Below are 144,179 nucleotides of genomic sequence, written 5' to 3'. Positions count from 1 at the left end.
GAACTCGTTCTGAGCACTCAGGCATGCCCAAAGTGATGTTTTCAGAGTGAGAGGAGGCCAGATGTGCTAAATGACTGAAAGTGACATGGAGGGTGACAATTTGTTCTAAGTACCCAGGCATGTCAAAAGTGATGTTTTCAGAGTGAGAGGAGGTCAGTTTGGCTAAAATGAGTGAAATTGACATGAGGGTTTGAAATTTGCTCTAAGTACCCAGGCATGTCAAAAGTGATGTTTTCAGAGTGAGAGGAGGCCACATTTGGTAAATCAGTGAAAATGACATAGTTGATGAGAATTTGTGCTAAGTACCCAGGCATATCAAAAGTCAGGTTTTCAGAGTGAGAGGAGGCCAGATTTGGTAAATACTTAATGTGACATGTCATGGAATGTATCTTTCCATTTTGCTTGAATCTTATGTCACTGATGTTCTGAATCAGAAATGTGTGTTCATGGAGGATAAGAATTTGTTCTAAGTACCCAGGCATGTCAAAAGTGATGTTTTCAGAGTGAGACAAGGCCAGATTTGGTGAATGACTGAACATGACATGGAGGATGAGAGTTTGTTATACATACCCAGGCATGTCAAAAGTGATGTTTTCAGAGTGAGAGGAGTCAAGTTATGCTTAATGAGTGAAAATGACATGGAGGACGAGAATATGCTCAAAGTATCCTGGCATGTCAAAAGTGATGTTTTCAGAGTGAGAGGAGGCCACATTTGGTAAATCAGTGAAAATGACATGGAGGATGAAAATGTGTTCTAAGTACCCAGGCATGTCAAAAGTGTGGATTTAAAAGTGAGAGGAGGCCAGATTTGGTAAATGAGTGACAATGACATGGAGGATGAAAATGTGTTCAAAGTACCCAGGCATGTCAAAAGTGTGGTTTTCAGAGTGAGAGGAGGCCAGATGTGGTAAATCAGTGAAAATGACAGACTTGATGAGAATTTGTGCTAAGTACCCAGGCATGTCAAAAGTCAGGTTTTCAGAGTGAGAGGAGGCCAGATGTGGTAAATCAGTGAAAATGACAGACTTGATGAGAATTTGTGCTAAGTACCCAGGCATGTCAAAAGTCAGGTTTTCAGAGTGAGAGGAGGCCAGATTTGGTAGATACTTAATGTGACATGTCATGGAATGTATCTTTCCATTTTGCTTGAATCTTATGTCACTGATGTTCTGAATCAGAAATGTGTGTTCATGGAGGATTAGAATTTGCTCTAAGTACCCAGGCATGTCAAAAGTCAGGTTTTCAGAGTGAGAGGAGGCAAGTTTTGCTAAATGAGTGACAATGACATGGAGGATAAGAATTTGTTCAAAGTACCCAGGCATGTCAAAAGTGTGGTTTTCAGAGTGAGAGGAGGCCACATTTGGTAAATCAGTGAAAATGACATGGAGGATGAAAATGTGTTCTAAGTACCCAGGCATGTCAAAAGTGATGTTTTCAGAGTGAGAGGAGGTCAGTTTGGCTAAAATGAGTGAAATTGACATGGAGGATGAAAATTTCTTCTAAGTATGGAAGCATGTCAAAAGTGATGTTTTCAGAGTGAGAGGAGGTCAGTTTGGCTAAAATGAGTGAAAATGACATGAGGGTTTGAAATTTGCTCTAAGTACCCAGGCATGTCAAAAGTGATGTTTTCAGAGTGAGAGGAGGTCAGTTTGGCTAAAATGAGTGAAATTGACATGGAGGATGAAAATTTATTCTAAGTACCCAGGCATGTCAAAAGTGATGTTTTCAGAGTGAGAGGAGGCCAGTATGGGTATAATGTGAGAAAATGACATGGAGGATGAAAATTTATTCTAAGTACCCAGGCATGTCAAAAGTGATGTTTTCAGAGTGAGAGGAGGTCAGTTTGGCTAAAATGAGTGAAATTGACATGGAGGATGAAAATTTCTTTTAAGGACCCAGGCATGTCAAAAGTGATGTTTTCAGAGTGAGAGGAGGTCAGTTTGGCTAAAATGAGTGAAAATGACATGGAGGATGAGAATTTGTTCTAAGAACACAGGCATGTCAAAAGTGATGTTTTCAGAGTGAGAGGAGGCCAGATTTGGTAAATCAGTGAAAATGACAGACTTGATGAGAATTTGTGCTAAGTACCCAGGCATTTCAGAGTGAGAGGAGGCCACATTTGGTAAATCAGTGAAAATGACATAGTTGATGAGAATTTGTGCTAAGTACCCAGGCATGTCAAAAGTCAGGTTTTCAGAGTATGAGGAGTCCAGTTTTGGGTAATGAGTGACAATGACATTGAAGATGAGAATTTGTTCTAAGTACCAAGGCATGTCAAAAGTGTGGATTTAAAAGTGAGAGGAGGCCAGATTTGGTAAATCAGTGAAAATGACATAGTTGATGAGAATTTGTGCTAAGTACCCAGGCATGTCAAAAAGTCAGGTTTTCAGAGTGAGAGGAGACCAGTTTTGCTAAATGAGTGACAATGACATGGAGGATAAGAATTTGTTCAAAGTACCCAGGCATGTCAAAAAGTCAGGTTTTCAGAGTGAGAGGAGGCCAGATTTGGTAGATACTTAATGTGACATGTCATGGAATGTATCTTTCCATTTTGCTTGAATCTTATGTCACTGATGTTCTGAATCAGAAATGTGTGTTCATGGAGGATAAGAATTGGTTCTAAGTACCCAGGCATGTCAAAAGTGTGGTTTTCAGAGTGAGAGGAGGCCACATTTGGTAAATCAGTGAAAATGACATAGTTGATGAGAATTTGTGCTAAGTACCCAGGCATTTCAGAGTGAGAGGAGGCAAGTTTTGCTAAATCAGTGAAAATGACAGACTTGATGAGAATTTGTGCTAAGTACCCAGGCATGTCAAAAAGTCAGGTTTTCAGAGTGAGAGGAGGCAAGTTTTGCTAAATCAGTGAAAATGACATAGTTGATGAGAATTTGTGCTAAGTACCCAGGCATGTCAAAAGTCAGGTTTTCAGAGTGAGAGGAGGCAAGTTTTGCTAAATGAGTGACAATGACATGGAGGATGAAAATGTGTTCTAAGTACCCAGGCATGTCAAAAGTGAGGTTTTCAGAGTGAGAGGAGGCCAGATGTGGTAAATCAATGAAAATGAGATAGAGGATGAGAATTTGTTCGAAGTACCCAGGCATGTCAACCGTGAAGTTTTCAGAGTGAGAGGAGTCCAGTTTTGGTAAATACTGAATGTGCCATGTCATGGACTGTAGTGTTCCATTTTGCTTGAATCTTATGTCACTGATGTTCTGAATCAGAAATGTGTGTTCATGGAGGATAAGAATTTGTTCTAAGTACCCAGGCATGTCAAAAGTGTGGTTTTGAGAGTGAGAGGAGGCCAGTTTTGATAAATGAGTGAAAATGACATAGAGGATAAGAATGTTTTCTTAACCCTTTGATGCGCAACATGGGTCAAAAGTGACCCGCATGAGTTTCTTTTATCTATATCTTTGGAAAACATTAATTTCGTTATTCAGTCCTCCAGGTATTCCTCAATTAACTTGTTTTTAATCATAAAACATCCTTATTTGAATTTCCACTTTCTTACTTTTTGAGTTAAACCACTTTTTTCATCACTACCCCTCTAACGCGCAACATGGGTCAAAAATGACCCATATCTATTTCCTGTGTTATTTCATGTAAATGGCAGAGAGTTTCTATATTTCTTTAAGAAAAAAAAATTATTAGTAACTATTCCAATTATGCAGTAAATATCTTGTTTTTGAAATGTACAAATCATCATCCTTATTTTCCCTTCCTTACTTTATGAACAACCAGACCTTTTGTATTTCTACATCAAGTTTACACACACGGGTCAGAAATGACCTGCACACATAAAAGTACTTTGGGGGATACTGTAATGTGTTTCAGACACTTTACAGCTCAACACAGCTGCCCTTGCACATCTGGTAGATGTAAGAATTTGTTTTTTGTTGTTGTTTACAATTATTACAACCTTACCTCTGAATGTGATAATTTTAGGTTACCTTAGGAGAGAGAATACATTCCTTGTTAGAGAGTGACAGTTATAACTATTAGCTAGCTAGCTAGCTGTTGACATAGATAATCCATTTTATTTATGCTTTATTATATATTCTTATTTAGTTGATAACCTTTGTAGTTAGCATTGCTAGGCTGCTTAGAAAAGTAGCGAGCTAAGATATTTTAGCCAAACAGTGAGCTAATCCATAGTTAGCTCATTCTAATTTAGTTTCAAACATTTGCAGTTAGCTATCTACTTAGCTAAGTTTAGTGCTAGACAGTTTAGAAAAGTACTGTAGTTAGCTAAGCTATTTTAGCTGATCAGTGCGCTAATCGATCTTAGTCAAATGGTTAGCCAAACTATTTCAGTCAAACAGTCAATCTATCACACTCAAGCATTTAGCTAAGCTATTTTAGACAAGTCATCAAATAAAACTATATAGCAGAGTTTCCGCTAGACTCCCCCGGTCAGAATGACCAGCAGTCCTCAAGAATTCCGGCCATTTAGAACAACTACTGACATTTGCTTTAACATTATTTTGCTGTATTAACAACAGCAAAACGCATAAATCTGATATTCTGTGATACATTGATACATACAAGTCTGCGCTAAATGGGACTGAGGACACATATTTATTTCCAGACCTGACCCAAAACCCAGACAGTAGAAACCAAGCCAACAGTAAATCTGAGTACGGTAATTATTACCCTGTTATTACAGACACATGATTAGACCCTAGAACCGACTGCACAAAGTATTTCTCTTATTTTTCTTTGTGTAGGTGGTTTAAAGTATCAAAACCAAGACTGCGCACTTTCCCTTAAACACGCAGTCAGTTACACAATATACGCCCATGTTAAACTCATAAACAACAACAGTTAGCTTCACATTAGGAGCTAGGCAAAGAGCTTGTAATGCCACATATGAAGAGGCGCATGGAGGGCACACTGAAACTCCATAAGCATGTCATCGAGGCAATGGGAAGATGTCGGTTAAAAAAAGACAACACAGCCACCACTGCACAAAAAAACTGTGATCCTTTGTGAGGCATGCAAAAATTAGGATGGTAGTTTGTGCTTTACTTAAATGCTGTGTTTAGTTGAACACAGAACACAATTCAGCAGTTTTCTGTTATAAAACAAAAGTACAGTTCAGTTCAGTTCAGTCGCTGCTTTATCTGTTATCTGTGTATGTGTGACAAAATTACAAATAAACATGTTGCAAATATTGATCACAAAAGTGTTTGGCCCCACTTATTGCTAAAGAAATAATACAAGATCAAATCATTCAATTATAAATCACACATGGAAGGATGGGTCATTTTTGACCCATGTGTGTAAACTTGACGTTGTAATATAAAAACTGGTTCTTTTTATAGCATAAAGAAGAACGAAAACAAAATAATGATATGTGGTAATCAAAAAAAGCATATTGAAAGAATATCTGTAGCAATTTATCTACAAAATTAATTTATTTCAAAAGGTGGAACAAAGATAAACTCAGCCATCATTAAATAGCCAGGGAAATGAATGCGGGTCATTTTTGACCCATGTTGCGCATTAGAGGGGGGGTACTTATGTTGCGCATCAAAGGGTTAAGTACCCAGGCATGTGAAAAGTGATGTTTTCAGAGTGAGAGGAGGCCAGTTCTGGTAAATGAGTGAAAGTGACATGAAATGGACCTTATCTTTCAATTTGCTTGAATTGAATCTAAACTCATGTTCTGAATCAGGTGTGTGTTCATGGAGGATGAGATTTTGTTCTAAGTACCCAGGCATGTGAAAAGTGATGTTTTCAGAGTGAGAGGAGGCCAGTGAAAGTGACATGTAGGATGAGAATTTGTTCTAAGTACCCAGGCATGTGAAAAGTGATGTTTTCAGAGTGAGAGGAGGCCAGATTTGCTAAAAGAGTGAAAGTGACATGTCATGGGCTATACGTTTCAATTTAGCTTTAAATTCATCTAATGTGATATTCTAAATCCGAAATGTGTGGAGGATGGAAATGTTGTCTAAGTAACCAGGTATGTCTAAAGTGAAGTTTTCAGAGTGAGAGAAGGCCAGATTTGGTAAATGACTGACAGTGACATGTTTCCCTTTAGCTTGAAATTAATTTAAACTGATGTTCTGAATCAGAAATGTCTGGTTTTGTTTTTGAGGTTGAGAATTTCTTATATATCCCCATGCAGAGAGACATTCCTGATTCAGAACACCAGTTTAGATAAATTTCAAGATAAATGGAAAGATATAGTTCATGAGAAGTAGTCAATAACAGTCATTTTCCAAAACTTGCTTTTTGTTGTTCTGTAAAGATCAGTATTGACATGCATGGTGACATATAACAAATTCTCATCCTCCGTGAACATACATGATTCAGAACATCAGTTTTGATGAATTTCAAGTAAAATGGCATATTCATGAAATGTATTCATTATCAGTCATTTAGCAAAACTGGCATTTTCTTGCTCTGTTTTGGCATGACATATAACAAATTCCCATCCTCTGTGAACACACTATGTATCTGGTGCAGTAACAAGGCAAGCTGAATCTAAGATTTCAAAATAAAAGCCTTCTCAAATATGCCATATTCATTATGCATCTGCCTTACTTGAAAATAACTGCCCAAGTTTAATTTGAAATATTTAAGAAACCCCCTGTTACCACGGACTCATTCCACCTTATCTGACGTAAGATTGAAAAAAAAACAGCCTTCTCAAATATGTTTTCTATTAAAGGTACAATGTGTAGAATTCGGCTGCATTTCGCCAAACAGAAACGGTGTACATGGGATATAATGTTTATATATCTATGTGAAGTATGTTAAAATAATCATCAACAATCATCCCCTTTAAACTTTCGTTTTCTTTTTACAAAATTAGAAAAAAGCTTTATAAATTTACATTACCGCGGGTCGCCCCCATGGAGGCTGCCATATTGAACCGCCATGTTGTCTACGGCAACGTTTTGGGGACAGAAAGAGCGAAACGCGATTTTTAAATACGAACCTGCCCGCCGGTCCTGAAAGCTACCTGGAAGGCAGGTGGAGAAGAAGACTGACCTATAATCTATAAAAATAATGGTTACAAAAAGGAATGAATGAACCCTCACCTCGTCACTGCTGTAAATGATGTCCGGCTCACGATCCTTTTTGGTCTTCACATGCTCTCGTCGCCTAGTGATGTGACGTTTTGGTAACAGATCGGCTCATTCTGAAATCTGAACGCTAGATGTCGCTAAAATGCCAAATTCTACACATTGTCCCTTTAAAGACAGAAACCCAGGTGATCAAAAGGGCCGCAGCTGGCCTTGTCGCTGTCCGTGGTGCTGACAGGTATGGGGACACAGCAGCCTATTTGTCACTACGTGTGTGAAAAATAAACAGATGTTTTTTACTCACCACTGTTTGTAGAGGAATGACATTCTCCTGTCCTTCAGTGATTCTGTCATCCAGCTCCCCACAGGACTTCAGCACTTGTGTTACTGAGGACTCCATCGATATCTTTGCCAAGTGTACACCGCCTCTCTGGCCACTCCTGCAGCTGGCTCCATCATAGGTTTGGCAAATGAGCTTCGTTTCGGGACTGTAGCTTGCACATCACCACAGCTTCAGTGTGTCTGTCAAAGATAATGTCAAAGAAACCAAGCTCACATATTATGACGCTGTCATTTACATAGTGGACTATAACTGTCAATAATATGTCTGTGGTGTCATCCACCTCGACTGTGCTGCATTTATTTCTTTGCCTATTTCTTCCTGAATAACACGAGCAGTGCTTTCTATGCTGTCATGTTGAATGGTCTTTGACATACCAGTAAATGTAGTAGCTGATGCTAAATGCTCTGCCACTGTTGTGCCAAATTCAGCAAAAGCCTGTACAAGCACCATAAAGTTCCCCTTGTTGCCGGAGCTGCTGGCCGATTCACTGTGGCCCCAGAAAGCCTGCTCTTGGCCCCTAAGATACAAAACGGCCACAATCAGTCTCTTTAAAATGGCATGATTTTTGTCCACCTGCTGGTTATGCCTTGTTACACTTATTACAGCTGCTTGATCCAGAGCTTCATTAATCCTCACTCGTCCAAAAAGTCTGAGTTTGAGTCCAGATGTTATGTAGCTTCCAGACAGGAACAGGGTTCGTAAGATCCACAGATGCTGCTGTGCTCCATGGGTTGTTCAAGGAGCTGTTAGACACTTAGGTAAAGATAGAAAGATATTCACAGATTCAGACTTTCCACTTTAATAACTCAGTAGAGGATCATCACATTTACAAAACTTACACCTCTTTTCAATCACCGTACAGTGGACTGTGAGCTACAACACGATTTTTATCAAAACGAAACGTCTTTGGGGCTTGACAGATTAAATTGTTCTCTATGCGCGACCAGCGGAGGATCAGAGGCGAAGGGACATCTATAGATTATGATTTTCAATTTATTAGATTAGGTAATAAATCTGTAATGCTTCCAATGTTATACATTTTAGTGACATGAAACTTACATCACACATCAACCATGTCTTCTACTTTATACTAAAGGACTTACCTAAGCCTGGTAGACTGGTCAAATAGAAGGCAAGGCCAGCAGAAAAGCCGATTTAGCTTGGCGCTCCCCGTTAGCCTCTCATTTCTAGCATAGCTGCCCTCACAAAATGGCCGAGCTTTTCCCTCGACTCTCCCCTGAGTTAGCTTAAGCTTTGGAGTCAGCCTCCTATCCTGTTGGATTTTCAGTTGAACTTCAAAAGGAAGTTTGGTAAAGTCATTTTTCACCAGAAACTCCAGATCCCCTTCTCCATTCATTCTGTTACTAGCTAGCTGGGCTGCTGTGCGGGGTAGCAAGTCAGAGATCAGTACAGTGCAGGTGTTTGTTTCTATTTGAAACAGTTTGTGATTGGTTGCTAGGTTTGATCAGAGCAGTTGAAAGAGTTACGACACGCTTTGATCTCGCCGCCGCGCAGTCACCTGATGCACGTAGGCGAAATAGTTCCAAACATATCAGCTGTCAGTCTGAATGATTTTCAGCAGAAGAGACAGCAGCAAGAAGAGATTTCAGTAAATGTTAGCTTCATGGTCTTGGTGAATACTCCATTCTGATTGGCTCTGGAAATTCCATTGGTGTCAATTAACTTCTGATATACGGACACTTTTCGAACTTCTCAAGTAGTCCCGGTCAAAAAATCTTTTCACTGTTCCAAATTAGTGCGCAGCAGCCGTTAGCCGTTACTCCGTTAGGAGTAACTATAGCAACCCGAGACAGTCATATTTTCTGAGCAGGGAGTACAGCGCTGCCATTTTAAAGGAGCCTGCAGACCGGCATCAACTGTCACTTTACTGACATAGATAAAATGACAGACTCCAGGTTTAACACCTGTAAGGTAAGACGGCCTGTTTCCAGGCTCACCTGTCAGAAGATTCAAATAACACAAACAAAAGAAAAGAAGCCATTATTTCTTTGTAGAGCCAAAGGAAACGCTTCTGTTAAACCGGCATGATAATATTTGATAAATATTGACGGAGAATCAGCACCTGCAGGGCGTGGACAGCTCCGTTTCTCCTCTGTGACCTCGTAGTGCTGAAGGAGGGATTATTCTGTTAATTCAAACAGCTGGGGTACGTTCGAAAGGTCCATTTTGCTTAGGAAGGTTTCTAACTGAGTGAAATGACCCGGAAGCATTTTAATGTCGGCCATGATAAAGGCTGTTCCAATTCTCCAACTGAAAAGGAAAGGGGCTTCATTATTTCCTATATTATCTCCTTTAGCCTAGGAAACACTGGACCATCTTTTACCAAAGGAGAGATGAACAGATGACCCGCAATGCTTTGCGTAAACTTCATTTAATGTGAGGCACCTGTTGACCACTCATCAGAACAAGTGAATAACTTGACTTTAACTTTACTAGCCCCGATTTAAACTGTAAAATTCAGTCAAACGTATGATACACGTGATAAACGGAAGGCAGTAACGATGAACAGAGAAATATTACAGACAGGAACACTTTGTCATTTAACTTATGATAATAATTTCATGTCTTCCCATTCACATCTTATTCAAATAGTAAACCGATCAGTCAGTATTTTAAACTGTTTTTGTTTTGCTTTTTTGAAATATTAAAGTTGCCTAAACGTTTTAAGTTTGTAAATCATTAATGTGATGAAGTCGGCATGTTGCTATATTGTGAATATTAGGCTAAATCTATCATCATAATTATGCCGGGAAGACGCGGTTTATAGAGCTTTTCACATAACGAGCTGAAAGAAAGATGGAACCAGAGTAGACTAATGAAATTAACAGAGACGAGAAAATTAAAGAAAAATGGATATGTAGGAAATGAAACAAAACAATTTAATATTGTTGTGAAAATAAAAGGACATGAACATTATTCATCTAGTCGTATTAGCAGAAAGTTCAGATTAAGAGAAAGGTTTCTGCTGTTCTGGATGTTTACAGTCACAGTTCCTCTTCCTGAAGAGACTTTATAAAAATCTAAATGATCTTAGAATTATCACCGAGGTTTTCACGTTTTATTCACTGCTCATAACAACACAGAGCACTCATCGAGTGGTGAATGCGAATTTTGTAGTCCATCAACGTTAAATTGAAGTTTTTACACACAAAAAACACGTCACGTCTGTAACGTCCGCCTAGGGAAAGTGCAGTCGGATTCCTTAATCACCATAGTTCTCCTTTCCTATCCTCTTACCTTTCCTTAACCCTGTGACTTTTTTCGTCAGGGTTAAGGAAAAGTGAATAGGAAAGGACTTAGGAGGTAATTTTTTTGTTTACTTTTCGAACGGACCCCTTGTCTGCTGAAACTAAGATTTTTTATCAGATGACTGTTCATGTTAACTTACAGGTCTATAATCTGATCACATCCTTCATTGATAAATCCAGCGGACTAGTTTTTCTTATCCGTTGTGACTTGGTATCTACACAGCAAAATCTGTAGTGTTGAATTGAGTTCAATATCCAGTGTAAATTATTTTGAGTTACTGAGTGTTAATTGGGGTGTTGTTTTAACTCTTGCAGTGCAGAAAAAGCTCTGGGGGCGGTGCTATTTCAGCGAGGCATTCACCCCGGGCTGAGTTACATTCTACATCCGGACTCTTTTCTCCTACGCACTCGCGCTCTTTTCCTTGGACTTGTCCTGACTGGAGGACAACTCTGGGTCTGGAATATTCGATTTGATAAGGTAAGGATGAAATATATTCATTTATACAGTTCTTTAATGGTTATGTTGTTCATGAGTTGACATTAAAAAAGTGAGTGAAACTGTGAGATATTACAAGATGACACATTGTACTTTTAGATATAGTTAATCTAGATTAGAGTGAGTGGCTCCTTTTGTCTTCAGTGATGATAACAGCTAAGGTTAACGTTAGTGAGACCACTCTTTGTTACAGGGAAGTGTAATTCACAGGACTCCTCCTCACTAGGACGTGTAGGAGAATCCTCCCCTGAAGATAAAAAGAGAGACACTTCCTGAGGTCGGGAGCTCTCTGATCTGAGAGCTCACTGGGACACACGGATGGGTGATATTTGTCTACTTTATATGTAATCCTTAATAAACTTTGGGTCAATGACCATTTAAGCCGAACTAATGCTCTCTTTGTCCTTCTGCCAATCAAAGAACAGAAATTCTAACAACACATTAGCACTAAATTGCACATATTAACACTAAAGCTTGCAGATATTTGCCAGTGGTAAAGTTGCTACATGTGCTTGCTAGCTTAAAAATAGTAAAAGTGACTATTTTTTCCTTCATTGCATTGAATTTACAGGTAAGAAAAATTTCTCAATGTTGGATTAATGTTTAATTTTCTATTAACCACCGTTTCAGTCAAATACTGATTAGTGTTCATCCATGGTGTTTGTTGGTTCATTAGCAAATGTGATGTCAGTCAAAAGGAAGAGGTTGAGGGCTGCTGCATGGATTTAATACTTAATACAAGACTTAAATTGATTTTTGTTCGGTATTTGCCTGGTAAGTGTGTGTGGATACATTAATACATGCGCCTCAGTAACTGTTAAAGCTGTGCTTGCTGGCGCACAGAGGAAATTCAAAGATTGTGTCTTTGAGGGCCACTTACGTTTGGTTCAAAGTTTGGCGGTCTTGTAAGGCGAAAGATGCTACATACATTCTTAAGATATTGCGTTTATTAAGACGGTAGTGCATGTATGAGTGAAAGAAGACGTGCATGTGTCAGTAATGGCAGTCAGCTCACAGGAAATACAAATATTGTGCCAGCTCAAGGCATAGATAGAGGCATCTCATGTTAAGGGGCGCAACGTAAAAGAGAATATTTCGAATGTGAAAATATAGGTTGAGTATGACAACGTCAATGCTCTGCCCCGCTCCCTCTCTTGCTCGACCACTTTCTCACTGCACCGCCTCACAGCCCACGGCTGGAGGAGAGATGACATGGTTCAGGAACAAGAGAAGCGAAAAATATTTTAAAGAGGAGGCCAAGACTATAGCATCCATATCATCACTGTAAATGCTGGTAGAATTGTGCGCATTTCTCTTTATCATTTTTGTTTTGTAGCTTAATCAGCGAGCAAGCTGTGCAGATGGACAGACAGTAGATAGGAAGAGCAGTGAAATTAGTGACAGTTACAGTTCATTATGGGAGAACAGTGCTGCACCACACTGAATTGTCTGTATTAAAATGTTAAATGTGACAGAGCAACGATCAAAACATTATTCACTCAAAATAGTAAACATTACAAATGAAACTAATGACAACCAAATGCACAAAAACGAAATTCTATCTAGATATTTGTCAAATTAGCAGTTGTTAAATTAGAAGGTCAATGTGTTTTTTTAAGTGCACAGAATTTATGATATCAAAATAGGGCTCTAATCAGATAAAACAGCTGGCAGGACTGAATCAAACTTCATATAATGTTGCAGGAATGTGTTACCTTGTGGTCACTGGGAGATTGTACCAAATTAGCAATTTCTCTCAAAGATTTTATTATTGTTATTTTGGATGTCTTCAATTGTTTATCATTATAACTTGCTGGCTATTTGAAACCCAGCTATCAACTCCTTGTGCCTGAAGAAATGTTTACATTCACATTTCCTCTGTTAGGTGCAGTGTTGGGATGCTTCATGTTGCTATCAGGTTAAAAACGGAGTACCAAGAAGTACATCCAACTACTGTCAGGTCTCATCTATTCTGAATTCATCACTGAAGGTGAGTAGTCACTTTCTATACCAGAGTATACTGGTATAGTACAGGGATTTATGTTCCTTATTTACTTGTGAACAGTTTTTCTCTATTGTAATATTCTCAGCATTACTTTTTATGATTGTTCATGTTGGTCTAATCAACGTTAGTCAATAGAGGGCTAGATGCTTCTACTGCAGAATTTTTTTTTTTTTAATTAAATTTGACCTTTAAAATGCAGGGAAGTTCTAAAATAAATCACTGTAGGCTGACTCTTACTGTTATTTTATGAAACAGTTTTCCAGTGTGCTCAGCTTGCATGTTTCATTTAAATCATTAGATGTTTTTTTTGTCCACTGGGAAGACTTTTTAAGGAATAGAACTAAAGAAGCAGAGAATAAATATAAAAAATATAAAGATAAGTGAACTAACTAGGACTAGTAAGAAAGATTATTATAGGAAAATATTAGACAAGAACAAAAGCAACATAAAGGAAATATGGGCCTTGATAAACAATATTATTAAAAATGGGTAAAAAAAATAGTTATCCTGACTTTTTTATTGATAATGATAAGGAAGAATATGACATGGATTTAGTCGCTGACCACTTGAATGAATTCTTTGTAAATGTGGGACCTGACCTAGCAGGGAAAATTCCTGATCCTGGGACAGCCGAGGAAAATGTTGGAAATTTAATAAATAAAAATCCCCACTGTATGTTCCTTACAACAGTGGGTGAAAGGGAAATTGTCATAGATAAAAAAAATATGCAATTGGTATATTTATAGATTTAAAAAAGGCATTTGACACCATAGATCATGACATATTAATAAAAAAGCTGGAATGTTATGGTATTGGGGGGTGGTTTCTGACTGGGTGAGAAGCTATTTAAGTAACAGGAAACAATTTGTGAAGATGGGTGATAGTTCTTCTTCCTGTTTGGACATTGCTTGTGGGGTCCCCCAAACTGTTTACACTGTACATATGTAATGTGTCAAAAGTTCTGAAGCTTGTTTTGTTTGCTGATGATACAAATATTTTTTATTCTGGGCATAACTTACAATCCTTAGTGGAGGAGATCAGCTCAGAAATGAGGAAATTAGAAAATGGTTTGAGATTAACCAATTATCTTTAAAACAAAACAGAAATGATGCTATTTGGGAATGCCAAAACCTATGTAAATGTAAATATTCAAATAGATGGTGTTTGTATTGAAAGAGCTGATGAAAATAAGTTTCTGGGGGTTACAATTGATGAAAAGCTCAACTGGAAATCTCACATTAAACACATACAGTCCAAACTATCAAGAAGCATTGCAGTTTTAAACAAAGCAAAACAAGCTCGGTATCAAAAATCATTACATATTCTTTATAGTTCACTGGTTTCACCCTACATTAGCTACTGTGCAGAGGTCTGGGGAAATAATTACAAAACTACAATACATCCACTAATTATACATCAAAACATCAATACAGATCATTCACAATGCTGGTTATCATGATCACACCAACTTATTATCGCTAAAGTCAAAAATATTAAAACTTTCTTATATTGTTGAATTTCAAATGGCACAAATTATGTTTAGGGCTAAAAATAAGAAATTAGCAGACACTATACAGAATTTGTTCTCAGAAAGAAAGTGTAACTATAATAAATTTGAATCTGTTTGCGTGCACACAGTTAAGAAAAGTTTTTGTGTTTCTATTTGTAAGGTGAAACTGTGGAATAGTCTGAATGTGGATCTCAAGCAAAGTCCAAATATGACACAGTTTAAAAAAAGGTACAAAGAGGTAATTTTCACAAAGTACAGGGATGAAGAGGGTCTTCAACGAACACTGGGAGTCTAATACTCACTTTTTTTGTTCACTATGGTGATGATAACAGTGGTAATAATTGTTGTTTTTATTGTAATTATCACCACCTTCAATTTCCTTTATTGTATGTTTATATGAAAATGTAAAGTTTATGATGATATTGCAAGGACTAAATATTTAATTTTTCAGATTCAATATTTAGAAAAATCAATTCAGTTGATAAACATTTGTGTATACAAGCCTAAATTTATATGGATATATATTTGATGAAGGACAAAAAAAATGTGTAATAAGTTTATACTTTTGGAAATAGCAAATTAGTGAACCGTGGAGAGGGGGTGGGATAAGTGTTTACTTCCTCCCACTCCTTTTTGGATATGTAAATCAAATTTTTGCATGTGACATTTACATTGCACTGTATTTGTTTAATTATTATTATTATTTGTTTTTTTTGTTTGTTTTTTTGTTTTTTAAATTTTGTCTATGACCATTATTTATCTATTTTTCTTTTTCTTTGTATAACCACTCTGCACTCTTTTTTTTTAAATATTCACAATAAATTTCTATCTATCTAAAATTTCTATCTATCTGATACAGACCAAGCCAGACTTGTGCCCAACAGTGCGAGACAGCATTTCTGATGAAGGTAAATATTGCTCTAAGTTTATTGTAGTCAGCATATTTTTCTGGAACTAATTTTAACCAGTGTAGCAGACCTTGACATTTTTAATGAAACTGAACAGTTGACAGGATTAGGCCATTCTTGTGTAAAAATGTATTCTGCCTGTAAATACTGAATTGATATTTACGATTCTAGGTCTGCTGACGGAGTACCCACAACAACCAATGAGACCGAGCACACCGGGTAGCATCACCAGACGAATCATACGTACTTTCACCGCTCACAACCATAAACACAGCTGTACCAGGTCTGGAGGAGAAGGGTCAAGAAGTGAAATAGTGGAACCAGAGAGAGGAGCAGTTGTAGTCAGACAGCATCATTTCCCTCTAAGTGATTCTTAAGAGTTCCTCAGGTCTGGAGGAGAAGTGTCCAGGAGTGAAAAAGTGGAACCAGAGAGAGGAGCAGTTGTAGTCAGACAGCATCATTTCCCTCTAAAGACATTACAGACTTCCTTAAGTTTCCTCAGGTCTGGAGGAGAAGGGTCCAGGACTGACACAGAGGAACCAGAGAGAGGAGCAGTTGTAGTCAGACAGCATCATTTCCCTCTAAAGACATTACAGACTTCCTCAGAGTTCCTCAGGTCTGGAGGAGAAGGGTCCAGGACTGACACAGAGGAACCAGAGAGGAGCAGTTGTAGTCAGACAGCATCATTTCCCTCTAAAGACATTACAGACTTCCTCAGAGTTCCTCAGGTCTGGAGGAGAAGTGTCCAGGACTGACACAGAGGAACCAGAGAGAGGAGCAGTTGTAGTCAGACAGCATCATTTCCCTCTGAAGACATTACAGACTTCCTCAGGTCTGGAGGAGAAGTGTCCAGGAGTGAAAAAGTGGAACCAGAGAGAGGAGCAGTTGTAGTCAGACAGCATCATTTCCCTCTGAAGACATTACAGACTTCCTCAGAGTTCCTCAGGTCTGGAGGAGAAGGGTCCAGGACTGACACAAAGGAACCAGAGAATTTCAGAATTTTCAGAAATGACAACAATGCATTCAAACACAAAGTAAAACCCCAACGCTTTTTATTGTTCAACAGTTGGTGTGTTTTTAAAACCAAGTTGTAAAACTTACATAGCCATGTGGATAAAAGGGATCCTTCAGTGAAGGAAATAGTGTAACAATTCTAAGGGCTCTTTCTGCTTATGGGAGGGAGGGAATCCTGCTATAAAAACAAGACATTAAATTTCAAATTATTGTTATCAATTTAGCTAATAACAAAAGACATCTCATAACAAGACCACAGTCATGTTGTCATATGTAAACTAGGCTTTCTTGGAGAATTTTGAGATTAGACTGGAAAAAAAAACTTAAACCATAAGGTAGCCGAGTCTATATATTTTTTTTATTATTACGCAGCCTAAAGGCAGTTATACCACTATCTAGAATTACTTATTCATTTGTTTTGCACTGCAGTTCAAAATAAAAAGTAGAATGGCAAACCTTTGGGTCTGAAGAAAAAAAAGGTTACTATAGAAATAAAAACAAATTCAAGACCATATAGTCTTGCATTTAAGACTTTTAATACTTTTTAAAAGTTTTAATTTTGACTTAATTGATTTAAATATTTTTAAGACCCCTTGGACACCACGTAGTTAAGCAGGTTTTCTGGAAACAGTTGGTTGGCTGAGTTGAAAGACGTTCAGTTTTTAGTTTCAAAATGCCAGCCTGAATTATCTCTTCTTTTCCTATAGCAAGATACTCTGAAGCTAACATACTATTTAAAAAGTTACCTTTACCAAATGCTGGGTATCTTTCTGCCTTTATATTTCTTTGCCATGGTGAATATAAGAAACTGAGCTTCATTGATGACACCTTTCTCCTTCACCATGCACAAAAGTTACTTTGTGGAATTATAATTTGAAAAAATGGAACTGATTCTGACAAGTTCCTCTAAAACCAAAACCTGAAGTTTTCTATATAAATCTCAACTTAGATTTAGAATTCAGATTTCGCTAAAGCTGCTTTCTCCATGACAAGACCATACTCTGAAAATCCCATGGCAAAGAATCTAAATACCCCACTAAACACTTACCCATGTCTTTCAGTCATATGACTAGCCAGTATGTTGACAAGCTGTCTCCGGGTGCAGTGCTTCAGGGAGTTTTCTGACTTGTACTCTTCAAGGATGTCCTCACCTCCAGGTTTTCCAAGCAAAGCATTTTCTACCATCTACTCACATAAAAGGAAAGAAGTTTTCAGTGTTCGGCACTGTCATTAGAAAAAAATGAATCAATTAAATAACAATAAACCACAAATTGTCTGTTGACATCCAGGAGGACATTTATTCACCCTATGATTTAGCAGTGGAAGGCCAAAACATCAGTGCTGCAAAAGAAAAATATATCTGGGAAAGAGGCAAAATATCAACATTATTTTTTAATAAAGAGTTAGAGTTAGGCAGAATCTCAATTATTTTGTCACTTAATTTGTTAAGTTATGTTGTTGAAATTATTATCAATAACATCTACTGCGCTCAAATACCTCTTTTGCAGCCTCTGACTCAGAACCCTCTGTTGTAGGCCTGTCTTGTTTGCTGGATTTATTTCTGCTTGAGGGAAAGCCCCATTCTCCCATCAGGTCACTATCACTTGAAGAAAATGATATGGTATCCATGAGGGAAGATGGTGTTGAGTGATCTACAGGAGAAAAATCTTTAGAAGAGAATAATTTGACTTAAGCCGGCCACACACTAGATGATTTTTTAATCAGAAATGATTTTAAAACCGTGAGAGACCACAGACTTCAGGACAATTTCAAAAGATTTTTCATCGTTAATCCTCTGAACGCACACACTAGATGACTCAGCCAGACTGTCAGATCACTGGAGACCACACACCTGCCGATCTGCCTATGACCTCGCGTGATCACGTGACTTCAGAAAAAAAACAAAACATGGATGTCTGTCGATGTCGTCTTGCTGTCTCTCCACAACAACTCTCCAACAGGCTGTCCTGGCGTGTGTTACAGGTGCAGCAACAATCATAAATCAGGGGAAAGACTCAGGACGAAATCCTGGCTGGATGTCTGAAGATGTCTTTAGAGGAAAACTTGATCAAAATTGCAATTTCAGCTGATATATTGTTTGGGTCTTCAACTACCACTGTGAGGTGGAATGAGTGTGTGGAAACTGGGGGTTTCTTCAATTTTTCAATTCAAAGTTGGGCATTTCTTCCCTTATGATTTCATTTTCAAGTTGAGTTGAGTTCAGTTGAGTTCAGTTGAGTTGTTTCTGTAGCATATTTGAGAAGGCTTTGATTTTGAAATCTTCCATCAGATTGCCTTGGGACTGTGCCAGAAATATTGTTTGGGTCTTCAACTACCACGTGAGGTGGAATGAGTGTGTGAAAACTGGGGGTTTCTTCAATATTTCAATTTAAATTTGGGCAAATTTGTTCCTTAGTATTGCATTTGAAAGTCAGGCAGTTGAGTTGTTACTGTAGCATATTTGAGAAGGCTTTGATTTTGAAATCTTCCATCAGATTGCCTTGGGACTGTGCCAGAAATATTGTTTGGGTCTTCAACTACCACTGTGAGGTGGAATGAGTGTGTGAAAACTGGGGGTTTCTTCAATATTTTAATTCAAATTTGGGCAAATTTGTTCCTTATATTTTCATTTGAATGTCAGGCAGTTGAGTTGTTACTGTAGCATATTTGAGAAGGCTTCGATTGTAACATCTTCCATCAGATTGCCTTGGGACTGTGCCAGAAATATTGTTTGGGTCTTCAACTACCACTGTGAGGTGGAATGAGTGTGTGGAAACAGGGGGTTTGTTAAATATTTCAATTTAAAGTTGGGCAAATTTGTTCCTTAGTATTGCATTTGAAAGTCAGGCAGTTGAGTTGTTACTGTAGCATATTTGAGAAGCCTTTGATTTTGAAATCTTCCATCAGATCTCCTTGTTACTGAGACAGAAATATTGTTTGGGTCTTCAACTACCACTGTGAGGTGGAGTGAGTGTGTGGAAACAGGGCGTTTCTTAAATATTTCAATTCAAAGTTGGACATGTTTGTTCCTTAGTATTGCATTTGAAAGTCAGGCAGTTGAGTTGTTACTGTAGCATATTTGAGAAGCCTTTGATTTTGAAATCTTCCATCAGATCTCCTTGTTACTGAGACAGATATACTCTGGGGGTCTTCAACTACCACTGTAAGGTGGAATGAGTTTGTGGAAACAGGCGGTTTCTTCAATATTTCAATTCAAAGTCGGGCAAATTTTTTTCCTTATTATTTCATTTTAAATCTAGGCAGTTGAGTTATTACTGTAATATTTTTGAGAAGGCTTTTATTTTGAAATCTTACAACACATTGCCTTGTTACTGAGCCAGATATACTGTGGGGGTCTTCAACTACCACTGTGAGGTAGTGTGTGGTAATAGGGGGTTTCTGAAATATTACAATTTACAGTTGGGCAATTTTTTTCCTCATCATTTCTTTGTTAAGTTAGGCAGTTGAGTTGTTACTGTCACATATTTGAGAAGGCTTTGATTTTGAAATCTTCCATCAGATTGCCTTGGGACTGTGCCAGAAATATTGTTTGGGTCTTCAACTACCACTGTGAGGTGGAATGAGTGTTTGGAAACAGGGGGTTTCTTAAATATTTCAGTTCAAAGTTGGGCAAATTTGTTCCTTATAATTTCATTTGAAAGTCAGGCAGTTGAGTTGTTTCTGTAGCATATTTGAGAAGGCTTTGATTGTAACATCTTCCATCAGATTGCATTGGGACTGTGCCAGAAATATTGTTTGGGTCTTCAACTTCCACTGTGAGGTGGAATGAGTGTGTGGAAACAGGGGGTTTCTTAAATATTTCAATTCAAAGTTGGGCATTAGTTCCCTTATGATTACATTTTGAAGTCAGGCAGTTGAGTTGTTACTGTAGCATATTTGAGAAGGCTTTGATTTTGAAATCTTCCATCAGATTGCCTTGGGACTGTGCCAGAAATATTGTTTGGGTCTTCAACTACCACTGTGAGGTGGAATGAGTGTGTGGAAACAGGGGGTTTGTTAAATATTTCAATTCAAAGTTGGGCAAATTTGTTCCTTATAATTTCATTTGAAAGTCAGGCAGTTGAGTTGTTTCTGTAGCATATTTGAGAAGGCTTCGATTGTAACATCTTCCATCAGATTGCCTTGGGACTGTGCCAGAAATATTGTTTGGGTCTTCAACTACCACTGTGAGGTGGAATGAGTGTGTGGAAACAGGGGGTTTGTTAAATATTTCAATTTAAAGTTGGGCAAATTTGTTCCTTAGTATTGCATTTGAAAGTCAGGCAGTTGAGTTGTTACTGTAGCATATTTGAGAAGGCTTTGATTTTGAAATCTTCCATCAGATCTCCTTGTTACTGAGACAGATATACTCTGGGGGTCTTCAACTACCACTGTAAGGTGGAATGAGTTTGTGGAAACAGGCGGTTTCTTCAATATTTCAATTCAAAGTCGGGCAAATTTTTTCCCTTATTATTTCATTTTAAATTTAGGCAGTTGAGTTATTACTGTAATATTTTTGAGAAGGCTTTTATTTTGAAATCTTACAACACATTGCCTTGTTACTGAGCCAGATATACTGTGGGGGTCTTCAACTACCACTGTGAGGTAGTGTGTGGTAATAGGGGGTTTCTGAAATATTTTAATTCAAAGTTGGGCAAATTTGTTCCTTATGATTTCATTTTCAAGTCAGGCAGTTGAGTTGTTACTGTCACATATTTGAGAAGGCATTCATTTCGAAATCTCCCATCAGATTGCCTTGGGACTGTGCTGGATATACTGTGGGGGTCTTCAACTACCACTGTGAGGTGGAATGAGTGGGTGGAAACAGTGGGTAGCATTCTCCTACACACAAGGCTGGTAGTACACTGGATTTGATTCTAACTCGCTATTGCTCTACGGCTAATTTGAGTTTGACACCACTTCACCTCTCTGACCACTACTTCCTTCAATTCTCGCTTGGCTTACCTGAATTTCACCAATCTACTCAGTTAAGATCATACCACAGAAACCTTCGGTCACTCGACCTAACACAGCCTTCTGACAAGGTCTCAGCTGTGCTATCCTCATGTAACGAGTCCTTCACACTCACTGTTAACAAGGCCACAGACACATTCTGCTCCTCACTGACCTCCTCTCTGGACAAACTCTGCCCTCTGGTGTCTAAGCCCATTCGAAATACTCCACCTTGTCCCTGGTTCACTGAGGTCATCAGAACCCAAAGGGCAGGACTCAGGGCAGCAGAGAGAAAATGGCATAAATCCAAACAAACCACTGACTTGACTGCTTATCAGCAAAAACTCTCCTCTTTTACCTCTGCTCTAAAATCTGCTCTAAAACAAAGATCTGTGCTGCCACTGATGCACGCAAACTCTTCTCTGCTTTTAACTCGCTCCTCTCTCCTTCAAACCCACAACCCTCCGGTATGTTGACTCCAGACATGTTCGCCTCCTACTTTACTAACAAGGTTTCTACCATCAGCAACCAATTCTCTGAGCCTGTCCAACTCAGTTTTCCTCCACCAGCTAGTGATGCCTTATTCAGCTCTTTCTCTCCACTAAGTGAGAGTGAGGTCACCAGGCTTCTGCTTGACTCTAAGCCCACAACCTGTCCCCTCGATCTGATACCATCACATCTCTTGCAGGCGATTGAGCCCACAATCAGCCCTGCTGTAACTTGTATCATCGACTCCTCTCTGTCCACAGGTGTTTTCCCAGCTGCAGAACAACTTGCAGAACAATGATCTACTTGATCAGAATCAGTCTGGCTTTAGGCGGGGCCTCTCTACTGAAACTGCACTTTTGTCAGTAACGGATTCACTTCGCTTGGCTAGAGCTGCTGGTCAGTCCTCAGTTCTCTTACTGTTGGATCTGTCCGCTGCCTTTGACACAGTAAACCACCAAACCCTCCTCTCCACACTCTCTTCACTTGGTATCTCAGGATCTGCCCTACAGTGGTTTAAGTCCTACCTCACAGGGAGATCTTTTAGAGTATCATGGAAGGGAGGAGTGTCTAAACTGCATGGCTTATCAACAGGGGTGCCTCAAGGGTCTGTGCTTGGTCCCCTACTTTTCTCAATATACACCACCTCACTTGGTGCAATCATCCGCTCCCATGGCTTTTCTTATCACTGCTATGCAGACGATACACAGCTATTCTTGTCCTTTCCACCAGATGACACAACTGTCTCAGCTCAGATCTCATCCTGCCTTGCTGATATTTCTAAATGGATGAGGGAACGTCACCTTCAGCTCAACCTGTCCAAGACTGAGCTCATTATCATCCCAGCCAGTCCCTCTGTGGAACCACAGATCAGTATCCAGCTTGGATCAAATAATCTCTTGCCCACTAAGTCAGCCCAAAATCTGGGTGTAATGATTGATGACCAGCTAACCTTCAAGGTCCATGTGGCCTTGATTGCTCGGTCTTGCCGATTCGCCCTCTACAACATCAAGAGGATCAGACCCTACTTGACAGAGCATGCTACACAACTCCTGGTACAGGCTCTTATATCACGCATTGACTATTGTAACTCATTACTGGCAGGCCTACCTGCATGCACAGTTATACCTCTGCAGTTGATCCAGAATGCAGCAGCACGTCTGGTCTTCAACCAACCCAAGAGAGCTCATGTCATGAGGCGTGGCCTCTTTTAATCTCTCTACACTGGCTTCCAGTTGCAGCTCGCATTAAATTCAAAACTCTAATCATTGCTTACAAAGCAGTAACCAAAAGTGCTCCTGTTTACCTGGAGTCCCTCATCCAGGTCTACACTCCTTCTCGCCCCTATGCTCAGCCAGCGAAAGGCGCCTGGTATTTCCAGCTCATCAGGCTACTAAGTCACTACCTTGACTCTTCTCCTCTGTTGTCTCTAAATGATGGAATGAATTACCCAACTCCATTCGATCTGCAGACTCCCTCTCTACTTTCAAGAGAAAGCTAAAGATCCAGCTCTTTAGAGAACACTTTGCACTTAGCTAGACTATTCTCTACTGTTGTCCCCAGTGGTTGAATGACTTTCCCAACTATAGTTAGCTAGCACTGTCCTGCTCTACTTCTGGGATTTCTTTGCCCAGCTCTTTGTGAACGACCCAGCACTTGGTACTTGGTAATTAGTTGTTGTGAAGTCTAATGGATGGCGATTTGCTTGATTCATTGTTGGTGTTTATCAAAAAAACCCAAAAAAAACCCGTTGATTTTATGTGCTTTGCCTTGGCAGCACTTGCGTCCAAATGGACCTGAAGCACTCTATGGCACTTACTGATGTTGTTTCTTCTCGTTCTAGATCGTTGCTTGTGTTGTTCTTGCTCTCAAATGTACGTTGCTTTGGATAAAAGCATCTGCTAAATGACATTGTAACATTGTAACACCTATAAAAAAAAAATCTTTCCTGGAAAAGGACTTGTGTGGCTACACCTAGAACATTATCTGTCTTTAAAAAATTCTGGAGTAAAATAATATATTACTTTTTTGATGATCTATCCATCATTGGATCCATCACCAAGCTAAAGTCACCAACTAAGATTAAGTCGTGAGTATGAAGGTTGGGTAAGGAAGCAAGACTGATCCCACAAACCTCTCATCATTATTAATTGGGTGAAAAGATGTTTGCCAAGATCACTGGAGTATTATAGATTTTACCTGGTACTATAATATATCCACCATTTATATCAGAAATTATATCAACAGGTGAAAATGATATATTTTTATTGATTAGAATAGCTGTTCCATGTGACTTTGAGTTCAAATTTGAATGAAGTACATGTCCAATCCAGGGTTTGTGCAGATGTTCATGGGCTTGTTCTTGAGATGCATTTCTTGTAAAAAAAAAAAAAAAAAAAAAAAAAAAAACAACATCTGCCCCCAACTTTTTCAGATGAGAAAGCACATTATTGCGCTTCACAGTACCATTTAAACCTTTGCAATTCCAAGTGACAAATTTCAACACACTAGATTCAAGCGTTTTAAAAGAATCCCTCATATTTCTGTCCATAATAATCCAGTCTTGAAAAAGATATTTGAAGATAAGAGTCTATGCATCTACAAACAAAAAATGAAAATTAAATTTGAAAAAAGAAAGGGGGGGAAAAAAAAGGGGAGAAAGATAAATACAAATAGGTGTGCGCGTGTGTTTGCTCTAACACAACCAAATATGAACAGAGAACCTTTCAACAATCCCACCTCCCAACCCCACCACTTCCCAAACAAGCAGATGGGGAAAAAGAGTCAGTCACATTCCTATTTCTTTATATCGGAACTATCAGATACAGTCCAGTCTGTTCTGCTGAATATTCCCAGTAGTCACATGTTTGTTTACGTGCAAGTAACTTAGAGTCAGTTTCCTTTGGTGATTTTTTGATTGAAGAAGTCTGCAGGGTGTCAAATGAGTGTCTGGGTCCATCCACGGTGATGATGAGTCGGTAGGGAAGAACAGGGTGTAGCTAACGCTGGCTTCTTGAAACTTTCTTTTCAAAGGGTTGAAGGCGGCGCGTTGTTTGCTAGTCTCCGGACTCATGTCTGGAAAGATGTGTATCTGTTCTCCTTTGTATGTGAGCTTGCCTTCGTTTTTCCCGATATCCAGAATCCTTTGTTTGTCAGCGTAGTAATGTAGCTGAACCAGAATGGCTCGGGGTCTCTCTCCTCTGGTCAGCCTCAGGGCTAGAGTACGATGGGCTCGGTCTATTACCAGGGTGGAGTCCAAATTCTCTTCCCCCAACACCGTGGGGAAAAAGTCTTTCAGAAAGTTGATCATATTCTCACATTCTGCTCCTTCTTTGACGCTGACCAAATGGAGATTCTGCTTCTGTTTTCTAAATCCAGACATTTGTCCTGAAGTTTCTTGTATTCCTTCATCGCCGTTTGCTGTGCGTGTTCCAGCTGCATTACCCTGTCCATGGTCTCACTCAGTGTGCCCCCCATCTCTTTGACATTGGAAGTTGTTTCTGCCTGTGCTGAGCTAAGCCAGGCTAACTCGCCAGCTAGCTTGTCATTTATTATCACTTTTATTTCTTCACGAAGACAGAATAAGTCTGTTTTTATTTCTTTAAAAGATGTTGCTATCTCAGCTTGTATTTGAGCCAGTACAGTCTCTCTGGATGCCTGTAACTCCTCTCTCATCTGTAGGGAGACCCTGGTTTCAGGTGCAGCTTCGGTGGTTGTCTTCATAGCTAGAACACCATCTTTAGCTTGTTGCGCATGAATGGAGTTATGGTTCTTTGAGTTTGTATCGTGCTTTTCCTTCGTAGATTCCTCTCTATATCACATGATTTGTTGCTAAGTGACTTTAATGAGGATTTTGATGCACTTTTTCAGCTGTTTAAGGTTCAGATGATTGTATTAATGATTATTTTTCACAGAGCTCCTCTCTTCCCTCACCTACTCCATCAAGCAGAAACCAGAGGTCCCCCAAAAAGTTGACTTTAAATTAGGGTTGGGCGATATGGCCTAAAATATCCCAATATTTTTAGGCTATATCCTGATACGCAATATATATCATGACATTTTGATTTTTCGCTTGATTTATGAATAAATGTTTAATTCAGCCCTTGATGTATAAAATGACACCAGTATGATGGTGGAAGCATCCTTATTTTTTGAAATAAGGAGAAAGTGTAAATTTAATATCAAGTCCTCTTCACCACACTTTTTATATTAGAGAATTACTTCCAATCATTAGCTTTAACAAATAAAAATGAATAATAGCACTCGACCTTTAGTTTAAAGAAACAAAAAAGTAATTAACGATCCATATCAGGCATTTGAAAATTAAAATGTATCAATATAAATAAAAGTACTTTTTCTGCTCAAAAGAGATAAAAACAATGCAAACATTGTCAATTAAAGTGCACATTTCTGCTTGAAAGAACATAACATAAATACAAGCAATGTAAATCTGAGTTCACTCTTTCTGCTTGAAAGACATTAACAATTTAAATGTAAAATAAAGTGCACTTTTTCTGCTGTCTGTAACAGAAGATTACTTTAAAAACAGTAAACCAAAATAGCACTGAGTGCAAAAAAGCAGAGGTAGAACTCCTACTCCTACACTACATGTACAACTCTGGCAGGGCTATTCAGCAAAAAACTTTCACCCAGGCATCTCGTACTTTGGGTCGAATGTCCTAATGAGATTTTTGAATCCTGGCTTCTGAACAACACCAAATGGGGCCATGTCTTTGGTGATATGTTGCGTTACTGCTGCTGTGATCTCTTTCCATTTGGAACTTTTTTTGTCATATGGGATCGATTTGGCAAATGATGAAGCCAGGGTCATTTGTGTGGAAGCTGGTTTCTGTAAGGCTTTATGTGGAGTGGGTGGAGATGTGGACATGCAAAGTTTGTGGCATTTCAGGTGGTGAAACAAATTTGTCATGCTACTTCCTTTTGTAGCAACAGTCTTGCCACATATTTTACAGATTATCGCGTTTTGTTCGACGTCTTGCCTTTGAAATCCAAACCACTGCCAGATGACGGATCTTGTGCTGTTTTTCTTTGGAACAAAATTGTCCGTCTCCATTACAAACTATGTCGCTCAAAACTACTCATCCACCACGGCTGTGTGTGTTTACATTTCCAGCTTTGGTCGCTTACTCTCTTCCCCTCCTCATTCAAAATGCGCATGTGCAGAGACGAGTTCTCTGGATGACGGGGTGTGACGCTGCTGTGAGAGAGCAACGTTTAGGGACAATGGGAAAAGGGACTTACAGGGACATTTATGTCCACTTATAGGGACATTAATGTCCAGTTACAGGGACATTTATGTTCACTTACAGGGACATTTATGTCCACTTATAGGGACATTTATGTCCACTTACAGGGACATTTATGTTCACTTACAGGGACATTTATGTTCATTTACAGATACATCTATTCACAGGGACATTTATGTTCACTCACAGGGACATTTATGTCCATTCACAGGGACATTTATATTTCTCACAGGGACATTTATGTCCATTTACAGGGACATTGATGTTCACTCACAGGGACATTTATGTCCACTCACAGGGACATTGATGTTCACTCACAGGGCCATTTATGTCCACTCACAGGGACATTTATGTTCACTCATAGGGACATTTATGTCCATTTACAGAGACATTTATGTTCACTTACAGGGACAATTGTGTCCACTCACAGGGACATTTATGTCCATTCACAGGAACATTGATGTTCATTCACAGTGACATTTAAATCCATTCACAGGGATATTTATGTTCACTTACAGGGAAAATTATTTCAACTGACAGGGACATTTATGTCCATTCACAGGAACTTTTATGTTCATTCACAGTGACATTTAAATCCATTCACAGGGATATTTATGTTCACCTACAGGGACATTTATATCCACTCATAGGGATATTTATGTTCAATCACAGGGACATTTATGTCCATTCACAGGGACATTTATGTTCACTCACAGGGACATTTATATCCACTCATAGGGATATTTATGTTCAATCACAGGGACATTTATGTCCTTTTACAGGGACATTAATGTCCATTTACAGGGACATTTATGTTCACTCACAGGGACATTTATATCCACTCACAGGGATATTTTTGTCCATTCACAGGGACATTTATGTTCACTTACAGGGACATTAATATCCATGTCACAACCTGTGTTTAGATTAGGGTAAAATGTTCAATTATAAAGTATTGTTTTTATTGTTATGAGAGGATTTTTCACCTGGAGTTAAATATGCCACAGGATTTATAAATGATGTCCCGTCTAAACTTAAGTGATCAAGACCAAAATTTCACTTCTTGTTGACATAAAATTATATTGTATTTAAATAAAATTAGTTAATATTACTTTGGCATTACAGATTTATTTTAATGAGGGATTAAATTAGTCCAAGTTGCTCACCAAAGCAAGATACAATGTCTGCGTTTTGTGGCTGATGGACTATTACACAGGGAACACATTTGTCATTCTGAGTGTAGCTGTTTTAATCCCACTCAGTTTGGCTTTACAAGGCAAAAACCTCTGGCTGCCTTTATAGACTTTTTTAAACTCCTATCCATATCTCCGACCCTTCCTGTCACATCAGTGAGCTGTCATTTAGAGAATGAGTTGAGGAACAGCAACAGAGACTCTCAGACCAGCATCCAGACAGAACCGGAGCCCTGGACCAAGCAGAACTCATTGATGCCTTCGCCCTCAACCATAACAACCAGAAGATTGTTTTATTTTGAAGACATCAAAAGAGTGTGTTTTTTCAGCTGCAGTGTGTTCATTAAATGCATTTGGGGATTAAGGCACCTATTTTGAATGCTTGACTTTATCTCTTAATGCTTATTCATATTATAGATGTAATATGAACTGAGCCTTTTGTTGCTTTTAGGCTAAAGTGTTCTTAACTGGCCGCAGAATCTGGTTGAATTTAGTAACTGAGGCTGGAGTGTGTGTGCGTAAAAGGTGCTGCCCGCACTAACACTACACTTTGATGTCAAGTGGGGGGCCACAAAATATCTTTCTGTGGGCTGCAATTGGTTTGAGACATGCTTTACTCAGTCTTCCGAGGAAAGTTTGCTATAGAGTGCAGGAAAGAAGGCTCCGTCCGATTGTCTAACCTCAGATTCAGGAGAAAAAAAATGCAGATTCTGTTGTGGTCATGGGCAGAGGCGTCAAGTTACTGATTACAAATACTTTGTTACTTTACTTAAGTAGAAATTTTGGGTATCTATACTGGAGTAATTATTTTTCAGCCTATTTTTTACTTCTACTCCTTATATTTTCAAGCAATTATCTGGACTTTCTACTCCTTACATTTCAAAAATAGCCTCGTTACTCCTGTTTCATTTCAGCTTGTTTTCATTCCAGCTTGGCATGGTTCAAAAAAACACAAATTAAAAAAACCCAAAACCTATCCAGATAAATCACGTCATCAGGATAGAGTGAGTTTGACTGTGGTTGGATAAGAAGTACAAACATAATACCATTCCAACACCCTATTGGTTTGTATGCAATCAATCTCACCTGCGCACGACACAAATCACGTCACACTCCAGCAAGGAAAGAGCAGACATACCTACGTATGTAGGTAAGAGAAATCAGGCAAAATGTCCCAACCAAGCACCAGCGAGGAAGTTGGAAAGACACATATATGGTTCTTGAATGTAATTGCACTGTACTAAAATGTGTTCATTTTTAATGGACATAAATGCTGGTGAAAGAGGTGCATCCCAAATGTTTCAACATCAACATTTTAATATAACATTATTGTCATTATGGCCTTCAGAAAAATGTTTTTTTGGGGGGAGGTGGGGTAGTGAACTATAGGCCCCTGTGGTGCAGCCTAAGCTTTTGTTCTTAATGGCATTTTCCCCCTTTGTTATGTCAATTTACAGGGACATTTATGTCCATTCACAGGGACATTTATGGCAACAAACAGGAAAATTTACGTCCATTCACAGGGACATTTATGTTCACTTACAGGGACAATTATTTCAACTGACAGGGACATTTATGTCCATTCACAGGGACATTTATGTCAACAAACAGGAACATTTACGTCCATTCACAGGGACATTTATGTTCACTTACAGGGACAATTATTTCAACTGACAGGGACATTTATGTCCATTCACAGGGACATTTATGTCAACAAACAGGAACATTTACGTCCATTTACAGGGACATTTATGTCCATTCACAAGGACATTTATGTCAACAAACAGGAACATTTACATCCATTTACAGGGACATTTATGTTCACTTACAGGGAAAATTATTTCAACTGACAGGGACATTTATGTCCATTCACAGGAACTTTTATGTTCATTCACAGTGACATTTAAATCCATTCACAGGGATATTTATGTTCACCTACAGGGACATTTATATCCACTCATAGGGATATTTATGTTCAATCACAGGGACATTTATGTCCATTCACAGGGACATTTATGTTCACTCACAGGGACATTTATATCCACTCATAGGGATATTTATGTTCAATCACAGGGACATTTATGTCCTTTTACAGGGACATTAATGTCCATTTACAGGGACATTTATGTTCACTCACAGGGACATTTATATCCACTCACAGGGATATTTTTGTCCATTCACAGGGACATTTATGTTCACTTACAGGGACATTAATATCCACTCATAGGGACATTTATGTCCATTTACAGGGACATTTATGTTCACTTACAGGGACAATTATTTCAACTGACAGTGACATTTATGTCCATTCACAGGAACTTTTATGTTCATTCACAGTGACATATAAATCCATTCACAGGGATATTTATGTTCACTCACAGGGACATTTATATCCACTCATAGGGATATTTATGTTCAATCACAGGGACATTTATGTCCATTAACAGGGACATTAATGTCCATTTACAGGGATATTTATGTTCACTCAAAGGGACATTTATATCCACTCATAGGGACATTTATGTCCATTCACAGGGACATTTATGTCCATTTACAGGGACATTTATGTTCACTTACAGGGACATTTATGTTCACTGACAAGGACATTTATGTTCACTTACAGGGACATTTATGTCCACTTATAGGGACATTTATGTCCATTTACAGGGACATTTATGTTCACTCACAGGGACATTTATATTCACTCACAGGGACATTTTTGTCCATTCACAGGGACATTTATGTTCACTTACAGGGACATTTATATCCACTCATAGGGATATTTATGTCCATTTACAGGGACATTTATGTTCACTCAAAGGGCCAATTATGTCTATTTATAGATACATCTATTCACAGGGACATTTATGTTCACTCACAGGGACATTTATATTTCTCACAGGGCCATTTATGTCCACTTACATGGACATTTATGTCCATTCACAGGGACATTTATGTTCACTCACAGGGACATTTATGTCCATTCACAGGGACATTTATGTTCACTCACAGGGACATTTATGTCCATTCACAGGGACATTTATATTTCTCACAGGGACATTTATGTCCATTCACAGGGACATTTATGTTCACTCACAGGGACATTTATATCCACTCATAGGGATATTTATGTTCAATCACAGGGACATTTATGTCCATTTACAGGGACATTAATGTCCATTTACAGGGATATTTATGTTCACTCACAGGGACATTTATATCCACTCATAGGGATATTTATGTTCAATCACAGGGACATTTATGTCCATTTACAGGGATATTAATGTCCATTTACAGGGACATTTATGTCCGCTTACAGGGACATTTATGTCCATTCACAGGGACATTTATGTCCATTTACAGGGACATTTATGTTCACTTACAGGGTGTTCACTCACAAGAACATTTATGTTCACTTACAGGGACATTTATGTCCACTTATAGGGACATTAATGTCCAGTTACAGGGACATTTATGTTCACTTACAGGGACATTTATGTCCACTTATAGGGACATTTATGTCCACTTACAGGGACATTTATGTTCACTTACAGGGACATTTATGTTCATTTACAGATACATCTATTCACAGGGACATTTATGTTCACTCACAGGGACATTTATGTCCATTCACAGGGACATTTATATTTCTCACAGGGACATTTATGTCCATTTACAGGGACATTGATGTTCACTCACAGGGACATTTATGTCCACTCACAGGGACATTGATGTTCACTCACAGGGCCATTTATGTCCACTCACAGGGACATTTATGTTCACTCATAGGGACATTTATGTCCATTTACAGAGACATTTATGTTCACTTACAGGGACAATTGTGACCACTCACAGGGACATTTATGTCCATTCACAGGAACATTGATGTTCATTCACAGTGACATTTAAATCCATTCACAGGGATATTTATGTTCACTCACAGGGACATTTATATCCACTAACAGGGACATTTAAATCCATTCACAGGGTTATTTATGTTCACTCACAGGGACATTTATATCCACTCACAGGGACATTTTTGTGTTTACTCACAGGGACATTTATGTCCATTCACAGGGACATTTATGTTCACTCACAGGGACATTTATATCCACTCATAGGGATATTTATGTTCAATCACAGGGACATTTATGTCCATTCACAGGGACATTTATGTCCATTTACAGGGACATTTATGTTCACTTACAGGGACATTTATGTTCACTGACAAGGACATTTATGTTCACTTACAGGGACATTTATGTCCACTTATAGCAACATTTATGTCCATTTACAGGGACATTTATGTTCACTCACAGGGACATTTTTGTCCATTCACAGGGACATTTATGTTCACTTACAGGGCCATTTATGTCCACTCACAGGGACATTTATGTTCACTCATAGGGACATTTATGTCCATTTACAGAGATATTTATGTTCACTTACAGGGACAATTGTGTCTACTCACAGGGACATTTATGTCCATTCACAGGAACATTGATGTTCATTCACAGTGACATTTAAATCCATTCACAGGGATATTTATGTTCACTCACAGGGACATTTATGTCCACTCACAGGGACATTTTAGTCCACTCACAGGGACATTTATGTTCACTCATAGGGACATTTATGTCCATTTACACAGACATTTATGTTCACTTACAGGGAAAATTATTTCAACTGACAGGGACATTTATGTCCATTCACAGGGACATTTATGTTCATTCAGAGTCACATTTAAATCCACTCACAGGGATATTTATGTTCACTTACAGGGACATTTATGTCCACTCAAAGGGCCATTTAAGTCTATTTATAGATACATCTATTCACAGGGACATTGATTCTCACTCACAGGGACATTTATGTCCACTCGCAGGGACATTTTAGTCCACTCACAGGGACATTTATGTTCACTCATAGGGACATTTATGTCCATTTACACGGACATTTATGTTCACTTACAGGGACAATTATTTCAACTGACAAAGACATTTATGTCCATTCACAGGAACTTTTATGTTCATTCAGAGTCACATTTAAATCCACTCACAGGGATATTTATGTTCACTCACAGGGACATTTATATCCACTCACAGGGACATTTTTGTGTTTACTCACAGGGACATTTATGTCCATTCACAGGGCCATTTATGTTCACTCACAGGGACATTTATATCCACTCATAGGGATATTTATGTTCAATCACAGGGACATTTATGTCCATTTACAGGGATATTAATGTCCATTTACAGGGACATTTATGTCCATTTACAGGGATATTTATGTTCACTCAAAGGGCCATTTATGTCTATTTATAGATACATCTATTCACAGGGACATTTATGTTCACTCACAGGGACATTTATATTTCTCACAGGGACATTTATGTCCACTTACAGGGACATTTATATTCACTCACAGGGACATTTATGTTCACTTACAGGGACATTTATGTCCATTCACGGGGACATTTATATTTCTCACAGGAGCATTTATGTCCATTCACAGGGACATTTATGTTCACTCACAGGGACATTTATATCCACTCATAGGGATATTTATGTTCAATCACAGGGACATTTATGTCCATTTACAGGGACATTAATGTCCATTTACAGGGATATTAATGTCCATTTACAGGGACATTTATGTTCACTCACAGGGACATTTATATCCACTCATAGGGATATTTATGTTCAATCACAGGGACATTTATGTCCATTTACAGGGATATTAATGTCCATTTACAGGGACATTTATGTCCATTCACAGGGACATTTATATTTCTCACAGGGACATTTATGTTCACTTACAGGGACATTTATGTCCACTTATAGGGACATTAATGTCCAGTTACAGGGACATTTATGTTCACTTACAGGGACATTTATGTCCACTTATAGGGACATTTATGTCCACTTACAGGGACATTTATGTTCACTTACAGGGACATTTATGTCTATTTACAGATACATCTATTCACAGGGACATTTATGTTCACTCACAGGGACATTTATGTCCATTCACAGGGACATTTATATTTCTCACAGGGACATTTATGTCCACTCACAGGGACATTGATGTTCACTCACAGGGCCATTTATGTCCACTCACAGGGCCATTTATGTTCACTCATAGGGACATTTATGTCCATTTACAGAGACATTTATGTTCACTTACAGGGACAATTGTGTCCACTCACAGGGACATTTATGTCCATTCACAGGAACATTGATGTTCATTCACAGTGACATTTAAATCCATTCAAAGGGATATTTATGTTCACTCACAGGGACATTTATATCCACTCACATGGACATTTTTGTGTTTACTCACAGGGACATTTATGTCCATTCACAGGGACATTTAAATCCATTCACAGGGATATTTATGTTCACTCACAGGGACATTTATATCCACTCACAGGGACATTTTTGTGTTTACTCACAGGGACATTTATGTCCATTCACAGGGACATTTATGTTCACTCACAGGGACATTTATATCCACTCATAGGGATATTTATGTTCACTTATAGGGAAATTTATGTCCATTAACAGGGACATTAATGTCCATTTACAGGGATATTTATGTTCACTCACAGGGACATTTATATCCACTCATAGGGACATTTATGTCCATTCACAGGGACATTTATGTCCATTTACAGGGACATTTATGTTCACTTACAGGGCCATTTATGTTCACTGACAAGGACATTTATGTTCACTTACAGGGACATTTATGTCCACTTATAGCGACATTTATGTCCATTTACAGGGACATTTATGTTCACTCACAGGGACATTTTTGTCCATTCACAGGGACATTTATGTTCACTTACAGGGCCATTTATGTCCACTCACAGGGACATTTATGTTCACTCATAGGGACATTTATGTCCATTTACAGAGACATTTATGTTCACTTACAGGGACAATTGTGTCCACTCACAGGGACATTTATGTCCATTCACAGGAACATTGATGTTCATTCACAGTGACATTTAAATCCATTCACAGGGATATTTATGTTCACTCACAGGGACATTTATGTCCACTCACAGGGACATTTTAGTCCACTCACAGGGATATTTATGTTCAATCACAGGGACATTTATGTCCATTTACAGGGACATTAATGTCCATTTATAGGGACATTTATGTCCACTTACAGGGACATTTATGTCCATTCACAGGGACATTTATGGCAACAAACAGGAACATTTACGTCCATTTAACGGGACATTTATGTTCACTTACAGGGACATTTATGTCAACAAACAGGAACATTTACATCCATTTACAGGGACATTTATGTTCACTTACAGGGACAATTATTTCAACTGACAGGGACATTTATGTCCATTCACAGGAACTTTTATGTACATTCACAGTGACATTTAAATCCATTCACAGGGATATTTATGTTCACTCACAGGGACATTTATATCCACTTACAGGGACATTTTTGTGTTTACTCACAGGGACATTTCTGTCCATTCACAGGGACATTTATGTTCACTCACAGGGACATTTATATCCACTCATAGGGATATTTATGTTCAATCACAGGGACATTTATGTCCTTTTACAGGGACATTAATGTCCATTTATAGGGACATTTATGTTCACTTACAGGGACATTTATGTTCACTGACAAGGACATTTATGTTCACTTACAGGGACATTTATGTTCACTGACAAGGACATTTATGTTCACTTACAGGGACATTTATGTCCATGTATAGGGACATTTATGTCCATTTACAGGGACATTTATGTCCCTTTACAGGGACATTTATGTTCACTTACAGGGACATTCATGTTCACTGACAAGGACATTTATGTTCACTTACAGGGACATTTATGTCCACGCATAGGGACATTTATGTCCATTTACAGGGACATTTATGTTCACTCACAGGGACATTTATATCCACTCAGGGATATTTTTGTCCATTCACAGGGACATGAATGTTCACTTACAGGGACATTTATATCCACTCATAGGGACATTTATGTCCATTTACAGGGACATTTATGTTCACTCAAAGGGCCATTTAAGTCTATTTATAGATACATCTATTCACAGGGACATTGATTCTCACTCACAGGGACATTTATGTCCACTCGCAGGGACCTTTTAGTCCACTCACAGGGACATTTATGTTCACTCATAGGGACATTTATGTTCATTTACAGGGACATTTATGTTCACTTACAGGGACAATTATTTCAACTGACAGGGACATTTATGTCCATTCACAGGAACTTTTATGTTCATTCACAGTGACATATAATTCCATTCACAGGGATATTTATGTTCACTCACAGGGACATTTATATCCACTCACAGGGACATTTTTGTGTTTACTCACAGGGACATTTTTGTGTTTACTCACAGGGACATTTATGTCCATTCACAGGGACATTTAAATCCATTCACAGGGATATTTATGTTCACTCACAGGGACATTTATATCCACTCACAGGGACATTTTTGCGTTTACTCACAGGGACATTTATATCCACCCATCTGGACATTTATGTCCCTTTACAGGGACATTTATGTTCACTCAAAGGGACATTTATGTCTATTTATAGATACATCTATTCACAGGGACATTTCTGTTCACTCACAGGGACATTTATGTCCATTCACAGGGACATTTATATTTCTCACAGGGACATTTATGTTCACTCACAGGGACATTTATGTCCACTCACAGGGACATTTTAGTCCACTCACAGGGACATTTATGTTCACTCATAGGGACATTTATGTCCATTTACACGGACATTTATGTTCACTTACAGGGACAATTATTTCAACTGACAGGGACATTTATGTCCATTCACAGGAACTTTTATGTTCATTCAGAGTCACATTTAAATCCACTCACAGGGATATTGATGTTCACTCACAGGGACATTTATATCAACTCACAGGGACATTTTTGTGTTTACTCACAGGGACATTTATGTCCATTCACAGGGCCATTTATGTTCACTCACAGGGACATTTATATCCACTCATAGGGATATTTATGTTCAATCACAGGGACATTTATGTCCATTTACAGGGACATTAATGTCCATTTACAGGGACATTTATGTTCACTCACAGGGACATTTATATCCACTCATAGGGATATTTATGTTCAATCACAGGGACATTTATGTCCATTTACAGGGACATTTATGTTCACTTACAGGGTGTTCACTCACAAGGACATTTATGTTCACTTACAGGGACATTTATGTTCACTTACAGGGACATTTATGTCCACTTATAGGGACATTTATGTCCACTTACAGGGACATTTATGTTCACTCGCAGGGACATTTATATCCACTCACAGGGACATTTTTGTCAATTCACAGGGACATTTATGTTCACTTAAAGGGACATTTATATCCACTCATAGGGACATTTATGTCCATTTACAGGGACATTTATGTTCACTTACAGAGACATTTATGTCTATTTACAGATACATCTATTCACAGGGACATTTATGTTCACTCACAGGGACATTTATGTCCATTCACAGGGACTTTTATATTTCTTACAGGGACATTTATGTCCATTTACAGGGACATTGATGTTCACTGACAGGGACATTTATGTCCACTCACAGGGACATTGATGTTCACTCACAGGGACATTTATGTCCACTCACAGGGACATTTATGTTCACTCATAGGGACATTTATGTCCATTTACACGGACATTTATGTTCACTTACAGCGACATTTATATCCACTCATCTGGACATTTATGTCCCTTTACAGGGACATTTATGTTCACTCAAAGGGACATTTATGTCTATTTATAGATACATCTATTCACAGGGACATTTATGTTCACTCACAGGGACATTTATGTCCATTCACAGGGACATTTATATTTCTCACAGGGACATTTATGTCCATTTACAGGGACATTTATGTTCACTCACAGGGACATTTATGTCCACTCACAGGGACATTTTAGTCCACTCACAGGGACATTTATGTTCACTCATAGGGACATTTATGTCCATTTACACGGACAATTATTTCAACTGACAGGGACATTTATGTCCATTCACAGGAACTTTTATGTTCATTCAGAGTCACATTTAAATCCACTCACAGGGATATTTATGTTCACTCACAGGGACATTTATATCCACTAACAGGGAAATTATTGAGATTACAAACAGGGACATATATGTCCATTCACATGGCCATTTATTTTCTCTCACACGGACATTTATATCGACTCTTAGGGATATTTATGTTCAATCACAGGGACATTTATGTCCAATAACAGGGACATTTATGTCCACTGACCGGGACAATTATGTTCACTCACAGGGACATTTATATCCACTCATAGGGATATTTATGTTCAATCACAGGGACATTTATGTCCTTTACAGGGACATTTATGTTCACTTACAGGGTGTTCACTCACAAGGACATTTATGTTCACTTACAGGGACATTTATGTTCACTTACAGGGACAGTTATGTCGACTTCAGAGTCACATTTATGTCCACTTACAGGGACATTTATGTTCACTCGCAGGGACATTTATATCCACTCACAGGGAGATTTTTGTCCATTCACAGGGACATTTATGTTCACTTAAAAGGACATTTATATCCACTCATAGGGACATTTATGTCCATTTACAGGGACATTTATGTTCACTTACAGGGACATTTATGTCTATTTACAGATACATCTATTCACAGGGACATTTATGTTCACTCACAGGGACATTTATGTCCATTCACAGGGACTTTTATATTTCTCACAGGGACATTTATGTCCATTTACAGGGACATTGATGTTCACTGACAGGGACATTTATGTCCACTCACAGGGACATTTATGTTCACTCATAGGGACATTTATGTCCATTTACACGGACATTTATGTTCACTTACAACGACATTTATATCCACTCATCTGGACATTTATGTCCCTTTACAGGGACATTTATGTTCACTCAAAGGGACATTTATGTCTATTTATAGATACATCTATTCACAGGGACATTTATGTTCACTCACAGGGACATTTATGTCCATTCACAGGGACATTTATATTTCTCACAGGGACATTTATGTCCATTTACAGGGACATTTATGTCCATTTACAGGGACATTTATGTCCCTTTACAGGGACATTTATGTTCACTTACAGGGACATTCATGTTCACTGACAAGGACATTTATGTCCATTTACAGGGACATTTATGTTCACTCACAGGGACATTTATATCCACTCAGGGATATTTTTGTCCATTCACAGGGACATGAATGTTCACTTACAGGGACATTTATATCCACTCATAGGGACATTTATGTCCATTTACAGGGACATTTATGTTCACTCAAAGGGCCATTTAAGTCTATTTATAGATACATCTATTCACAGGGACATTGATTCTCACTCACAGGGACATTTATGTCCACTCGCAGGGACCTTTTAGTCCACTCACAGGGACATTTATGTTCACTCATAGGGACATTTATGTTCATTTACAGGGACATTTATGTTCACTTACAGGGACAATTATTTCAACTGACAGGGACATTTATGTCCATTCACAGGAACTTTTATGTTCATTCACAGTGACATATAATTCCATTCACAGGGATATTTATGTTCACTCACAGGGACATTTATATCCACTCACAGGGACATTTTTGTGTTTACTCACAGGGACATTTTTGTGTTTACTCACAGGGACATTTATATCCACCCATCTGGACATTTATGTCCCTTTACAGGGACATTTATGTTCACTCAAAGGGACATTTATGTCTATTTATAGATACATCTATTCACAGGGACATTTATGTTCACTCACAGGGACATTTATGTCCATTCACAGGGATATTTATATTTCTCACAGGGACATTTATGTCCATTTACAGGGACATTTATGTTCACTCACAGGGACATTTATGTCCACTCACAGGGACATTTTAGTCCACTCACAGGGATATTTATGTTCACTCATAGGGACATTTATGTCCATTTACACGGACATTTATGTTCACTTACAGGGACAATTATTTCAACTGACAGGGACATTTATGTCCATTCACAGGAAGTTTTATGTTCATTCAGAGTCACATTTAAATCCACTCACAGGGATATTTATGTTCACTCACAGGGACATTTATATCAACTCACAGGGACATTTTTGTGTTTACTCACAGGGACATTTATGTCCATTCACAGGGCCATTTATGTTCACTCACAGGGACATTTATATCCACTCATAGGGATATTTATGTTCAATCACAGGGACATTTATGTCCATTTACAGGGACATTAATGTCCATTTACAGGGACATTTATGTTCACTCACAGGGACATTTATATCCACTCATAGGGATATTTATGTTCAATCACAGGGACATTTATGTCCATTTACAGGGACATTTATGTTCACTTACAGGGTGTTCACTCACAAGGACATTTATGTTCACTTACAGGGACATTTATGTTCACTTACAGGGACATTTATGTCCACTTATAGGGACATTTATGTCCACTTACAGGGACATTTATGTTCACTCGCAGGGACATTTATATCCACTCACAGGGACATTTTTGTCAATTCACAGGGACATTTATGTTCACTTAAAGGGACATTTATATCCACTCATAGGGACATTTATGTCCATTTACAGGGACATTTATGTTCACTTACAGGGACATTTATGTCTATTTACAGATACATCTATTCACAGGGACATTTATGTTCACTCACAGGGACATTTATGTCCATTCACAGGGACTTTTATATTTCTCACAGGGACATTTATGTCCATTTACAGGGACATTGATGTTCACTGACAGGGACATTTATGTCCACTCACAGGGACATTGATGTTCACTCACAGGGACATTTATGTCCACTCACAGGGACATTTATGTTCACTCATAGGGACATTTATGTCCATTTACACGGACATTTATGTTCACTTACAGCGACATTTATATCCACTCATCTGGACATTTATGTCCCTTTACAGGGACATTTATGTTCACTCAAAGGGACATTTATGTCTATTTATAGATACATCTATTCACAGGGACATTTATGTTCACTCACAGGGACATTTATGTCCATTCACAGGGACATTTATATTTCTCACAGGGACATTTATGTCCATTTACAGGGACATTTATGTTCACTCACAGGGACATTTATGTCCACTCACAGGGACATTTTAGTCCACTCACAGGGACATTTATGTTCACTCATAGGGACATTTATGTCCATTTACACGGACAATTATTTCAACTGACAGGGACATTTATGTCCATTCACAGGAACTTTTATGTTCATTCAGAGTCACATTTAAATCCACTCACAGGGATATTTATGTTCACTCACAGGGACATTTATATCCACTCACAGGGACATTTTTGTGTTTACTCACAGGGACATTTATGTCCATTCACAGGGCCATTTATGTTCACTCACAGGGACATTTATATCCACTCGTAGGGATATTTATGTTCAATCACAGGGACATTTATGTCCATTTACAGGGACATTAATGTCCATTTACAGGGACATTTATGTTCACTCACAGGGACATTTATATCCACTCATAGGGATATTTATGTTCAATCACAGGGACATTTATGTCCTTTACAGGGACATTTATGTTCACTTACAGGGTGTTCACTCACAAGGACATTTATGTTCACTTACAGGGACATTTATGTTCACTTACAGGGACATTTATGTCCACTTATAGGGACATTTATGTCCACTTACAGGGACATTTATGTTCACTCGCAGGGACATTTATATCCACTCACAGGGAGATTTTTGTCCATTCACAGGGACATTTATGTTAACTTAAAGGGACATTTATATCCACTCATAGGGACATTTATGTCCATTTACAGGGACATTTATGTTCACTTACAGGGACATTTATGTCTATTTACAGATACATCTATTCACAGGGACATTTATGTTCACTCACAGGGACATTTATGTCCATTCACAGGGACTTTTATATTTCTCACAGGGACATTTATGTCCATTTACAGGGACATTGATGTTCACTGACAGGGACATTTATGTCCACTCACAGGGACATTGATGTTCACTCACAGGGACATTTATGTCCACTCACAGGGACATTTATGTTCACTCATAGGGACATTTATGTCCATTTACACGGACATTTATGTTCACTTACGACATTTATATCCACTCATCTGGACATTTATGTCCCTTTACAGGGACATTTATGTTCACTCAAAGGGACATTTATGTCTATTTATAGATACATCTATCCACAGGGACATTTATGTTCACTCACAGGGACATTTATGTCCATTCACAGGGACATTTACATTTCTCACAGGGACATTTATGTCCATTTACAGGGACATTTATGTTCACTCACAGGGACATTTATGTCCACTCACAGGGACATTTTAGTCCACTCACAGGGACATTTATGTTCACTCATAGGGACATTTATGTCCATTTACACGGACAATTATTTCAACTGACAGGGACATTTATGTCCATTCACAGGAACTTTTATGTTCATTCAGAGTCACATTTAAATCCACTCACAGGGATATTTATGTTCACTCACAGGGACATTTATATCCACTCACAGGGACATTTTTGTGTTTACTCACAGGGACATTTATGTCCATTCACAGGGCCATTTATGTTCACTCACAGGGACATTTATATCCACTCGTAGGGATATTTATGTTCAATCACAGGGACATTTATGTCCATTTACAGGGACATTAATGTCCATTTACAGGGACATTTATGTTCACTCACAGGGACATTTATATCCACTCATAGGGATATTTATGTTCAATCACAGGGACATTTATGTCCTTTACAGGGACATTTATGTTCACTTACAGGGTGTTCACTCACAAGGACATTTATGTTCACTTACAGGGACATTTATGTTCACTTACAGGGACATTTATGTCCACTTATAGGGACATTTATGTCCACTTACAGGGACATTTATGTTCACTCGCAGGGACATTTATATCCACTCACAGGGAGATTTTTGTCCATTCACAGGGACATTTATGTTCACTTAAAGGGACATTTATATCCACTCATAGGGACATTTATGTCCATTTACAGGGACATTTATGTTCACTTACAGGGACATTTATGTCTATTTACAGATACATCTATTCACAGGGACATTTATGTTCACTCACAGGGACATTTATATTTTTCACAGGGACATTTATGTCCATTTACAGGAACTTTTATGTTCATTCAGAGTCACATTTAAATCCACTCACAGGGATATTTATGTTCACTCACAGGGACATTGATGTTCACTCACAGGGCCATTTATGTCCACTCACAGGGACATTTATGTTCACTCATAGGGACATTTATGTCCATTTACAGAGACATTTATGTTCACTTACAGGGACAATTGTGTCCACTCACAGGGACATTTATGTCCATTCACAGGAACTTTTATGTTCATTCACAGTGACATTTATGTCCATTGACAGGGATATTTATGTTCATTCACAGTGACATTTATGTCCATTGACAGGGATATTTATGTTCACTCACAGGGACATTTATTTCCTCTCACAGGGACATTGATGTTCACTCACAGGGACATTTATGTCCACTCACAGGGACATTTATGTTCACTCATAGGGACATTTATGTCCACTTACAGGGACATGTATGTTTATTCACAGGGACATTTATGTCCACTCACAGGGACATTTATGTCCATTCACAGGTTGTCTTCTGATACCTGGTGGTGGCTGTTGATTTGCTGAATGTTTGTGAAGACACATTGTGTACAACTGTTCAAATATTTCAAAACCTCTCTGATGACATGGTAAAAACATAAACATACTTAAAAACATAAATTTTCATGGTTTCACTGATAAAACCCCCCAAAAAGCCATGCTTTCTTATCAAAACACCTCTAAACTACTCCATAAATGCCTTATCATGGTTTTAATCAATATTTGCAAATATATTTTGACAGCCTCACACACCCCCCTGAGATCTTTGGCGTACCCCCCCGGGGGGTCCCGGGTTCTAATTAACTGAGTGGAGTGCTTATAGACCATGAATGTGATGCTTAGTACTCTTCACCTGAACTTAGAAGCCCAATTCAGACCAAAGATTTGTGATGAAACAGGTTGAAACTCACATTTAGTTGCCTGCACGTTCACACACCTGCAGCTGAGGTAGATACTGTGTCATCTCTATTACCGTGAAGGATATTATTGCACATTCAGTTTTTTTTTGTTTGTTTGTTTGTTTGTTTGTTTTTTTGTTTCTTTTGACATAACAGTGCTGTTATGTGGGTAATCAAGAGTTATTGATCCCTCTGTCATTATATTATAGATTGACAGCACAATTTCACAGTTGATACAAATATAAGGACAGGAAAAAGGTTTGCCAGCTCAGCCTTGTTCTAACTAATAAATATACTGGGACTGATTAACAGACAGATTTAGTTCCTACATTGCGTTTGTCTATACTGTAGGTCAGATCACATTTTATGACCAATAAATGCAGAGAACTAGATCCTTTCAAAGGGTTCACATACTTTAGCCTGCCACTGTCCCAGGGTATACCTGGAGCCTTCATTATCTTTATCCTTGATCCTAATCAGGGGCTCGTGTTGGCCTTCCAAAGGAGAAAAAGATGTTTTTGTACAATTTTAATACAAAGCTTCAGACACTGTTGGGTATTCCATTATAGTTTATTGTTGTAGTCCTCATTTGTTGCATTCTCTCCATGGAGTATCAGTTCTACTGGAAGTACAGCCTACACACCATTCTGTACATGCATGATGCCGTCACATTATGGATTTATTTGTGCACTCCTCTGTACTGTATTGGGATGGTTTTCATTACAGCACTCTCACTGTGATGACTGAGGTAACAAAAAACTGATCACTATAACAGACAAGTGTGATTTAAAGGCTCAAATATCTTGAGAAGGCATTACTGTTAATGACAAGACGGCACAGCTAGTCTTTACACATTAGCAAGACAAGTCAGAAGTGTATAAAACGAGTCTGGTATTCACTGAAGACAGATACGTTAAAAAAGTATAGCAGTACTTCTTGTAAAGGTTAAACTCAGAAATAGCTATCAGTTCTTTAATCGACCTCAGAGCATAAGAATGTACACAGACAGGAAATGGAATCATTCTGGTGCGTCTGTGCACAGGAAAATGACTTCAGGCCCTCACTAAATTATACTCTACCCTTGCAAAAACCACTGACAATGTAGTCCAACATTACAAATTTTGTTACAAAGTAGGGATATTTTGTTCGATTTAAACTTCTAGTCTATTTACAATTGAAGAGATTTGTTTGTGCTCCTCTGAAGGAAAGTGTCATGTTCTTTCACCAATCAGAAGACCTGAAAATTGAGGTTGTGCTTGCTGAGATAATATATATATTTGATTATGTAATAAAATTATAAAGTTTATATTCTCAAAGCTAGAAATAAACTGTATTATTGGAATAGTGTACTCATTATGAGAAACACCATAGAATGTTCTGTAAGTTGGATGCTAAAATCACCGTCAGGTTACTCTCGATCTAAAGGAGAGTTCGATTCTGGTGCTTATCTAGCCTTGAATTTTATGGATGTACATGATGGAGAGCTTGACTTGAGTTCTTTACTAGTGCATGTCAACTGCAGGAATTTTCTTGAGATGAAGCAGGGATTGAGGGAGGAGGTAGAGTTGAGCATGCCACAATGCTGAAAGCAGTACAACCATTTGCCATAGTAGACCATCTATTGTATATCAGACTGATATTAAAGGGATATTTCGAGATTTTTGAAGTTGGGTCGTATGAGGTGCTTGACTATAGTAGTAGCATTAGCCTCCGGTGAGTTCTGTGTAATTTGATTCTGTTGTGATAACGAGCTTGGAGAGAGCCGGCACATAGCGGCTGTTTAATTTCTACTTCAGTGTACTCCAGTTCATACAAATATCCTCTCGTGTCCAGAGTAAAGAGCACATCATCATCACTCGTGTCAAAATCGCTCATGCTATCATTGTTTTAGCTTGATGTGGTGTTATTATTTCTGCAGATCACAGCAGATCCGCACAGCTAACCAGCGGATGTAAACAGTGTTCAGAGGCAGAAGGATACAAAATGGCGAAAGCTGCATCGTGAATTAGTACCTGACACAGACAGGGTTTATGGGAGAAATGAAGCGCTGTGTACGTTTTCAGCACAGCGCACAGGTGAGCCAACAAATTTTCTTGGCCCATTTTTTCGTGAAACTCGTTAATTTACGCGGACAACACGCTCTCATCTACAGTCGCTATGTGCCGGCTCTATCCGAGCTCGTTATCACAACAGGATCAAATTACACGGAAATCACCAGAGGCTAATGCTACTACTATAGCCAAGCGCCTCGTACAACCCAACTTCAAAAATCTCGAAATATCCCTTTAAGCTGAAAAAATGATTGCGTAAGTGTGAAAAGCTCTGAACTGGCCTTTGTGTGGACAGCTTCCCAGTGAGAGTTAGGGCCCTTTAAATAAAAGAGCCCTAACTCTCACTGGACACAGGTGCTCAGCTCAACTATCAGTTTCCTCCTGATGCAGTTGTAATTTCTGTATTTATCGCCCACTTGTTTGCCCATGGGCTTGTTGATCTTAAAATTCTCACTTGTGGTAATCTGTGGTTAAAAAATTGAAGCAACTGCATGAAAGTGAAACTTCAGCTAGAGTCTGTGGCTATTCTGTCGAAGAGTGTCTTAGATGGTAGGATCTATATTCAAAGGCAAACTAACCACTCATATTCCTCTTCGTTTCAACACCATTCACATTTTTAGTTCTAGAGAAAAGAACAGGGAAATTGCCAATATAGTCCTTTCAGTTTTTCAGTGAAATGATGGTTATCATTACACTTCAGTCAGTGTGAGGCTTTTCTGATGTCCTTGGGATAACTAAGGAAATTCTGTCTTTTAGAAAAGAAAAAGAGGAAGTCGTTTCCTCTTGTTCCCCATCTCTGTTTAATATACACAGAACTCACTCTAGCATGAAACCACACACCACAGTACCATGGGCCTATGTATATGCAGCACATTAATGTTAGAGTGTTTTTTGTTTTTTCAGAAATTTGATCAGCATCTTTATTTTATTTGCACTTGTTGCTTAACCATTAGAGGGTAGGGAAGACTTTAAGACACAGACACTGATCTCCATATCAGTTCTATTTTCAAACACTGTGGAAAGAGATCAGAGGTTTATGTACAATATGCTTGAAAAATCCTTGATGCTGCTGTCGGATAGAAATGAACATAATAATGAAAACATCAATTAAAACACAGCACAAGTGTCACTGCAGGCATTCTTAGAGACTTTCTGACTGAAGTAAACACATATAATGAGATCATATCTGCTGCTTACAGCAGAGCAGAGTTTAAGAGTTTCAGATCTCTTTGATTGTTTGGTGCAATGGCTGGTACTCTGTCCTTCCTTTGGGGGAGGACAGGTACAAGGATTGGGTCTTTTGTTTCAAACGAGCTCTCTTGGTGGCCAGGGACAGGCTGTGCTTGCCAGAAGCAATAATGTCAGAGATGAACTTCTTGCAGTCCACACACACTTCCATGGTGGCCCAGTCTTCTGTCAGCTCTGGGGGAAGCTCCAGTTCTTCATGTGACTTTAATGACCCGTGCTTTGAAAACCTACATAAGACAGAAAAAGAGGGACAGGACTGAAAAAATGTTTACTGATTTTGCAGGAGTAATGTTCCAACCAGTGTTCCCTCTAAGGCAGCGTTATTCAAAGAGCCAAACTGTTGAAAAATACCTTTGCTAGAGCTAAGAGGTGAAAAGTGGCAAAAAACAGTTAAAGTGGCAATTAAAATTAAGTTGAAGGTGGCAAAAAGGTCAAAAAGTGGCAAAAAAGGGGAGTCACGTGGGAGGACCTAAGGAATGGCTGCCCTCTAAGTTTTGCTCCAACACTCACTGTCAACTTTTTGAACTAGTTGTCATTTTAAATCTCCAAAGACAGTAAAAATTTGTCAATTTCAGTTTCGGAACATTTATTCAGTAAAATAGTTTAGCAAACGTCAAAGATTCGAGTGAGAAAATGAATCAACAGAGGCCTACTGTGCCGACATGCTTCATGCCCACAACCATCGCCGCCATGGAGTGCAACACAGCTAGCCCGGGCAGAAGCGAGAATGTTAGCAATGACGTCTTGTTTGCTGAGATATCTAAGATTGGCAGTACCCTGAAAGTCATGACATCAGACATATCATTGATCTAATCCGACACAGCGGAATTGAAGAACTCAGTGAGAACTCGGCCGGAAGAGGCGGAAGACCGTATTGCTAAAGTTGAGGATCACACAGCTAGCATGGCTAATGTAAACAAAGACTTAGAGAAACGAGTGAAACAGCTATGGAGACGAGTTGAGGATCAAGAAAACCGAAACAGACGCAACAACATCAGGCTGATCGGGTTAAAGGAAGGAAAAGAAGCAGGGAGTGAAATGAACGATTATGTCATGAAGATATTGTCTGAAGGCTTAGGGCTAGCAGGAGAGGAGTTCGAAATTGAAAGGAGCCACCGAAGCTTTGGACCAGATGACAACAAACCACCGTGTATGATTATGGTGAAATTTCTACGGTATACAGCTCAACAGAACGTACTGGCTGCTGCAAAGAAACAGAAATGGATGTCTTGGGAGGATTGCACGTTTTCCATGTACGAAGACATGACTAAGGAACGTTCGGACCAGCGGAGACGGTTCTCACCAGTGATGAAGGCCCTGTGGCAGCATAAGGTGAAACACACGCGTGCACATCCAGCAACCCTCAGGTTCACATGGAGAGGAAAAAGACTGATATTTACTGATCCAAAACGGGCAGAAGCCTTTGTTCAAGAGAATCTCCGAACTACGGAGAGTGGAGAATGAACGAATGATTCGTGTTGTCTGGAGAGTGGAACTTTATTTTGAAAGGTACGTACGGCAGGGGATGGGGTTTCTGAGGTGCGGTCAGACCAGGACGGCTGAAGGAGTGAGGAGACTCGGCCCTCTACAGGACTCACACGGACCAAAGTTAACGAACTAAAGCCAGAGAGCTGCTCTACACTGCTATGTTCTTTCTGAAAGCAGTGGTTCTTAAGTTTTTGTTGCTTCATTCTGCTGTAAGATATTCTGCTCAGGAATCTTTTTATGTTATGTTTAAGTGTTATGATGGTAGGAACATGAAAATGGCGCACTTTACTAAGATAAGAGATGGTACAATGATGACAATGTTGTATAAGTACAGATTTAATAACAATGGGTACAGGATTTGTTAATATAGTCTCTTGGAACATTAATGGCTGTGGCACACCTATTAAACGCAGGAAAGTTCTTTCATATCTTAAATCTAAAAACACAGATGTGGCTCTTATACAAGAGACACATTTCAGGAATGAAGAAGAAGCTTTAAAAATGAAACCTGACTGGGTTGGTAATGTATTTTTCAGAGCTCAATCTCCAGTAAGAGCTGTGGAGTCATTATCCTTGTTCATAAAAAACTAAACTTTAAATTGGTACAACAATTTCAAGACAACAATGGACGCATTATTTGCACAGAAGCACTCATTAATGGAATGAAGATAAATTTATGTAACATATATGCCCCAAACAGAGATAAACCAACCTTTTTTCATGCAGTCAACAATTTATTGGGTAAATTTGATGGGGAAATTATTTTGGGGGAGATTTCAATCAGACAATAGATGATCATTTGGACAAAAGTAAATTCAACATGGATCCCAACTCCAGAAACAAAAAAGCAATTTATACCTTTAAAGAGGAAATTAATTTAGTAGATATCTGGAGACTTACAAACTCTAGTGAGAGGGAATATACTTTTTACTCTCACTCACATAGATCTTATTCCCGAATTGATTTTTTCCTAATATCAAATTTACTTGTGAACTTGGTCATAAATTGTAAAATTGGAGTAATGGCATTAACAGATCACGCACCAGTAGAGCTGCACATAAATTTACATTCAGAGAAATATAAAGCGGGACGTTGGAGATTAAATAAAAGCATTCTACAAGAAGATCAATTTGCAACAAAACTGGAAGAAGACATTAAATCATTCCAAGACCTGAATATTGGATCTACAGAAAGGTTAGCAACCGTCTGGGATACACTTAAGGCATTTGTTAGGGGGAGGTGCATTGCCTATGGCTCATGGAAGAAAAAGGAAAACAAAGACAAGATACAATTTCTGGAAAATGAAATAGCTAAATTAGAGAAATGCAATGCTAGACAATACGAAGAGGACACATTTGAAAATGTGTCAATTAAAATTTCAACTACATGAGATTTATAGTAAAAAAGCAGAATATGCATTATTTAGACTCAAAACTAATTTTTATGAAAACGGTGAGAAGGCTGGAAAACTGTTGGCAAGGCAACTTAGAAAACAGGATGCAAACAACATCATCACCTCAATAAGAAAAGATGATAAAATAGTGACATCTACAAGAGAGATATTAACAATTTTTAAAAATTTTTATCAAGACCTATATACATCCTCAAACACAACGAGCATGGAAGAAATGGATACCTTTTTTTCAAAATATAAATTTACCAGCAGTTTCCCAAGAAGAGAAAGATAATTTAGATCTTCCTATAATGGAAGCAGAAGTTAAGACTGCCATAATGAGTATGAAAACAGGGAAGTCTCCTGGTTTTGATGGATTCCCAACAGAATTCTATCATAAATATATCAATATACTCAGCCCAATGCTAACAGATGTTTTCCAGGAGGCATGGCAGTGTGGTTCTCTTCCTGACAGTTTTAATGATGCTATTATATCCCTTATACCAAAAAAAGATAAAGATTTGACCGACCCGGCTAACTACAGACCGATAAGCCTGATAAATGTTGACTGTAAAATATTGTCCAAAGTATTAGTGTTAAGGTTGGATAAGGTGTTGCCACACATAATTCACAAAGATCAGGTTAGGTTCATAAAAAATAGGTCATCAACGGATAACATGAGATGACTTTTACACCTGATATGGAAGAATAGAACAAGCACATATCCAATAGCAGCCATATCACTTGATGCTCAATAAGCCTTTGATAGGGTGGAGTGGGCTTTTTTATTCACTACACTATCAAAATTTGGCTTTGGGGAGAGTTCTTGTAAATGGATCAAAGTGTTATATTCGCACCCTAGAGCTGCAGTGTTTATTAGTGGGAAGACATCTCCATTTTTTAATATTTCTAGGTCTACCCGTCAGGGATGTAGTTTAAGCCCACTTCTGTTTACAATCTTTCTTGAACCACTGGCTGTATTAATTAGAAAAGAACCAAGAATTAAGGGAGTTATGGGAGGCAATAGAGAACATAACCTGTTTCTTTACGCTGATGATATTTTAGTACTAAACCAAGAATCAATGCTACTAGAAATCATTGGAAAATACTCCAAGGTGTCTGGTTATAAAATTAACTGGCACAAATCTGAGGCTATGCCTGTTTCTCAAACTTGCACCCCTAACTCTCTCTTTAGTTTCAAGTTTAAGTGGTTTCCAAAAGGTATGAAATATTTAGGAATAGAACTGAATCCAGAGATAGGAGAAATTATGACCCCCAGCATGGAAACACTACTAAAAAAGATCAAAGTTAATCTTGAAAACTGGACTAGGTTGCGTTTAACTTTACGGGGAAAAGTTAATATAATTAAGATGGTCATTGTTCCACAGATTAACTGTTTAACTGGAATGACACCTATGGATATACCTGACCAATTACTACAAAGGTACAACAGCATGGTAAAACATTTTCTTTGGGAGGGAAGAAAACCTAGAATTAATCTAGACAAACTCTGTCAACCCAAGACAGTTGGAGGCCTCTCACTTCCAAATATAAAATACTACAGCATTTCATATGAAATGGTTAAAATATCAAGACACTGGATGGATGGAAGAGATGAGTTAGATAGGGTCTTAATAGAACAGGAGCTTACCTCCCCTTTCAAACCTATCGAGGCATTATCACAAATATTAAAGATAAAAATGTTAGGATAAATCCTATCTTGGTTCACTCTAGGAAGGTATGGCTGGAGGTTCATAAAATGTGTAAAATCTCTCCAAATAATCAGAAGTATGCATCTTTATGGTTTAACTGTAAAGTAAAAATAGGCAAGCAAACAATTTATTGGGCCCACTGGCTAAGACATGATATCAGAACACTTACAGATTTGTTTGAGAATGGTAATTTTCTCTCTTATAACAGGATGAGGGAGAAATTTAATTTGGAAGGACGTGGACATTTTTGGAAGTATTTACAAATAAGACACTGTATGGAAGGAACATTTCATTTTCCTTAGGAGAAAAAAATAATTGAACAATATTTTCACCTTCCAGTAATTTCGGTTAAAGCATCAAAATGGTATGAAATATGCCCATGGTTAAGCAACAATAAAACAAGAAATCTCAAAGGGATTTGGGAGAAAGACCTAGGATATACAGTAGATGATGAAACATTGGACAGGATTCTCTCCAATAATGGGAAATATATTAGAGAAGCCAGGGGAAAATTTATACAATATAAGATCCTTAACAGATACTATTACACCCCTACAAGATTACACAATATGGGATTAAATAAAGATGGTTTGTGTTGGAAGTGTAAAACAGAATGTGGTACTTATATTCACGTGTTATGGGACTGCCGGATGGTCTTCCCATTATGGAAATGTGTTTTGGATCTTATGGAAGATTGGTTAAAATGTCGTTTGCCTAGATCTCCCCAGTTATGTCTCCACGGAGATAAAACAGTTGTACCTAACTTAAGCAAGTATGCATTTAGAGTACTGATGACTGGTTCTGGAAGGAGCCAAAAATTTTGACACTGAAAATGTGGAAAGAAGATATTATGGCACAGTTGCATGTGAAAAGATGCTTGGAAAACTAAACAAGAAAGATGATTTATGTAAGTAGTAGTGGGACGATTTTAGCCGGCATATTTTGGAAGTAAGAACCTGATCTGGTCAAGGAAAGGATGGACTGTAAAAGCACATTAGTGTAATGGTTCAGATCTTGCATTATTGTATCAAATGTACTGTATCTTTATCAATGTCTGTCATGCGTCCTGCTTGTTTTGTTTACGTTCGTAGTTATAGATTTCTTTTTGTTTATTCTTAGTTTTTGTTCATTGTTAGAAAAGCAAATAAAATTTTAATTATTAAAAAAAAAATGGCAAAAAAGTGTCAACATGGGTGAAAGTGACAAAAAAATGAGTTACCAGTGGCAAAAATGCCCAAAGTGGCAAATACATAGCAAATATGAGTGAAAAGTGATTAAAATAAGTAAAAAGCAGCACAAAGTGGCAAAAGGCAGGTTAAAAGGACAAAAAGGGGAAAAAACTGCAAATAGCATAAACCAGGATTAAAGTGGTTAAAAGTGGGAAAAAGGGGCAAACACTTGACAATAAGGGCAATGGAAATACACAGACAAAAAATAAGCCGTCAACTAAAACCTCTGTATAAGTGTGGAAAACAAACTGATTATTGTGACTATCAATTGTTCTTCTCTGAGGTCAAAGTTTCTCTTTTTTAAGGTTTTCTAGGGGAATAATGTTTCAAATCAAGACATAAAAGAGCAACAAATCATCACATGTTGAGTATCACTGCTCTCAACCTCTTAGCAGAAGAGGAAAAAGTTGTACACTCAAATATCCCTGGTGAGTTTTCACAGTTTCTTTTCTAATATGCACACTGAAGGCACATGAATGCACAGGCTAGCTGTGTAGCCCAGGGCTTGATATTAAAATCCGCACAATGCGGGGGGGTTCCAGTGGCAGAGGGTATCCCAGTCAAAAACTCCACCTCCCTCTGACTGTGCTCAGCTGTTGGTGCCGGTTAGTGAGAATTAGATGAGGCTGATGTACGCATAGAGGGAGGACTTTTTCCTGAAATAACTGCTTTGTGGCTGAGTCTATCGGTGTGGCAGGTACAGAAAGTGGTTTCTGTACCTGCCCCTTCTGTCCCCTGCACTTCCTGTACCTGCCCCTTCTGTCCCCCGCACTTCCTGTACCTGCCCCTTCTGTCCCCCGCGCTTCCTGTACCTGCCCCTTCTGTCCCCCGCGCTTCCTGTACCTGCCCCTTCTGTCCCCCGCACTTCCTGTACCTGCCCCTTCTGTCCCCCGCACTTCCTGTACCTGCCCCTTCTGTCCCCCGCACTTCCTGTACCTGCCCCTTCTGTCCCCTGCACTTCCTGTACCTGCCCCTTCTGTCCCCCGCACTTCCTGTACCTGCCCCTTCTGTCCCCCGCACTTCCTGTACCTGCCCCTTCTGTCCCCCGCACTTCCTGTACCTGCCCCTTCTGTCCCCCCCACTTCCTGTATTTGCCCCTTTTCTCCGCCACACTTCCTGTACTTGCCCCTTCTGCCCCCTGCACTTTTCTGGCCTGTAATTCAGAGTTGGATAACATTAAATTCATTTTAACAAGTTGGCGCTCATATTTCCGAGTTGGCATGAACGCACCATGGCGTGTAGGCAACTGTGCTGCATGTCTTTCTGTGAGCAGTGAGCACGGACAGTGAGACAGGTGCTCTGACTCTGGATGCCATGGGGAGGACGCGACATCATGCGAACTAGGTGAACTGTATGTTAAAGGCCTACTGAAGTCAAAGTAGCTGTTTTGGTGCTTTCTTCCTGGATTTCTTGCTTCATATCTCACCTTCATGAAATAATCAAGCCCAAAAATAGCAAAAAAAAGAGCTGTTTTTATTTATGTTTTTTTTTTTTTAACTGCGGGGGGCGGGAGGATTCGTGAAGGTGTGAAAGGTTCAAATTAGCATGTGTAAAGCTCTATAGCCTGGCTGGACTCGCTCAGTTCTGTAATTAGATAAAACCACAAACATTTAACCAAGTAAAACAATGTGTTACTGGTGAAAGAGAACTGTTACTATTGGTCGGACAGTACACCCACATGGGTAAACCCCTCCCTTTTTATATCATTCCTATATTTTTATATTCATATTTATCATAATGGAATAGTACTAACCCATCCTTCACCCTTCTTTTTTATAAATAAATATTACTAGGCTATATGTTTCAGGTTCTAAAGATTATATTCGTATAACTTTAATAAACATGGCAATTGCAAAATAAAAAGGAGAGGGCAGATCAGAAAGAAAAAAATTTATTTACACATGGAAGGATCACAAGCATTCAGCCTTTAACGATGACAAACTCAGCCAGGGGCAGATCTAGAAAAATATTCCTGGGGTGGCACGAGATTTTTTAGGGGTGGCATCCAATGGCAATGTGTATTTGTTGGTTCAATCACATTATCAATTGATATTTACATGGAAAGCCTCCAAATTATGTTGACTCAGTAAAGTTTGTTGTTGTGGCACATAAGTAAAACTAATCAATCAAAATATACCAGATGAAAGACAATAACTGAATGAATTATAACCAGATAAATAAATACTACTTTTTACACTATTTCACCAGCAGCGGGCACCAAAGCACAAAGGCTGATACAAAAAGGGTATTAATTACAAAAAAAAATTCACTGATGTTTGTCAGCATTAAACTATCAGCTATCAATTATTAGTCCAACTTAAGTGCAAAAATCATTTTATGTACAGACTTCATTTTCATACATCCAGTATAAATTAAAAACCAGCTGATAACTGAAAATGTGGATGCATATAAAAGTAATCAGATCTGACATGAGCAAAGAGACCACTGTCTTTGAGTTTGGTCTTATATTCACAGCACTAACCAGCTGAAATAAAAACAGTTTTCAGGTCAGAGAAAATGTCAGGAAGGGAAACAATGAGTCCCATATTTGGACTGTGGAGCCCTCTTTAGCCTCCTCCATGAAGGTTCTTTGGGAAACGGTCCTGTTTCAGCTGAGCTGGCCCTTCACATCTGGATTTGGATGTCTAGAGGAGGAGAGGACAAAGATTTAAACTTAAATAGAGCATTACTGATTAAATAAACATGAACTACTAATGACACCCTGTGAAGCTGTCACTGATCAGACATCTTTAACTCAGGTTGTATTTCAGCACACAACAGAACATTTTGGTCTGGGTGTGCATTTGTTAATTTAGGAGTTTCAACCTCAGATGCCATAGTAGTTCTAAAACAGTGTACACAGAACACAGTGGCTCTCCACTGAATCAGATTTTCTGCTAAATCCCACTGAAAGCAAACACTTTCATTAGAATGAGTTTTCCCTTGTTGCTCAGTCTCTATCACCTCAGTCTTTAGTGAGAGAAAAATGCCATTGTCATCTTTTCTATTCCTTACATAAAGTTCTAAGTGACTTTACTGTGGTTTTCATTTAATTTGAACTGTAATGTACATATTTATATCAATAATACTGTTCATCCTAACATTAGATGCTGGGTGTGTAAATGGCTGTTGTTTTGTTGTTGCAACAAGATTCAAAGTTTTCAGTAAATAAGAGCTTTCTTTGTGAGCTGAATGGGATTGTTAAGCCTTTAAATGGTTGTACATCCAGGGGCCATTTTAAGAAAGTGATTCAACAAAATTATTCAGAATAAAAAATAAAGAAATCAGAGTGCTAGAGTATCAAAGCCACATATCAAAATAAAAATGTTGACATTAAAGTTGTGATATTGAAGAATAAAGTAATATATTTATGGGAATGAAGTCCTAAATATTTTAGATTAAAGTGGTGACTTTACAAAGCATTATGACATTATGAGATGTGAAGAAAGAGTAAGAGAGTAGATAAGAGTAAAGTTTGAATACCAGTCCATGATCAGATGTTTTATTCTGAAGCCTTTATATATTCAGGCTACATGCTATATGTTTAAGAATTTTTTTTTTAAATGAGGCTTGAAATCATTCACAGACAGTATGAACATGTTCTATGATCCATACTCGTTACAGTGAAACCTGCATGGTAGTTTTTAGCTGATTATTTGAACTTAGAGGCATATTAACATTGGACAATCAGAATAAAACATCGTCATGAGAGAGATTTGCAAATTAACATTAAGATGACCCTGCCTGCTTCAGCCTATTTTTCTCTCTGAAACAGGCCTCTACTCAGTGACATTACATTTGAGCATGCATGAAAAACCTCAGTAAGTGTTCCTACATTAAACAGACCTGACGCCAGACCTAGCTAATATTACACACAAACCAGGGAAGTGCTGTGGATTGTGTTTTTTCAACAAGATTTATAAAAGTATCACAGCAACATTAGCCATTTATTTTAATGGATTATTGTTATATTGCAGATGGATAGGTGATAGAAGGAGTTGCAACAAGTTAATGACACAGACAGAAACACTCCATCACCATCGTGGTAGAGGCAAATGAAACGTCACAATTAAGTTAACTTACTATGAAATTGAATATTTCTCCTTGTTTTCTAGTCAGAGCTGCAGATGGGGCGAGGCGGCGTCATGGCGAGGGGAGCTCGGTCTGTGAAAATAAAATTAATAGAGCTCAGAAACTGAAAATACAAACCCGTTCACAAGCCACTATAGGCTTATATCTAACATTATCGACGGCAAAGGGAACTTTAACGGCGTATTCAAAGTACGAGCATTCATTGAGGTTACTTCCAGCGGGTCATCAAACTCACCGTCCTGCAGCTTTTTCTGTCCCTTTGTTGGTCTCGCTGTGGAGCTGCTTCCTGTAATGAAGGACGACATTTATCAGTTACTTTAGTTGAAAAGACACACGCTAAACAACCATAATCACTTACAATCCCGTGCCACGATATGCTGAATGTTCACCACATTTCGGGCAGAGGGAGCCTAAAAGGACAAACACCACGGGCCATGTCGCGCAGAGCTAGAAAAACACAGACATGAACTTAACCAGCTCACTACTAGCATTGCTTTTTGTTATTTATTCAGTCTCAAGAAACAAGAGAAGGAATCACGACTGTGCTACCCGATGCCAGGAAGCTGACTAAACCAGACACAATCACAACAGAAACTAACTTACCTTTATCAGTGATCACTAGTTAGCTTCACTAGCGCCGCTCCCCTCCTCTTGGCCACAAATGAGAGTCCATCCTTCTTCTCTTTTCCGTCACCTTCTTGCAATGAGGGACAGAAAATGTTACGTACTCCACTCGTTTGGTCGATAAATGCAGCCGTAAATAACGCAAACACTCGACATTTTCTTAAAATGCCCCCACTCAGACTCTACAGCGGCGACTCTAAACACTGCTCTGAACGGTCAGGTCACAATGCACATGTGCAACAAAGCATTGTGGGAAATGCTGTTTGAGGAGTAAACTTTAGGCTGACAGTGAATGACATTAAAGACTACATTTACAGTATACCACCTCGTCCCTAACGTGACTTCTTCTTCTTCTTCTTCTCTGGTGTTTTCTGGTCTTCCCATTTTGTCCAACTTATCGCCCCTCACACACCAACTGACCTCTCTGATTCTTTCCCCTGCTTTTGTAGGGGAATAAAGTTTCGATTTAATCAGTATGGATGTATAAACAAATGTGACATATTATGTTTTATGAGTGTTAAAGTAATGAAGTATATATATAGTATGTTAACTTGCTGTCTTTTAAAAAAATATTTCATGCTAAAAATTTCACAAAAGTTACTGTTACTGTCATCCCTGGAGATTAGCCAAAAATATCCCATAGAGTTTTGGGACACCCCTGACACTGGACCTTATTTAATAATTATAATAATAACAATATCTTGAATTTATATAGTGCCTTTCAAGAAACCCAAGGACGCTTTACAGGAACACATAGACATGGACAAACTATGTGAGGGGTAGGATGAGTGTAAGGGCTGGTTTAGTGAAGACTGTAGGCTGTGGTGAACAGGTGGTGCTTGAGACATTTTTTGAAAATGTCCAGAGATGGAGCGCTACAGATGTCTGCAGGAAGAGTGTTCCAGAGGGTGGGGGCTGCAGCACTGAAGGCTCTGTCTCCATAGGTTCGGAGTTTGGTTTTGGGCATGGAAAGTAGGCCGGTGTCTGAAGATCGAAGGTTGCGGGATGGTGTGTATGGATGGAGGAGATCAGAAAGGTACTGGGGAGCCAGAGCATGGAGAGATTTGTATGTGAGGAGGAGGACTTTGTAGTTGATACAGGACTTGATAGGGAGCCAGTGGAGGTGGATGAGGGTCGGAGTGATGTGTTGCCAGGGTCTAGTGCGGGTGAGAACTCTAGCTGCAGAGTTTTGGACGTACTGAAGCCTGTCCAGGGTTTTGCTGGGAACTCCAGACAGGATTCCATTACAGTAGTCCAGGCGGGAGGTTATGAAAGCATGAATGAGTGTTTCAGCCACAGAATCAGGGAGTGATGGTCGGAGTCTGGAGATGTTCTTGAGATGATAGAAGGTAGATTTGGTGACAGACTTTACGTGGGACTGGAAGGAGAGGGTGGAGTCCAGGATGACGCCAAGGTTTCAGACCTCGGAGGATGGACAGATGGAGGTCCCGTCCACATCGAGCATGAGATCACCAACCTTCTGCAGCAGCGCTTTGGGGGCCACCACCATGAGCTCTGTTTTATTGCTGTTGAGTTTGAGTTGGTTAGAGGTCATCCAGGCTTTGATGTCGTGGAGGCAGTTTACCAGGGAGTGGGGAGGGAGCTGAGTGGATGGTTTGGTGCTGAGATAGAGTTGGGTGTCATCTGCATAAGAGTGGAAGCTGAGACCGTGTTTGTGAATAATCTGTCCAAGGGGAAGCATGTAGATGGTGAAAAGGAGAGGTCCAAGAACAGAGCCTTGAGGCACGCCCTGGTTAACTGGGGTGGGGGATGAGTGAGAGGTGCCGATTGTAACAAACTGTTTTCTTTGTGAGAGATATGAGTGAAACCAGGAGAGAGCTGTACCAGTGATGCCAAGATGGTGAGGAAGGCGGTGGAGGAGGATGGTGTGGGATATTGTGTCGAAGGCAGCGGTTAGGTCAAGGAGGATGAGGAGGCTGATGTGTCCAGAATCTGCAGCTGTGAGGAGGTTGTTGGTTATTTTGATCAGGGCGGTCTCAGTGCTGTGGTGAGTGCGAAATCCTGATTGAAGAGGTTCATGGAGCTCATGGTTGGACATGTGTTGCTGGAGTTGGGCAGCGACTGCTTTTTCGAGAATTTTGCTGATGAAGGGAAGGGTGGAGATCGGTTGATAGTTGGAGAGGTCCTCCGGGTCTGACCTGGGCTTCTTGATGATGGGGGTTACTGAGGCAGTTTTGAAGGATGAGGGGACAATTCCAGATGATAATGAGGCGCTGATGATGTCTACCATGATGGGGCACAGAACAGACAGAGATGCTTTCACCAGTGGTGTGGGCATGGGGTCGAGGGAGCAGGTGGATGCCTTGGCCTTCTTGACCCATTCAGCCACTTGGAAAGTGTCCACGGGTGTGAAGCAGGAAAGACGGCAGTGAGGCGGAGGAACGGTGTCCTGGTGTGAAGTGAAATCCTGAGGTGGAGGTCCAGATGAAAGTTGCTGCTGGATGGAGGCAACTTTATCCTGGAAAAACTGCAGGTGCCTAGTGCAGCGGTCGAAGTTGGCTGGGGGATGAAGGTTGTCAATAGGGCGGAGAAGGCGATTTATTGTGGAGAAGAGCATCCAGGGATGGTTTTGCTGGTCACTGATGAGGGATGAGTAGTAGCTGAACTTTGCTCTGGAGAGAGCTTCTTTGTAGGAGCGCACATGCTCTTTATAGGCCTCCAGATGGACGGTGAGGCCAGATTTTTTAGAAAGTCTCTCCAGCTGTCAGCCAGAAGCCTTCATGAAGCGGAGTTCAGCAGTGTACCAGGGGGCTGGGAGGGTAAAGGAGACTGAGCGAGTCTTCAGAGGGGCGAGAGAATCCAGGCTGAGGGATAGTGCTGTATTGTAGTGATTCGCCTGGAAACAGGCTGTAAACATTTAGCTATGTTCATATGAGGATGTATAGCTCATTTTGCCCAACAGAGATTGCTGTCCTGACTTTCCTTTAAAGGGAAAAAATAAGCACAGAGTTTCTTCATTTTGGGTTGTGAGCACACAAGGAAATCTGGTTTATATTACTGACAGACAGCATGTTTACCATCAGGTTGACCAGCTAGTAAAATATACGTAATGATTACACCTAGTAAACTAACTTTGAAAACTACATTAGACACACAGGTGCACACAAACAGACACACACACACACACACACACACCCACATTCACATAGAGAGCTAATAGCTGTGTGATTTGCATTTGTGTAGATAAGAGCTCTGCCATTTACATATGAAATACCATCAGGCACAGGGACAGGAGGGGGGCCTTTCTCAGCTTGAAACTGAAACTCTACGTCTGTTTATGGCATTTTCTGGCAGTTTTCGGGGCTTGCCATGAATTCCCATGAAAGTTGGAACATGTGAAGTTCCCTGGAAAGTCACAGGGCCAAGAATTGTTGGGAATCTCCCTTTTCATGCAGCGATAGGGACCAAGCAGCAGCAAAGACTGTCATGGAGAGGCTTTACAGGTGAGGAGAGATTTTAACTGGTTAAGGAAATATCTATAGGATGAGAGTGGATTTTAGATTAATTTCCACAGGTATTTTATAACTACTTTTCTTAATTTCTACTCTAAATTTAGGTTTTCTTTGCATATATTTGGTTGTTTGGTGCAATTAAATGGGAGAGGATCTTTTTCTCATATAATATAAATCATCTTGCAATCTGTCCCCCTCATGTCTGAAATGAAGGCTACGCCCCTGCCATTCACACAGCAATGCAAACACAAACTCTACTCACAGACAGACAAACACCAGCTAACTTGTCGATGGTATAGACCTGATGCTCCTGTTTGCAGAGGAGAGAATTAAAAATCAGTTTTGCAATTTTTGCCGCATTGTGTTTGACAGTTTTTTTTTTTTAAATTTGACATTTAGTTTCATTTTCTCACACTTTCACTTTCAAGCTGGACCATGTTCGGGGGGGTAAACGGACCTTTAGGAGACGTGACCAGACCAGTCGACTGTCATCCTAAAGGAAACAACAAATGCACCGCTGCCCGGCTCTATGGGGCTGGTGCATGTCCGAAATAAATAAATAAATCATACCAGCCCCGTATACCAGACTGCTCGTCCATCCCAGAGTTGTCTGAGCATATCCATTGTAAACAATCCAGTATGGCCTGCCTTTGGCTTGGGGGCGGCCAAAAACAGAGCTAGCATGGGGTAAGGGGGGCGGTCGCCCCTGGGCCCCCTGCTGAGGGGGGTCCCCAAATCTGACTCCAGGTCAGACCCGTCTATGTTGACCTGCATGCTGTCCTTTCTCAACTTACGTTTGCTTTGCTAGGCACTCTCTTAAAACATGGTAATTTCAGATCATATGAATCACATCAACAGCCTTCTCACTCATGGAAACAAAAAACATTTAAAATTCTTTTTGGTCTAGTACCATGCATCATGGGATTGATGAACAGTCACTACGATGTGCCGTGGTAAGCTTCACGTTGATCTTGATTGCCTTTAGCGTCAAAAGACAATACACAGCTGGCTTTAAAACACAAGAAGACGAGATTAGGACTGATTAAAAAGCACCATGTGCTCCTCTGACATCTTACTGCTCATCTAGTTCCTCCTCAAACAACAGTAAAGATAAAACAGATGAAGATGACGGTAACTGGTCTAAATTACTGCTAGCACTGACCAGGGCTAACGACGAGTTTAGCGGCTATGAAGCCGAGGAAGGCACACCAGGGGAGAAGGACTTCTACCATCAGCACCTGGGAGACCCATCCATGAGAGGTGATGAGGTGGAGGATCCCTGTCCACCAACCATCCCCGTCAGCTGAACAGAGTCTCCATAGTCTGAGGCTAATTAAGAGCTGTTGGCATTTGTGCATGGAAGAGGCCAGACTGTCACGCCTGGCTGTGTTGTGTTTAACGAGGGGCATAAACACCGACAGGGACTAGGAGTTTAGCAGCTCTGTCATCATGTAGGAGAGGAGAATGGACCAGGACATGTACAAGTTCAAAGTTTGTTAACTAGCCTGGGGCTTTGTGCGGAGAGTGTGGCTCCACCCCTGGGGGTGGCTCTCTGCATTGGCGGTGTGCTTGGCCAGCCAGTGGTACAGGATATTTAGTAGGATCAGGAATGACAGACCGATATGACTGGATATCCAGTTTTACAGGTGAGAGATACAGCTGTGTCAGTAGCAGACTCTCCAACCGATACAAATCAGCCATGAATCCTTGGATGAATCGATTGTACGGTTATGGATCAGATATCGCAAGACTAGGAGTCGGTTGCCTGAGGCTTGATAGTTTTCATCTTTAAACAACGTGAGAGCTCACAAAACGACTCTTGCGCATGCTCTGTAACATTATGTTCACAACCCAAAGCTAAAACTAGCATTAACATGACTGACAACGATGAGGAAAAACATAATGGATGTGAATATTGCCACCAGCACCGACGTCAGCGTCAGTGCCAGCTTGACTGATGGAAGTGGTCAAGCTAGCGCTGGAGAGATTTTCAACGCATCAGGGAAAACAAAAATCTAAAGTTTGAAGCGTTTTTGGATTTTACAAGAAAGATGGACAACTCGATAAAAGCCATGCCATTTGCAAGTTATGTCAAGCAGCTCTGAAGTACACTGGTAGTACAACAAATCTTGACTTTCATGCAACGAGAAAACACAGTATGGTGGGTTAAAAACGATCAACAAGCAGGAGCCTGCTAACAGTGCTAGCACACAGCAGAAAACAGATAAAGTTATTCCCAACTATTTCGGGCAACTCGGCCACAATTCAGCACGGGCTAAGGAAATCACGGCTGCAATAACCCGTTTCATCGCCAAGGGCTTATGTCCTTACAGTATAGTTGAGTGGGAAGGATTTCAGGACTTGATGCATACCTTAGAGCAGGGGTTCTCGAAGTTTTGTTAGTTAAGGGCCAATTTAGGAACCCAACATTGGACTGAGGGCCGCCGAAGGAAAAAACAAAAAAAAAATCCCATTTGTAATCATTTTAATGACCAGGTTGCATCTCTACAGTTTACATTTATTGGTCTGCATCCAGTAAAGTGCAATAAACACATTTTAATTAATAAATGAGGCTAAACCTGGCAAAACTTGAGAAAACCTTGAGAAACATTGTAATGCACACAAAATCTCTGGGGTTTTCTGCCCTCTACAGTCAAATTTTGGATATAACAGTCCTGTGTGCAGTCCATTTCAGAATATATGTAGAAACTTATTTAGAACAAACAGTCAGTCACAGTGTGTCTTGCTTCCTGTCTTAACAATTGTGGGCCGCCGTTGGCTCGTGGGCCGCACTTTGAGAACCTATGCCTTGGAGCCAAGGTATAAAGTACCGTCCCGAAAGCATATCACCAACACATGCATGCCGGCGTTGTATGCTCAAGTGAAGAGCCAAGAGAAAAAGAACTGGCATATAATGAGAGAATAAGCACACAAAAAGAAATTTAAATGATATTAAGAGTTAAATAACGATGATGATAATGGAACTTTTACATATGTGCACAAGAGTGCCCACATAAATTAATTCTTTACATCAGATGAATTTTTATAACCTTGCAAAGCAGATGGATACACCCGTTTCCTTGTTTTCACTGGCGAATCCATCTTGCAAAGCTCCCATCTGTACCGTTTGGGCCCGATTAGAAAGTGACAGGACCAATCAGCGACGAGGGGCAGTACTTTCAGGCACATCAGAGTCATGATGTAAACAAGAAGCAGCAAGAGCTGGTGCAGTTATGGAGGAAGAGATTAGCGTGGATGCTGCTAAAGCACCAGTTTCATCAGAACTTGATGACATGTCTTCATGAAAAGAAGAACAAAGAGCAGCAGTGAGTTGTTTTCTTTTCAAAAACGACAAAATTTGAGTACTTACATGTCTATAGTTGCCATGTTTCGCGTTATTCCTCACTAGCTGCGCACCCAGAGCTTAATAGCAGCTACATCATGTGTTTTGTTGCTCTTATTGGCCCATAGAGATGTGACAGACAGAACGTTCATCCAATCACACTCCGAGTTTTTTTCAAAGTCTCTCCCTTTTCTCAAACGTTTCCTGTTGAAGCTTTCCCCGATGGACGTGTGAAACAAATCCATCTGGCGTGTCAGGTTAGATCTTCTTCATTACATCCATGTGGAAAATAGTTTTATGTTTGCTTATCTTTTCCTGGAATAATGTTTGCTACTACTGACAATTTAAGCCATAGGATATTGGTCATTTTTGGAGGGGATCTGCACTATTTATTTATTGCTGTAGTGAATGGACTGAAGACAGTGTCTTATGTTCTGTTTTTATAAATACACATTTTATTTTCTCATTTTAATTTTGATCCTATCCAACAAAATGATGGTCATTCAGCAAGTCTTTTTTGTCCATGTCTAAAAATAAATACATTGACATGGGATTTTGTTGTTGTTTATTTTTGACAGTGCCATAAAGCAACAATGCTCGGGGATATGTGGTTTTTTACATGTTTGAAAATACTGTAAGAATGTCGTTTTATAGAATTGACTTCTTTATTTTATAATTTAAGATTAACATCTACATCAACAAATGTTAACTATCGTATCATTTTTACACTGTATCAAATCGTATCGAAACGCTCTGTGTTAAAAATATATTGTTTTTGAATCAAATCGTAACCCGTGTATACAGTCATGGATGAAAGTGTTGGCACCCCTGGAATTTTTCCAGAAAATACACCATTTCTCCCAGAAATTGTTGCAAGTACAAATGTTTTTGGTATACATGTGTTTATTTCCTTTATGTGCATTGGAACAACACAAAAAATCAGAAGAAAAAAGACAAAATTGACATGATTTTACACAAAATTCAAAAAATGGGCCGGACAAAATGACTGTCCCCCTTTTAAAAATGTGGGTAAATCATTTTATTTCCAGCATGTGATGCTCATTTAAACTCACCTGTGGCAGTAACAGGTGCTGCAATCTAGAAATCACACCTGAAGCCAGTTAGAATGTCTAAAAGTTGACTCAACCTTTGTGTTGTGTGTCTGTGTGTGTCACACCTAGCATGGAGAAGAGAAAGAGGAGCCCAGAATTGTCTGAAGACTTAAGAGGCAAAATTGTGGAAAAATATGAACAATCTCAAGGTTAAAGACCATCTCCAGAGATCCTGAAATTCCTTTGTCCACTGTGTGTAATATAATCAAGAAGTTTATAACCATGGAGCTGTGGCTAATCTCCCTGGACGTGGACGGAAGAGAAAAACTGACAAAAGAATGCAACGCAGGATAGTTGGAATGGAGGATAAACATCCTCAGTCAACTTCCACACAGATTCAGGCTGTCCTGCAGACTCAGGGTGCAAAAGTGTCAGCTGGGACCATACGTGGTCATCTGAATGAGATGAAGCGCTATGGCAGGAGACCCAGGAGAACCCCACTGCTGACAAAGAGACAGAAAAAAGCCAGACTGGAGTTTGCATCAATGTACCTGAGTAAGCCTCAATCCTTCTGGGAGAACATTTAGTGGACAGATGAGACTAAGGTAGAGCTTTTTGGAAAAGCACGTCATTCTACTGTTTACAGAAAACAGAATGAGGCCTACAAAGAAAAGAACACAGTACCTACAGTCAAACATGGAGGAGCTTCAAGGATGTTTTGGGGTTGTTTTGCTGCCTCTGGCACTGGGTGCCTTGACTGTGTGACAGGAATCATGAAATCTGGAGACTATCAAAAGATTTTGGGCCACAATGTAGGGCCTAGTGTCAGAAAGCTGGGTCTGGGTCAGAGGTCATGGGTGTTGCAGCAGGACAATGACCCCAAACATACCTCAAAAAGCACCAAGAAATTGTTGAAGACAAAGCTGGAGAGTTCTGAAGAGGCCAGCAATGAGTCCAGATCTAAATCCCATTGAACACCTATGGAGAGATCTCAGAACTGCTGTGGAAGAAGCACCCTTCAAATCTGAGAGACCTGGAGCAGTTTGGAGAAGAAGAGTGGTCCAAAATTCCAGCTGAGAGGTGAAAGAAGCTTGTTGATGGTTATAGGAATTTTGTCCGGCCCATTTTTTGAGTTTTGTGTGAAATTCTGTCAATTTTGTCTTTTTTCTTCTGATTTTTTGTGTTGTTCCAATGCATATAAAGGCAATAAACATGTGTATACCAAAAACATTTGTTGATTGCAACAATTTCTGGGAGTAATGGTGTATTTTCTGGAAAAAATCCAGGGGTGCCAATATTTTTGTCATGCCAGAGATTCCCAACCCTAATATTTAGACTCTACGAAATCCTGGTGACTCAGTTCATGTTGACAGAAAGTGCAAAGGACTTGACTTTTATCTGGCATGATCTGAAAGCTGAGCCTGCCATTCAAAAGTCTCTGCCCTTTATCCATATCTGCTCACCGGACGTGCATCAAGAGGGCACTGCCTCCTGATCTCCCAAACTGCAGGACAGGTCCAGGGTCACAAAGAATGAATGTGTGTTAAAGGTCAATTATTATGCAAAATACACTTTTCTAACATATATATGTGCCCCTGGCCTGTCCACAATCCCCTCAAGAATCAGAAAAGTCTGTGTCCTCCCCACTCTCTTTCTTCAACTTTCAGAAAATGTGTGCTGAAACAAGCCTTTCTCAGATTTTCCCCTCATGATGTGGGGAGTTGGCCCCGCCCACAGGCTCAGTTGGCCCTCCCAGTTTGGAAGAAAGTTCCACCTTCCTCTCCTGGTCCTCTCGGATAAGGAGGGCCACATCTTTTAAGCCACTGCCATTTCCTGAGACGGGCAGAGTCAGACAGCTGATTATAATTTAAAGCCAAAGACACAGAAACAGGTCGTTCTGAGCAGTGCTGTAAGAGAGGGGTTGTCAGACATGCAGACGTCTAATACTGGAGTGTTTTATCATTAATAAACTTCACAGGCATGTTTTGGGGACCTCTGAGAACAATATAAACTTGTCTTTAAGGGGTAAAATATATGACCTTTAAACATGCAAAAACAAAAATAGTGGCATTAAAATTAATTTTAGTTATTAATGCGTTAAATTTGACAGACTACATTAAATATCAGATGAGATATGGAGATGAGATTCTGCAACCAGCAGCAATCGCATATCTCCACAGTCTGGGACCGAACTCTGCAACGCTGCAACCACTGACTTACAACAACAAAAAGAATGGGATGCCATGCCGCAGCAGTGAGAGGAAGCGTGTGTAGCTCTTACTTGGACACAGCCCTCTGAATGCTGTGGCGTTGTGTGCTACAAGAAGGGCTTTCAGATTTAGCTCCAGCAGCTCCAGAGGCTTTCCCAGCTCCTTTGGGTACTCTTGGTGTTGACTTCAAGTTGGAGTGCACCATGGCATCTTCTACTGGCCCCCCAGCAACACAGAGTCCCACTGCAGCCATAGCACTTAGTCTCTCTCTGGGGAGAGTGTTGGTTGAGCCAATGGAGTAAATGGGCAAGCTTGAATAAGGTTTGGATGGCAGGCGCATCTGATAAAGAGAAGGTAGCCAAAAACAAATAAATAGGGGTATAATCATTCATAAAACAGTTCAGGTGACAATTATAAGCCTTGTATATGTCATTTTTATTAAAATGTATTATTCTGCCATCTGCATAGCATCTACACATGATCTACATATCCATGAAGTCTGATGACATTTTCTTATATCTTTATTTTATTCAATAAAACAAAAATTGTTAATATTAAAGTCTTCAACTTTGAATGAAAGGAGCAAAAGGAAAAATAATCCTCTAATATCAGCTTCACAAGACAATCCTGATATTAGTTCATAACTTAGAGTGTTTCTTTTCTCTTCACAGAGGTTAGGTATCACCAGCACTGATTGTCCCTGGCACCTTTGCACCTGCACTGAATCACTGCAATCACCGCGCACCCTTAAGCTCTGCTCAGAGCCAACTCCAGCGCCAGAGTATTCCCGCACCTACGTGGTATCTTGGCTCTCTAGCTAACACTTATCTTGTAAGATTTCTATGTGCTCCCTGTGCCTAACCCTGCTCTCTCCTCGCTTCTTCCAGTGCCTCCACGTGCCATCAGTGCTCTGCCCAACCTCTGCCACGCTGCCACACATTCGCACCGAACTCTCACACAGCCTCCACCGCCTCTCCTCACGTCTACAGTCCTCACATCTCACTGGACCCCTCGCACACTCCCTGGACCCTAGATTCCCCCTCCCTCACTCCTGTGTTTCCCCAATAAAACCTTTAAACTGCTTCAACTGAAATATTAAGACAGACAGAAATATTCATGTGCTTTACTATTTTTTCAGGGGTTTTTTTGTAAATCAGAAAATTTGAAAATTCATGGATAACAATAATAATTCTATTTTAGCATTAAAAATATCATTTGGGTTAAAGAGCTTCTACATATTGGTGTATTAACCATTGCAGAAACATCAAAAATAATTTTGGTAATTACCACTGCTGTTAATTTAGGGCAGCTGTGGCATAAACCTTACTTTGGTGAGGGTTAGGGTGGTCTAATAAATTAAGCACTGTATATTACGGTAATGTCGAATAGCACCGTGAAAACGGCAGCTTTGGCAGAAGACGAGTGAGAAAGGAGAGTGAAGGAAGAGAGTAAAAGGAGAGCGAGCGAGAGTGGTGTTTAGTTAAAAAATAGCGTTAGATAGTGGCATTTGTGCATGTCTGTCATGTGCAATAACAATATGTTACTGAGAATGTTGAGAATGCATTTTTCCACCTTTATTTGCACTAACTTTCGCCTGTGTATATTTTGCACACCCAGAGTCCTAGACTCCAAAAATGACTGCTGATTGTTCTAAACATGTATAGGTTCACATTTCAAATGTCAAATCAAAACTTCATGAGCAATAACAACATTTCTTCTCATAAAAGCCATGAAAAACAAATCTGTTTTTGTGTTTTTCTTCTTTTAAACTGCTGACAATTCCATATAATGTGCAATAATCATTAACCAGATGTTGACAAGTCAAGTTCAAGTACTCCTGGGAAAAGGAACCAAAGCTCTCAGACTTAGGGCATTTCCTGACTATTTTACAGCCAGAATAACAAGATATGTCCAAAGCGCCATTTTTAGACTCAGTAGGTAAAGGGTTAACTTTGGTAAAAGTATGCTATCTCTGATTACTGATGAATGTAAAAACAACTATCTTGGATTTTTATAAACAGACTGACCATCACAACATGGAAATTTCATGCTACAGACTAAATACAAAAAAAACAAACCTTACTATGTCTCCATTTTTAAGAAATATGCATTACAGATGTAACTACACATTTGGCAGTGTGTGTGGGTGTGTGTGTGTGTGTGTGTGTGTGTGTGGTGGGTGGGTGGGGGGGGGGCACATAACTGTAAGTTCGCCTAGGGCACTAAAATGGCTAGAACCGGCCCTGACCACGGTATTTGATTATTCTCATCTTGCTGAACTCACATTTGGAATGTTTCACTCGAAGTGCGTTTTCCTGCAGGCGTTGTGGCTGCTCCTGTATCTATTTCCATGTCTAAGTTGGTGTCAGCTATTCTGAATGTCGCTTTGTACAAGTCACCCCCTCCATCAGTCACAGTCAGAATGCTGAACATTCCCAGCTCTGCATCCTCTGCATCCCGTAGTGGTTGGGCCAAACTCACAATTAGTAGCACACTGTTTCATTTCAGCCACATACTGTGCAGCTGGCCAGCTTGCCTTCTGGTTACACCGGTTAAAACATAATCTTTCCGCAACCACTATCGGCTTTGGCTCAAAATGTCCTTTCAGAATGGCCACTATTTCATTAAACATTTTATCTTTGGGCTTATCTGGCTGCACTAGGTTCCTTGAGAGTTCGTACATGGCCGCATCCATCGCACTTAAGAATGTGGCTCCATGTTTTTCAACGGCTACGTCATTAGCAATAAAGAACTGTTCCACCCGTTCAATGTAAGCTGACCACAGCTCACTTTCTGGCTTGAACTCATCTGTTCTTCCAAACTGGGCCGTAGTACTCACTAGTACTATCCTTCCCTGCTGGAGAAAAACGAGTATTATCCTCATCGCCAGTTAATGTGGAGTATGGACCAGGTGGACTCAGTGTAACGTTCGCTGACTTCAATCAGCCATCTTCACCAACTCTACAAACTGCACATGTGTGCTACCGTATCACAGCAAGGTCACACTTAAAGAAAGAGCTTTGCCATATAAAAGAACTATGTAGTTAAAATACCACATTAACAATGAAATCTTTTATAAAGAATTTCTTCTATTGCCACACAGCCAGCAGTTCTATGGCTTTTAGTTGGTAATTGTTGTTTAACTGCACTGTTTAAGGATGTGGTGACAGTATGCCTTAAAGCCAATCATTAATGTGTACTGGTACTCTCAGTTTCTGAGGTCTGAGTGCTCCCTCTGCCCACATTTAGGGTTATTAATGAGTCTGTTAAGTTCTTAATCAAGGCACCGTCACTTTTTTAAGGATTAACTGTAAACAGCCAAACAGTCTCTTACTTACCTTTTTGCAGCACTGTGAACACACGGGCCTGTAAGAGAAACAGTCAAATATTGACAATAAAAAATGACAGAAAATCTGACAGCTTTGGTGTTTTATACAATGAAAAATATTTAAGTAAGATTATTTACTTTTTACAAAACTGGCAGATGTAGGACCAGGTGAAGAAGGAAAACCGTTTGGTTCGACAACAGAAGCAAAGCTGCAAATTGGAAAAAGACAAAATTATACTTAGAAAAAGTAACAGAGACATTAAAATACATGAAAAATTACACAAGTGTAGGTGTGTGTGTGTGTGGGGGGGGGGGTGTTGCTGAGAGTGAGCCTTCTTACACCCCCTGTTCTCTGTCCAGAGTTGTACCCACATAGAACATGGAGGAATGAATACATTAGACAGTTGTTCTGATATTAAGTGCTGGGGTTAGTCTGGGGTTAGGATCTAAACTCGCCCATGCCACTTCATCACATAGCCTAGTTTTGGCTGGAGCACATGTCAGAGACAGTTCACCAGCCACCAAGGGCCAAACATGTCTTGTTTTATGTAGTAACTCTTGTCAGTGATGTGAAAGATACAGATCTACTCCACTAGAGGGTGAACAACAAACATAACTGCTTCATTAACATTGATTTGTTGGTTTTTTTTTTTTCTCTACATAATTTAAACAAATGAGATTAAAAAAATACCTTTCCCTTTTTCATAGCATTGTAGATTTCTTTGTACTGCTGGAACTTCTCCAGCTCTGCCTTCACCAGCACCTGCCTGATGTGCATCACTTCATTTACTGTTAGAGACAGACACTCAACAGGAAAACAAAATTCCTCCTGTAATGACACAAAAATCACAAAAATACACAGTCATGATTTATCCTTGCATTAGCTAACAGAAACATTAAGAATCAAAGTCTTCCCCTCAGGAGCAGTCAACAAAGATGAAGAAAAGTATGTCCTCTAATTCATCCTTCTGCTCATTTTAACCCTATACTACAGCTTTTTGTTTCCTTATTTGAACTACTGTTCTATGGTCTGGGCAGCTTCATATCAAAACCATCTGAAGAAATTTTGTATTATTCAGAAGAGGTTCTTAAGATTCATCTCACATTCAAACAGATACGCTCCATCAGCACCACTTTTCATAAATTATTCTGTTTTACCAATTCACAAGTTAAGTATCTATCAGATGTGTTTGTTCATTCACAAGTTTATTTACAGAAACCAAGATCTTACCATGTGAGGTTCATTCATATTGTACTAGTCACAGTAATAATAATCTAGATTTACCCTTTACTCACACATCATCAATTTAACGTGCCTTATAGAGGCCCTGTGCTATGGACTGGATTACCTCCACCATTGAGATCCAGATCTTTCCACTTTAAAAAGCAGCTTAAAAAATCTTTTCCTTTCATGAATCATCCAGTCACTTCCTGCTCCCTGTATCGCCTCACATCGTATTCTATGCCTTTTCTCCATGATGACAATCCCTCGTGGATTTTCTTTTCAGTATGTATCTTATTTTTTTTGGATTTCCAATGATTATTTTGTTTCCATTGTCTTCCACTTGAAAATGACTATTCTGTACTTTGTCTGTACTTTTCTTCTTTTTTTTTCATTTAACATCGATTTTTTTAGTACTTTGTCTCCTTATTTTTCAAAGTTTATTTGTTAGCCTTATAAATATGAATTGTTTGTGATTATTGAAAGGGGTGGAACTCTTGTACAAGCCCATTGGGCTTCGTTCCCTCTTTGACCCATTTTTTGTTTATGTGTGCGAAATAAATAAATAAACCTAAACCTAAAAAGGACGTTTTTGCCATGAAGTTTTCAGAAAAGAAAATGGCATATTCACATACGGTAATAACTGAAGCTGTGGGAAAACAAAACTCTTTGCTACAATTTGAAGCACCTTTAAAAGCAGTTAGATAAACAGAGCACCAGCAAGAACTTTGGACCATAACAAATACTTTAAAAATAATTTCAACTCCAGCGTAAAACAGCAGAATGTCTTCAAAACGGTGCCATGATTTCCTCGCTCAGTTGTTCTCTCAATACTATATTTTTTATTATGTACCCCCCCCCCCCCAAAATTAAATAAACTCTGATCAAGCATGAGTTCTTACTAGGCAACACAGTGAAGTCAGGAAGACTATCCCTTTCACTTGATTCTGTGGGGATTTTAAAAAGTAGGGATAAAAAAGCAACACCCAAAACTGTCTCCAGTGTAGCCTTCAAGCATAAGTTACCTGGCTACTGAAAACAACCTAGAAATGAACAGCTGTACAGCACAGACAGAAGGTCTCAGGAAAGAAAATAATAGACCAGCATGTTCAAGGTAAAGGACTGAGACTACAGCTGACCATATTCAGAAGTTTCAAGTCCACAGGACTGTAGCCGACCTCCCTGATAATAGGAATGGCAACCAAAATGCCCAGAACAACTTCCACAGAGATTAGAGGTGGACTCCATCCGTCGCTGTTTGAGCCAAAGTGGACTTAATGCAAGACGACTGAGGAAGACTCCAATGTTGGAAGTGAATCATAAAAAAACCGGACTGGAATTCACTAAAATGCATATTAACAAGCCACACAGTTTCAGAGAAAATGTCCTTTTGACAGATCAGACAAAACTGGAGCTTTTGGGCAGGTCACATCATCTTTTTGTTCATAGGCGCAAAAATAAGGCAAACACAGAGAAATGGAGGAAGATGGGTTATGTTCTGGGGCGTCTGGCACAGGGTGTTTTGAATCTGTGCAGGGGACAATGAAATCTCAAGACTATCAAGGCCTTCTGGGGCCAAATGTGCTGCCCAGTGTCAGAAAGCTTGGTCTTAGTCCAGGTCATGGGTCCTCCAACAGGAACCAAAAGGCACAGTTAAAAACAGCCAAGAATGGCTAAGATCAAAACATGGAGCATTCTCAAGTGGCCTCCTGTAAGCCCTGATCTAAATTCTACTGAACATCTGTGGAAGCAGAAGTCCTGGAGAAGGAATTCATTGGATCAAAAACCAAATTATTTTCTCCAACACAGTGTGGTTGTTTAAGATTCCATGTTAGTTGTAGTCCCCACTCCCTTTTCCTGGTCAACAGCTCCAAATATCAATATTCACAAAAACTATTGGTAAAAAGTCCTTTAGTACTACACATGAAGCACTGACTCACAGTACTGTTTTGTTGTGTTTAAATGCCAGTGGTAGATCAATACTTTTTAAACTGTACCGGTGCCAAAATGGTGCCAGAATTAATACTGTTAGGAGGAAAAAAAAATGGTTCATGGACTTGAGCTTGTAAAACACTTCAACACCTCAGGTCACACCTACGTATTCATACCCACTCACACTGATGGCTATGGAGTACTACTAGCCATCAGCCATCACTACTAGAACTGGAGTTAGGTGTCTTGCCCAAGGACACATCAACATGTACTGAAGGGGCTGGGGATCGAACCCCAGATGACTGACTCTACCAACAAGCCACAGTTGTGCTGAAAAAGGAGGCAACTTTAAACTTCAAATTGAGCTGTATATTACATAACACTATGAACTAATAAATACAATTCATTAATAAAACCTTACCCACCTTTTATTTTTCACTAACAACTCCTCCCTCTAGTCATCACTCAGTGGTCTAATGACTTTTCTTTGAGGAGTCTTTTAAATGTGTTAGTCCAACTGGAATTGCAAATGTCACTTGACAGTTTTAACTACTTAGTAGTCAAGACCACAGTATCTGAGACCAAGACATGCCTGAGACCAGGAGCCGAGACCAAGACAAGACCATGACTTTTGGGGGGTTAGGGCCAAGTTGAGACCAAGACTGAGACACGACCAAGACCATAAAAATCTATTTAATTTGACAGTTCAACTGAAACTGTTTGTTTTAGCAGGAGCTTCTCTTTATTAAGACACTGAAAAACAGCACATCAGTGTCTGGACGGGAAAATCCTGAGTCTGGCCAGACACAAACCGAGACAAGACCAAGATATTCAGAATGTGGTCTAGAGACCGTTCTCAAGTACACAACTACTACTACTACTTCATTTTATTTTATTCTGGTATTTTTTTAAATAAATTGATAGCACAAGTTATGTTTAATATATGATAATCTGTTTTTTCAGGCAGGCTTAGAAATTCTACAGTCTCCATTTGAGGCAGGCCATGAGGTTCTGCTAATGTGCTCAGAGCCTAGTTTAACAAAGCTCTTCAATGGATTAAGTTTTACACTTAACAGACATCTGAATACTGGATTAAATGATCAAAAATCAGCATTTGATATTTGTCCAGTATATCACAGGGGTGATACCGTCATCTGTCTGGGATTTTCAGGGCTTGTTTGTGGAGTGATCAGATGGGTTTTAGGACAGTTGTGGTTGTTTAAGACCAACATGATGTACAATAATGACAATAAGATCATTTAAATATTTTTTAGAGGTTTCAACTGCTGGTGAGTCCCTAATGTGTCTAAAATGTGCTGTTATATGTCTGGCACATCTTTTAATAAGAGTGGTTTATGCCTAGGTATTTAAACTTGTTACATTTTTATCATCTCTCCATGAGCGTAAATATTTGGGAAAAGTACAGTCCTCTGTTTAAAAATACTAAAACATCAGTATTAAGAGTGAGACGGGAATACTGCAGCCACACTGTAACTTTATCCACTGCTGATGACAACTTAGCCAACTTGTCTGCATGCATCAGGGTCATTAATGTATGTGCTAAACAACAGCATTCCTCAGACAGAGCCCTGTAATCATTATTAATTCACTGATAGCATTACATGGTTGTAATGCCAGTTAGGATATCTGAAACCTGTTTGTTAGCTCCATCTACGAGGAAATAAGTCATTGGTCAATAATTTACATTTTTGTAGTGAAATCCATTCAGGCCTGCAGCTTTTGAGAATTCTTTAGGATTTCTAAGGGGGGGAAGGACCCTCCCGTATCTACCAGCTTCCCACCGTGGAGGAGCCAGAAATAGCACGTCTGATTAAAGACAGATCTGAAGAGACGCCTGAAAAGATCTAAGGTGATCTAATCGGATGGTTTCTAGACAAAAGGATTGTGGTTTCTCCAACAACTGCAACCCCACACCTTTTGAACTTTGGATCATGAACCAGAGTCAACACTCCTTGGTTGACCGGTGCATCCTACTCAAACAACGAGACCAGATGAAGATTATAAATTACTTGTGTTTTCTCTGCAGAACTGAGACAAGAAGACAAGAATGACTCCAAATCTAAGAAATGCTGTAATCATAACTTTGCTCAACAAAACATTTGCATATCATCTTAGGGAAATGAAATGGAACCTAATGAACTGTTTCAGGGGTCTGTGACACAGAATCAAATTCTTCCATGGACCAACAGCGCCATCTAAAGTCTGCTATTGGTCACCACACCGACCTCTTTATGATTATCTAAATGCTCATATATGTGTCAGTGATGCTGTTATTCATATTTCACTTAGCATGGACTTGATGTGATATCACTCTAGAATATATAACCATTCATACTATTCCTACCTGCTTTCATTGAATTACTAAACTGATGAAGACTGGTTCATATACAGTTGATCTCTAGGTTGATCTCCCTCAGTTTTAAGATGCAGTGTATGCTCTCTTTTAGTCTAGTCTTTTCCTTCATTTTTCTTACGTTGTTCCTGAGGCTCTGTCTTCAAGCCTTTCCTTATATTCTCTTTTTTCTCATGCTAAGTAATTTTTGTAGACTTCTCAGTGAAACATGTTTTTCTTTTCTTTGTTTCTCACAAGTCTGCACTAGGTTCAACTCTTTTTGAACTTTGAAACACTCATTAACATAGAGTGCTTAACAAATTTATTATACCACCATCCAAAGTCAGGTTTATGCCACAGCTGCCCTAACTTAACAGCATTGGTAATTACCAAAATCATTTTTATGTTTCTGCAATCTACACCAATATGTAGAAGCTCTTTAACCCAAACGATATTTTTATGCTAAAATAGAATTATTATTGTTATCCATGAATTTTCAAATTTTCTGATTTACAAAAAAAATGAAAAAAAAAAATAGTAAAGCACATTAATATTTCTGATTAATATGTCAAATTATAGTTATTTACTGTCTTTCCTGAACAGAAAAATGAGTTTTAGTGGTTGAACATAATGCCTGATTCATTTCTGACTTCTCAGAGAAGCCCAGTGAGCCGGCTCAAATTTGGGTATAAAAAGGTGAATTCAGTTTGAAATTTCTCATTTCTGTTCAAAATGGTAAAATGTGTAGAGCTGACTGAAAATGAAAGAGTCCGCATTAAAGCACTTCATGATGCTGGATGGTCTCTGAGACAGGTATGACAGGTGGTCTAATACATTTGTTAAGCACTGTAGATTTTTATAATTTCACGCTAGTTTGACCATCACAGCAGATTGAAATATTTTTGAAATCATTTTATCGAGTCTCACACGTCCAGACTTCATCACTGTGATCCTCAAACTCAAAGTGATGGTGGCTGTCCTGAGACATTATTTTTGAAAGTTAATTGGACCAATTAAGAACTGTTTTTTGGAATGAGACGAGCCAATCAGAATCTGTGAAAAGGACACATCTTGCCGTGTTCGTCAGACTATCTTCTGTCATCTGTGAGACCCACTGGCGCCGTTGCAGAACCCACCAGCTTAGCCAATCAAAGGTCCGACCCGGCTGGAACCAGCAGTAGCTCCAGGCTCTCAGCACCTCAGACAGTCCATCTCCTAGTCCTTCTTCTACAGCCATCAGTAGGATTCTGATCCAGTTCACCTGGGTTGACGGTGTCTCCAACAGTCCCATTTAAACAATGAATTCATTCAGATCTATTTTTCCAAATTTACATTCCACTCTCCATCAAACTAGGTTAGTATTCTCTCCTTCAATCATTTCCTGTTTCATTCACTCACTCATATTAGCTACTTGATATATACATTGTAATCCTGTATTCATAATAAATCTTCAGAAAATCAGTCGTTAATTTGGGAAGGGAAGTCTCTGAAACAAGAATTCATGCCTCGAGTTATGAGATTGATTCATAATTTTATAAATTAATTAATTAAAATTTGTAACTCATTTATAATTACATTTTTCATTTTGATCCTAATCAATCTGAAATCCTGCATAAGCATAAGCATAACCTTTATCCATGCCCTTGTTATTATTTTTAATTCCAGCTTTATTGAAATATTCATTCATGACATTTTATCCACATTTTTTTGCCAGTGGCATTTAATTATTTTTCTTACTTGAAATGCAAATGCCTAAAAACTTTGTTGTGGAGAACTCCACTTCCAGACTGGCACACATTATATGCTGGCTGTCTTTACAAGAAAGCTATAAGGATCAGTAAAAAACCAACCCAGCCATCAGGTCTGAGATACTAACAGACTGCTGGACATCACTCATTTCTTCCTACAGCTGCTGAGAACCGACTGAACCAGGCATATGATCAATATGCTCGACAGTATAAAAAAATCCCCTCAAGAGCTGTAAACTCACGGCTGACACTATTAATCTTTATTCTACACTCTCATTATTTATCCATATTCGGGCCAATATTTTAGAATATAGTTGTTTGAGGCTATTTAACCTTGTTATGTGTTCAGCCCTGTGCTCTTAGTATTAATATTTAATGTGACAACATCATGTGTTTAATGTCTGAAGTCGTGAATTTTAACTCCTTCATCCATGTCTCCACCTTTTCACAGCTCTGAATGTACTCTGCCAGATAACAATCCTTCAACATCTGCTCTAATAAAAAAGTTCTTAAAAGTTGAAATCACTAGAAGTTATAGTACAGCTGCCCCAGTTTTATGTACCTATCTTCTCTCAAGGTTACACATTTCCTGAAAAGATGTCGGACTAACCAGAGATTTAGAGTTTTGTTTGGAGGGTTGCTGAAAGGGTCGGACGTTGGTGGGAGTTTCCTTCTCGATGGAGTGCCTCCTCTGGTGGGTCTGACGTCTCTCTGGCTGGGGAGTAGAGGAGATGGGCAGGAACATGGGGGGAGCTAGTAATCACATGAAGACAACAATGTCGAAAGTCGTAAAGATTCAGGTGATCAGTCAAATCAGCAAACAAGACATTTTGAGAGCAACAAAGACAGCAGCAAATGATCAGTAAAAATATCTGCAGGGCTGTAGGTTTGATATGAGCAGAGAGTAAGGAGAAAAACCTACTCACTCTTCTTACTGAACGCAGACTCTGGTGATGTATCATCCACAATAGATGTGGCCACACTGGAGCTGCTGGCTGATTGCCCCCCAATTCTATCATCCTGGTAAATGAAATACACCAAGAGTTCATCAAGTATTTGCTCCACTAATAAATGTAATGTCTGAATACCAAACACAAGTTCATACTGACATCCGAGTCCGAACTGTCCAGTTCAGCAAGACTTGGAGCTTTGAGAAGCCTCTTCCTCTGAGGGGCAGACTGAGATCCAGAGGGCTCTACCCTGGGAGATGTTGATCCATTGGTCAGAGACAGAGAGCTGCCCATGCATCCACTAAACTCATCTGTAGAGAGTCCAGGATATTCCAGATAAATGCCAAAACACTTCCAAATGGGAGTCCTTGCATTCTGGGCTATAATTAAAACTATTATTATCATGTGAAATGTCTGAGAGAGGTTGTTTGAAATACCAGTCAAATATTTTAGACAAGAGTGCTGTTAATTAGGGCCAAAATCAAAATGTCACGTCAAATAATTCAATGCCTGGGTCTTCTATCCATGCATTCTTATCTCCATCAGTCTGAGCTGAAGATGTCTGGAATCATGCCAGTTCTGATGGAAAGGTTTCAAAGTTCTGAATTTTAGATTTTCATTTATCTTGCAACTGACTGAAGGATGGAAACTGACCATTTACATCCAAGTTGTTGAGGGAGTATATAGGTGTACACATGAATATCTCCACCACACCCAATCTGTAATATATCCAACCTGTACATAACTGTTTGTAAATGCTATTTATATTTTGTAAGTTGACATTTTTATATTCCATATTTTGTATTTTTGTATTTATTAGTGCTCTTGAAAACAAACTTCATTTGTCCTCTATTTCCATTGTGTTTCTGTTGCAAATGGCCTGCTTTGTATAAGACACTTTTTTTTGCTGCTGTAAATTAGAAATTCCCCTTGTGGGACTAATAAAGGAATATCTTATCTTGTCTTATCTTGTCTTTTCTTATCTTGTCTTATCTTATCTTATCTTATCTCGTCTTATCTTATCCTTATCTTGTCTTATCTTGTCTCATCTTATCTTATCCTTATCTTGTCTTATCTTGTCTTTTCTTTTCTTGTCTTATCTTATCTTATCTTATCTCATCTTATCTTATCCTTATCTTGTCTTATCTTATCTTGTCTTATCCTTATCTTGTCTTATCTTATCTTATCCTTATCTTATCTTATCTTGTCTTTTCTTATCTTGTTCTTATCTTATCTCATCTTATCCTTATCTCATCTTATCTTATCCTTATCTTGTCTTATCTTATCTTGTCTTATCCTTATCTTGTCTTATCTTATCTTATCCTTATCTTGTCTTATCTTGTCTTTTCTTATCTTTTCTTATCTTGTCTTATCTTGTCTTATCTTATCTTGTCTTATCTTATCTTATCCTATCCTTATCTTTTCTTATCTTCTCTTATCTTATCTTATCTTGTCTTGTCTTATCTTGTCTTATCTTGTCTTGTCTTATCTTGTCTTATCTTATCTTGTCTTGTCTTATCTTGTCTTATCTCATCTTGTCTTGTCTTATCTTGTCTTATCTTGTCTTATCTTGTCTTATCCTTATCTTGTCTTATCTTATCCTTATCTTGTCTTAACTTTTCTTTTCTTATCTTCTCTTATCTTATCTTATCTCATCTTATCCCATCTTATCTTATCCTTATCTTGTCTTATCTTATCTTGTCTTATCCTTATCTTGTCTTATCTTATCTTATCCTTATCTTGTCCTATCTTGTCTTTTCTTATCTTGTCTTATATTATCTTGTCTTATCTTATCTCATCTTATCTTATCCTTATCTTATCTTGTCTTGTCTTGTCTTTTCTTATCTTATCTTATCCTTTCCTTATCTTGTCTTATCTTATCTTGTCTTATCCTTATTTTGTCTTATCTTATCTTATCCTATCCTTATCTTTTCTTATCTTATCTTGTCTTATCTTATCTTATCCTTATCTTGTCTTATCTTATCTTATCCTTATCTTCTCTTATCTTGTCTTATCCTATCTTGTCTTGTCTTATCTTGTCTTATCTTATCTTGTCTTATCCTTATCTTGTCTTATCTTATCTTGTCTTATCCTTATCTTGTCTTATCTTATCTTATCCTTATCTTCTCTTATCTTGTCTTATCTTATCCTTATCTTGTCTTATCTTGTCTTTTCTTTTCTTGTCTTATCTTATCTCATCTTATCTTATCCTTATCTTGTCTTATCTTATCTTATCCTTATCTTATCTTATCTTGTCTTTTCTTATCTTGTTCTTATCTTATCTCATCTTATCCTTATCTCATCTTATCTTATCCTTATCTTGTCTTATTTTATCTTGTCTTATCCTTATCTTGTCTTATCTTATCTTATCCTTATCTTGTCTTATCTTGTCTTTTCTTATCTTTTCTTATCTTGTCTTATCTTGTCTTATCTTATCTTGTCTTATCTTGTCTTATCATTAACTTGTCTTATCTTATCTTATCCTATCCTTATCTTATCTTATCTTCTCTTATCTTGTCTTGTCTTATCTTATCTTGTCTTGTCTTATCTTGTCTTATCTTATCTTATCTTGTCTTGTCTTATCTTGTCTTATCTTATCTTGTCTTGTCTTATCTTGTCTTATCTCATCTTGTCTTGTCTTATCTTGTCTTATCTTATCTTGTCTTATCTTGTTTTATCCTTATCTTGTCTTATCTTATCTTATCGTTATCTTGTCTTAACTTGTCTTTTCTTATCTTCTCTTATCTTATCTTATCTCATCTTATCCCATCTTATCTTATCCTTATCTTGTCTTATCTTATCTTGTCTTATCCTTATCTTGTCTTATCTTATCTTATCCTTATCTTGTCCTATCTTGTCTTTTCTTATCTTGTCTCATCTTATCTTGTCTTATCTTATCTCATCTTATCTTATCCTTATCTTATCTTGTCTTATCTTATCTTGTCTTATCCTTATTTTGTCTTATCTTATCTTATCCTATCCTTATCTTTTCTTATCTTATCTTGTCTTATCTTATCTCATCTTATCTTATCCTTATCTTATCTTGTCTTATCTTATCTTGTCTTATCCTTATTTTGTCTTATCTTATCTTATCCTATCCTTATCTTTTCTTATCTTATCTTATCTCATCTTATCTTATCCTTATCTTATCTTGTCTTATCTTATCTTGTCTTATCCTTATTTTGTCTTATCTTATCTTATCCTATCCTTATCTTTTCTTATCTTCTCTTATCTTGTCTTATCTTATCTTGTCTTGTCTTATCTTGTCTTATCTTGTCTTGTCTTATCTTGTCTTATCTTATCTTGTCTTGTCTTATCTTGTCTTATCTCATCTTGTCTTGTCTTATCTTGTCTTATCTTGTCTTATCTTGTCTTATCCTTATCTTGTCTTATCTTATCCTTATCTTGTCTTAACTTTTCTTTTCTTATCTTCTCTTATCTTATCTTATCTCATCTTATCCCATCTTATCTTATCCTTATCTTGTCTTATCTTATCTTGTCTTATCCTTATCTTGTCTTATCTTATCTTATCCTTATCTTGTCCTATCTTGTCTTTTCTTATCTTGTCTTATATTATCTTGTCTTATCTTATCTCATCTTATCTTATCCTTATCTTATCTTGTCTTATCTTGTCTTTTCTTATCTTTTCTTATCTTATCTTATCCTATCCTTATCTTTTCTTATCTTATCTTGTCTTATCTTATCTTATCCTTATCTTGTCTTATCTTATCTTATCCTTATCTTCTCTTATCTTGTCTTATCCTATCTTGTCTTGTCTTATCTTGTCTTATCTTATCTTGTCTTATCCTTATCTTGTCTTATCTTATCTTGTCTTATCCTTATCTTGTCTTATCTTATCTTATCCTTATCTTCTCTTATCTTGTCTTATCTTATCCTTATCTTGTCTTATCTTGTCTTTTCTTTTCTTGTCTTATCTTATCTCATCTTATCTTATCCTTATCTTGTCTTGTCTTATCTTATCCTTATCTTATCTTATCTTGTCTTTTCTTATCTTGTTCTTATCTTATCTCATCTTATCCTTATCTCATCTTATCTTATCCTTATCTTGTCTTATTTTATCTTGTCTTATCCTTATCTTGTCTTATCTTATCTTATCTTTATCTTGTCTTATCTTGTCTTTTCTTATCTTTTCTTATCTTGTCTTATCTTGTCTTATCTTATCTTGTCTTATCTTGTCTTATCATTAACTTGTCTTATCTTATCTTATCCTATCCTTATCTTATCTTATCTTCTCTTATCTTGTCTTGTCTTATCTTATCTTGTCTTGTCTTATCTTGTCTTATCTTATCTTATCTTGTCTTGTCTTATCTTGTCTTATCTTATCTTGTCTTGTCTTATCTTGTCTTATCTCATCTTGTCTTGTCTTATCTTGTCTTATCTTATCTTGTCTTATCTTGTTTTATCCTTATCTTGTCTTATCTTATCTTATCGTTATCTTGTCTTAACTTGTCTTTTCTTATCTTCTCTTATCTTATCTTATCTCATCTTATCCCATCTTATCTTATCCTTATCTTGTCTTATCTTATCTTGTCTTATCCTTATCTTGTCTTATCTTATCTTATCCTTATCTTGTCCTATCTTGTCTTTTCTTATCTTGTCTCATCTTATCTTGTCTTATCTTATCTCATCTTATCTTATCCTTATCTTATCTTGTCTTATCTTATCTTGTCTTATCCTTATTTTGTCTTATCTTATCTTATCCTATCCTTATCTTTTCTTATCTTATCTTGTCTTATCTTATCTCATCTTATCTTATCCTTATCTTATCTTGTCTTATCTTATCTTGTCTTATCCTTATTTTGTCTTATCTTATCTTATCCTATCCTTATCTTTTCTTATCTTATCTTATCTTATCTTATCCTTATCTTATCTTGTCTTATCTTATCTTGTCTTATCCTTATTTTGTCTTATCTTATCTTATCCTATCCTTATCTTTTCTTATCTTATCTTATCTCATCTTATCTTATCCTTATCTTATCTTGTCTTATCTTATCTTGTCTTATCCTTATTTTGTCTTATCTTATCTTATCCTATCCTTATCTTTTCTTATCTTATCTTGTCTTATCTTATCTTATCTTGTCTTATCCTTATCTTGTCTTATCTTATCTTATCCTTATCTTCTCTTATCTTGTCTTATCCTATCTTGTCTTGTCTTATCTTGTCTTATCTTATCTTGTCTTATCCTTATCTTGTCTTATCTTATCTTGTCTTATCCTTATCTTGTCTTATCTTATCTTATCCTTATCTTCTCTTATCTTGTCTTATCTTATCTTGTCTTATCCTTATCTTGTCTTATCTTATCCTTATCTTCTCTTATCTTGTCTTATCCTATCTTGTCTTGTCTTATCTTGTCTTATCTTATCTTATCAGTGTCAGCCAATCATTCTTAACATGAGCCAAAGTAAAGAAAACAATAACACAAAAAGAACGTAAAGCTTGACTCAGAGAGCTACGCTGTGTCTCACACTGGGGAGCGCCATCTTGGTACTGTTTTGGAGCATGAATTGGTTTTAAAATACCAACAATAACATGCCCTTATAAATGATGATTTTTCTTACCTAGCCTGTTCTTGCGGATCTCATCAGGTGATACAGGTCGAAGTTTCCTCTCTGCTTTGATTTCTTTCAGAATCCGCTCATGCAGTGTTGGAGGAGGCTGGCACTGTGGCTTCAACTGACGAGCTGACACCTACCGGAATACGGTGACAATTGATGGTCATATACCCATCATGGCAAACGCAGGAAAGAGTGGGGGGGGGGGGGGGTTTGTTTGTTTTGTTTTTTTTTTTGCAAAGAATCTCTTTTTCATTTGTTGCTTTCAGTTAACACAAGAGGACCACGTCTAAAATATTGCTTTGTTTGGAGGCACAGTGCTAAATAAGGTTGTTCCTGTTTATTGAAACTCTGATTAAGAGACTCCGTTGGTCTTCTTTTATTAATGAAGGATTTTTGGGTCAGGCACAGTTACTATGTACTTACAGGGTTGAGAGGAGGTCTGGACCTGATGAATTCTAGAATGACTTCATGAGCACTCTTCTTTAATCTAGGAGGGATGTCTCCATCAACCTGAAACAGAAGAATGGGTAAAAACAGAAAAAATATTCACAGACCCAAAGATGGAAAAGTGATGGTTTTAAAACAAAGGTATACTACTTTATAAATTAAAGTACTACAAACTGCAAACAAAAGTAAAACAACTACTCCTTCCACCTTGAACTACATGTGTGTGTGAAGTATTAGCGTTATACTCACCATGACTTTCCGCAGTTTGTAGCGTTTAGCCCTTATGTCGTCCATTAGCATTTCATAGGGAGTGAGCTGGTACTCGATGGGCAGGGGGTCGTATTGACGCTCCTGGACTTTCTTGAGCTTGACTCCCTCACGTAGGTCCCTCATCACTTGAACCCAGAACCGAGCCTGACAGAAAAGTAAAGTCGTAAAAGGGCACGAAAGTTATAGGGTAAGTTTGAAACTGTATTTATCTGAGAAGGAGTGGCACTCTATGAAACACACAAACGGCTGTAATCAGGGTGAAGGGTTCTGTTTCCTGATTTTTTTTAGCACCTATTTAAAATATAAAAAATAGTTAGGAATATGTTTAACTTTGCACTAAAGATATCATGGCTTTATTTTTGTTAGAGGGGAGTAGACGGCTTGATTATCTTGCACCGTGTACCATGAACTAAGTGTTCTACAAAAAAACTTCTCTTCACAACTTTTAATCCCGTCAGAAAAACTGAAACTGTAAAGTTAATTTTGTCAACAAAAATGATGACAAATATCCGTCAACAGCCTTTTTCTCATGAGGAGGAGACTAAAAAGAGCTAAAAGAGATCATTGATAACAAAAACTCTGAAGAAAAAAAAGTTTAGTTCTTGTTACAGAGACAAGACCACTGCGTCACTGGGACTGTAATTTTGTGGACAATAAAAACCCAATGTATGGTTTAAACCCTTTCACAAAATAATTCTTATCAATATAATTCGGCTTTCTTTTGACCAAAAACAACTCTCTAAAGTCAAAGTGAAAACAGACTACTACAAAGTAATGTCAAACAAAAATATATGAGGTATAATCTCCTCCTTTAAAGTGACTGAGTTAATCCAACAGAGGTCCAGCTAATCAGTGCTACTGTCACAGTTAGAGAAATGGAGATCAGCTGAGGTCAGTGAATGTGTCTTAGTGATTATAGTAGAAAGACACCTGTGTCTGGAAGGTCCAGTCACTGGTTTATCAGTATTCCTGGCTACCATTACACCACGAAGGCAAAAGAACACTCCAGGCAACACAGAGAAAAGGTTACTGATGGATAAAAAACCATGTCTATTCTAGTTGAAGGTCCTGACTCCTGGATTTCTGTAGCTAACTTTTGGGTTGGCAGAAGCCTTTCTTGGACCTTCAGACTGTATTAATGGACTTCAAGGCACTTCCTGCATGCCTCCAACCTTTTTCTGCTGCCTTTTATTCCAGTAGCTGCAGGGCTATGAATGGTTTGCAGAAGTAGAGATTTTTCTTGTGTTTACCATCACCACAAGACAACACAACCTGCGGGTCATCACCTGCCTTGGTTGACTTTGTTCTACATGTTTGGCTCAGACCTCTCGTCTCTTTTATTAGGCTCCTCCTCTCAGTTGTTCCAGTTGCTCATATATGAACCCCTGTGCCTTAAGGAATGCCATGAGGCTATCAAATCTGGTTTCAGGAGCTACAGCATTCTTTCCATCAACTGCATGGACAAGCCACTCCTTTTTTAGAGACTCTGGAAGCTTCTTAATTGCCCCTGTGTCTCCAAGGTCGATCAAGTCTTGCAGTGCTTTCTCTACTGCTTGAGTTAATTCATCAGTTTCGTGGCTGATTGCCTCAAACTGTTGGCATTTTTTGTAACTCTTCAACTATTTTTATAGCGATGGTGGTCTGATTTCCAAAGTGGTCCTCCAGTACAAAGATGTCTTCTGCAGTGTTAAAAGAGATAAGATGGAGGTCTCTGCGTATTTTGTGATTAAGGATGTGTAATAGAATCTGTTGGCTCCCCTGCATTAAGAGGGCTTCCCAGTCTTTTCTCTGTTTGGTTTGTTACCAGAAAATTTATAGTTATTTACAGTTATAGTTATAGTTTGATTTTTTGCATAGGAAAGCAAGGGGTTAAAGGTGTCTGCGACAGTATTTCTGCATCTTCCTTAAACTTTAGTTGAATGAAGTCTGCTTTCCTGTATCCATTCATTGATTATATCAACATATTGATTGGTTGACTGATTATCCAATCAGATCGATGGAAAGCCTAAAACATCAATCTAAATTGATGCATCAAGCTATGCTTTTATTTTGAAATTACCCCCCGCAGGCCTGTTGATAGTTTCTGCCCCAGGCAGCGTCCTCAACAAGCTAGCTGCAAGCTAACTAGCAGTGACTTAAAGTTTTGCAGCTGAGGGAAAGAGGATTTCCTCTCCTCTCTCGGCTGTGTGGATATATTTCATACAGAGGCTGCAAGACGGGTCTCGCTCCTTATAGGTCATTTCCACTGAGCGGTCCAGCTCAGTTCGGTGTGGTACGGCATGCTTTTTTTGGCGTTTCCATAGAGAAAAGGTCCCAACAAACCGACCCGTACCGTCCCACTTTTTGGCAACCCTTTCGTAGGGGTGCCAGTCTTACCTAACTGTACCAAAAAGGTGGAGCTACACACACAACAATAGGGGCTGCACTGACGTCACATGACTCAGCTGCTCACCTCTGAGCTGTTAACACGGAAGTCTGCGCTGTGAGAAGCGGGCCAAAACGGGAAAAAAACGGACCAATATCTGCCTAAATGTATGTAATATTTGGACTGGACGGAGATCCAAACTGTGGACATTGGTATCAGGCCACAAATCAAGTTTCCTGATGTTTATCTGGATGATTTTAAGAACACAAAGCAGAGCCCGAAGGCCCACATCAGCCTGATCCCTCTGCAATGGATGAGAAACTAAATTAATGCTGAAGGTTTGTGAAAACGAAGCCTTTGAACAGTTCATTCTCATTAATCTACGTCTTACGTTAGGTAACCTGTGAAAACGTTGCTCTGTGGTTGTTGAACGGGTTGGTAAAGCCTCAGGCTGCAGACTATTTTAAAATGAGATCAGCGCACCCCGGATTTCTGACTTAATCTAGCTTGATTTTAACACCAGATGAACTTTTACTTTATTTTTAATGAGGTGAATTCTCACAGTACAGCTCTGAACTTTCATGTTTTGTCGTATAAACTGTTCTAGACTAGATATATTCACATATTAACGTGGTGTTACGACTCAAACCGTCTCTGTTCACGTATTCCATCAGCTGAGGATCTGTACTGACAGCAGTTACATCATTAAGATGTAGTCATTTTTTTAAAAGCACTCTCAGCTGAAATAAAGCTGTCTACTGCTTATTCCTGACTGATTTCTGTCACTCATCCTTTCTATAACTCTGCAGCTGGACCAGCAGACTCACGCTGTCTGTGACATGCATGCTTTTACAGCCCGCCCACCAAGTGAGAGCACGGGTGTCTGTGGAAACGCTAACTATTTTGGGATTTAGCGTACCAAACTTAACTGAATCAAACCGGACCCCTGATGGAAACACAGCTTTAGTTTGCTGACTACATCTACATCTTTATCCGTATATATATAGATCATTCACAGAGAAAAACACTCAGCTGGTTATGGCTGAGGTAACATGAGTGCTGTCTGCAGCAGACCGCAGATACACAGCGAGGGAAAAGTCCAATGCTGTATGTCTTCTATGACGCACTGATTTTATTTCGGCGTCTCACATCAGCGTGAGGTAAAACCTTTTGACATAGATAAAACCCAAAAATAAAGTGTGCTGAATGTCACCCATCAATAAATTAATCAATACTAAGCATCACTGTGATCATAAACACTTGTTTTCCAAGAACACAGAAAAATTCCTTTAATTTTAACCTTTATCATGTCAGCATATAATCACCTTTTAATCCAAACACCCATCACACTATTTAACCTTTTAATCCAAACACCCATCACACTATTTAACCTTTTAATCCAAACACCCATCCCACTATTTAACCTTTTAATCCAAACACCCATCCCACTATTTAACCTTTTAATCCAAACACCCATCACACTATTTAACCTTTTAATCCAAACACCCATCACACTATTCAACCTTTTAATCCAAACATCCATCCCACTATTTAACCTTTTAATCCAAACACCCATCACACTATTTAACCTTTTAATCCAAACACCCATCACACTATTTAACCTTTTAATCCAAACACCCATCACACTATTTAACCTTTTAATCCAAACACCCATCCCACTATTTAACCTTTTAATCCAAACACCCATCCCACTATTTAACCTTTTAATCCAAACACCCATCACACTATTTAACCTTTTAATCCAAACACCCATCACACTATTTAACCTTTTAATCCAAACACCCATCACACTATTTAACCTTTTAATCCAAACACCCATCACACTATTCAACCTTTTAATCCAAACACCCATCACACTATTTAACCTTTTAATCCAAACACCCATCCCACTATTTAACCTTTTAATCCAAACACCCATCACACTATTTAACCTTTTAATCCAAACACCCCTGCATGGTACGTCCCCAACCACAGAGCCAACGATCCAGCAATCTACCGCGGACATCACTGCGTGCCCTCGTGTGCCAAGGTTTACCTTAAAAATTGACTATTTTAATAAAAAGGCATGCTGGATAATGACAACAACACTATAGTTTATTACCTGCAAAAGAAAAAGTCCCCTGGGGGCCTAACAGGTGAATACTAGAGAGGTAGGTAAGGGGTTACAGAGGGTCCCAGGTGAAAAGGGCATTATTAGTTCTTTTTCCAATGAATGTATCACTGACATAACATCATGGTTTCATTGATTTTCTGGGATAAAAACATAAAAAATATTCAGAATTGGAGCTCTATGGAAGGACTTGTCAGTTTATGGGTTTTTGGGGGGTTTGCTAACATAAACATAAACATACAGTTATGACAAGCACAGTGGTGTATAAACCACCACTCGGGCACTGAGCTGTGAAAAGTAAAGAGCCTTTTGTGACTTTTGGTCCTGAAGAAGTTGGCAACCTTAATGTCCCAGATACTGCCTGATGATTATGGGTCAACCTGAACCCTAAACCAGAACCAAACCAATAGAACAGTCTAGCCGGGGTCCAGTCGACCCACCACCAGCCCCAGACTCTGGTCCCTTTCACAAAGAATTAGTTCAACTGTCTGAATAGAAGAATAGGGCTGTGGTTAATAAGGAGAGATCTGAGTAGAATTATCATTGAGGCAGGTTCAAAGAAAAAAGGGTGAGGTACCCTACCCAGTCAGCATTCTGTAGTTCATTTAGGTCTTGGCTGGAGTCCACTGATGACTCTTCTTCCATTTTCCGAAGGTTCTGACAACAGAGAAAAAGAGATGTTGAGCTATAATACAGAGTAAGATAACTACATGTTGACTAACTACCTTTGTGCTGTATTTTCAGTGTAATCTTTTCACAATGCTTTACAGACAGAAATCAGTTTGCATTCCAGTTTTCATAAAATTGGGCATCATTTATGTTTTTTATAGAACATTACAGGAGCCTCAGTGGTACTACAGAAAAATAACCACTCTGACTAACATTGAGCAGTCATTTAAACTTTGTCAGCTGCTAAAACTATTTTTTAAATAAAAGAAAAAGTTTATTTATAGGCCTACAAAGATTGGAGCCATACTTGGCCATGCTACTGGCTAATCTGATTATTATTATGGATAAATGTTTTCAATGGGTATCAATAAAGAATTCAACCATCAGGGATATACAGGACCAGGATTAGACTCAGGATGTTTGATGTACAAGGACAACAATAATAGAAGGGCACCTTCTGTATGCAGTGGGGCACCAGCATGCACAAAGCTGTCATTCATTTATGGCAAAAGGTTCTTTCTAAATTATGCCATTATACTTTTACACTTCAGTTAAACATAAGAGGAATTATAAATATGTTTTTCAAATACAAATGATTGAAAATGTCAGTGAAAATCCATCAAATGCAGAGGTACTACAGTCTAATGTGGTCCACTAAAGGCTGGCTCAGACTACACACATTCAGATTTTGGCCTGACTGCAATGTCACAGCTCATCCTCAAAAGTTGAGCCCAAGTATGCGTGTCGGTAACAACAAATGGTCTTGGTATGATCGACAATGCGTCCAAGACACCCTGCAACCATGACTCAACAAGACTAGCCAGAATTTTTCTTGCATCTAGTTTGACAACCTGACGTGGCGTCGATAACATGAGTTCTGATGCCGACCAATCAGGGAGCATCATTATCGATGTCTCATCTTTGTATGACACTGTACAAGCCCCAAATTTTTCTCCCTCCGGGCATTTATGTGTACATACAGTGACATGTTATTACATTCATGTCTCAGAGCTGGTCCATGTTGCCCCCGTCTTCATACATCAGAGAGAGAGACCATTATTGTGTCTTGTTTTGTTTTTTTACTTCTCTAAATACTGCTTGTTTCACACAAAATGCTTCTGTTGTCGCTCTGTTTCACTCGCTTTGACCCCTTCCCCGAGTCCCATGACGGGACAAGAGTCTTGTCACGTAGTCTGACATGGTGTTGTAGTCTGAGCCAGTCTTTAGAGGGCCCAAAAGAAGGCACTACAATGAAGACAGACATAAGCATACAGTGCAGAATATCATCACATCAGTACTGACAGATACCAGCTCACCACATCATTTGTGGTACTGGCAGATATGAAAACTTCACTTCATATTTATAGCCCATATATTGGTCATACACCACACACAAGTGCAATGGAAATATGAATCACCTATCTCTGACCTGTTCACAACACATTCACTACCTGCATACAGAGCTGCTATGACTGTTAACCGATCCCATTCATATGCATTCAAACATATCACACAGCACTGATGCAGCAGTCGTAGCAATTATTTTCTTACCCAAGGAGACATCGTCATGTGACTGCAGGGGCGGGGCTTTAAACCCTCAGCCTTCTATATCTATTGAGCCACAGCTGCCCCATGGTTTGGTTCATGGCTTGAGTCTTAGATGAGAGTGATTCAGTATCAGCAGCAGTCTTAACAAAAATCTCTCTCCTAGTCCGGCCCCAAGGCTCCATGGTTAGAATCAGAAAAGACTGTAAATTGTAGTTCCTACCTCTTTGGCACTCTTGATCTTCTCCAGAAAAGTGTGCAGCTCCATAGTTTCAGTGAACAGAGCCCGACAAACAGCCTGGTAGTGAGTAGAGACATCTGATAGCCTCGGGAGATGACTGTTGCACAGCTTCAATGAAACAGAGAAGCACAAGAAAAAGAGATTTATATTTGCAGATCAAAGAGCTGTTTCTGCCATAGTCATGACTAAAAGAGATTTATTTAGACTTAATGACTATCTATCTGTCCAATAGACTAATATCTTTAAGTGGAGGCAGTGTGATGGTGTGGGGCGGCATCTCCCTCATTGGAAAAACTAGGCTCGTCCATATTGGAGGAAATCTCAATGCAGAGAGATATGGAGATGAGATTCTACAACCAGTGGCAACCCCACATCTCCACAGTCTGGGACCGAACTCTATCATCCAAGATGACAACGCTAACCCCCAGAGAGCGGGGATTATCAGAGACTACCTCCAGAATCTGGGAGTGGTCACACACTGCTGTGGGATGGCGTCCCATTCTTCAACCAGCATCAGTCTCCAGTCAACCAGTGTGGTTGTGTTGGTCACTCTGGCACCAACAGCATGCTCAAGCTGATCCCACAAGAGTTCAGTGGGGTTGAGGTCAGGGCTGCTGGCAGGACAGACATTGTGGGATCAGCTTGGGCGTGCTGTTGGTGTCAGAGTGACCAACACAACCATACTGGCTGACTGGAGACTGATGCTGGTGGAAGAATGGGACGCCATCCCACAGCAGTATGTGACCAGGCTGGTGTCCCTTACAAATGTGGCTCCATTCAAAAGGGAAATAAACAGGCTTTCCAACAGTGTCATATTAATTGCCAAGAAGCATTGTTACAACAAAGAAATAATGTAACAAACACAAATTTCCTTACTTTTTGTGATAAGTTTACTTTGTGCAATCAGTGGAGGAACTAGCCGCAAATTTCCAGCTGATGGTTGCATCAGACATTCCAGTAAAAGACAAACCAAACTCCTGTGTGATTACAGCAACGGATGAGGGCAAAATTCAACAAAGAATAAAGCAACTACATAACTCTATCTTACATTTATCCATTAATACAGGAAAAGTCCCCCAAAAAAGGAGTTATAACACCGATATTTAAATCTGATGAACCTGACAGAGCCTGTAACTACAGGCTGATCTCAATCCTTCCTGTGATCTCAGAAATCCTTGAAACAATAGTGGCAGAGCAACTGGTCAGTTTTCTAGAAAGTAACCAGCTTCTTCACCCACAACAATTTGGTTTTCAATCTGGATATTCAACAGAAATGGCAACCTGCTATCTGACAGAAACTATTAAAAGATCTTCAGATGGCAGTAGAGTTGTTGGAGCAGTATTCTTGGACCTGAAAAGGCCTTTGGTACTGTGAACCATAGGTGTCAGTTTAGGGGGGGACGGGGGGGATGTGTCCCCCCCACCTTTTTGTAATTTTGTCCCCACCACACACAAATCCTTCATGTGTAAGCCATTGTAACCTCGGTTATTTTCAGTAGTATAGAAAATTCCGACGCTCCTAAATGCACCATCCACGTGCAAGAGTTGTAAAGAGACCCAGCAGACCTCTGCGAGGCAACAGGCCGTGCTGCTGCTGTAGATTTGCGTCTGTGCCAACCAGAGGTCGCGTTGACCAAATATTCTCCGTCACTGACAGATTTTTTTGAAAGATGACAGAGAATTTTGAAGGATCTCCGTCATTTTGACGGACTGGAATGATGAGGATGAGCCTGCATTTCAGCCCACACATACAGACAGATGTAAAGACCTTTTCCATTTAGCACACATGGACTATCAAGGTGGTTATTTAATCTATTAAAAATCTTGTAGCCAGTGGCTCTCTCACTGACTTCGACACTGTATTCGTAAAAGCGCGTTGGTCTCCGTGCTGACAGCACTGAGATGGCATGCACATATGCTAATAGTTATTGTCCCCCCCACTTTTCAAAACAAACTGACGCCCTTGCTGTGAATCACCACTAACTATTGAGTAAACTTTAAAAAGCTACTGTACATTTCTCCAAACAAGCTCTCAGCTGGTTCAAGTCATATCTGGAATCCCGAATGTAATGTGTCAAGATGAATAGCTCCGTATCATCCTTTCAGAACTGTAATGTGGGCGTCCCACAAGGCTCTATTCTGGGACCACCGCTCTTTTGCCTGTACATAAATGAGCTACCAGACAGCTGTAAAGATGTGTGCTACCAAATGTATGCGGATGATGCCATCATCTGTGTTTCATCTAAATCTCCACAGCAAGCTACAGAGTTGCTTAATAGACAGTTGATCAGTGTGTCATAGTGGCTTAAAGACAACTTTTTAACTTTGAACTGTGCAAAAATTCTCTCTATGTGCTTCTCTCTGAGACAAAAGAAATGTAATGATTTTATGATAAATATTGATCAGAAGGAAACAGAGAAAGTAAATGAATTTAAATATCTAGGAGTTGTCCTGGACTCACAACTAAAATTTGAGGCGCATAACAGAAAACTGTCAAAGACCATCAGGACTAATTTGAACTGCTTTCGACTTATAAGATCTTGTTTACCAATAAAGGCTGCAGCTTTACATGCATGCAAGGATTTATCATCCTATCATGTGGGGTTTGGAATGAAACTGCTGTTGTCTTTGTACAAACAGAGCCTAAAAACTCTGGATCAGAACAACAAAAAACAAAAGCCTGATTTATTGAGCTTTGAAAACTTCGTAAATTTCTAATTCATTGAACTGATATCTAAGTATGTGAATGATCTTGCTCCTCATCTGGTCAGAGAAATGATTCAAAAATATTCCAGTAAAGGAGGTGTTAAAAGAGCAGCAGTTAGTGGAGACTGTAAACCAGCAAAAATCTGTTTCTCAAGGCCTACAGATCTGGAATATTCTCCCATCAGAAATAAAAACCCTAACTGACTTCAGACCATAACATAACACAGTGAAACAATGGCTCAAACAACGGCAAACCTGTGAACACTGAGCTCCATGTTTGATATCATCAGCATATTTGACTCCTTGTTCTCTTAAATGTCATTTTTAGTCATTTGTCTGCATGTCTCTGTCTGCCTGCCTGTTGCTGTTTTTTATGCATCTGTGTGGTTCTTCATTCATGTCATTGTTTTATTGTATCATGAGTGTCATTCCTTAAAAGCCAGGACTGCTACTAGCCCTGGCTAGGAGTCTTCTATACATTGCATGGGTTCCACTGTAATGAAATGTAGCAATGCTTATGTATTGTCCCTGACAAATACACAAATAAATAAACAAAAATGAGCTGAAACAAAGCATGGAGTTAGAAAAGTTCAGGGGCAAATATTTTTGAGTACAGTTCAAAGGTTGGTCTCATATTAGCTGTTTCAGTACTTATTTCTACCAATATGTCTGACTATTTTAACCTCCAGAAGGAGCAACAGAATTTATTTTTGCAATGAGTACCTTGAGAATGTCTCTGTAGCCTTGAACAGTGGACAGGCTTCTCGGGTTATCGTCTGCTTCATCCTCCTCCTCCTCCTCTGTGGCCTCGTAGCCTTCATCTGGACAGACGTCTCCCTCAGCCTCAGCACTGTTGATCATGAGGTTGATGAGCTGCTCCAAAGGAGGACTGAGCTCCCTCTCCTCATTCTCTTTCAAACCATAATCCAGGGCTTTGTAGATCATGATACCCAGAGACTCTATCACCTATAAAAGCAGAACAGACAACCAACAGGTCAGCCTGAGGACCAACTTAGGCCTGAAGGAGCAGCTGATAGCCACTTTATCATGACCATGGCAGAATCTAGTGATAGACTGACCAAAACACCCTCCCTGAAACTGCGATGAAGGCTGTCTACATGTTTGAGGGGTTATTTTCTGTTTGGTGTCATGTCAAGACATTCTCAAAGTCTGAAGTTTTTCATTTATGATGACATTCCACTCCGTCCCAGCGTACACTGGTGCCTACCTCCACCACAGAACGTCAGCTTTTAGACATAAATATTTAACAACTGATAGATCTGAACATTTGTCAGATCATAAGGGTGTTGTTTTTTCACTGTCTGTACCCATCAAATCTTTTAACACATGTTGGATACTAGGCGGCGATATTAAAAAAGCAGGTATTCATCAAGAGACGATATCAGCTGGTGATAACAATAGCATGGCTACACGCTGTAAACATGGAAGAAGGTCTGACATCAGTGCTCCATGAGACATTCCATGAAAAAATCAATTCAGCAAAAAGACTGAATACTACAACACCCCTAAAAATCTAATCTCTGATTTTCATTTAAAAAAAATACAGTTTTTTTTATCCTTGTTAAAAAACACACACAGATGACAAAGAGATTTAATCGAAGCATGTTTTTTTCCTTTATCTTCACAGACAGAACTCAGAACATGTGTTTTAAGTCTCTCTGTGTTCAATTCTTTGTAACAGCTCCTCTAGTTTTACCTTTTATTCTGTAATGTTGAGGTGAGTCAAGCTCCTATTGACTACACCATGTTTCCTACTGGGAATTTTCAAAATAAAAGCCCTCAATAAATACAAACAGCTACGGGCTCGTATTGTGAAGCTTCTAGGACTGAACATGGACTCATGAAGCCGGTCGGGACTTTGAGCTGAATCTCTGCAGCACTGGGCTGAAAACAAACTCAAATAGCTACTGATACCAAGTCCTGATCTGTTACTCATAATTATCTAGATTAGAGTTTCAATAGTTTTTGTTCGCAAAATAACTGAAGTAAACTGACTCAATACCTTAAACTTATTCCATTTAACACAGTACAGCCAACACCGTTGTAAAAAAAACATAAAATCACATTTCTGCTCAGAATGTCTGTTTCACTTTAATCATTCAAAATAAAAATAAAAAAATAAAGTACAAAATAAAGTTACATTTTCACTTAATGTAGTGTTTGAATTAAATCAGACAATCAAAACTCCACTTCAGAGTGGTCAGAACAGCTGACAGACCTGAGCAGCAAAAGAAATTACTAAAATTACAGCTTAGTGGTGATGAAGCAGAGTCAATTGGCACAATCACAAATTAATCAATAAATGAATTTGAAATAAAATAATAATATTATAATTCCACTTAGAAGTGATCATGAACTTGACTATTTTAGTCACAACAAAGTGAACTCAAAATGAATTAAAAACATCCTAACCCCACTTTAAAGTGGAGTAACCAGTTTAACCTGAATAGGATCAAAAACATATGAATCAGATTAAAAACAATGGTCCTAATTAAAATGTAGCAGCTTAAACAGAGCAGAGAACCAGATCATTAACACTGCAAGAAAACCCAAATATCACATAAAAGGAACTCATCTTATTACATACACATTTCTAAAGGTGCTAAACCACATTTCCCTCCCTGACTTTTATTTCTTTACCCTCTGTTACTTTAAAATAAACTGTAGCTTCTTGTGTTGAAACTGGCATGAATGTAATACTGCACGCTTTAACTTATAGGTGGAGGTGTGTGTAGCGAGACTCATCAGTGACGTGGGGCTAACATCAGAGCTCTAAACGTCTGTAGTGAAGCCAACAGCAGTGACATGGGGCTAACATCAGAGCTCTAAACGTCTGCAGTGAAGCCAACAGCAGTGACGTGGGGCTAACATCAGATCTCTAAACGTCTGCAGTGAAGCCAACAGCAGTGACGTGGGGCTAACATCAGAGCTCTAAACGTCTGCAGTGAAGCCAACAGCAGTGACGTGGGGCTAACATCAGAGCTCTAAACGTCTGCAGTGAAGCCAACAGCAGTGACGTGGGGCTAACATCAGAGCTCTAAACCTCTGCAGTGAAGCCAACATCAGTGACATGGGGCTAACATCAGAGCTCTAAACGTCTGTAGTGAAGTTTACAGCAGTGACGTGGGGCTAACATCAGAGCTCTAAACGTCTGTAGCGAAGCTAACAGCAGTGACGTGGGGCTAACATCAGAGCTCTAAACGTCTGCAGTGAAGCCAACAGCAGTGACGTGGGGCTAACATCAGAGCTCTAAACGTCTGCAGTGAAGCCAACAGCAGTGACGTGGGGCTAACATCAGAGCTCTAAACCTCTGCAGTGAAGCCAACATCAGTGACATGGGGCTAACATCAGAGCTCTAAACGTCTGTAGTGAAGTTTACAGCAGTGACGTGGGGCTAACATCAGAGCTCTAAACGTCTGTAGCGAAGCTAACGGCAGTGACGTGGGGCTAACATCAGAGCTCTAAATGTCTGTATTGTAGCTAACGGCAGTGACGTGAGGCTAACATCAGAGCTCTAAACGTCTGTAGTGAAGCCAACAGCAGTGACGTGGGGCTAACATCAGAGCTCTAAAGGTCTGTATTGAAGCTAACAGCAGTGACATGGGGCTAACATCAGAGCTCTAAACGTCTGTAGTGAAGCCAACAGCAGTGACGTGGGGCTAACATCAGAGCTCTAAACGTCTGTAGTGAAGCCAACAGCAGTGACGTGGGGCTAACATCAGAGCTCTAAACGTCTGTAGTGAAGCCAACAGCAGTGACGTGGGGCTAACATCAGAGCTCTAAACGTCTGTAGTGAAGCTAACAGCAGTGACTTGGGGCTTACAGCAGATCTCTAAACGTCTGTAGTGAAGCTAACAGCAGTGACGTGGGGCTAACATCAGAGCTCTAAACGTCTGTAGTGAAGCTAACAGCAGTGACGTGGGGCTAACATCAGAGCTCTAAGCATCTGTACTAAAGCTAACCGCAGTGACATGGGGCTAACATCAGAGCTCTAAATGTCTGCAGTGAGGCCAAAAGCAGTGACGTGGGGCTAACATCAGAGCTCTAAACCTCTGCAGTGAAGCCAACAGCAGTGACGTGAGGCTAACATCAGAGCTCTAAAGGTCTGTAGTGAAGCTAACGGCAGTGACGTGGGGCTTACATCAGAGCTCTAAACGTACATAGTGAAGCTAACGGCAGTGAGTTGGGGCTAACATCAGAGCTCTAAACGTCTGTAGTGAAGCTAACGGCAGTGACGTGGGGCTAACATCAGAGCTCTAAACGTCTGTATTGTAGCTAACGGCAGTGACGTGAGGCTAACATCAGAGCTCTAAACGTCTGTAGCGAAGCTAACGGCAGTGACGTGGGGCTAACATCAGAGCTCTAAATGTCTGTAGTGAAGCCAACAGCAGTGACGTGGGGCTAACATCAGAGCTCTAAATGTCTGTATTGTAGCTAACGGCAGTGACGTGAGGCTAACATCAGAGCTCTAAACGTCTGTAGTGAAGCCAACAGCAGTGACGTGGGGCTAACATCAGAGCTCTAAACGTCTGTATTGAAGCTAACAGCAGTGACGTGGGGCTAACATCAGAGCTCTAAACGTCTGTAGTGAAGCCAACAGCAGTGACGTGGGGCTAACATCAGAGCTCTAAATGTCTGTAGTGAAGCCAACAGCAGTGACGTGGGGCTAACATCAGAGCTCTAAACCTCTGCAGTAAAGCCAACAGCAGTGACGTGGGGCTAACATCAGAGCTCTAAACGTCTGCAGTAAAGCCAACGGCAGTGACGTGGGGCTAACATCAGAGCTCTAAACCTCTGCAGTGAAGCCAACAGCAGTGACGTGGGGCTAACATCAGAGCTCTAAACGTCTGCAGTAAAGCCAACGGCAGTGACGTGGGGCTAACATCAGAACTCTAAACCTCTGCAGTGAAGCCAACGGCAGTGACGTGGGGCTAACATCAGAGCTCTAAACGTCTGTAGTGAAGCCAACAGCAGTGACGTGGGGCTAACATCAGAGCTCTAAACGTCTGTAGTGAAGCCAACAGCAGTGACGTGGGGCTAACATCAGAGCTCTAAACCTCTGTAGTGAAGCTAACAGCAGTGACTTGGGGCTAACATCAGAGCTCTAAACGTCTGTAGTGAAGCTAACAGCAGTGACGTGGGGCTAACATCAGAGCTCTAAACGTCTGTAGTGAAGCTAACAGCAGTGACGTGGGGCTAACATCAGAGCTCTAAGCATCTGTACTAAAGCTAACCGCAGTGACATGGGGCTAACATCAGAGCTCTAAATGTCTGCAGTGAAGCTAATTGCAGTGACGTGGGGCTAACATCAGAGCTCTAAACGTCCGCAGTGAGGCCAAAAGCAGTGACGTGGGGCTAACATCAGAGCTCTAAACCTCTGCAGTGAAGCCAACAGCAGTGACGTGAGGCTAACATCAGAGCTCTAAACGTCTGTAGTGAAGCTAACGGCAGTGACGTGGGGCTTACATCAGAGCTCTAAACGTACATAGTGAAGCTAACGGCAGTGAGTTGGGGCTAACATCAGAGCTCTAAACGTCTGTAGTGAAGCTAACGGCAGTGACGTGGGGCTAACATCAGAGCTCTAAACGTCTGTAGTGAAGTTTACAGCAGTGACGTGGGGCTAACATCAGAGCTCTAAACCTCTGCAGTGAGGCCAAAAGCAGTGACGTGGGGCTAACATCAGAGCTCTAAACCTCTGCAGTGAAGCCAACAGCAGTGACGTGAGGCTAACATCAGAGCTCTAAACGTCTGTAGTGAAGCTAACGGCAGTGACGTGGGGCTTACATCAGAGCTCTAAACGTACATAGTGAAGCTAACGGCAGTGAGTTGGGGCTAACATCAGAGCTATAAACGTCTGTAGTGAAGCTAACGGCAGTGACGTGGGGCTAACATCAGAGCTCTAAACGTCTGTATTGTAGCTAACGGCAGTGACGTGAGGCTAACATCAGAGCTCTAAACGTCTGTAGCGAAGCTAACGGCAGTGACGTGGGGCTAACATCAGAGCTCTAAATGTCTGTAGTGAAGCCAACAGCAGTGACGTGGGGCTAACATCAGAGCTCTAAATGTCTGTATTGTAGCTAACGGCAGTGACGTGAGGCTAACATCAGAGCTCTAAACGTCTGTAGTGAAGCCAACAGCAGTGACGTGGGGCTAACATCAGAGCTCTAAACGTCTGTATTGAAGCTAACAGCAGTGACGTGGGGCTAACATCAGAGCTCTAAACGTCTGTAGTGAAGCCAACAGCAGTGACGTGGGGCTAACATCAGAGCTCTAAATGTCTGTAGTGAAGCCAACAGCAGTGACGTGGGGCTAACATCAGAGCTCTAAACCTCTGCAGTAAAGCCAACAGCAGTGACGTGGGGCTAACATCAGAGCTCTAAACGTCTGCAGTAAAGCCAACGGCAGTGACGTGGGGCTAACATCAGAGCTCTAAACCTCTGCAGTGAAGCCAACAGCAGTGACGTGGGGCTAACATCAGAGCTCTAAACGTCTGTAGTGAAGCTAACGGCAGTGACGTGGGGCTAACATCAGAGCTCTAAACGTCTGCAGTGAAGCCAACGGCAGTGACGTGGGGCTAACATCAGAGCTCTAAACGTCTGTAGTGAAGCTAACAGCAGTGACGTGGGGCTAACATCAGAGCTCTAAACGTCCGCAGTGAAGCTAACAGCAGTGACATGGGGCTAACATCAGAGCTCTAAACGTCTGCAGTGAAACCAAAAGCAGTGACGTGGGGCTAACATCAGAGCTCTAAACCTCTGCAGTGAAGCCAACAGCAGTGACGTGAGGCTAACATCAGAGCTCTAAACGTCTGTAGTGAAGCTAACGGCAGTGACGTGGGGCTAACATCAGAGCTCTAAACGTCTGTAGTGAAGCTAACGGCAGTGAGTTGGGGCTAACATCAGAGCTCTAAACGTCTGTAGTGAAGCTAACGGCAGTGACGTGGGGCTAACATCAGAGCTCTAAACGTCTGTATTGTAGCTAACGGCAGTGACGTGAGGCTAACATCAGAGCTCTAAACCTCTGCAGTGAAGCCAACAGCAGTGACGTGAGGCTAACATCAGAGCTCTAAACGTCTGTAGTGAAGCTAACGGCAGTGACGTGGGGCTAACATCAGAGCTCTAAACGTCTGTAGTGAAGCAAACGGTAGTGACGTGGGGCTAACATCAGAGCTCTAAACCTCTGCAGTGAAGCCAACAGCAGTGACGTGAGGCTAACATCAGAGCTCTAAACGTCTGTAGTGAAGCTAACGGCAGTGACGTGGGGCTAACATCAGAGCTCTAAACGTCTGCAGTGAAGCCAACAACAGTGAGTTGGGGCTAACATCAGAGCTCTAAACGTCTGTAGCGAAGCTAACGGCAGTGACGTGGGGCTAACATCAGAGCTCTAAATGTCTGTAGCGAAGCTAACGGCAGTGACGTGGGGCTAACATCAGAGCTCTAAACATCTGTTGTGAAGCTAACGGCAGTGACGTGGGGCTAACATCAGAGCTCTAAACGTCTGTAGTTAAGCTAACAGCAGTGACGTGAGGCTAACATCAGAGCTCTAAATGTCTGCAGTGAAGCTAATTGCAGTGACATGGGGCTAACATCAGAGCTCTAAACGTCTGTATTGAAGCTAAAAGCAGTGACGTGGGGCTAACATCAGAGCTCTAAGCGTCTGTAGTGAAGCAAACGGTAGTGACGTGGGGCTAACATCAGAGCTCTAAGCGTCTGTAGTGAAGCTAACAGCAGTGACGTGGGGCTAACATCAGAGCTCTAAACCTCTGTATTGAAGCTAACGGCAGTGACGTGAGGCTAACATCAGAGCTCTCAACGTCTGTAGTGAAGCTACCTGCAGTGACATGGGGCTAACATCAGAGCTCTAAATGTCTGTATTGAAGCTAACAGCAGTGACATTGGGCTAACATCAGAGCTCTAAGCGTCTGTAGTGAAGCTAACGGCAGTGACGTGGGGCTAACATCAGACTTCTAAACGTCTGTAGTGAAGCAAACGGCAGTGACGTGGGGCTAACATCAGACTTCTAAACGTCTGTAGTGAAGCAAACGGTAGTGACGTGGGGCTAACATCAGAGCTCTAAGCGTCTGTAGTGAAGCTAACAGCAGTGACGTGGGGCTAACATCAGAGCTCTAAGCGTCTGTATTGAAGCTAACAGCAGTGACATGGGGCTAACATCAGAGCTCGAAACGTCTGTAGTGAAGCTAACAGCAGTGACGTGGGGCTAACATCAGAGCTCTAAACGTCTGTAGTGAAGCTAACAGCAGTGACATAGGGCTAACATCAGAGCTCTAAGCATCTGTACTAAAGCTAACCGCAGTGACATGAGGCTTACATCAGAGCTCTAAATGTCTGCAGTGAAGCTAATTGCAGTGACATGGGGCTAACATCAGAGCTCTAAACCTCTGTAGTTAAGCTAACGGCAGTGACATGGGGCTAACATCAGAGCTCTAAACATCTGTAGTGAAGCTAACGGCAGTGACGTGGGGCTAACATCAGAGCTCTAAACATCTGTTGTGAAGCTAACGGCAGTGACGTGAGGCTAACATCAGAGCTCTAAACGTCTGTAGTTAAGCTAACAGCAGTGACGTGAGGCTAACATCAGAGCTCTAAATGTCTGCAGTGAAGCTAATTGCAGTGACATGGGGCTAACATCAGAGCTCTAAACGTCTGTATTGAAGCTAAAAGCAGTGACGTGGGGCTAACATCAGAGCTCTAAGCGTCTGTAGTGAAGCAAACGGTAGTGACGTGGGGCTAACATCAGAGCTCTAAGCGTCTGTATTGAAGCTAACGGCAGTGACGTGAGGCTAACATCAGAGCTCTAAACGTCTGCAGTGAAGCCAACAGCAGTGACATGGGGCTAACATCAGAGCTCTAAACGTCTGTAGTGAAGCTAACAGCAGTGACGTGAGGCTAACATCAGAGCTCTAAGCATCTGTACTAAAGCTAACCGCAGTGACATGGGGCTAACATCAGAGCTCTAAATGTCTGCAGTGAAGCTAATTGCAGTGACATGGGGCTAACATCAGAGCTCTAAACCTCTGTAGTTAAGCTAACGGCAGTGACATGGGGCTAACATCAGAGCTCTAAACGTCTGTAGTGAAGCTAACGGCAGTGGCGTGGGGTTAACATCAGAGCTCTAAACATCTGTTGTGAAGCTAACGGCAGTGACGTGGGGCTAGCATCAGAGCTCTAAACCTCTGCAGTGGAGCTAATGGCAGTGATGTCGCTTTTTAAATCCTCTGGTATGGTGTTGCTTTGTTGTACAGCTCTGGTAAAGCAGTGTCAGTAATGTAATGTCGAGACGGGAGGGCATAGCGTGGGTCTAAAAGCTCAAGAAGATGACAAAAACCCAAATTCTCCACCACGTAGATGGGATGGTTGTCCAAAGCGATGACTTCTTCAGTTATGTTTTTGGCCTTATCGCTCTATCGAGGATTCTTGTCTTTCCTCTTAAAGTCCAGAGGTTTATTTTGTAGATAACGGATCAAACTTGTAGAGGTAAACACAGCTGTTCTGCTACCAACTCATGAAACAGTCATGTTACAGATGCTGAAAGAGGTGGATTGTTTTCACTCTCATGGTTGAAATTTTTCCACACCGCTGACATCTTAAACACAGAAATGCTAATGTTGCTACTGCTACTGGTGTGTTTACTGCAGAGCATGTGAGCGGAATGAAGCGATGAGATTTCCCACTCCTCGCTCACAGAGCTGTTTCTTTCCCCCGTTCGTCCACTCAGAGGGGATTCATGCCGCTCCGCTCATTATCGCTCCACCTTACACTCAAGTTTCTTCCCGCTCCACTCAAATCACTCACCGCTCACTCAACGAAAACACGGAAGCGCATTACCATTACCATCTTCTCGGTTTCAGACACTGGGAAATACTGATGTTTTAAAAAAATGACGATGGTGTTAATATTAGTATATCAACACTGTGCAGGCATCTCAAGTCTCTCGGATTATTCCGGCGGAAAGCCCAGTCTGACGTGCTGGATGTCGCTGTCTCTCTGCAGGAGCAGTGAAACCAACACGGGATGCTTCACGGATACAAATTCTTGCAGATGCATTGGGTGAGACATGCTTCAGACGCATGGTGTTAGCAGTACCAGAGCGAAATTGGAGTGAGATGGAGCGCAAGATAAGGTGCCGGTCCAGCTTTTTTGAAAAAACTGCTCCACACTCTGGCCAAAATCCTTCCGCTCGCGCTCCCCGCTTGCTCCCGCTCCGCTCCGCTCAGATGCTCTGGTTTACTGCCTGTCGTAAATTGTTCTCCGTCTACAACAGCTGAGGCAAATGATCGGCTGGGCTAATTGGATCAAATTGCCGATCTCTGATCAATTAAAACTGCTTATTCCTGGCTGCTGTAGCTGCTAGAGCTAAACCTCCTGCTGACTCAGAATGAGCTGTTTTCATCACTTTGCTATGCTAGTAGCACACTTTCGTCACTCAGCTGCATTTTCAGCACTGCTCCTTTAGTTGCCACAGCTTTGTCACAGATACTGCGGCGGGCTGTGGTGTGTTCATGGTCCGAATCTGCAAACCTGAACCAGGTCCAAACAGCTAGCAAAAATATATGGTTCTTAGGATAACACTTAAGATTTGCCCTGGTCGCCATGCTGTTGTGTGTGCATCTCTGAGGCGAGGGAGAGGAAGGGTGTAAGGCAACACTGCATGGGTATACCATCATTGCAGCTGCAGCTAGCAAGCGCTGCAATCATTAAAGTCTCCTGTTTGGGAATGGTTTTCCTGTGGACACAGGAAAGTGGACAAAACGGAAGTAACCTGCCGTAATTACGGTATTTCCTGATGTCATCACCCAGCTACGACATGCTGGAGAGTACCCTGGGCATCAGGTAGCTGTAGACTCAGCTCTGCTGGAAAGGCCCTCAAGAAGGATGTGACCACACTGACAGATCAGTGAGACCTGCAGAGGAGGTCACTGAGGTCCTTAAACCTCTAAAAAAATGACCACAACACTCGTGTGGATGATGCCTACATGCCTATGAACAGAGTCTTCAACGGCCTCATCACAGAAACTGCAGCCATGGAAGAACAGGTATCAGGCAAATTCTCTTAAGCATCAAAAATATTTTTACTTACTTTGAAACACAAATGTCAGTTAATTTTGTTTTTCATTGAGGTTTTGCTCTCTGTTTTATGCAGGGTTGCCAGGTCCGCGGTTTTACCGCAGAATTGGGCTACTTTTAACGTACTCCCATGGGTAGATTTTGTTGTCCGCGGGTTGAGTAGACCCATTTTTTATGTTTTATCAGTGGCGCAAAAAGTGGGTATGCACTATATGCGGCGCACAGGAGTGCCAAAGCGATGGGGGTCAAATTATTTCGAGTCAGCATTTTCTGTATTTAACAGCTGTTTGTGCATGTGTAAACAATATGATCAATAACAGAGGCACATTTCTGATTAGGTAACCCTCCGCTCCTTCACCTCCCCTCCTCTTGTCCCCCACACGCACACTATAGGCTCTCCAGTTCCGTCAAGCATGCGGGTGCTTTCATTTGAATTGTGGCTCTTATAAGGCTTACTTTACAAAAGAAAATTCTCCCGAAATCCTCTATAAAAGTGAAAACTGTCAGCAGTAGCCTAAAGACTGCAACAAGTCATATCAATAAATCTAAGTCCACACAAGGAAGACAGACTTTAATTGCCAAATTCAAATGAAAACTTGGTTATTATTACCGTCAGACGGAGGAACGTGCGTAAAAGAGCGCAGAGGACGTCCGCTGACGGTGCGTCTCTTCAGTAAGTCCATAATACCTTCATAAAGATGTGCTGTCTTGTGTTGAAGCTTCTAATGCCCTCGTTTTAACATATTTCTTCAGTCATTTCCTGCCGATGCTCTCCCATACTCGTATTTGATGATGACTTTTGTGCTGCGCATCATCATCAATGAGCCAAACACACATGGATCACATCTTAAAATAATGTAAAACTGAGTAAAACTTGTCCAAACGTGGGTGTTTTATTTGATCTTAAACGTCCCAATGATAAATACTGTCAAAAGGGCAGAAACAGAGAAATGAAAGCAACAAACTGGCAGGACGATTTGTGAGGGGGAGCTGCAGTGAGGCAGGGCTGGTTTTAGCCATTTGGAGGCCCAGGGCAAAGAAAAAACATGGGGACCCTCCCCCTTTAGCTAAAAGTATCAAAAATTAGAGAAAAAAATAGAAAGCATCCCTTTAAGTTAACAGAGTCACACAACTACAGTAAATGTCCAAATATGAAATATAAATACCCACACACCCATGATTCATCAGCTCTTTGAAAAGCTTCTCATAGCTCTAAGCTGGCGGGGGGGCTGTGATGTATCCACATACCCCTCAGAAAGTAGGTAGTTGCACCCCTGTGTCTAGTGTATGAGTATTTCATATCTGTAGCAGAGAAACTACTCTATTTACACTCAAGTACAATTAAAACGACCTTCAGAGAGGCAGGAAAACATGCACCATGGCACAGACACACACGCCACCCACAGAAAAGCAGAATGTCTGCGGGCACTCAAGCAATATATGCAGTATGGCAGAGGTTTTAACTGTATTATTTTGAATTTCAGAATTGGGCTTGTTTTTGGGCTAGTTTTATCGGTCACTGGGCTGGTTTTGGGCCAGTTTTTATTGGCCATTGGGCTGGTTTTGTCACACAGACCTGGCAACCCTGGTTTTATGGCATGAGGAGGCAGCAGAGGTCAGTTCATCTCCTGGGAGAGGACACCCAGGCCATTGTCGAATTCGCCTACTATACTAGCAGTGCATACTGGTTTGCCCAAAATGTAGTATGCAGTATGTGGTATGCGAACAAATGCAAAAGTTGCAGTATGCCAAAAATACCCGGATGACGTACTGATTGGCGAAAATTTCACAGTATGCATCTGACCAGTCTGCTTTGCCTACTGTTACCCACAATGCAAAGTGCTGGGTCAGAGTTTGTAATAGCAGAGAGCGGCGAAACTTTCACCGGCTGACGTTTACAAAAAGTGCCATTACCTTTTATCTTCATCTTTTTAGCACGTACTATAGCGAACCAAGTTGTAATAAGGTCACTGTTGTTTTTGTTTTGCCATTACGGCTTGTAACGGCCAGAAAGGTGCCGTCAAGTGTGTCCTTTCACTGTACTATACATGCTAAACTAAAAACAATGGCTATAAAAATCCCCAAAAATCAAATAAAAACACTTCCCAGGTTTTTCTGTACGTAAATGGATGGAAAACACTGTAGCATCATTTAATACTGACCAAGGTATGACGTACTTCTGTGTACTGGAAACCAGCTAAACCGGGCCAAGTATACTACACAATAACGTCTGACTGGCAGTCAAACTGCATACTACTGTCTAACACAGTAAACTGTGTGCAATACGTACTGCATACTGTGAGTATGCAGTAGGCCAATTCGAAAACAGCCAGTGTCCTCTAACTCATCTCCTCCTGTCCAGAGATCAGCCATGACTGACTGTTTGGTGAGCTCTAACCCTAAGCAAGGACAGAAACATATTTTGTAGCTGGTGGAGGAAGAGGTTACCTCATACAAGGCAGTGGACAGCATTTCACTGGACTCCAACCCACCTGTATGGTGGAGGAACAGTGAGACCACATATCTTGCTAAGTTAGCAAAGTGCTAGCTCGCAGTACCTGCAGCCTCTGTTGCTAGTGAAACTAGTGAGACTACTTACTGCCAGCAGGTCTGCTCTTCCTGCTGACAATGAGGACAAGTTCATTTTTCTGGCTAAAAGCATGAAAACTCAATGACTGCATGACTGATCTGGAGTATATGTGTGCGAGATGAGCCACAGAAAAAGAAAGTAGTGCATCAGGCGTCCACACTTGGACTGTTAATGCAGCGCTGCAGACATGAAGTGTGTGAATATTTGTTTACAAGAAGAAAAAGATGAACATGCACTATTTTCTCTTTAACCCACAATACCTTAGATTGTTCACAGATCACCAGCAGGTAGGCTAAACTCTGTTTAAAGACGAGGCACTTTCCTTAGCATACATGCATCATGTGGTCTGTGTATGAACTCCTTTACTAGTTCTCCTATGGTTAACAGAGGACAGGATTTCAGTTCAGCTGGGACTCTTTATGCAGTCCCAGCTGGGTTTTAGGTTCATCTGGGCTCAAAGGTCATTGAAAAAGGTGTTAGCTCAGAAACCTGAAAAGTATCTGTCTCAGCCACATGAAAAAGCAGTTGAACTCTTTCAGATTTATATTTTGTGTAATTTATCATCTTTTATGTATTATATTTAGTAATATGTGTCAGCATTTTTCTTCATTTTTTTTTAGATATTTTATTTTTTACAGGGGACCATATGTGGTCTCATCCAGAGCATGCCCAGACGTTGTAGGGAGTGCAGACAGGCACATGGAGGTCAAACACAGAACCGAGTCTCAGTTTGAGGAAATTCACAGAAGTTGGATCAGCCTGTGATCTGATTTTTCCACTTTTAGTTTGAGCTCTGAATCCAGTCCTCCATGGGTTAATGACTTTGTTAATGACATTAATGACAGTGCATTCCTCTGTGTAATGAATAAAAACTGGAATATATTTGATTCATCCAGATTTGGGATGTGTTACTGAAGTGTTTCCTGTATTTCTCTGAGCAGTGTAGATCTATCTGGGGCAGCAGGCTCCATCACATCAGCCTGCTTTAAGAAAGCCTAGATATAATACATAAAGGACAAATGTAATGATTATCAACCAGCGGTGCATCGATATGAAATATGTCAGACATGTTCATTGATCGGTGTGTCACTGTTCTCACGTTAAACTGTGAGGAAAACTCTCCTCTCATGTACCCTCAGATCTCTGCTGGGTGGAGTATTTTACATGTCTGCAGATGTCTGTTAGACTACAACTGCATTTTCTCTGTGCCAGCCCAGTGCAAACCCACTAACTACCTGCAGGATTGAGTCTAGGGCAGGGCGACACCTCTACATGCTGAGATCACCTGAGATCAAGGCGTTTTTATGTTGGACACAGACATAGGGCTGCTGTACGAGCCATGACAGAGTAATGGACAACAGCAAAGAGCTTTGACTGGACAACAGTGCAGTGCTTTGATTAGACAACAGGGCAGAGCTTTGACTAGACAACAGGGCAGAGCTTTGACTAGACAACAGGGCAGAGCTTTGACTAGACAACAGCACAGAGCGTTGACTGGACAACAGCACAGAGCTTTGACTGGACAACAGCACAGAGCTTTGACTGGACAACAGTGCAGTGCTTTGACTAGACAACAGGGCAGAGCTTTGACTAGACAACAGGGCAGAGCTTTGATTAGACAACAGGGCAGAGCTTTGACTAGACAACAGGGCAGAGCTTTGACTAGACAACAGCACAGAGCTTTGACTGGACAACAGCACAGAGCTTTGACTGGACAACAGCACAGAGCTTTGACTGGACAACAGCACAGAGCTTTGACTGGACAACAGCACAGAGCTTTGGCTAGACAACAGCACAGAGCTTTGGCTAGACACCAGGGCAGAGCTTTGACTAGACAACAGCACAGTGCTTTGACTGAACAACAGCGCAGAGCTTTGACTAGACAACAGGGCAGAGCTTTGACTAGACAACAGGGCAGAGCTTTGACTAGACAACAGGGCAGAGCTTTGACCAGACAACAGGGCAGAGCTTTGACCAGACAACAGGGCAGAGCTTTGACTAGACAACAGGGCAGAGCTTTGACTAGACAACAGGGCAGAGCTTTGACTAGACAACAGGGCAGGGCTCTGACTAGACAACAGCACAGAGCTTTGGTTGGACAACAGCACAGAGCTTTGACTAGACAACAGGGCAGAGCTTTGACTAGACAACAGTGCAGAGCTTTGACTAGACAACAGCACAGAGCTTTGACTAGACAACAGCACAGAGCTTTGGATAGACAACAGCACAGAGCTTTGGCTGGACAGCAGCACAGAAAATTGACTAGACAACAGGGCAGAGCTTTGACTAGACAACAGTGCAGAGCTTTGACTAGACAACAGCACAGAGCTTTGACTAGACAACAGGGCAGAGCTTTGACTAGACAACAGGGCAGAGCTTTGACTGGAAAACAGCACAGTGCTTTGGTTGGACAACAGGGCAGAGCGTTGACTAGACAACAGCACAGAGCTTTGGCTAGACAACAGGGCAGAGCTTTGACTAGACAACAGGGCAGAGCTTTGACTAGACAACAGCGTAGAGCTTTGACTAGACAACAGCACAGCTTTGACTAGACAACAGCACAGAGCTTTGACTGGACAACAGCGTAGAGCTTTGACTAGACAACAGCACAGCTTTGACTAGACAACAGCACAGAGCTTTGGCTAGATAACAGGGCAGAGCTTTGACTAGACAACAGGGCAGTGCTTTGACTGAACAACAGCCCAGAGCTTTGACTAGACAACTGCACAGAGCTTTGACTAGACAACAGCACAGAGCTTTGGCTAGACAACAGCACAGAGCTTTGGCTGGACAGCAGCACAGAAAATTGACTAGACAACAGGGCAGAGCTTTGACTAGACAACAGGGCAGAGCTTTGACTGGAAAACAGCACAGTGCTTTGGTTGGACAACAGCACAGAGCTTTGACTAGACAACAGCACAGAGCTTTGGCTAGACAACAGGGCAGAGCTTTGACTAGACAACAGGGCAGAGATTTGACTAGACAACAGCGTAAAGCTTTGACTAGACAACAGCACAGCTTTGACTAGACAACAGCACAGAGCTTTGACTGGACAACAGCGTAGAGCTTTGACTAGACAACAGCACAGCTTTGACTAGACAACAGCACAGAGCTTTGGCTAGATAACAGGGCAGAGCTTTGACTAGACAACAGGGCAGTGCTTTGACTGAACAACAGCGCAGAGCTTTGACTAGACAACTGCACAGAGCTTTGACTAGACAACAGCACAGAGCTTTGGCTAGACAACAGCACAGAGCTTTGGCTGGACAGCAGCACAGAAAATTGACTAGACAACAGGGCAGAGCTTTGACTAGACAACAGTGCAGAGTTTTGACTAGACAACAGCACAGAGCTTTGACTAGACAACAGGGCAGAACTTTGACTAGACAACAGGGCAGAGCTTTGACTAGACAACAGGGCAGAGCTTTGACTGGAAAACAGCACAGTGCTTTGGTTGGACAACAGCACAGAGCTTTGGCTGGACAACAGCACAGAGCTTTGGCTAGACAACAGGGCAGAGCTTTGACTAGACATCAGGACAGAGCTTTGACTAGACAACAGGGCAGAGCTTTGACTGGAAAACAGCACAGAGCTTTGGTTGGACAACAGCACAGAGCTTTGACTAGACAACAGGGCAGAGCTTTGGCTAGACAACAGCACAGAGCTTTGACTAGACAACAGCACAGAGCTTTGACTAGACAAAAGCACAGAGCTTTGACTAGACAACAGCACAGAGCTTTGGCTGGACAACAGCACAGAAAATTGACTAGACAACAGTGCAGAGCTTTGACTAGACAACAGGGCAGAGCTAGGACTGGAAAACAGCACAGAGCTTTGGTTGGACAACAGCACAGAGCTTTGACTAGACAACAGCACAGAGCTTTGACTAGACAACAGCACAGAGCTTTGGCTAGACAACAGCACAGAGCTTAAACTAGACAACAGCACAGAGCTTTGACTAGACAACAGCACAGAGCTTTGACTGGACAACAGCACAGAGCTTTGACTAGACAACAGGGCAGAGCTTTGACTAGACAACAGGGCAGAACTTTGACTAGACAACAGTGCAGAGCTTTGACTGGACAACAGCACAGAGCTTTGGTTGGACAACAGCACAGAGCATTGGCTAGACAACAGCACAGAGCTTTGGCTAGACAACAGCACAGAGCTTTGACTAGACGACAGTGCAGAGCTTTGACTAGACAACAGCACAGAGCTTTGACTAGACAACAGTGCAGAGCTTTGACTAGACAACAGCACAGAGCTTTGACTGGACAACAGCACAGCTTTGACTGGACAACAGCACAGAGCTTTGACTTGACAACAGCGTAGAGCTTTGACTAGACAACAGCACAGCTTTGACTAGACAACTGCACAGAGCTTTGACTAGACAACAGCGCAAAGCTTTGACTGGAAGACAGTACAGAGCTTTGACTGGACAACAGCATAGAGCTTTGACTAGACAACAGTGCAGAGCTTTGACTAGACAACTGCACAGAGCTTTGATTGGACAACAGTGCAGAGCTTTGACTGGACAACAGTACAGAGCTTTGACTGGACAACAGTGGAGTGCTTTGACTAGACAACAGCACAGAGCTTTGACTAGACAACAGCGTAGAGCTTTGACCAGACAACAGGGCAGTGCTTTGACTAGACAACTGCACAGAGCTTTGACTAGACAACAGCACAGAGCTTTGACTAGACAACAGCATAGAGCTTTGACTAGACAACAGGGCAGAGCTTTGACTAGACAAGTGCACAGAGCTTTGACTGGACAACAGCACAGAGCTTTGACTGGACAACAGCACAGAGCTTTGACTAGACAACAGGGCAGAGCTTTGACTCGACAACAGCACAGAGCTTTGACTAGATAACAGCACAGAGCTTTGACTAGACAACAGGGCAGAGCTTTGACTAGACAACAGGGCAGAGCTTTGACTAGACAACAGGGCAGAGCTTTGACTAGACAACAGCATAGAGCTTTGACTGGACAACAGCACAGAGCTTTGGTTGGACAACAGCACAGAGCTTTGACTAGACAACAGCACAGAGCTTTGCTTGGGCAAACGGCACAGAGCTTTGACTAGACAACAGCACAGAGCTTTGGCTAGACAACAGCACAGAGCTTTGACTAGACAACAGCACAGAGCTTTGGGTGGACAACAGCACAGAGCTTTGACTAGACAACAGCACAGAGCTTTGACTAGACAACAGCACAGAGCTTTGACTAGACAACAGCACAGAGCTTTGACTAGACAACAGCACAGAGCTTTGACTAGACAACAGCACAGAGCTTTGACTAGACAACAGGGCAGAGCTTTGACTAGACAACAGCACAGAGCTTTGACTAGACAACAGCACAGAGCTTTGACTAGACAACAGCACAGAGCTTTGACTAGACAACAGCACAGAGCTTTGGCTGGACAACAGCACAGATAATTGACTAGACAACAGTGCAGAGCTTTGACTAGACAACAGGGCAGAGCTTGGACTGGAAAACAGGGCAGAGCTTTGGCTGGACAACAGCACAGAGCTTTGACTAGACAACAGCACAGAGCTTTGACTAGACAACAGCAGAGCTTTGACTAGAGAACAGGGCAGAGCTTTGACTAGACAACAGCAGAACTTTGACTAGACAACAGGGCAGAGCTTTGACTGGACAACAGCACAGAGCTTTGACTTGGACAACAGGGCAGGGCTTTGACTAGACAACAGCACAGAGCTTTGACTAGACAACAGCACAGAGCTTTGTCTAGACAGCAGCACAGAGCTTTGACTGGACAACAGCACAGAGCTTTGACTGGACAACAGCACAGAGCTTTGACTAGACAACAGCACAGAGCTTTGACTAGACAACAGGGAAGAGCTTTGACTAGACAACAGGGCAGAGCTTTGACTAGACAACAGCACAGAGCTTTGACTAGACAAAAGGGCAGAGCTTTGACTAGACAACAGGGTAGAGCTTTGACTAGACAACAGGGCAGAGCTTTGACTAGACAACAGCACAGAGCTTTGGTTGGACAACAGCACAGAGCTTTGACTAGACAACAGCACAGAGCTTTGACTAGACAACAGCACAGAGCTTTGACTAGACAACAGCACAGAGCTTTGACTAGACAACAGCACAGAGCTTTGGTTGGACAGCAGCACAGAAAATTGACTAGACAACAGCACAGAGCTTTGACTGGACAACAGCACAGAGCTTTGACTAGACAACAGGGCAGAGCTTTGACTAGACAACAGGGCAGAGCTTTGACTGGACAACAGTACAGAGCTTTGACTGGACAACAGTGGAGTGCTTTGACTAGACAACAGCACAGAGCTTTGACTAGACAACAGCGTAGAGCTTTGACCAGACAACAGGGCAGTGCTTTGACTAGACAACTGCACAGAGCTTTGACTAGACAACAGCACAGAGCTTTGACTAGACAACAGCATAGAGCTTTGACTAGACAACAGGGCAGAGCTTTGACTAGACAAGTGCACAGAGCTTTGACTGGACAACAGCACAGAGCTTTGACTGGACAACAGCACAGAGCTTTGACTAGACAACAGGGCAGAGCTTTGACTCGACAACAGCACAGAGCTTTGACTAGATAACAGCACAGAGCTTTGACTAGACAACAGGGCAGAGCTTTGACTAGACAACAGGGCAGAGCTTTGACTAGACAACAGGGCAGAGCTTTGACTAGACAACAGCATAGAGCTTTGACTGGACAACAGCACAGAGCTTTGGTTGGACAACAGCACAGAGCTTTGACTAGACAACAGCACAGAGCTTTGCTTGGGCAAACGGCACAGAGCTTTGACTAGACAACAGCACAGAGCTTTGGCTAGACAACAGCACAGAGCTTTGACTAGACAACAGCACAGAGCTTTGGTTGGACAACAGCACAGAGCTTTGACTAGACAACAGCACAGAGCTTTGACTAGACAACAGCACAGAGCTTTGGTTGGACAACAGCACAGAGCTTTGACTAGACAACAGCACAGAGCTTTGACTAGACAACAGCACAGAGCTTTGACTAGACAACAGGGTAGAGCTTTGACTAGACAACAGCACAGAGCTTTGACTAGACAACAGCACAGAGCTTTGACTAGACAAAAGCACAGAGCTTTGACTAGACAACAGCACAGAGCTTTGGCTGGACAACAGCACAGAAAATTGACTAGACAACAGTGCAGAGCTTTGACTAGACAACAGGGCAGAGCTTGGACTGGAAAACAGGGCAGAGCTTTGGCTGGACAACAGCACAGAGCTTTGACTAGACAACAGCACAGAGCTTTGACTAGACAACAGCAGAGCTTTGACTAGACAACAGGGCAGAGCTTTGACTAGACAACAGGGCAGAACTTTGACTAGACAACAGGGCAGAGCTTTGACTGGACAACAGCACAGAGCTTTGGTTGGACAACAGGGCAGGGCTTTGGCTAGACAACAGCACAGAGCTTTGACTAGACAACAGCACAGAGCTTTGACTAGACAACAGGGCAGTGCTTTGACTGAACAACAGCACAGAGCTTTGACTGGACAACAGCACAGAGCTTTGACTAGACAACAGCACAGAGCTTTGACTAGACAACAGGGAAGAGCTTTGACTAGACAACAGGGCAGAGCTTTGACTAGACAACAGCACAGAGCTTTGACTAGACAAAAGGGCAGAGCTTTGACTAGACAACAGGGTAGAGCTTTGACTAGACAACAGGGCAGAGCTTTGACTAGACAACAGCACAGAGCTTTGGTTGGACAACAGCACAGAGCTTTGACTAGACAACAGCACAGAGCTTTGACTAGACAACAGCACAGAGCTTTGACTAGACAACAGCACAGAGCTTTGACTAGACAACAGCACAGAGCTTTGGTTGGACAGCAGCACAGAAAATTGACTAGACAACAGCACAGAGCTTTGACTGGACAACAGCACAGAGCTTTGACTAGACAACAGGGCAGAGCTTTGACTAGACAACAGGGCAGAGCTTTGACTAGACAACAGGGCAGAGCTTTGACTAGACAACAGGGCAGAGCTTTGACTGGAAAACAGCACAGTGCTTTGGTTGGACAACAGCACAGAGCTTTGACTAGACAGCAGCACAGAGCTTTGGCTAGACAACAGGGCAGAGCTTTGACTAGACAACAGGGCAGAGCTTTGACTAGACAACAGCACAGAGCTTTGGTTGGACAACAGCACAGAGCTTTGACTAGACAACAGCACAGAGCTTTGACTAGACAAAAGCACAGAGCTTTGGCTAGACAACAGCACGGAGCTTTGACTGGACAGCAGCACAGAAAATTGACTAGACAACAGTGCAGAGCTTTGACTAGACAACAGTGCAGAGCCTATACTAGACAACAGTGCATAGCTTTGACTAGATAACAGGGCAGAGCTTTGACTAGACAACAGGGCAGAGCTTTGACTAGACAACAGGGCAGAGCTTTGACTAGACAACAGTGCATAGCTTTGACTAGACAACAGGGCAGAGCTTTGACTAGACAACAGGGCAGAGCTTTGACTAGACAACAGGGCAGAGCTTTGACTAGACAACAGGGCAGAGCTTTGACTAGACAACAGCACAGAGCTTTGACTAGACAAAAGGGCAGAGCTTTGACTAGACAACAGGGTAGAGCTTTGACTAGACAACAGGGCAGAGCTTTGACTAGACAACAGCACAGAGCTTTGGTTGGACAACAGCACAGAGCTTTGACTAGACAACAGCACAGAGCTTTGACTAGACAACAGCACAGAGCTTTGACTAGACAACAGTGCAGAGCTTTGGCTAGACAACAGCACAGAGCTTTGGTTGGACAGCAGCACAGAAAATTGACTAGACAACAGCACAGAGCTTTGACTGGACAACAGCACAGAGCTTTGACTAGACAACAGGGCAGAGCTTTGACTAGACAACAGGGCAGAGCTTTGACTAGACAACAGGGCAGAGCTTTGACTAGACAACAGGGCAGAGCTTTGACTGGAAAACAGCACAGTGCTTTGGTTGGACAACAGCACAGAGCTTTGACTAGACAGCAGCACAGAGCTTTGGCTAGACAACAGGGCAGAGCTTTGACTAGACAACAGGGCAGAGCTTTGACTAGACAACAGCACAGAGCTTTGGTTGGACAACAGCACAGTGCTTTGACTAGACAACAGCACAGAGCTTTGACTAGACAAAAGCACAGAGCTTTGGCTAGACAACAGCACGGAGCTTTGGCTGGACAGCAGCACAGAAAATTGACTAGACAACAGTGCAGAGCTTTGACTAGACAACAGTGCAGAGCTTTGACTAGACAACAGGGCAGAGCTTTGACTAGACAACAGGGCAGAGCTTTGACTAGACAACAGGGCAGAGCTTTGACTAGACAACAGGGCAGAGCTTTGACTAGACAACAGTGCATAGCTTTGACTAGACAACAGGGCAGAGCTTTGACTAGACAACAGGGCAGAGCTTTGACTAGACAACAGGGCAGAGCTTTGACTGGACAACACAAACTTCTGCACCTTCTGTGACGTCACACTCACGTATGACTTCTGTCTGCCATCACATTATAATAACTGATGTAAACTGTCCTCGTAGTAAACTAAGAGCTTTTTTAGACTAAATTACAGTTGGTATTTTTTTTATTTAATCCATAAAATAAAACACAAAAAAATGCTGTCATTAATGTCTTTGTCATCTGTGTGTGTCTTTAAACAAGGATAAGAAAAATGGTTTGAAATCACAAGATAGAATTTTCTAAAAGAAAATGGGGAATTTCATTTTAGGCCAAATTACCCAGGCCTAGTTCACATTCACTGGCCCATGAATGTCATAAATGGCCATTACTCACCTCTGTTGTTGTGCAGGGGCTGCATTTACCTGCAGGGAGAAGAAAGCTGTGTTCTTCAAAGCAGCAGAGGATATATTTAAAATCAAGCACATGAATGCCTACCCACACTAGAGGTGTCCCGATCCGATATTGATATCAGATATCATTCCAATATCAGCAAAAAAAAACGACTATCGGATTATATCGGATTGCATCTAAAATCTCCGATTTAAGCACTCCAATACAAGCAGTCCATTCCAGACATTGCTCCAGCACCTCTATCCAGCAGCGCCGCACGATCCAGCATGCAGAGCCCACGTGATCACAACAACAGCGTGCTTGAGTGCTAACCGGTGCTAACCGCTAACACAGTAGCAAGGAGTAGAAGTGATCTCAGCCATGTCGCAGTATTTTTCGTTAAAGTCAGATAAAGACGTTGCAGCTGAGTGCAAAACTTGTCATGCACAAGTTCCCCGTGGTGGCAAAGAACCGGGGAAGTTCAATATGACCAACCTCATCGGGCATTTTGAAGAAGCATCACGAAAAACAGCATGAGGATTTTCACAAGAACACGAAGAAACAACAAGGCTCTGGCTCCTTCAAACAGCCAACGCTGTCCGAAACATTTGGAAAGCATGATAAACTCCCACGGGACGGCAATTAGGCATTAGCTATAACAGAAAAGATGGATGACGAGCCCCTGTCAGTGGTGAGTAATGTCAGGTTTAAACGCTTGATTGAACCTCGAGCCTATTTTTAACCAATGGGTTACATAAATTTTGACCTTAAACATGAGCATATTCTACAGTTGAATAGAATACATCAAAAATAAATTAGACAAGCCTGAAAAATGACCTCAATAAATCCAATAAAAACAAATCAGACTTTTAAAGTACTAAATAACAAATGAAGTTCACCTCAGTTATTTTTTACTGCCAGTTTATGGTGGGAACAACTGAGGGCAGGGAAAAAAAACACAATATTGTCTACTGTCCAACTGCTCAAAGTTAAGAGTCCACAGCTCCAATTTCTAAATAAACATCTCACTCTAAAAACAAGAGCAGAAAACAAATAATAATCAGTCAGTTAACTAAATTCCTAACAAAACCCTTCCTACTCCTCCATCTCCACTTTCTGCAGTCTGAGCATGATGTGGAGATTCTTTTTTAAGAAGATAAGCATTTCGGCTTTTCACACCCTGTCCCCACACATTCATGCTCACAGAAAGAAACACAGCATAGACAGGCTTGTCTCATTTATTTTTGATTTATTCTATTTAATTGTAGAATGTGCTTATGTTTAAGGTCAAAATTTATGTAACCCATTGGTTAACAATAAATGGGTCAGGTTTTCTCATGCCTACTGTTGCTGACTTGTTCTCTGAGATATAACACTTGATCAAGCCTTCTCTAACATTCCATACTACAAAATAAGTAATAAAAGTGTGTATGATTCGTGCTGATATCAAATCGGCCGATATTGGTAATGGCTAATGCTCAAGGCTGAAATATCGGTATTGTATCAGAAGTGAAAAAATCTGATCGGGACATCCCTAACACACACACACTTCAACAACTGTAGATACATTCTGCATGTCTACACACACACACACACACACACCCCCACACCTATACACACACACCCACACACTTCAACAACTGTAGTTATTCTGCATGCCTACACACACACTTCAACAACTGTAGATACATTCTGCATGTCTACACACACACTTCAACAACTGTAGATACATTCTGCATGTCTACACACACACTTCAACAACTGTAGATACATTCTGCATGTCTACACACACACACACACCCACACACACTTCAACAACTGTAGATACATTCTGCATGTCTACACACACACTTCAACAACTGTAGATACATTCTGCATGTCTACACACACACTTCAACAACTGTAGATACATTCTGCATGTCTACACACACACTTCAACAACTGTAGATACATTCTGCATGTCTACACACACACTTCAACAACTGTAGATACATTCTGCATGCCTACACACACACTTCAACAACTGTAGATACATTCTGCATGTCTACACACACACACACACCCACACACACTTCAACAACTGTAGATACATTCTGCATGTCTACACACACACTTCAACAACTGTAGATACATTCTGCATGCCTACACACACACACACACACACACACACACACTTCAACAACTGTAGATACATTCTGCATGTCTACATCCAGTTCATTCAGAAATTCATTTTGGATGGATTGATGGATGGATGGATGGATGGATGAAAGGATAGATGGATGGATGAATGGATGGATGGATGGATGATGATGGATGGATAGATGGGTAGATGGATTGATGGATGGATGGATGGATGGATGGATGGATGATGATGGATGGATAGATGGGTAGATGGATTGATGGATGGATGGGTGGATGGATGAAAGGATAGATGGATGGATGAATGGATGAATGGATGGATGGATGATGATGGATGGATGGATGGATGGATGGATGATTGATGAAAGGATAGATGGATAGATGGATGGATGGATGGATGAAAGGATAGATGATTGATGAAAGGATAGATGGATGGATGGATGGATGGATGGATGAAAGGATGGATGATTGATGAAAGGATAGATGGATGGATGGATGGATGGATGAAAGGATAGATGATTGATGAAAGGATAGATGGATGGATGAAAGGATGGATGGATGGATGGATGGATGGATGGATGGATGAAAGGACAGATGATTGATGAAAGGATAGATGGATGGATGAAAGGATGGATGATTGATGAAAGGATAGATGGATGGATGAAAGGATGGATGATTGATGAAAGGATAGCTGGATGGATGAAAGGATGGATGATTGATGAAAGGATAGATGGATGGATGAAAGGATGGATGGATGGATGGATGGATGGATGGATGGATGGATGGATGATTGATGAAAGGATAGATGGATGGATGAAAGGATGGATGGATGGATGAAAGGATAGATGGATGGATGGATGGATGGATGGATGATTGATGAAAGGATAGATGGATGGATGAAAGGATGGATGGATGGATGAAAGGATAGATGATGGATGAAAGGATAGATGGATGGATGAAAGGATGGATGGATGGATGGATGGATGGATGAAAGGATAGCTGGATGGATGGATGGATGGATGGATGAAAGGATGGATGATTGATGAAAGGATAGATGGATGGATGAAAGGATGGATGGATGGATGGATGGATGAAAGGATAGATGATTGATGAAAGGATAGCTGGATGGATGAAAGGATGGATGATTGATGAAAGGATAGATGGATGGATGAAAGGATGGATGGATGGATGGATGGATGGATGGATGGATGGATGGATGATTGATGAAAGGATAGATGGATGGATGAAAGGATGGATGGATGGATGAAAGGATAGATGGATGGATGGATGGATGGATGGATGATTGATGAAAGGATAGATGGATGGATGAAAGGATGGATGGATGGATGAAAGGATAGATGATGGATGAAAGGATAGATGGATGGATGAAAGGATGGATGGATGGATGGATGGATGGATGAAAGGATAGCTGGATGGATGGATGGATGGATGGATGAAAGGATGGATGATTGATGAAAGGATAGATGGATGGATGAAAGGATGGATGGATGGATGGATGGATGAAAGGATAGATGATTGATGAAAGGATAGATGGATGGATGAAAGGATGGATGGATGGATGGATGGATGGATGAAAGGACAGATGATTGATGAAAGGATAGATGATTGATGAAAGGATGGATGGATGGATGGATGGATGAAAGGATAGATGATTGATGAAAGGATAGATGGATGGATGAAAGGATGGATGGATGGATGGATGGATGGATGAAAGGACAGATGATTGATGAAAGGATAGATGATTGATGAAAGGATAGATGGATGGATGAAAGGATGGATGGATGGATGAAAGGACAGATGATTGATGAAAGGATAGATGATTGATGAAAGGATGGATGGATGGATGGATGATTGATGAAAGGATGGATGGATGGATGGATGAGAAAACTTTAATCTAAAATGTTTGTGCAAGCAGGTAAAAAATAAAATGAAAGAAATAAAAAAACCACACACAAACTTAAGTATAAAACGTAAATATGTACAACATAAAAATGCCTCATTTCTTGTTGAGACTGAGACAGTAGAGCTTGAATAGATTAGCCACATATAGCCACTAGTTTCAAGCAAAAATGTGAGAACTACAAGTCATTAAAGATTTTCATAGAAAAAACATCTTATATTTCTACTACTTGGTCTTTTTACATTTTATCGTGGTGGCATGTGGTCTCAGAATTCTTTCATGTTTTCCTACAATTTTGAAATGTACTTGGGGACCACGCTGAGTGAGAAAGACAGCCGCATTCACATCACAGACTGTAAAAAATTCATATGCAAGCTAGTGGAGCTGCTGAAATCTGTTACTGATTTATGATTGGTCCCCAAAGTCACATGGTATGGCAGGACAGACATGTAAGATATGATGAAAAGTAAAGCCAACACAGTCTGGAGGAGAGGGGCAGGGAAGCACTACGACTGATAGTGCAACTGAAATTTTTTATGGTGGAAATATACATTTGACCCAATCAATCCTTTGGTCCATCTACATAGTAGCAGTTAAATTAGAAATGTCTAATACTTATTGAGAACTATCAGTGGTAGTTGGGACAGCCTGTGGATTTAACATGAGACAAAAAAAAGGATGAGCAAAAAACATAAAAATATAACAAAAAAACAGAAAACAGCACAATAAAAAATATAAAAAACAATTACAACATGAACTACAAATTAAAATACGAGCATTTAGAGTGATGTATCATTTGTTCTACTCCTCTTCTACCTGTCTGTGGAGTTTTAAAATCTTCAAGATCAGAATGGTAGTCAGCAGTCAACTCCAGTCTATAGCCCTGATGTTATTATTATTAGACCGTTTGAATACCTTTATAGTCCTGATGTTATTATTATTATTAGACCGTTTTAATACCTTTATAGTCCTGATGTTATTATTATTATTAGACCGTTTTAATACCTTTATAGTCCTGATGTTATTATTATTATTAGACCGTTTTAATACCTTTATAGTCCTGATGTTATTATTATTAGACCGTTTTAATACCTTTATAGTCCTGATGTTATTATTATTATTAGACCGTTTTAATACCTTTATAGTCCTGATGTTATTATTATTAGACCGTTTTAATACCTTTATAGTCCTGATGTTATTATTATTATTAGACCGTTTGAATACCTTTATAGTCCTGATGTTATTATTATTAGACCGTTTTAATACCTTTATAGTCCTGATGTTATTATTATTATTAGACCGTTTTAATACCTTTATAGTCCTGATGTTATTATTATTAGACCGTTTTAATACCTTTATAGTCCTGATGTTATTATTATTAGACCGTTTTAATACCTTTATAGTCCTGATGTTATTATTATTATTAGACCGTTTTAATACCTTTATAGTCCTGATGTTATTATTATTAGACCGTTTTAATACCTTTATAGTCCTGATGTTATTATTATTAGACCGTTTTAATACCTTTATAGTCCTGATGTTATTATTATTATTAGACCGTTTTAATACCTTTATAGTCCTGATGTTATTATTATTAGACCGTTTTAATACCTTTATAGTCCTGATGTTATTATTATTATTAGACCGTTTGAATACCTTTATAGTCCTGATGTTATTATTATTAGACCGTTTTAATACCTTTATAGTCCTGATGTTATTATTATTAGACCGTTTTAATACCTTTATAGTCCTGATGTTATTATTATTATTAGACCGTTTTAATACCTTTATAGTCCTGATGTTATTATTATTAGACCGTTTTAATACCTTTATAGTCCTGATGTTATTATTATTAGACCGTTTTAATACCTTTATAGTCCTGATGTTATTATTATTAGACCGTTTTAATACCTTTATAGTCCTGATGTTATTATTATTAGACCGTTTTAATACCTTTATAGTCCTGATGTTATTATTATTATTAGACCGTTTTAATACCTTTATAGTCCTGATGTTATTATTATTATTAGACCGTTTTAATACCTTTATAGTCCTGATGTTATTATTATTAGACCGTTTTAATACCTTTATAGTCCTGATGTTATTATTATTATTAGACCGTTTTAATACCTTTATAGTCCTGATGTTATTATTATTAGACCGTTTTAATACCTTTATAGTCCTGATGTTATTATTATTAGACCGTTTTAATACCTTTATAGTCCTGATGTTATTATTATTAGACCGTTTTAATACCTTTATAGTCCTGATGTTATTATTATTATTAGACCGTTTTAATACCTTTATAGTCCTGATGTTATTATTATTATTAGACCGTTTTAATACCTTTATAGTCCTGATGTTATTATTATTATTAGACCGTTTTAATACCTTTATAGTCCTGATGTTATTATTATTAGACCGTTTTAATACCTTTATAGTCCTGATGTTATTATTATTAGACCGTTTTAATACCTTTATAGTCCTGATGTTATTATTATTAGACTGTTTTAATACCTTTATAGTCCTGATGTTATTATTATTAGACTGTTTTAATACCTTTATAGTCCTGATGTTATTATTATTATTAGACCGTTTTAATACCTTTATAGTCCTGATGTTATTATTATTAGACCGTTTTAATACCTTTATAGTCCTGATGTTATTATTATTAGACTGTTTTAATACCTTTATAGTCCTGATGTTATTATTATTAGACTGTTTTAATACCTTTATAGTCCTGATGTTATTATTATTATTAGACCGTTTTAATACCTTTATAGTCCTGATGTTATTATTATTAGACCGTTTTAATACCTTTATAGTCCTGATGTTATTATTATTAGACCGTTTTAATACCTTTATAGTCCTGATGTTATTATTATTATTAGACCGTTTTAATACCTTTATAGTCCTGATGTTATTATTATTAGACAGTTTTAATACCTTTATAGTCCTGATGTTATTATTATTAGACCGTTTTAATACCTTTATAGTCCTGATGTTATTATTATTAGACCGTTTTAATACCTTTATAGTCCTGATGTTATTATTATTAGACCGTTTAATACCTTTATAGTCCTGATGTTATTATTATTAGACCGTTTTAATACCTTTATAGTCCTGATGTTATTATTATTAGACCGTTTTAATACCTTTATAGTCCTGATGTTATTATTATTAGACCGTTTTAATACCTTTATAGTCCTGATGTTATTATTATTAGACCGTTTTAATACCTTTATAGTCCTGATGTTATTATTATTAGAACGTTTTAATACCTTTATAGTCCTGATGTTATTATTATTAGACCGTTTTAATACCTTTATAGTCCTGATGTTATTATTATTAGACCGTTTTAATACCTTTATAGTCCTGATGTTATTATTATTAGACCGTTTTAATACCTTTATAGTCCTGATGTTATTATTATTAGACCGTTTTAATACCTTTATAGTCCTGATGTTATTATTATTATTAGACCGTTTTAATACCTTTATAGTCCTGATGTTATTATTATTATTAGACTGTTTTAATACCTTTATAGTCCTGATGTTATTATTATTATTAGACTGTTTTAATACCTTTATAGTCCTGATGTTATTATTATTAGACCGTTTTAATACCTTTATAGTCCTGATGTTATTATTATTAGACCGTTTTAATACCTTTATAGTCCTGATGTTATTATTATTAGACTGTTTTAATACCTTTATAGTCCTGATGTTATTATTATTAGACCGTTTTAATACCTTTATAGTCCTGATGTTATTATTATTAGACCGTTTTCATACCTTTATAGTCCTGATGTTATTATTATTAGACTGTTTTAATACCTTTATAGTCCTGATGTTATTATTATTAGACCGTTTTAATACCTTTATAGTCCTGATGTTATTATTATCATTAGACCGTTTTAACACCTTTATAGTCCTGATGTTATTATTATTAGACCGTTTTAATACCTTTATAGTCCTGATGTTATTATTATTAGACCGTTTTAATACCTTTATAGTCCTGATGTTATTATTATTATTAGACTGTTTTAATACCTTTATAGTCCTGATGTTATTATTATTAGACCGTTTTAATACCTTTATAGTCCTGATGTTATTATTATTAGACCGTTTTAATACCTTTATAGTCCTGATGTTATTATTATTAGACCGTTTTAATACCTTTATAGTCCTGATGTTATTATTATTATTAGACTGTTTTAATACCTTTATAGTCCTGATGTTATTATTATTAGACCGTTTTAATACCTTTATAGTCCTGATGTTATTATTATTATTAGACTGTTTTAATACCTTTATAGTCCTGATGTTATTATTATTAGACCGTTTTAATACCTTTATAGTCCTGATGTTATTATTATCATTAGACCGTTTTAACACCTTTATAGTCCTGATGTTATTATTATTATTAGACTGTTTTAATACCTTTATAGTCCTGATGTTATTATTATTATTAGACTGTTTTAATACCTTTATAGTCCTGATGTTATTATTATTAGACTCGTTTTAATACACCTTTATAGTCCTGATGTTAGTATTATAATTAGACCGATTTAACACCTTTATACTCCTGATGTTATTATTATTATTAGACCGTTTTAATACCTTTATAGTCCTGATGTTATTATTATTATTAGACTGTTTTAATACCTTTATAGTCCTGATGTTATTATTATTAGACCGTTTTAATACCTTTATAGTCCTGATGTTATTATTATTATTAGACCGTTTTAATACCTTTATAGTCCTGATGTTATTATTATTATTAGACCGTTTTAATACCTTTATAGTCCTGATGTTATTATTATTATTAGACCGTTTTAATACCTTTATAGTCCTGATGTTATTATTATTATTAGACCGTTTTAATACCTTTATAGTCCTGATGTTATTATTATTATTAGACCGTTTTAATACCTTTATAGTCCTGATGTTATTATTATTATTAGACTGTTTTAATACCTTTATAGTCCTGATGTTATTATTATTATTAGACCGTTTTAATACCTTTATAGTCCTGATGTTATTATTATTATTAGACCGTTTTAATACCTTTATAGTCCTGATGTTATTATTATTATTAGACCGTTTTAATACCTTTATAGTCCTGATGTTATTATTATTATTAGACCGTTTTAATACCTTTATAGTCCTGATGTTATTATTATTATTAGACCGTTTTAATACCTTTATAGTCCTGATGTTATTATTATTAGACCGTTTTAATACCTTTATAGTCCTGATGTTATTATTATTATTAGACTGTTTTAATACCTTTATAGTCCTGATGTTATTATTATTATTAGACTGTTTTAATACCTTTATAGTCCTGATGTTATTATTATTATTAGACTGTTTTAATACCTTTATAGTCCTGATGTTATTATTATTATTAGACTGTTTTAATACCTTTATAGTCCTGATGTTATTATTATTAGACCGTTTTAATACCTTTATAGTCCTGATGTTATTATTATTATTAGACTGTTTTAATACCTTTATAGTCCTGATGTTATTATTATTATTAGACCGTTTTAATACCTTTATAGTCCTGATGTTATTATTATTAGACCGTTTTAATACCTTTATAGTCCTGATGTTATTATTATTATTAGACCGTTTTAATACCTTTATAGTCCTGATGTTATTATTATTAGACCGTTTTAATACCTTTATAGTCCTGATGTTATTATTATTAGACCGTTTTAATACCTTTATAGTCCTGATGTTATTATTATTATTAGACTGTTTTAATACCTTTATAGTCCTGATGTTATTATTATTATTAGACTGTTTTAATACCTTTATAGTCCTGATGTTATTATTATTAGACCGTTTTAATACCTTTATAGTCCTGATGTTATTATTATTAGACCGTTTTAATACCTTTATAGTCCTGATGTTATTATTATTAGACTGTTTTAATACCTTTATAGTCCTGATGTTATTATTATTAGACCGTTTTAATACCTTTATAGTCCTGATGTTATTATTATTATTAGACCGTTTTAATACCTTTATAGTCCTGATGTTATTATTATTATTAGACTGTTTTAATACCTTTATAGTCCTGATGTTATTATTATTATTAGACCGTTTTAATACCTTTATAGTCCTGATGTTATTATTATTAGACCGTTTTAATACCTTTATAGTCCTGATGTTATTATTATTATTAGACCGTTTTAATACCTTTATAGTCCTGATGTTATTATTATTAGACCGTTTTAATACCTTTATAGTCCTGATGTTATTATTATTAGACCGTTTTAATACCTTTATAGTCCTGATGTTATTATTATTATTAGACTGTTTTAATACCTTTATAGTCCTGATGTTATTATTATTATTAGACTGTTTTAATACCTTTATAGTCCTGATGTTATTATTATTAGACCGTTTTAATACCTTTATAGTCCTGATGTTATTATTATTATTAGACCGTTTTCATACCTTTATAGTCCTGATGTTATTATTATTAGACTGTTTTAATACCTTTATAGTCCTGATGTTATTATTATTAGACCGTTTTAATACCTTTATAGTCCTGATGTTATTATTATTATTAGACCGTTTTAATACCTTTATAGTCCTGATGTTATTATTATTATTAGACTGTTTTAATACCTTTATAGTCCTGATGTTATTATTATTATTAGACTGTTTTAATACCTTTATAGTCCTGATGTTATTATTATTAGACCGTTTTAATACCTTTATAGTCCTGATGTTATTATTATTATTAGACTGTTTTAATACCTTTATAGTCCTGATGTTATTATTATTATTAGACCGTTTTAATACCTTTATAGTCCTGATGTTATTATTATTATTAGACCGTTTTAATACCTTTATAGTCCTGATGTTATTATTATTATTAGACCGTTTTAATACCTTTATAGTCCTGATGTTATTATTATTATTAGACTGTTTTAATACCTTTATAGTCCTGATGTTATTATTATTATTAGACCGTTTTAATACCTTTATAGTCCTGATGTTATTATTATTATTAGACTGTTTTAATACCTTTATAGTCCTGATGTTATTATTATTATTAGACCGTTTTAATACCTTTATAGTCCTGATGTTATTATTATTAGACCGTTTTAATACCTTTATAGTCCTGATGTTATTATTATTAGACCGTTTTAATACCTTTATAGTCCTGATGTTATTATTATTAGACCGTTTTAATACCTTTATAGTCCTGATGTTATTATTATTATTAGACCGTTTTAATACCTTTATAGTCCTGATGTTATTATTATTATTAGACCGTTTTAATACCTTTATAGTCCTGATGTTATTATTATTAGACCGTTTTAATACCTTTATAGTCCTGATGTTATTATTATTAGACCGTTTTAATACCTTTATAGTCCTGATGTTATTATTATTAGACTGTTTTAATACCTTTATAGTCCTGATGTTATTATTATTAGACCGTTTTAATACCTTTATAGTCCTGATGTTATTATTATTAGACCGTTTTAATACCTTTATAGTCCTGATGTTATTATTATTATTAGACTGTTTTAATACCTTTATAGTCCTGATGTTATTATTATTAGACCGTTTTAATACCTTTATAGTCCTGATGTTATTATTATTAGACCGTTTTAATACCTTTATAGTCCTGATGTTATCATTATTAGACCGTTTTAATACCTTTATAGTCCTGATGTTATTATTATTAGACTGTTTTAATACCTTTATAGTCCTGATGTTATTATTATTAGACCGTTTTAATACCTTTATAGTCCTGATGTTATTATTATTAGACCGTTTTAATACCTTTATAGTCCTGATGTTATTATTATTAGACCGTTTTAATACCTTTATAGTCCTGATGTTATTATTATTAGACCGTTTTAATACCTTTATAGTCCTGATGTTATTATTATTAGACCGTTTTAATACCTTTATAGTCCTGATGTTATTATTATTAGACCGTTTTAATACCTTTATAGTCCTGATGTTATTATTATTATTAGACCGTTTTTAATACCTTTATAGTCCTGATGTTATTATTATTAGACTGTTTTAATACCTTTATAGTCCTGATGTTATTATTATTAGACTGTTTTAATACCTTTATAGTCCTGATGTTATTATTATTATTAGACTGTTTTAATACCTTTATAGTCCTGATGTTATTATTATTAGACCGTTTTAATACCTTTATAGTCCTGATGTTATTATTATTAGACCGTTTTAATACCTTTATAGTCCTGATGTTATTATTATTAGACCGTTTTAATACCTTTATAGTCCTGATGTTATTATTATTATTAGACTGTTTTAATACCTTTATAGTCCTGATGTTATTATTATTATTAGACTGTTTTAATACCTTTATAGTCCTGATGTTATTATTATTATTAGACTGTTTTAATACCTTTATAGTCCTGATGTTATTATTATTAGACCGTTTTAATACCTTTATAGTCCTGATGTTATTATTATTAGACCGTTTTAATACCTTTATAGTCCTGATGTTATTATTATTAGACCGTTTTAATACCTTTATAGTCCTGATGTTATTATTATTATTAGACTGTTTTAATACCTTTATAGTCCTGATGTTATTATTATTATTAGACCGTTTTAATACCTTTATAGTCCTGATGTTATTATTATTAGACCGTTTTAATACCTTTATAGTCCTGATGTTATTATTATTAGACCGTTTTAATACCTTTATAGTCCTGATGTTATTATTATTAGACTGTTTTAATACCTTTATAGTCCTGATGTTATTATTATTAGACCGTTTTAATACCTTTATAGTCCTGATGTTATTATTATTATTAGACTGTTTTAATACCTTTATAGTCCTGATGTTATTATTATTAGACCGTTTTAATACCTTTATAGTCCTGATGTTATTATTATTAGACCGTTTTAATACCTTTATAGTCCTGATGTTATTATTATAATTAGACTGTTTTAATACCTTTATAGTCCTGATGTTATTATTATTAGACCGTTTTAATACCTTTATAGTCCTGATGTTATTATTATTAGACCGTTTTAATACCTTTATAGTCCTGATGTTATTATTATTAGACCGTTTTAATACCTTTATAGTCCTGATGTTATTATTATTAGACCGTTTTAATACCTTTATAGTCCTGATGTTATTATTATTAGACCGTTTTAATACCTTTATAGTCCTGATGTTATTATTATTAGGATGTTTTAATACCTTTATAGTCCTGATGTTATTATTATTAGACCGTTTTAATACCTTTATTGCCCTGATGCTCCACCGTCACGGAGCCGTCTCTGTGTACCCTCACATCCCCCGGTCCGGATATCCTCCTCGGCGCGGATGCAGATGATGCTCCGGCAGCGGCGCTGGAGCTCCTCCTGCCCCGGTCCCCCTTTGCTAACGTCCTGCAGCACTGGTAACACACGGCCCACGCCTGCTCCTCATTGATGGGCTGGTTATAAAGCCGTAGTATCTCATCCAAAGACAGCCAGTCTGCTCCTGCCTCCGTGTTCTGGTCGTCGTGCTCCCCCCGGTTAGCCGCAGCAGCAGCAGCATCCTTCAGCTCCTCAGGTCCCGGTTCAGTGCTCGGCCATCCTTTCATTATCTCCAGTCGGAGGCCCGATGACGAGAAAAGCCAGGCCAAAACCTGAAGGACACCCCCAATGATGGACACGTCTTCCTGCTGCACGAGGAGAGCAGTCCACACCGATCGACCCTCCTGCCCCGCTCAGGTTCCGCTACAAGAAGTCATAAGACGTGTGACGTAGCCTAGTGGGCGTGGAAAATGCCAGGGGTTAACTCAACTAGCCAAGATTGACACTTACAAAACCTTATAATGAGAGCTGCCACACGCTCTCATCTCACGGTCACGTGTTTCAATCAATCAAACATAATGTCGTGAAAATTATTTGCAAGAAGGAAAACAGCGTTGGTGTGAAAGGACGTCAAACATTTCAAACTACAACAGAGAAGAAGGTCAGAGGTCAGGTACCGGCTTCAAATATAGATCTGTTTTAGGAGTTACCTAACGGCAGTGCTGTAGTCCAGTCACCAAACCTCAAGTCCCAGTCAAGTTCCAGGTGTTAAAATTAAATCAAATTCCATTCCAGCTTTACAGGTGAGCTACACTGCTGTTATTAATGTATGAAATTCTACAAATGTTTATCCTAAAGGACTAGAGGAGCTGCTAGCAGCAGTTTACATGAACACAACCAAAGACCTGAGAGCCCAGAGACAGCAGGCACATGCACACATAGACGTCGAAGTGGGCTTTAGCACCTCCCCTTTTTCTGGGGTGTTTTTTTTTTCACAAACTCCAGCAGCAGACTCTACAGTAGCCTGGCTCTCTATCACAGCCTGCTGTTGTCTCTGCTCTTGTGTGGAGGTGAGTGATGAACAGAGGACTCGAGTTCACTAAAAACAAGGCCAAGTAGCCTATAGTTAACGTGTGTCTTGCTAGTGTGCATATGAGCTGCTAGCTGATGTCATAAGTTTGCTTTAGCTAAGGCTCTTTATCATGGCCATACAGGCTACCGTACTCTAGGCCTACTTAAGGGGAGAGACTACAATAATAATAATAATGATAATAAAAATAATAATGATAATAATAATAATAATAATGATATTAACAATAATGATAATAATAATAAACATTAACAATAATGATAAAAATAATAATAGTAATAGTAATGATAATAACAATAATAATAATAATAATAATAAACATTAACAATAATGATGATAATAATAATAATAGTAATAGTAATGATAATAATAATGATGATAATAATAATAATAATAATAATAGTAATAATAATAATAATTATATTAACAATAATAATAATAATAATAATAATGATAATAATAATAACAATAATAGTAATAATAATGATAAACATTAACAACAACAACAATAATAATAATAATAATAATAATGATAATAATAATAACAATAATAGTAATAATAATGATAAACATGAACAATAATAATAATAATAATAATAATAATAACAATAATAGTAATAATAATGATAAACATTAACGATAATAATAATAATAATAATAATAATAATAACAATAATAGTAATCATAATGATAAACATTAACAATAATAATAATAATAATAATAATAATAATAATAATAATATTAACAATAATAATAATGACAATAATAGTAATAATAATGATAAACATTAACAATAATAAAAATAATGATAATAATAATAATAACAGTAATAAAGATAATAATGATATTAACAATAATAATAATAATAATAATAATAATAATAATAATGACAATAATAGTAATAATAATGATAAACATTAACAATAATAATTATAATAAAAAATAATAATACTAGTAATAGTAATAATAACAACAACATAAATATAATAAAAACAATAATAACAATAACAATAAAAATAATCACAACAAAAACAATAAATGATAATAATAATAATCACAATAATAATAATAATAATAACAATAATAGTAATAATAATGATAAACATTAACAAAAATAATAATAATAATAATAATAATAATAATAATAATAATAATAATAATATTGATAAACACTAACAATAATGACAATGATAATAATAATAATAATAATAGTAATAATAACAACAACAATAATATAATAAAAATAATAACAATTACAATAATAATCATCACAATAATAATAATAATTATTATTATTATTATTATCATATTATAACAATAACAATAATAATCACAACAACAACAACTAATAATAATAATGATAACAATAATAATCATAATAAAAATCACAATTATAATAGCAATAATAATAATAGCAATTACAGGGCAATAACAATAATTATCATAATAATAAAAAAATAATAATAATAATAATAACAACAATAATAATAATAAGTAAAGCTGCAAGCAGCATTGGTCGGGTCCTCGGTTTGTCTCACATCCCTCATGCCTGTTTGACCTCCACTTTGAGGGTTTCATCCCTTTTTGACCCTTTGACCTGCTCAAAGTTAGACTGAGGTGTGTCCCTGCAGCTCTGTCAGGAGTCTCAGACTTTATAATGGGTGTGTTTTACACATTCCATTTTCCTGCCTTCAGTGAGTCACATGACCAGCTGCACAGTAAGCTTATTGTAATGTTCAAAAAACCTGCATCTCTAAGACACACAAACACACACTCATGCGCGCTTCGCTCCCTAACACACACACAAATGCACCATCTCTCCCATTCACTTCTTATGGGATATATGTGTGGCTGTCTTTGGTGACTGACGTTGCTAAAGACTTTATGGGGGACTGTATGTGGATGAGAAGCCAGCCACAGTCTCACATTCCTCTTAAAGCATTGCTTAAATGGGCTGTTTTATTGGAACAGCTCCATGTGTGTGCATGATCAGAGCTCATGAGCTCAGCTCCGCCCTCTGTGTCTGCCCGGTTGCCACGGTAACTAATGCCTGCATAGCAGCTGCTTTGATCTGTCAATCAGTGGGTGACATCATCACCAACTGCTATCCGTGTTTCAGGAATGAAATTGACTGAAATTTCTTTGAATCTCACCTCACAAGATGCCACAACTTGGACCAAATCTCTCTAAAAATAAGATATTTTTGTAGTAAATCTTGTCAGGAATCCATCCATGTCATTTTTAAAGCTGTAGGACCTTTGGTTTTTTGTGTAGAGGCCCAACTGCTGCAGCTTATGTGGATTTGATTTTTTTCTCACCCCATTCATTTGAATGGGAGCAGCAGGGAGGGTTTCTTTGGGGTTGGCCAACTTTGAGAGCTTGGTTTTTGGAAACCGTTCGAGAAACAACAAATTCCCGAATAACTTTTGATCAGCATGATCAGTGTATCTTCTCTGCAAGTTTCAAGCTGATTCGATTTACGGCCAATGAGCCTTTACATTTTTGTTTGGAGCCCTTTTTTCCTGGAAAATTTTATTTTGAAAGGCAAATTGCCGGCTTCCTGTTTGAGATAGGTTAGGGGTGTCAGCACGTGATTTGTGGGTCTCGATGAGACGAACGTTTCAACATTGGTTTGATCTCTCTATGACATTCCTACTGGCCCTGAGGGCCGTTTTAGTGTGCCTAGGTGGCGCTAGAGAGCACATTTTGGCATGTTTGTTTGGTTTTTTTTTTTATTTTATCAAACTTTTTGCCGATTCTGATGTGTGTGCCGATTTTGGTGAGTTTTTGAGCATGTTTAGGGGGGTCAAATTAAGGATTAAAGCGCTTGTGGAATAATAATAAGAAAAAGAAAGAAACGGATGAAATACAACAGGGCAAGGACCCCTTCTAGCTCCTGCTCCGCTTCCCAGTGGGACTTGCTTGGAACACCTCACCAGGGAGGCGTCCAGGAGGCATCAGGACCAGGTGTCCGAGCCACCTCATCTGGCTCCTCTCAACGCGGAGGAGCAGCAGCTCTACTCCAAATCTCTCCCGGATGGCCGAGCTTCTCACCCTATCTCTAAGGGAGAGCCCAGACACCTACGGAGGAAACTCATTTCAGCTGCCTGTATCCATGATCTCGTTCTTTCGGTCACAACCCACAGCTCATGACCATAGGTGAGGGTAGGAACGTAGATCGACTGGTAAATCGAGAGCTTCACCTTTCGACCCAGCTCTTCCTTCACCACGACAGACCGATGCAGAGACAACTTCACTGCTGACACCACACCGATCCGCCTGTCGTTTTCCCGCTCCATTCTTCCCTCACTTGTGGACAAGACACCAAGATACTCCTCCACTTGGGGCAGGATCTCATTCCCAACCCGGAGAGGGCATTCCACCCTTTTCCGACTGAGGACCATGGTCTCAGATTTGGAGGTGCTGATTCTCATCCCAGCTGCCTCACACTCGGTTGTGAACCATTCCAGTGAGATCTGGAGGTCCCGGTCTGATGAAGCCAACAGAACCACATCATCCGCAAAAAGCAGAGACCTAATCCTGAGGCGCCCAAACCGGACGCCCTCAAAGCCCTGGCCTAGAATTTCTGTCCATGAAAGTTATGAACAGAACCGGTGATAAAAGGCAGCCCTGGCAGAGTCCAACACGCACCGAACGAGTCCAACTTACTTCAGGCAATATGTACCAAGCTCTGGCACCGGTCGTACAGGGACCGAACAGTCCTTATCAGGGGGTCTGGCACCCCATACTCCCAGAGCAACCTCCACAGGATTCCTCGGGGACATGGTTGAATGCCTTCTCCAGGTCCACAAAACACATGTAGACTGGCAAACTCCCATGCACCCTCTAGGACCCTATCGAGAGTGTAGAGCTGGTCCACAGTTCCACAAATAGGACGGAACCACATTGCTCCTCCTGAATCTGAGGATTGACTATCAGACGGAGCCTCCTCTCCAGGACCCCCGAATAGACCTTACCAGGGAGGCTGAGAAGTGTGATCCCCCTATAATTGGAACACACCCCCTTCTTAAAGAGGGGAACCACAACCCCAGTCTGCCAGTCCAGAGGCACTGTCCCTGATGTCCACGCGATGTTGCAAAGGCGTGTCAGCCAAGACAGCCCTATAACATCCAGAGCCTTGAGGAACTCAGGGCGGATCTCATCCACCCCCAGGGCCCTGCCACCGAGGAGCTTTTTGACCACCTCGGCGACCTCAGCCCCAGAGATAGAAGAGCCCACACCCAAGCCCCCAGACTCTGCTTCCTCACTGGAAGGCGTGTCGATGGGATTGAGGAGGTCTTCGAAGTATTCCTTCCACCAACCCACAACGTCCTGAGTCGAGGTCAACAGTGCGCCATCTCCACTGTACAAGGTGTTGACAACGCACTGCTTCCCCTTCCTGAGATGTCGGATGGTGGTCCAGAATCTTCTATGGAAGTCGTTCTCCGTGGCCTCTCCGAACTCCTCCCACATCTGAGTTTTTGCCTTAGCAACCTCTGAAGCTGCAAATTGCTTGGCCTGTCAGCTGTCTCTGGAGCCCCACAGCCCAAAAAGGCCTGATAAGACTTCTTCTTCAGCTTGACGGCATCCCTCACCGCCGTTGTCCACCAATGGGTTCAGGAGTTACAGTCACGACAGGCACCGACCACCTTATGGCCACAGCTCCTATCAGCCGCCTCGACAATAGAGGCACGGAACATGGCCCACTCGGACTCAATGTCCCCCGCCTCCCCCGGAACGGGGTTGAAGCTCTGTCAGAGGTGAGAGTTGAAGCGCCTTCTGACAGGGGACTCTGCCAGACGTTCCCAGCAGACCCTCACCATACATTTGGGCCTGCCAGGTCTGACCGGGATCCTCCACCACTAGCGGAGCCAACTCACCACCAGGTGGTGATTGGTTGACAGCTCCAGCTCTCTCTTTACCCGGGTGTCCAGGACATGCGGCCGCAGGTCCGATGATACGACTACAAAGTCGATCATTGAACTGTGACCAAGGGTGTCCTGGTGCCAAGTGCTCATGTGGACACCCTTATGCCTGAACATGGTGTTCATTATAGACATCCCATGACGAGCACAGAAGTCCAGCAACAGAACACCACTCGGGTTCAGATCAGGGGGGCCGTTTCTTCCAGTCACCCCATTCCAGGTCTTGCTGTCATTGGCCACGTGAGCATTGAGGTCTCCCAGCAGGACGAAGGAGTCCCCAGAAGGAGCGCTCTCCAGCACCCCCTCCAGCGACTCCACAAAGGGTGGGTACTCTGTGCTGCTGTTCGGTGCATATGCACAAACAACAGTCAGGACCCGTCCCCCCACCTGAAGGTGAAGGGAAGCTACTGTAGTGAAAATGTGTTGATAATAAATTAATATTATCAAGTAAACCTCGTAAAGAATAGGGCACCACCGCTTATACGGATTAGTTATTTAATAACCAATAAAATATTGTGAATATGTATATTAATTAATCAAAACCTTTAATTAATTAACAAGAACATTAACTGTAAATCAATCTCATTCCTAAAGTAGTAAATTCTCATAACATTGACTCTATTTCTCTGCTTAATAGAATGAATTCCCGAACTACGACTGTCTTTTGAAGATTTATTATAAAATCACAAAATAACAGACATAAATCACAGGTTATATGAATAGATAATGTAAATTAATAAACAGAACATGATTAAATATGGTAAAGAGAAAGGATGCTAACTTAGTTGGTGAGAGTGGATTATTCTAATAATCCTAATGGAAAAATTTTAACCGACGTTAAGACTTTGGAGGGTGAATTTGGAAGAATAATAGATCTGAACTAATTTATTGGAACTTCGGAGACATCAGCACCAGAGAGATGAATTGGATCATACCAGCCATTCGATGGAGGCAAGGAGGAGAGGACCCGTCTGGAGGGGCCCGGAGGAAGGCACCTGGCAAGTTCTGAACGCCCGAAGCTACCGCGTGCCAACTCTGGTCCGAACCGGATGGGTTCAAGCTGGGCCGCTGCGGCGCCCGATGGGTCGCTCAGACTGTAGGGACGGCTGTACAGACTCTTGTCCACAGACTCTGGGAAGGATTGTCTCTCGTTCCAAAAAAACAGCTCTTGATCGTCCAATTAAAAAAATCAGATAAACTCAAACGCATCGACACCACGTGACTGCTGGCTCACAGTGAAGTCGATTGTGTGACAAAAAGGAAAAACAAAAACTCTGCATTACAAAAATCTAGCACGAAGCTATAGAAAGGTTAGGAAAAATCTTGTACTGGATAAGAAAAATTCTAAGTCTGATTGTTTATCAGACTTGGCACAATGCTTGGATCAAGAATGGGCCTAGGAGGCCCAAGGAGACTCAACAGAGCTCTCCTCAGTGAACATCTTCTTGGACTGTCCAGACCTGACCACTGGAACTGCACACCGAACTCCACACCCTCTCTGTTTCTCTCTCTCTCTCTCTCTCTCTGAACTCTTGTGAGTTCTGAAGTTACTCTTATACAAGAGGGAGGGGTTTCGGTTTTGAAGCCCTCCCAGTGTTTGATTAAATCCACTCCACCAGATCATCAAGTTAATCGGATAATGTAGAGATAACACAACATGGTTATAAAAACTCTAGAATACTATCAATAAACTATCACACAAACATTAGAAACACAGTTAATTGTTTATACACACAATTATACATTAGAAAATGTTTCTGCATTTGGGTGTGACGGAACTTGACCACAAGGTGGCAATGTTGATCCAGGGACGATTTTCAGTCTCTGTTCGTCAACTTGGAGAAATACAACTAAATTAGATCATAAAACCATAACTCAGTAAGGGAAGATGTCAGAGATTAGTATGGCACGTCATTCTATTCGTTGTAAACAGACTCAACCAAATATGAACATGTCCTGTTAGAAACATAACATTTAAGACAGTTTTTTTTGATACTTCCAATCCTTGCAGCTTCATGTGGTCGAGATAACACCGGGAATTTACGATATGCGCCTGCTTTCTGCCACGGCTCTGTAGGAAGACAGAGTCCTTAGATTTATGAGGCGTAGTGCAAAGTTTCTTACAGCTTTCAGGAAGACAGGATTTAGTCTGAGGAGGTTCACCATTTGGTCGACCAAACGAAAGATTCAGATTTTAAGGTGTTTATCTCTGTTGGGAGCTGTCTTTCATCAAAATGGCAGTTTAAGAGTCCTACTGCCTGAGAAACTCTTGTTTTTCGAACGTGGTTCCTTGATAAGTTGTCAGCCATGAGGGAAAGAGAATCCCCCCCCTTTCAGTGACATTCCTGAAGGATCTCTGAAGGTGTAGGTTTAGGAAGGAGAAAGGATCTCTCCCCCCTTGTATCATTATCTTTCTTCTTTAGAGGGTGTGATATCAACAGCCTTAGATTTTGGTTTCATCTTTAATTATTCTGGATAGATTCTCACTACACTACCCTCTCGTCCACCGGGGTAAACCCCAATTTACAGGCTGCCAGCCCGGGGGCAATCAGTATGCCCACACCTGCTCAGTGCCTCTCACCAAGTGCAACTCCAGAGTGGAAAAGAGTCCAACCCCTCTCAAGAGGACTGGTTCCAGAGCCCAAACTGTGCTTCAAGGTGAGACCATTCAATTTCACCAAATGAAATCAAAGAATTAATTATCTGGAGCAAAAATTAACAAACTCTAAGTGCAATTTTTTTTTCTTGAAAACTCTTCCTTCAACATGTTCCTCCTAGTAGTGTAGAAAACGTGACCATGTCTGTCTTTAGTAGCTACAGTCAGTTATTCTACATTTTAACTAGAGACTAGTAGTGTAGAAAACATGACCATGTCTGTCCTTAGTAGCTACAGTCAGTTATTCTACATTTTAACTAGAGACTAGTAGTGTAGAAAACATGACCATGTCTGTCCTTAGTAGCTACAGTCAGTTATTCTAAATTTTTACTAGAGACTAGTAGTGTAGAAAACATGACCATGTCTGTCCTTAGTAGCTACAGTCAGTTATTCTACATTTTAACTAGAGACTAGTAGTGTAGAAAACATGACCATGTCTGTCCTTAGTAGCTACAGTCAGTTATTCTACATTTTAACTAGAGACTAGTAGTGTAGAAAACATGACCATGTCTGTCCTTAGTAGCTACAGTCAGTTATTCTACATATTTACTAGAGACTAGTAGTGTAGAAAACATGAGCATGTCTCTGTCCTTAGTAGCTACAGTCAGTTATTCTACATATTTACTAGAGACTAGTAGTGTAGAAAACATGAGCATGTCTCTGTCCTTAGTAGCTACAGTCAGTTATTCTACATATTTACTAGAGACTAGTAGTGTAGAAAACATGAGCATGTCTCTGTCCTTAGTAGCTACAGTCAGTTATTCTACATATTTACTAGAGACTAGTAGTGTAGAAAACATACCATGTCTCTGTCCTTAGTAGCTACAGTCAGTTATTCTACATATTTACTAGAGTCTAGTAGTGTAGTTAAGATGAGCATATCTCTGTCCTTAGTAGCTACAGTCAGTTTTTCTACATATTTACTAGAGACTAGTGTGTAGAAAACATGAGCATGTCTCTGTCCTTAGTAGCTAACAGTAGCTACAGTCAGTTATTCTACATATTTACTAGAGACTAGTAGTGTAGAAAACATGAGCATGTCTCTGTCCTTAGTAGCTACAGTCAGTTATTCTACATATTTACTAGAAAACATGAGTCAGTTATTCTCTGTCCTTAGTAGCTACAGTCAGTTATTCTACATATTTACTAGAGACTAGTAGTGTAGAAAACATGAGCATGTCTCTGTCCTAACAGTAGCTACAGTCAGTTATTCTACATATTTACTAGAGACTAGTAGTGTAGAAAACATGCTACAGTCAGTTATCTCTGTCCTTAACAGTAGCTACAGTCAGTTATTCTACATATTTACTAGAGACTAGTAGTGTAGAAAACATGAGCATAGTCTCTGTCCTTAGTAGCTACAGTCAGTTATTCTACATATTTACTACAGACTAACAGTAGCTACAGTCAGTTATTCTACATATTTACTACAGACTAACAGTAGCTACAGTCAGTTATTCTACATATTTACTAGAGACTAGTAGTGTACAGTCAGTTATTCTACATATTTACTAGAGACTAACAGTAGCTACAGTCAGTTATTCTACATATTTACTAGAGACTAGTAGTGTAGAAAACATGAGCATATCTCTGACTAACAGTAGCTACAGTCAGTTATTCTACATATTTACTAGAGACTAGTAGTGTAGAAAACATAGCATGTCTCTGTCCTTAGTAGCTACAGTCAGTTATTCTACATATTTACTAGAGACTAACAGTAGCTACAGTCAGTTATTCTACATATTTACTAGCAGACTAACAGTAGCTACAGTCAGTTATTCTACATATTTACTAGAGACTAACAGTAGCTACAGTCAGTTATTCTACATATTTACTTAGCAGACTAACAGTATCTTCAGTCAGTTATTCTACTTATTTACTAGAGACTAACAGTAGCTACAGTCAGTTATTCTACATATTTACTGTCCTTAGTAGCTACAGTCAGTTATTCTACATATTTAAACAGTAGCTACAGTCAGTTATTCTACATATTTACTCAGACTAACAGTAGCTACAGTCAGTTATTCTACATATTTACTAGAGACTAACAGTAGCAGTTATTCTCTGTCCTTAGTAGCAGTAGCTACAGTCAGTTATTCTACATATTTACTAGAGACTAACAGTAGCTAGTAGTTATTCTACATGTCTCTGACTAACAGTAGCTACAGTCAGTTATTCTACATATTTACTAGAGACTAGTAGTGTAGAAAACATGAGCATGTCTCTGTCCTTAGTAGATACAGTCAGTTATTCTACATATTTACTAGAGACTAGTAGTGTAGAAAACATGAGCATGTCTCTGTCCTTAGTAGCTACAGTCAGTTATTCTACATATTTAAGTAGAAGACTAACATGAGCATGTCTCTGTCCTTACTACAGACTAACAGTAGCTACAGTCAGTTATTCTACATATTTACTAGAGACTAGTAGTGTAGAAAACTACATGTCTCTGTCCTTAGTAGCTACAGTCAGTTATTCTACATATTTAGACTAGTAGTGTAGAAAACA

General features: G+C 39.4%; 1 protein-coding gene across 5 annotated transcripts; it reads right to left on the bottom strand.

The window, feature by feature from the left end:
- Positions 1-46,441: 46,441 nt before the first annotated feature.
- Positions 46,442-133,406, bottom strand: spire1b (spire-type actin nucleation factor 1b). 5 transcript variants are annotated; one of them, XM_041792956.1, is made up of 18 exons: positions 132,941-133,406; positions 119,614-119,642; positions 96,819-97,061; positions 93,372-93,497; positions 91,517-91,591; positions 86,418-86,582; positions 86,145-86,231; positions 85,725-85,854; positions 80,305-80,456; positions 80,122-80,215; positions 79,806-79,948; positions 72,632-72,769; positions 72,079-72,149; positions 71,951-71,978; positions 68,684-68,952; positions 58,146-58,196; positions 57,902-57,982; positions 56,022-56,463 (listed from the first exon to the last, which is right to left on the bottom strand). In XM_041792956.1, exons 1-17 carry the CDS (start codon positions 133,284-133,286, stop codon positions 57,934-57,936), a joined length of 2,196 nt encoding a protein of 731 aa, XP_041648890.1. In that variant the 5' UTR covers positions 133,287-133,406; the 3' UTR covers positions 56,022-56,463; positions 57,902-57,933. The 5 variants fall into 5 exon arrangements, 4 of the variants coding, with proteins under 4 accessions (XP_041648889.1, XP_041648892.1, XP_041648890.1 ...); XR_005992196.1 differs by lacking the exon at positions 56,022-56,463 and adding an exon at positions 58,514-58,607 and having other exon boundaries at positions 57,903-57,982; XM_041792955.1 differs by lacking the exons at positions 56,022-56,463; positions 57,902-57,982; positions 58,146-58,196 and adding an exon at positions 46,442-48,223.
- Positions 133,407-144,179: the final 10,773 nt, after the last annotated feature.

Source organism: Cheilinus undulatus, linkage group 8 (genome assembly GCF_018320785.1).
Source record: "Cheilinus undulatus linkage group 8, ASM1832078v1, whole genome shotgun sequence".
NCBI lineage: Eukaryota > Metazoa > Chordata > Actinopteri > Labriformes > Labridae > Cheilinus > Cheilinus undulatus.
This window is presented reverse-complemented; position numbering and strand designations above follow the sequence as displayed.

Bases quoted from the DNA above. Each gene is read 5' to 3' on its own strand.
- spire1b (XM_041792955.1), bottom strand. From the start codon at position 133,286: ATGAAAGGATGGCCGAGCACTGAACCGGGACCTGAGGAGCTGAAGGAT. The intron at 97,062-119,613 runs GTGAGTAATGGC...CTGCTTTTATAG, and splicing joins GCCCCTGCACAACAACAGAG to GTGATAGAGTCTCTGGGTAT. The intron at 68,953-71,950 runs GTAAGTAAGAGA...TCTCTTTATCAG, and splicing joins GTTCACAGTGCTGCAAAAAG to ATGCGCCTGCCATCCAAACC.